Below are 144,179 nucleotides of genomic sequence, written 5' to 3'. Positions count from 1 at the left end.
ACCAAGTTACGGTAGGTAACTGACTCTTCGCCTTGAGAAAATGATTGACAGACAGTGAAAGTTTTTTATCCGTGCGGGAGCTCACAGGCATTCTGCGAGCGTTCTCTGCTCAATCCTCAAAACACACACAAAATGGTAGAACTTAGCTGCAAGTTGTTGTAATGTTTACAAGGTTCTTTACAGAAAACCCTTTGTTTGATTGTCAATGTAATAGTGCAGTGCCGTTATAAATAAGTTAGTCACACTAGTGTCCCGCCAAAATGCAAATCAAAGATTAATGCTGCAAAAGCGCTATATCGTTTACCTGACTCACAAGCAAAAAAATGCGTCGCAAAACTTCTAAAGGGATTCATGAAAAAATAACCTGGCGCTTTTTAATGAAATTAACATTCTCAAAAACTATGAGAAATTGCCTAAAATTTGAGCCATAGATGAAACAATTTGAGCCAAGCCAACCTTGAGAACTAATTTGAAGATCAATTTCCCAAGAAAAAGATCTCAGGGGAGGCGAAACCCACCTAAAGTCTGTCCAGATATAATTGGCAGTGGAAACAAGAATGCCTGTAACTTTTGATAGTCAAATATAATTATGGAATTTTTTTTTGCTTGTTTTAGAGAATCAAAAGCGCTATATTTGAATGTATTTTTGGTTGAAAAATTCGCGATTTTTAGTGGTTAAATTTGGGATTGCAAAAATTGAGCTTTTTTTCTACTTATGCTATAACGTTCATTTTTACATCAGTGGTAGTTCAACCTTAGGTTAAGAAGTTTCTTAAATTTCAAGGCAAACAGAAAAGTTCTTCGGAAGATATGGGACCCGAAATACCCCTTGGTAGCACTTTTCTGTGAAATATCAAATCTCCAACTTATTACTAAAAACGGGGGTTATATATTATCATGTTTTTTGAACAGTGCAATTAAAAGTTGGAAAATGTTAAGTGTTGGTTCATTGGTATTATTGGTATCATTGATTAATTCGGAACGAAGTGAAATCACAGTATAATTGCTTTTATTGAAAAGATAAGCATGAACGTATATTGCCTTTGTTATTTTTAAGTCATCAAAGAACTTTGCTAATTCCCAAAACACTAAACACAGTTTGGCTATGAGCTCATTAAAAAGATCGTAAAATGTGTTATGATCGAAAAACTGTTTTATCAATCATATCACTACCCCCGTTTTAAGTAATAAGTTGGAGATTTGATATTTCACAGAAAAGTGCTACCAAGGGGTATTTCGGGTCCCATATCTTCCGAAGGACTTTTCTGTTTGCCTTGAAATTTAAGAAACTTCTTAACCTAAGGTTGAACTACCACTGATGTAAAAATGAACGTTATAGCATAAGTAGGAAAAAAGCTCAATTTTTGCAATCGCAAATTTAACCACTAAAAATTGCGAATTTTTCAACCAAAAATACATTCAAATATAGAGCTTTTGATTCTCTAAAACAAGAAAAAAAAATTTTCATAATTAAATTTGACTATCAAAAGTTACAGGCATTCTTGTTTCCACTGCCAATTATATCTGGACAGACTTTAGATCCGCACACTGCCGGATAGGCTATTTCCCGGAAATTTTGCCGGACCTCAAACACTGACCCATTTACATGTGCGGAATTGTTTTTACTTAAGCGTATAAACAAAGCCTTAAAAGTCGAAGCGCTGTCTCAGGAATTGAATGACAAACTTTGGTTGTTTGATTTTGGCTGCTGCACGTTTTATTTTGTTTCAAACTTTCAAGTTTTGATTAATTGTCTTGCAAACTTGATTCAGATAACTCTCATCCTTGTTGCAAATACATCCTGTAGATGACTGATGTTGTTTTTTCTGAAAACTTTATTTCCTAGTGTGACTAACTGTTAATGTTGTTAAATCTGACAAATTGATGTGTGTGAGTGCACTTTAATGTTTTGATTCCCATTGAAGAATCACACTCTGGTTTTCATGTTACTAGATGCTGTTTAGAGCTTTAGAGCTAGGCTACGTCATATCTTCCTTCGTTTCGAGCGTAAAACTCCTACTCTTCAGGATATGCACTTGTTTTGAATATTGAATTTTTCTGGATAAATCGCATGCACACTAGGGTTTTAGTGAAACAATAGAGACAATAGCTGTGTTTTTACATTCTTTTATTTGAAATCTCTATTGATAAACTTCATTTGTTAAAAACTTCTATTAAACACTATTATGTTTAATCCGATTAAAAAGCAAATTCATGGTGGGGGCCACTAGTGGGTGCATATAGTAGTGCCTATAGACCAAGAGTAAGGCCTAAAAGCCTGGAGCTATATATTATGTAGACTATTTAGAGCTAGCCTGTTTATAAATATGAATGGCGGCTTTCACTAGCTAAATTTTGGTACCATTTTCAACTTTCCCCCAACTTACCTTCCTCAAAAATGAAGAAGAAGAAATTTGCAGCGTCATGATGGAGCATATGACGTCACCTGCATGGCAAATTACATCCTTGTTATTGTTCATTATATTGGGGCGGTGGGCGCATTGGCGACAGACGCACTGTAATTCTCCAATCGGTGTCATTTTGAAGAACAAAAAATTAAACAGTGCCCACTAGCAGTGAAAATTCATTTGTCATGGTCTCTGTTGCAGAAATGTTGGCTCATTTGTGGTATTAAAAAAATGTTGAGTTTATGGACACAAAAATACGACAAAAATACTGTTCCCTACTGCCAGCACAAATAGGATAAATTGAATCTTGTCCCTAGGTCGCGCTCTTCTTTGGAAACACCCAAAAGTGGTCGTTTTTATAGAAGGTGGAATACTTCCAGACAATGTCAATCAAACAAATCAATTGAACACAATCAAACGCAATTGAATAATTGCAATTCAATTGTCAAATGCAAAGACATATTAGCGGCCGCTAAAGGAGTGTGGACCATATTAATTGCAATCAAACTTATCAAATATATAATTGACTAGCAACTGAAGTCTATCAAATGTTATTTGAATGCAATCAAACACAATCAAATATTACCCAGGAATTGCAGTTCGATTGTCAAACGCAATACATATTATTTATTATTATTTATTGTTCTTTATTTTACGTTGGTAATGAAAAATAGTTACACTTACAGTACTAATTAAATCCAACATGACACTCAAATATCTAGTATAAGGTAAATAATTTTAAAATTTAAAAAATATTAAAATATAGTATGGAACATAGTTTGCATGAACAATAAAATTTTTGCCTTGACGATTTTAAAACTCTTTTAAAGAGTCAATAGTTTTGTATTCCAAAGATAGTCTATTCCAAGCTTGACCAGCTCGGAAATTAAAAGAATTCAGGCAAACTGTGTTCTTGGGGAGTGGAAGTTTAATTTCAGCGCCTCTCCTAAGTCAAGGAGGTTTGTTGGAATTGTCATCCTCATTTTCATTTTCAGCTTCATCCGTGGCACTTTGTATAACATACATAAGTTGGCAGAAAAGGCACAAAATCATGAAAATATTTACCAACTATAGTGCTGTCGGCAAAATTAACAGAAAAAGGCACAAAATCATGAAAATATTTACCAACTATAGTGCCGTCGGCAAAATTAACAGATGGAGCTCAACTGCGAAATTTAATCCCCGCAAAATTTTTGCCTCAAAAAAGTACTTTACATTGAGTTATTACCTTATATCTCAAAGGTGTATTTTGTCTTTAAAAATACACACCCTTTCGGATGTTCCAAAATACATTGTCTTGAGTATTTACCTTAAGACAGTACTTTGCCTTCTTTAGAAACATCCAAAAATGTGTGTTGTTAAAGAAGGGGAAATACACAGAGTTATTACCCTAACACAGTATTTCAACTTCTTTAAAAATATCCAGAAGAGTGTGCACTTTCTTTAGAAACATTTTGAAAATTGCTTTATATACTTCAACCTTTTCATAAGCTAAATTGGGACTGTCCCAAAAGCAACCTTTTCAAAGGCCGATACGGGACTCAAGTAAAAGTATAGATAGAACAAACATTGTTGAAGACTTATGGGTTTTTTGTTAATTAGTTATTTGTAAAGTAGTCAGTTTCTATGAATATTTTGGCCAACTGGCCTTTTTCAACATAAAAATAGTTATTTGTAATGAATTGATAAAGTGAATGTCGCTCTTATGTTGTCTTTTGACCAGCCACCAGAATCTTTGGAAAATCAACAGATTTGGAGAGACTCAAACTCACAACCATGCCATATGCAGGCATTTGCTCTTATCATTGAGCTACAGGTCCATGTGGAACAACCCAAGGACTCAATTGCCACTCGGTAGAGCTGGAAGTGAATTCTTGTCTATATACTGACTGGACAGAGAGAGTGAATTGGGAGAAATTCATCTCCACATTGCTAACGTGTGTTGGAACCCACCAACCACAATACCATAGTGTGCACCCCCCCCAGAATAGTGGGGGGGTTTTGCTGATTTGGGTCGAAAATTTTCAGGTGGGATTTGGGGTTTTCCAGGTTTTAGGTGGGAGAAACAAGTTAAGGTGGGAGTTAATTTCTTTAGGTGGGACTTTATGACTTTATGATATATTTTTTTTATATATTTCATAAATGTATATAATTTAACACAGGTTAAATTGCGGTTTAACTTTTGTTTGAAAAGCGCTATATGCAGTATTCGAATGGCTGGGTGGCCGCCCTCCGCCAACTGAGTCTACTTTGCTAATAGCCATGTGACGTCATGTTCAAAATGGCCATCACATCTCCCTGTTCAAGTCGACACTCTAACTGAAAGCTGACAGGATGAGATATTTTACCTCCCTCCCTCCCTGCAGTTATGGTTGTAGGCGAATCCTCACTTATTTATACTAATATTGTAGTTATTGGGACAAATTTTCCCCAAAACTTCTTATTCGAGGATTAGCCATAATTTCATGCCAAACTTATATCTAACGACTCACACTTACTTCTAAGTCGTCTGACTACTTGATTGGTTTCTACCCAGGGGAGGGTCCATGTACAAAAAAGCGGCATGCATGGGTGGGTGTTTTCAAAAAAATTTTGCTGTTTAGTACTTGTGCACTATACATGGGGCAGGGGCAAATTTCTGATTTGCTGTTTAGTATACATGTACTATACAGGGGTGTCAGGGTCAAATTTCGGATTTTCTGCTTAGTATTTGTGTACTAAAAAGCCAAAATCAAATCAAATTGTAATTTATTTTAGATTTTCGCCGGAAATCTTTCAAAATTCTCAATTGTTTTTGTCAATTTTTTTTTATGGGAAGAATAAAAATCTTGCCCCAAAGTTTCAATTTTTTTGGCTTAAAATTTTTATTTTATGAAGAGGTGTAAGGGTATATTTGTTAGTTTTCTGGATAGTATATTGTACTATGTAAGGGTGTGTTGTGGTATATTTGGCAGTTTGCTTGATAGTATATTGTATTATACAGGGGGTGTCAGGGTGTATTTGTGATTTTGCTGGATAGTATATTGTAAAATATAGGGGGTGTTGGGGTGTTTTTGGGAGTTTGCTGGCTAGTATTTTGTACATTTTGTACTATAGGGGTGGGGGGTGTTTAAAATCGAAATTTGCTACAAAGTACTGATACATGCCGCTGTATTGTACATGGACCCCCCCTGTTCTACCCCTAATGTAGGTCATAGGCAAATGGAAAGTTAAACATATGTAATATATTGCATCTTCATATTATGGTAAAGAAGTTTTGTTTTGTTCCTCGAATTAGTATATTTTTTTTGTTTTTAGCTGGGATCTGGGAGTCTGGGCTGAAGGTGGGAATTTTAGGATAAGGTGGGACCTGAATTTTCAGGTGGGACCTGGAACCCCCTTGCACACTATGAATACTAACGGAGTATTGGGTAAAAGTGTTAAATTAGAAAAAATTGTTTCCAACAGGGTCGACTCTTGGTCAGAATAGGGCTTTTGGAAAAATACCATATTTGGGATCTGATTAAAGGGTCCACAATTTGTCTGTAAGCGTCCAATTCAAACAATAGTGAGATTTCATGTTATCATATTAAAGTTTATCCAGCCATCAAAACTCTAATGAATGTAGAATCTAGTCCTGATTAACTATAGTAATTTCTAATTATTGAAACGTTTTATCATTCTAGTGGTTATGAAATAAGAGAATTACAAAGAAAAAGAACCATTCTTGGCCAGGAATGTATGGAGGCCACCAATCAATCTACATTACCTGCTGCTGCCGTTATTGCTGTAAAGAGAAACCTCTTCACCGAAGAAAGCAACACAGTTGAGGTATAATTTTATTTTATTTGTCTCTCTTGTTATTCAATTCGAACACTTCAAGTTGATTGGTTCCACTTTTTTGCGAGGAATGATGATAGCCTGTGGTCTGTACAGTCTATGCACCCGTGAAAACCCATTTCTCTCAAAGTTGAAAAAAAGGATTGAAGGGGGTAAATCACTTGCTAAAAGTATAAAGGATTGATAGACTTTTGGTATTTTGGAATTTTTGGCACTTGTAATCCTAATTCTTATTTGAGTTTTTTTGGATTTTTAGGATTTTTCAGGGTTTTAGGAATTTTAGGACTTAAGGACATTTCGGGAATTTCTTTGGGACGTTTTGGATTTTTTTGGGATTTTTAGAAGAAGTGTTCAAGATTTTTGGAGTAATTTACCCCTTGCTTTAGAAAATTAACCAACTATATAATGAAGCTAAAATAATGGATTAAGAGTAAAATTCAGGGTTATCTTGTCTTTTGCCATTTTGACGTAGAAGTCAATGTCCCGAGATACTCTTTCGACCATCTATCCCAAAATTGATTTTTTTTGGATTGTACCTGCTTTCACTTCTTTCGAGGAGCTGATCGAATTTCGTAATCCACGCTTGTAATGGGCTTTGAAGAAGGTCTTCCCAAAAGGACGTAATTAGGAGTTAATGGTTCAAGATCGTTCGGATCGTTGCTAACATAAGTTAGTGGTCGACTGTTAAGTACAGCTTCAACTTCTGTCATTACAGTTTGAAAAGTGAAATCGTTTAATGGCGCTGAATCGTTTAGCATGACACTCAGCGTTATCTTGACACTTCGAATCAGACTTTCATAAACACTTCCCATATGGCATGGGTGCTTCTGGTGGATTGAATTGACACTTGATCTCCTCTCTCTGCAACAATGGCCGCTTCCTTTCTCTTTGCGGCTCATCTTGGGTGACAGAAGAACAATCACCCAAGCAACTGCTCGGACCATTCTTTTTCAATTTGAAAATCTGTCGAAAAGCATAATCGCTGTGACGCATGTTAGTTTACAGACTAGTTTTTTATTTCTTCATCGTCAGTAGACAGGGGTGTCACAGATGCTGTTGGCCAGTCTGCCTTGTCTTTGAACAGGAAATTTGGTCCGTCGAACCAGTATCTGATAGCTTCATTGTCATCAATATCTCCTCTTGTACGAAGTTCCATTGATCGACTTCAGAATGGTTTCGTATCTCAGTAACTCGGTTTGCAACGAAAACCTTGAAACGTTTACTCCCGTTGTTGATGTACTAGAAGATTAAATGAAGAGTCTCATCTACGATGGTTTCTTTCATTCTCACTGCAATGGCAGCTCCTTGTAATTCTAGGCTTGGCAACGTCAAGCTTTTCAGTGGAACAACTCTTGACTTCGACATTAAGATAAGGCACGATACATTTCCTTCGCTCTCGATCCTGACATAAGCTAGCACAGCAAATGCTTTCTTGGAAGCGTCACCAAAGATATGTAGTTGCACGTCTTGGTCACCAGTAAAGTTGAGACTTCGTGGGACAGCAACAGTGGATGCAATGTCAGACATTCGACAAAGCCAATCTTCATAACGATTTTTGAGAGATTTGGTAACTTCCTCGCCCAATTCAAATTTGTCTCTCCATAGTTCTTGCATGCAAAGTTTGATTGGTGTCTGATGATTGGTGTCAATAGGCTAAATAGATCGTAGTTGCAGTCTTCTTGAAGACAGATCTCTTGGTATATGGCTTTCATCGATCAACTCCAACATTGACCTTGTAAACAAAACAGTCTGTTTTAAGGTCTCAGTGAACACCTAGCGCTCTAGACGTGACCTTGTCGTCCAGTTTTATCCTAATAGATTGAATAGTTTTTTTTGGTAAGTCACTCACTCAAGTCATCGTTACTTTGAAACTTTTTATCGGGAGTTTCTAAACGTCGACCAGAAATGACGACCAGCGACCAGATAAATTTGGGTTATCGAGTTTTTTCTCTTTCTCCAACGTAGAGAATATATTTAATATTGAAGAGTAAGCTCACCCCTGTCTCATCTAAAACCACGTGCCAAATACGTAAAACAACCATTTCGACGCTCTTGGAGCTAGACAGTGATCAAAGTTCTTCCGTCTCAGACGGATTTCCGTCTCACAGAAATTTTTTTCAAAGTTTTCCGTCTCAGTTAGAAATGGTTATTTAGCAAGAAATATAGATTCATAGATATTTTCACTGTATGATCGGCATTTAAGAACATTTTGAGTTGTTTTAATTAACAAAGTTTAGTGCCTTTCTAGCCAATCTAGGGGGTAAAAAATCTGAAAATTTTCTGGCCCTCGGCCCTAACCATGATGGGCCCTGCGGGTGTCACTGTGTACCAAAATATCTCTATTAAAAAGTTTTTCCATCTCACAGAAAAAAACTGCTTTGACCACTGGCTAGATTATGGTGTCAATTTCTATCGTTTTGTATTATCAGCATCACAACAATTAGTGGCACAAAGTTTTTTGAAAATGGCTTGAGAAGCTTTGTATTTCATCATCAGATTGTTATTTCTGTCGAAATTAGTCATTTTGTCAGCATAAAGACAATAGAATAATTGATTAGAATCATATCTCTAAAACTGGCCTGCCCGATTTTTTCCTACTGACAAGTTCTATCTATTCATATTAAAAAAATCTCATTCAGCATAATTAAAATATTTGGTGTAACAAAGCTTACAGACATCATACTTAATGACCCTGTCAATATTTTTGTCAAATAGAGTCACTTTATCAAGAAAATGACGGGTTACTTCAAAGGTCACTTTTTAGTATTCTGAGGACTTGATTTAAACTTCTCTACGGTGGAGAGAGCAGATAAACTCGATAATCCAAATTTATCTGGTCGCCGGTCGTGGTCGCTGGTCGTGGTCGTGGTCGCCATTTCTGGTCGATGTTTAGAAACAAGCTCCAAGCTCCAAGAGCTTCGAAATGGTTGTTTTACGTATTTGGCATGTGGCTTTAAATTGATGAGACAGGGGCGAGCTTACTCTTTAATATGATATAATATTCAAATGATTAGTAGAGACACTCTACGTTGGAGAAAGGGAAAAACTTGATAACCCAGATTTATCTGGTCGCTGGTCGTGGTTGCCGGTCGTGGTCATCATTTCTGGTCGACGTTTAGAAACTCCCAAAAATGTGTACAAGTAATTTATAGTGATCAGCAGGGGGGGTCTTGCAGTTACTCCTTGACACTATGTGGAGTAACTGCAATTTTGGACATTTTCTACAGACACCACCACCCTTGCAGTTATTCCATAGTGTACTAACTGATTTTACCCTCAAAATTGGTGTATACCACCCCCAAAAGTGCCAAATTTGGCAATTTTTTCACTGAATTCCTCATTTTTGATACCATTTTACTGGGTACGTCTTATTAATGACCGTTCAAGAGTTAAATATCTCAATCATTTTCCAAGTTTTCTAAAATATCTTTCATGCCTTGATTGAAGAAAATATTTTGTGATTTTTTTTTGACTTTTGAAAAAATGTTTTGAATTTTTTTGCTTCCGGAATTTTTAAAAACCTAAAATTTTAAGTGAAAAGTTGAAAAGTGTGCTCACTTAGTACACCATATCCTACCAAAATCGACAATTTTGGGCTTAGGCACCACCCATGTTGCAGTTAGTCCACTGGTGGAGTAACTGTTTTCCCAAATTTTGGTTTATATACCACCACGGTAGTAATTGTCATAGTGTTTATATAATAACTGCATGACCCCCCCCCTGTGATCAGGTGTTTTGAGAGACTTTAGATCGTCTTTCTACAGGAATTTGCTTGCATCTGTGTCAGCCTCTTTCAATCTCACTTGACAAAACATTGCTTTGATGTCAGCAACCACAGCAACTCTATGGCGTCAAAACAAAACACCAAGAAGGCTGTTCAGTAGACCACTGTACAGGTTGGAATTCAAGCTTTCTTCATGTGACTGAGCTGCGGCGTCGAGCACCATACGTACTTTGCCTGGCACTGGTGACTCCATGATGAGGGATGTACCAAGTGGCTGTGCGACATAATGCTTCTTTGTCTGAGAGTTCTCTGATGTATCCTTTTTCGAGGTAGGATGATAATGTTCTTAGCATACATTTCAAAGAAGTCAGGATTAGATTGGAACTTCCTGCATATTTGGTTGAGACGTCTCTCAGGCAAGATTTTGCTTTCAGGAAGGTTGACATCCTTCTTCAAAGCATTGGTACGATGTAGTGACCATCTTTGAATTCGGTTTCTTTGTCAAGAATTTTTTGGTTACGTTGATAGTCGATTGAGCGTGTTTTGCTTTCTTTAACTTCAGTATGATTCACTCTCCCAAAAACTGCTGTATTCAGCCTCAGAGAATTCACTTCTGATCCCCAAATTTCTGGTCAGTGCAACTATTCGATTTTCAATCAGAACTGAAGTACCATCGTATACTCCACGCAGAGTCCAACAGAGTCGAGTCTTTAAAGCATATGGGTAGCCTTTTCTGACTTTCTCAAATCATAGCTGATGAGAACGTCTGGAACATCAGCACCGATCAGTAGTTGTACTTTTCTGCTGTTAATGTCTTGAAGACCGAGATCTCTGATGTAATCCCAGCTAGAATCAGTTGTTACTGGAACTTCTTGTCCTGGTACATTGTAATCTGAATCATTGAGGGAGAACACAATTTTCACTTTCGTTTGGTAACGTAAGATCAACCAGCTTTGTCGGTAAAATGGTACATCTCTGATTGTACCGAAGTTGATTTTGGTCTTTCTTCCTTGAAGATTTAGCTCATTGCAAAGGGATTTGGTAATAAAGGTACATTGGCTGCCAGTATCCAGCATGGCGTATGTATCAACCCACATAATCCGAGCATTCTTTACACGAATAGGGACAACCTGTGATAGACATGACTCCTTCCTTTGACATGTCCATTTACGGTGGTTTCGATCTTCTCTTTCCAAGTTGACCGATTGGATTCATTAAAGAGTCTTCAGACTTAGCCTCGCCGACCTTTGAATAGTTCTGCTGCTTTGGTGTGGAAGATTGAAGCTTGTCTGAGTGAGGAGACTTTAGCTTATCTGATATCTAGTTTTAAAAACTGAAAGGTGCTGTATGATCCAGTATTTAACCAATACTTTAGATAATCCTTTACTATTTGAATCAATGTCAGTGTAGACTAAAGCTAACGATAGCTGTTGTTGAGATTCTTTTTGCTTGTCTTCTTGGGCAAATGTAGAGAGGGAAAGTTCCAAGTTCAGAATTCACATGGCCTCTCACTTCTGTAATCTAAATTCTTCAATTGATGTATGTAGTGGTTTGAAAATATCTATGCAAAAGTGGCCCTAAGTCAGTAAAAATAAGAATTTACTTCTGGTAAAAAAAACTGAAGTCCAATGATGTCACTTAAAATTGCCATTTCAGAGCCTCGTGAGCAAGCCATGAAAATATCCTTTAAACCACAAAAGGATACCTATAATGGTTCTATAATATCAAAAGTATGGACTTAGGGCATTATTTGTTCCAAAGTTTATAAAGCAAATGAAACCTTTAAAGTCGATTATCTCAAAATGGAAAAAATGGACTTAAATCTGTCTTGAATTAACACGGCGAAGTATCCTTTTTCAATATTCATAGAATTATATTTCACAGGTCTATCGACCTCTACGAAATAATTTTAGATTTATAAATTGTCTAATTCTTCATCTGTCGTCCAGTCGTCAGAAGATATGGACAGAAGAGAAGACGTTGTTTTGGTCTTCGTCCTAGGTTTTCGAACTAGGCGAAGGTTTGTTCTAGGGCTTCCTCTTACATGCCAAACGAAATCGTCATTTTTTGAATTCATTTTTTTCGCCTTTTGGCACATATCTTTAATAATTTTTCTTTCGTTGATGGTGAAGTCGTCTGTGATATAAAGCCACCAATTTCATTGAATCGTTTCAGCTTATGCAGATTTTGCATTATCCGTTCTTTTTCCTCTATACTTTTTAAGATCAACTTGCTTGGACGCCAATGTAGCCCTTTTCGGTTTTGTCCAATGCGATGATGGTGGGACGGTTTGATATCTTGAACGCCAATGTTACCTAGTATACCTTGAATATCTATTTTGTCTTGTTCCTGTTGTTCCTCTTTGTTGTCTACCTCTAATTCCACCATTCCATGTATAATAATATTTCGTTTTCTTGATTCGATGTCTCTTTCTTCATTCTTGTTTCTTTTTTTGTTTTTTCTTGTTGTTCTCTCACTGCTGATTTGAAATTATCCTTGTGTTTCTTAGTTATTTCAGCGTATGTTTTTTCTGATGTTTTCTCTATGTAATTCGTAGTTTGCTTTATTTCTTCTTTTATAATCTGCTTGGTTTTTATTTCAAAGTCAGCCATCTTATTTGTTAAGATGTTTTCGATATCGTTCTTAAGGCTGCGGTTCTTGGCTAGCTGGTTTTTGAGCTTTTTAATGACGTCGTCCTTCTTCTCAATCTCCCTCTGCATCATATGATACGAGTTCTCACCTATTTTACTCATTAGAGATCGTGTTATCCGCACGCAATTCTGACATAGATATTGTTCGTTATAAGTGTTGGCAAAAATTTGCAGCTGATAAAGCGGTAATTGTGTGCACTCGTAGTGTACCATGCGGTGGCATTTTCGGCATTTTAGACGGTTTTGGTCATCATCATCTGAGCAGGAGGTGGGAGTGCATGTTTGGTTTTGTTTAGCTTCTTCAAATGGTTGTTTTTCTTGCTTTTTGTCGGTTTTTTCGTTCATGTTTTTGATTTTGCTAAATTTCAACCATTTTTGAAGAACTACACAAAATGCGTGTTGACTAACTGACGTCAAATAAAAACTAATTCAAAAAAAAAAAAAAATGAATAGCTAGGAATTTTTTTTAACTTTGGGGAGATTTCCTGAGAAATTCAAATCTCAATTTTTTTTCCTTTTTACCAACCCTAAAACTCCATTTGAGCCAGTCTGAGCAGGCTCCATTTATGGCACTAGGTCGAGTAAATTACCATTTCGGAACTAACACCAGCAGCACTTACTCACCATGGAATACGATGTTTCAGTGTTTGGAAAGCAGTTACTGACCCATAAATGGCTGTGGCAGCCTTTCTTTTTTTTTCTGATTTTGAAATTAATTACAATTTTATCCTGTTCACATGACTTTATGTCCAGTCCTCAAAGAGTGTCTATACATACAAACTTCATTTTGTACTCTGTAATTCGATTTTTAATTTAAACCTAAAAATTTCATCAGAAATCAAGATTTCTATACAGACCTTTTTAGCCAATATCAGGTGAAATTGAAAATCTTTTCCGCTCATTTTGTGTAAACCCTTCGAGCATCTTCCTATTTTTTGCTAGGGAAAGCATCTTGGGGAGGGGGGTTTGTTCCTGAAGGCTGATTTGACAAATAAAAGAGACAAGTAACAGAAAAAGTTTGTCAGCATAAGTTTGTCAGCATAAGTGATTGGTATTTTGCAGAGAGGTCCGTCTGTAAAATATACGTTGACCCGCTGCCGGAACTCAGGAACTACTTGAGCTTTTGACCTGAAATTTTTACCAGTGATAGACATTGACCATCTAAGACAGTGCAAAATTTCAATTTAGTGACGTGAGTGGTTGGTATTTTACAGACTAGTCTTTTTTTTACCTAAAATGTTCACTTTCAGCATGAAAATTCGTCCAATTTTGAAATTTTGGCCGCAAGCTTGTATCATCAAAACAAAACACTTGCCGAATTTTTAGTTAATAGTATTTTCTAATCACTAGATACAGTATCCTAGGGCTGTTTAGGCAAAATGGGCAATTTTTGGCATAAGATGCAAAATGACAATGCCCAATTTTGGCGAAAATTCTTTTTAGGCTAAAAATGCCGGAAATCGCCGTCGTTAAATTTCTTTATTTTTCACTCAAAAACATTATTGATCACAATGCCCAAGATCAAGCAAGATTCAATTGTCAGTAAAGCTGATTTTTTCACCCGAAACTTTTTATTAATCGCCGAAACAGCCAATTGCCGGAAAACGGTTTTTATTGAATCTCTCGAGCTTTATCACAAAGCGAGTTTCGTGACCTATCTACAATTATGGTCGTAATATTTGAGAAAAAAGGGAAATTCACTGGGAAGTTTTGAAACCACAATCGATTTGTAAGTGCTCTAAAGTAGGTTGGAAGGGTAGAGTTTTAACTCTGAGTTTTAACATGAGACTTAAAACTTAAGATCTGAGGATCCAAAAGTTCAAAAATGGTCCAATAAGGCTCATAATATAGCCTATAAATCCGAGCTAAATTGAAATATCCGATTGAATTTAAGAGATGGCCCAAAATCGACTTTCTCACCCGAACTCCAAATTTCGAAAAACGAGGAAATAATCTTAATTCTCAATAGATTTCGACCATAATGGCGATTATGGAAAGTGCGATAAAGGTCATACGGCATGGGTTGACACTTTACCGTGAGTAATTTCAGAAAATCAAAAGAAACACATGGGACCTTTAGTTGCAGCTTGAACCATTTACACTTGGCAAAAAAGCTGTAATGATCGATTCAGACATTCAACCGGCCCGCAAGCCACCACTGTGGATTTTTGGGACCTAAAATTTTGGGATTCTGAGTTTTCAAAAATGAAGTGAAATGACTTGCTAATGTTGTGTTTTCTGTGTTTTGTGCCCGTTTTGTGTGTCTTGTTAATTTCGCCTAGCGAAAGTATAATGAGCACATTTATTTTTCTCATAAGCATATAATTTATAAGAATCAAATCAATAACTCTTAATAGACGGTGATATACACTCCGGTAATTACTTACAAAGTATAATAAAGTTTTGCAGCTATTGGATCGAACACACAAAACACAGAAAACACAACATTTGCAAGTCCTATCATAAAAAATGAATTTTTTGCAGCTATTGGATCGAACACACAAAACACAGAAAACACAACATTTGCAAGTCCTATCATAAAAAATGAATTTTTTGCAGCTATTGGATCGAACACAGAAAACACAACTTTTACAAGTCCTATCTAGTCCTTTGGTGTTCGGGCTCATACTTTATTGGAATAAATTGAACTAGCCTGGATGATCCTTTAGACTGAAGGACATATTCCATTGACCAATCAGATTCATTCTTTACTTTGTTCACCACTACTGCCAAAACTGCCTGGTTCTTAGAGAAAATGGCTCCTAACAAGGCGAGGCCCTGAAAACCGAGTTACGACAAATGTGACGTCGTAAGTCTCAAATTATTAAAATGATCAAATTATTAAAATGATCAGGAGAGAGACTTTACGCTGGAGAAAGAGAAACAACTCGATAACCCAAATTTGTCAGGTCAGCGGTTGTGGTCACCATTTCGGCACTTGCCTAATCTCATAACCGATCACCATTGCTAAGGCATATGATGATCTGAAAAGTTTCTCCAGCGAAATTTTACAAAACCGCGTTCGGCGGGGTCTGGGAAAAACTATGACACGTGACCAGGATACCGGTATCCGATTGGCACGCAGTTTTCAAGATTCATTTATCATTTTATAGGAAACAATTTTTTGTAAGAACTAAGTAGCAAAAACCTCTGTATCTTTTGAAATATTGAATATTTTCCAAGAATTTTTTCAAACGATAACAGGCAATTGTACATTGAACAATCTGAATCTTCACCTGTCAAAAATACTAACTTTTTTGCTGCTGGAATGCCTTTTGACCACCTGAACATATCATGGCTACAAAATCATAAACAGTATCATTTAATTTGGAGTTTTAAAACCTTTTCAAGCCAGAAAATACTGTCCAGAACTTAGAGTTGGTATTTGTTTATCCTGCAAATCTATTAAACAGTTCTCATGAAAGGTTTTTGAAGTCTGATTGCATTGCAAAAAGTATGCAACCCAAAAAACTGATCATCGAAACCGCTTAAAAAAGCTCAACAAACATAAAATTCCCATAAAATTTCACCAATACTCTATCCAAATAGAGTATCCAAATATCCAACAATACATATAGAGCCTAAACTAGTCAACCTCTTGGTGTTTGAATCAATTTTTTGTCGGTTGAATGCCCGACAGACATTTCGCACACGTTAAGTTATAATTATTCTGATAAAATGCTTCATTCCTCCTAATAATCAAGCAGATAGCAAGAGAAAAGTAATCATTACATAAGACAACATACCTGTAATAATTTGGTTGATGTTTGAGCCTTCATCTTGAACAAAAATGAGAAAACATCCAAGCAAAATCAGTGTACAATCAATACACCTTTCAAAACAGTCTTTCAAAGCTTTTAGGTCAATAAGTATGAGCAGCCACTTCTGTGGGTGTATGTCAGAGCTACACTAAAATGAATAAACAACATTTGAAACATTGAATTTCCCTTCATAAGTCTCAAAAGCAATAAAAAAATCAAAACATTGACCAAGAGCCAAAACGTGAATTTCAGGCGCCATCTTGGATTTGGTTCGGAGCAAGAAAGCCACGGTCGCAGTAGAATCGGTTTTGTTTAGCCCACGCATCCAAAGACGGCCCGAGCAAATCGACAAATTTTATGCGAATGCTGCGATTGAATCAGATTGAATCGTGAAAAGTACTCTGAAATTTCAGAGTGTCGGCCATCAAAGAAAACCCGAGAACCTTCGCAGGTCTTCTTGCAGAACCATTCCCTTTAGAGCGCATGCGTGGAATGCGTGGAGCACGAAGAGCTGCTTGGAGGTTAGCACTTGCCGCTTCTAAAAATAAATTTCTTTGGTAGCACTCTTTCACGTAATAAAAGCTGGCTCCACTTCTTGTTTGAAATATTTTTCGAACTATAGAAATTCATACAAAATTTCAATACATGTATGAAGTCTTTTCTTTTCGATGATTGGCAGGCCTTTATTTTTCAATAACAGCTTTTTATAAGAACATCCAAAAGCCTATGGATTTTCTTAATTTTTAGAGTTTTAAGCCTAAAACATGTTCTTACTTTTCGCCATTTTTTGATTATTTTTGTCCATTTTCCTAAGAAATCGGTTCTCGAACTGCTCAAAGTCTTGAAAAGTTCTAAGCTTGATTTTAATATTTCGGTCCACGAAGCTTCGTGATCTTAAATAGTTTCTCCTTATAAAAAAAGGTATAGGTGCTTTTTGATTGGCTGGCTTTGCCTTTCGTAGACATAAAGTCAGTTCAATTTGCAAGTGAAGTGGGATTTCAGATTACAAGTTTCTGTCGTAGTGTTTAGTCGTAAAGAATCGATGAAAAAGGTATTTTTCTATTATATTTTTGATCAAATTTTGAAATTCTATTTTTTATTTTTGTTCATATTGAACCACAAAGTACACACAAGTGAACTTAAAACGAAAATGAAGATTTTTAATCAGAATTGGGTTACTGGCCCTATGTATGTCGAATGTTTCCATATTTAAACTTTGAAACGTTTATAACAATGGTTCATGGTTCCCCAAAAAAATCTGATTGTTTTACTGTATTCTCATTGACTTTAATCATTTTGATTTTGATATTCGAGCTTTTTGTTAGTGTAAAAAAGTTTTGGGCTATTCCAGGAGATTATTCAACCCCGATTGAACCGTCTCTATGGGTGCTAAAAAGTGGTTCATTGGTCGCGGCGCTCCTAGGTCCCTACTGACGGTATCCAGTCAAAAATGAGCGTGACGTAATGTACCCCTTCCTCTGGAATGGCCACTTTTCTGTAGCACTAAATCAAAATTCAAGTGAAGATTAGTCTATCTTTGGACAACATCCTCGGACAATATTTTTATGTTTACTCATCTTAGTTTACTAATCGAGGAAGGAATCTCATATACTTTGAGTCTGAGTTTCACATCTGTTATTTTACGTTATAATTGAAACATGACCAGATGTGAGCCACTCTAATTCTAGCCTTTATATCCACTGTGACTATAGTACGAATGAGAAGTTAGATATGAAAAAGCTTATGAAGACCAACAAGAAGAAAACGGTGATATGTAGGTCGAGATATGTTTTTATTTGTGTATGTGTGCCCTTATTTTATGGATACCCTAATTTTTACACCCTTGCTTGGGAGTTTCAAAAAATTTTAAGACTGAAATTCCTTATAATGGGGAAATTGTTCATAACGTTTCGATCAGTTTTTCGTATTTTTCTCAAATTTTCCTTAACGGACATAATATGAGTATGAGAATTACTTAACTTAAAATTTCGATCCTTTGAAATCAGGTTGATTTTAAATTATAGCAATATTTTATTAGACCTCGAACCACTACCCATTTCCCTTTCGACTTTATCTTCTTTGATCTCTCAAACTCATTTTTGGACCTACCTAAGGTAGTCCTTTAAATTAACCCTTGTCCGTTCGTTCGTCCGTTCGTTCGTCCGTTCGTCTGTTGCCAGCTTTTCTCGGGATCGGCTCATTAGTTTTTTCTAATTTTTTGCACAATGATGCAAAATGGCAATGCCCAAAATGTGACGGAGCCCGATTTTCGAAAAAAAAAATTTCCGGCCGAAAATGGCGGAAATATGCCGGAAAAACTGGTTTTTCGGCATTTTCTCGAGATTTCATCATTAGTTTTTTCTGATTTTTTTTGCTCAAACATGCGTATTAACAATGCCCAAAACATGGCCTAGTTCGATTTTTGAGAAAATTTTTTTTCCGGCCGAAAATGCCGTTTTTCTGGATTTTCATTGGACTTTTCCATATAATTGGTTGTTTTTTCATTCAAAAAGATTATTAATAGCAATGCCCACCATCAAGCATGTTTCAATTTTCAATAAAATTGATTTTTGAAGCCGGAACTTTCTAAAAATCGCCGGAACAGCCGATTTCCGCCGGAAAAACGGTATTTCTTGAATTTCTTGAGCTGTACTTCATATTTTTTCATGAAATTTTGCACACTGATGCAAAATGTCAATACCTAAATTGTGACGGAGCCCGATTTTCGAAAAAATTCATTTTAGGCCGAAAATGCCGGAAATATGCCGGAAAAACTGGTTTTTTGGCATTTTCTCGAGATTTTATCATTAGTTTTTTCTGATTATTTGCTCAAAGATGCGTATTAACAATGCTCAAAACATGGCCGAGACCGATTTTTAAGAAAAAATTTTTTCCGGCGGAAAATGCCTGAAATATGCCGGAAATCGCCGTTTTTCTAGATTTTCATTGAACTTTTCCATATAATTGGTTGTTTTTTCATTCAAAAACATTATCAATAGCAATGCCCACCATCAAGCATGTTTCAATTTTCAATAAAATTGAATTTTGAAGCCGGAACTATTTTAAAAGTCGCCGGAACAACCTATTTTCGCCGGAAAGACAGTATTTCTTGAATTTCTCGAGCTGTACTTTATATATATTTTATGAAATTTTGCACACTGATGCAATAGGACAATACCTAAAATGTGACGGAGCCCGATTTTCGAAAAACATTTTTTTCCGGCCGAAAATGCCGGAAATATGGCGGAAAACCCGTTTTTTTGACTTTTTCTCGAATTTTCATTTTCAGTTTTTTCTGATTTTTTGCAGAAAGATGCGTATTCGCAATGCTCAAAAAATGGCCGAGTTCGATTTTTGGGAAAAAAATTTTTCCGGTTGCCGGAAATCGCCGTTTTTGCAGATTTTCATTGGATTTTTTCCTTGTATTTCTATGTTTTTCACACAAAAACATTATTGATAACAATGCTCACCATCAAGCATGATTCAATTGTCAATAAAACTGATTTTTGCGACCAGAACTTCCTATTTATTTTTTCCCTACAACCCTTCTCTCTCCCCCCATCAACAATCAATGATGAATTTATTGTGTTGTGTATTTTGCTAAATGCTATATTTTCTGACTGATTTTCATTTTTCTTTTCGCATTGCTAACTAACTTTCATCATCAGGTAGGTCCATTCAGCATGTTGCTTGTTCATTTTGGAGACATAAAATCAAATTGGTTCAATTACATTGATCAGGCCACGATGATCCAGGGGTGTTTGACTATATTTGAACGTTCTTTCGTCACAGCTAATTTCAATAGTAACAACGTAAAAAGAGTGTTGTCGATAGGCTAAGTTATTCATTACTTTAGGTGTACAAACTTTCGCGAGCAGCGATTTTCGCGAACTTCAGCTCTTTTCGCGATACACGTTTTTTTTTTATAAGGAACCTTAACTTTGCTCTGAGCCTGGAGTTCCTTATTTTTACAGAGAATTTCAGCCTCAAAGTTCCTTATCGAGTTCCTTATTTACATAGCTGCTAAGTTTGGATAACCATCTCTTACTGTTCCTTATAAAACTTGTTTTTTTATTCTCAGCCTGAGCAGTTCCTAAACAATTCCTTATTTTTTGGACCATTTTCAGCCTCGAGTTCCTTATAAACGTGTTCCTTATATAAAAAAAAACATGTAGTTGATGTATACTGGCGTGTGTTAAAGATGCATCGTGTTTCTATGTAGCTCGGTCCCCGTACGGAAATTGGTGCCTTCCTTTTCTGGTGCCATACTTGCGGCTATCTGTCTAAAAGTTTGCTCAAAATCCAAATCGATCTGACTGGTCGAATCTCGAAATTATTACTTTTGGCCATTTTCCTGAAAAATCGGGTGTTTTAGGGTCAGCAATGTTCTTAACTTGTTCTTAATATTATGGCCATCGAAGCCTTATGTTCTTATGTAGTTTGTTTTTATTAAAAAAACGTGTATAAAATGCTGGATTTTCTTCCATACAGTACACGTTTTTTTATAAGAACATCCAAAATTTTTGAATCCTTCAGATGCTCTTAACTTTTTGGCCATCGAAGCCTTATGTTTTTACGTAGTTTGTTCTTATAAAAAAAACGTGTACCAGATCTTTCAATTATGACTTTACCTTGAAACCGACTAACTTTTGAAAAATGGATGGGTGACAGCACGCAAGGTTTGGAAATGTATGTATAAGAATTTGTCTTCTTCGACTGTGGACCTAGTTTTTTGGAATTTCGTTCGAAATTTTGACGAACTTCGCATCTTCTTTCGAAAAAATGGCCGACTAAGCCTTCCCTGAACTTTCAGCAAAACCCATAAAAAGAAACCCTATTGTGCAAAATTGACGTCAGAGTCCATTTTCGACCCAAACAACGGACGACACCTTTCCACGAGGTTTCGAAATCTCTGGCTATTTTTGAAGGATTATGGTGAAACAATACATAATTTAAAAGTAATTTGCAAGTAATTTTGTCGTTTATTACACTCTTTTGTGTTTGTTTATTGTTATGTACACGTGCCAAATGAGTAAAAGAGAATAGGTCTTTTTGCGATAAATTGTTTAAAAACAATTTTTTTGTAAGAAAACGTTATGGTAATTTGTAACAGTTTTACTGCGCAAAGTCGCTGCATTGGTCTTGTGAAAACTCCTTTTTCGCTTCCTTTTTGGATACATAATATGTTAAACTTTAGGGTTCACAATAGAAAGCTCCAGGTATTTAGCCACTTTTAAGCCTTACTTAATTCAATATTCAAATCAAGAGCAGTGCGCAAATCCCGAAAAGTAGGAGTTTTACTTATCTGATATTCCGATGGCGGATTGGCGGCCGCCCACGCTAAAGCTCTAAAGGGAGCGGGCCAATTTCCCATCGGAGAGGAATGATAGTCGGCCTTTGATGTGCCGCACCCTCAGTCGGGTTCAAGAGCCCTTGTCCGTAAACCTATAAATATTTCGGTTGGGTCTGAAAACGAGGGCTGGGTTACCAGACCTCCCGCTGCAAAATTCTTGACGCGGTCTCGCAAAATTCCGTAATGTAAACCTTCCAGATGTTGAAAATTTTCCCGACCTTCAGAGCTTTAGCGTGTCGGATGAAAATTTCACCATCTGGGTGCCAGATAAGAGTTTTACGCTCGAAATGAAGGAAGATATGACGTAGCCTATAGGAAAACTAAAGCGGGAAGAATATGCATGGAGTGTCCTTATGTTTGCAGTTTTACAGCTGCAAAATGTTATTCCTGTTTGAAGTTCAATTCAACTTTCATCTTTATTCGTCGTAAAAAGTTTTTAAAAATCTAATCAGTTATGTTGAAAAAATAGCAAAAAAAAATCTGATATAAATCATACAAGGCAAACAGGTGAACTCAGTTCGAAATAATTTTTTTTCTTATATATATATCTCTCTCCTTTGCTCTCTCTTTTTTTTTAAACCGGCAGGTGTTTTTTTTCTGAGAATTCACCTCCGATGTGATTTTTTGATTCATCTTGATTATCAAGCATCTTTAAAGCCGCTAGAAAAACACTGCGGTGGAGTTGAGAGGGTTACATTTAAACTATTGTATTATCTTTTTTTTTCTCGTACACTCTCATTTTCTTGTTGAAAACAGTTTTTTTGCATGTCTCTTTAAGTTTTTCTCGTTCCATTCTTTATCTCTCTCTTCTATTCTTCTATTTTATTTCGCGTTTTCCTTTTTGTATGTTATTTGCTCTCTCCAACTACCATATTTACTGATGATGAATCCGTAGCTGATAGATAATAAGAGAAAGAAAAAAAATTTAAAATCCCCAAGAAAAAAAGGTGTGCTTGCTTTTATATCGATGAAAGTTTTTTTTCTCGAAAGGGTACATAGAGAGAACGACGAGAAAATTTTTAATGGTTGATTTGACGAAATTGGCTTGCTGGTAGATTTGTTATGTTTATTCTTCTCTAGCTATGTTTTTTACAATACTGTACGTTGTTTTTGTTTCATTCGTATTCGAGTTTTTTCATTTTTTTTGTGGTTACGGTTGATCTTTTTTTAATACGGAGCTTTTCCACATCAGTTTCTAAACACGACAGGCTGCTAATACCAACCATTTTCTTGTATTTTCGAAAGGGAAAACATAAATATTCAAAATAAACACTGAACTGTATTGGTTTGTTGTCATTTTGCGCACCATCGCCAATTATTACCATACTAAAGTGTGTAGCATAAGGCTTCCACTCACATTTGAATAAGATTTTTCGGGGGAGTGGCTACAACATCAGAAAATATTATTGTACAATCGTCAATGAAAACAATCGCTTATCTATCTGGTTTGGAATCACAACACTGGCAACAGATTATTTGGTGATTGATTGAGTGTTTCTTCTCAAATGAGAATGCAGCTTAAACCAGCCATTGAAACCCAACAACAAACAAAATCGTGTGAAATATGGGAACAGCAAAATAATAAGGTATTACCTTCTTAGTTTTGGTCTGTTCCTCTAAAGAATACTGCATTATAACACGCATGCGTAATTTGTCGCTCTTTTAACCATATGTAGTTAATTCCCGTGATAACCAAAAAGGAATGAATACGTAGGAGTGGTACAGTCACTTTCGGTCGAAATTTGTCGTTCTTTATGAATTTGTCGTTCTTTTTGTCTATTTTTAGTAAGATTCTTTGATAAACCCCCTTAGGAAGGTTTGGTCTAAAATAGTACTCCATGTTTCTTTTGCAATTTGCTGGAAGATTGCAAATAATCATCGATTTTTTCCAGTTTAACTTTGCCTCTTTCGATTGTGACTAATAGTTTTTATTTCGGAATGAAATCAAACATGTTTTTCTTTTTTCAACTGTTTTGTTCTCGCAGAATATTTAAAATGTGTATATAAGATAGTGATAGACAAAAGGAAGTACTGTATTGAATGCTCTGTAGCAAGCTCTTATCGGCTGAGTCCTTCCTCTAACCTCCTTCTCTGTTCGTGGAAATATTCGTAGTTGAATACACTTTGTTTTTAAAGGTTTTATTTTTACATAAGTGTTCCCGTTTCATACCAGACACATATTTCATATCAGGACGGTGTCTTGCTATTGTTATGTTATGCTGATATAAGCAAAAAATGTTTTTCTGTTCCTCTTTCTGACCAATCTTGCTCCACATCCGTGTCAATCCAATGTGAAAAAGCTCGTGAATTAAAATTATGAGTAAGCAAACGACATCACTCTTATTCAAAAACAAAACCTTTAAAAGTCAATGGTCGCTTATCTTGCGTGATTGCGTGTTCGCGTGTTCGCGTGTTCGCGTGCTCAACGCGAACGTCGTGTGATTGAGCAGATTTGACAATGTAAAGGAAAACTTGATAATATAGTCGTATAGGATCAACCTAGCTTTGATTTGAACGCATCCTTTAGAATATTCGCTTAGATCTCTCTTGGTTATCAGACTTATCGAATGTGAGTCCATAACCTGAAACAAAGTCTTATTTAGTATATATTGAGTAAGATGAAATTATAGTTTATCAACTAACTATAATAATATGATTTCACGATGTGATATTATTCATATTGGATCAGATTTTGGTGCCACTTATATTTTTTAAAGTCTTGACTTTTCTCTTGCAATTTTTTGTAACTCGACTCTTTGCTTGCTTTAGAGTTTCTAGGAAAAAAGGTCGAAAGTTGCTTGATACCAAACAACGAACTTGATCGTTGTGGTCTCATACGATACTTCATAGTAACCCTTTCATCCTTCGCAATAAGAAGTTTTCTTACAGCCGACCAATTTATACCATTTTGATAATTGATCTCGTTTTTTAAAGTGTGAAAGATGTTTAATGAAATTTATTTTGTAACATACCTTTTTCACTCTCTCTCTTTAATAAGTTATAATACAGTAATGACATGTAAAACTTTATAGTTGTTCTAATCGGGTTAAAGGATTTACTTAGTTGGTCATAAGCAATGTTAAACCATTCAATGTATCTTTTGGTCAGATTCTAATTATTTTGCATGTACATGATAGGAAATAGTTTACAAAATTTGGTCCGTTCCCTCCGACTCATTTCAATACTTAATTCATTGCCATAAAACATCAATGTTCTTCTACCTTGCTCAAAGTTTTTGTTGTTGAATATTATGGATATTTTGTACTTTTGATTTTACACGCTTTTTATAAGAAAACTCAAAATTTTTGAAGCCTTAGGATAATCATAACTTTTTGAGTTTTAAGCCTAAAAATGTTCTTATCATGTTCTTATGTTCACCATTTTTTGCGTACTTTCATACATTTCCCTTAGAAATTGGATGTTTTTGAGTCAATGAAGCTTTAATATGTTCTTAACTTCTTCTTAAAATTTTGGCCATCGAAGCTTTATGTTTTTATATAGTTTGTTCTTATAAAAATCGTGTATATGATAAAGTTTTCCACTATTATAGAGGGGCCTTTCTTATAATCGTTTGATTTGCTAATAAAAAACATACCAGTCTATAACACTGAAAGGTTTACGCTCTCTTTGAGAGGATAATGTTTTTGTTAGCAACTGATTAGCATAAACTCTTTGATAATATGATACATTAAAAATTTCTTGAAGACTTCTTTTCTCTATACTTCCAGAGAGATGTCATTTTGGAAAAATCTCAAATTTCACCTTTCACTCACTCTTGAAAAACAAAAAAAATTCAGTTGGTTTAGACGAAGATAATTAGCTTTGGAACAAACTTCTTTTTTTGTTGTTGTTCTTGTGTCTGCTCCTCAATAGTAACTGTTACAATATAGAGTTTCCCTCCATGTTATAGCAAATATTAAGTTTTACTGTACATGATATGTCAGGAAATTAAGAACATGGAAGTTGTTCTCTCTTCGTTCGTTTGTTTTGCTTACGTTTTTATTTTAAAGACTTTCGTTTGCGAGTGATATATAGTTCAGTTACTCTGGATAACATAAATTTTATTCTTTTTGGTCTTATACCAAATATTTAGAAAATGTTAAACTTTAACCTTGTACCAATACTTTTTAGAATACTCTGTCTAGGAATGGAAAGCCATCAAGCATCATGAAAGTCTTAATTGTCACTACTACCATTACTTATAATAATATGGAAGTTAATATCTTTTGAAATTAGTTTGTCTGGATGAAGCTTCCATATTTCTGATAGCACATACAGTACTAGCACAATAAGTTCTACACGTTTTTTTATTATTATAAGGAACCTTAACTTTCCTCCAAGGCTGGAGTTCGTTATTTTTCCAGAGAATTTCCATTCCAGCCTCAAAGTTCCTTATCGAGTTCCTTATTTACTTAGCTGCCAAGATTGGATTTGCTAAGTATGTAACTTATGTATAAGTATAACAATGGACTACAATAAGGAAAAAGATGTTTATTGAATGTTGCTCTGTCCACGTTTTGTCATATTTTTGTTTAGGGTTTTGTAAATGCGTGCAAGTTCAAGTTTAACTCTCTGTTCCTTAACTTGTTTTCTTATTCTCAGCCTGACCAGTTCGTTATAACAATACTATAATTTTGGAACCATTTTCAGCCTCAAGTTCCTTATAAACGTGTTTCTGAAAATAAAAAAAAACGTGTATGTATTACTGTAACTGTATTTTGAGGGGTATTGCTACTACTACTTAAAAATAAATCATTTTTACAGAGTGTTAAACTTGTCTGATTACTCATTTATGGTCTTGGGTCTTATGGTAGGAAATTAAATAATCTTTTCCATTCTATAAAAGAAAACCCAACATGTAACATGCTGCATCACGTTGATAGTCTTTGATTGAAAAGTCGAATCAAGTTTCCATTGTTCTTAATTAGTTAATTTAATAATAGACAAGTAAATTAATTTTCACTCATCTTGATACTAATAATGGTTTCTATAATACTATGCCAAGCGTCAGCATTTTGTCACTTAATTTATTTTTTGATAGTTACAAATCAAACAACTTTTTTTTTCTAATTTGATGACTTGTTTCTTGGAAAGATTTTTATTAATGTGTGTAGAAATGAGTTGATGTTCTTTCGGTAAGTAATTGAACATTTTTAAAGTTCTCCTTTTTGGAAAATTTTCAAATTTCGATTTCGTAAGTAAAGGACAGTAGTTGCTGTTAACTAATTTGATTCCCCTGAGAGTAAGCTTTGACTGATCTAGAAATAAAAAGCAGTTGTTTTTGGAAAAACTTTCAATGTTTAAAGGTTATTTTTATAGATTTGTACAAATTTGAAGGTGTACAACTGGTTATATCTTTCACATGTTTGTTAATAATTGTTATGTTAATTAATTGTGTGTATATTTAACACATGTTGGTATAATTTTCTATTGACTTTTTTTCTTCTTGAGTTGTTTATTTGCCCTTGCTTTCTTAATGTATGAATGCGGTTTTATTTGATTGTAAAATCCATGGCATTTTTCGTCTGGACTTCTCTTCAATGTGGGAGCTGTTTACATTATGAGTAGTTTTGTTTGTTTGGTCCCTTTCGCTTTTTTTTCTTTTAATTTTCTTCTCCCGTTATTATTATATGTTAGTTTGTTGTTCTGTGAACACAAGCTTTCTCAGAATTTTATATTTTTATGATTTGAAAATCCTGTTTGTGATGATGTTTTTGGAAAAGTTATGAGCTATGAGAAAGTCTGAATTACACTCTTAAACTTTTGAAATTATATTGATACTGCAACTATATCAAGTTTTCTTGAAAGATAAAATAAAGTTATTCTTTCTTCATATCATCATATTATTGACACTAATTACTTTTAATAAGAGCTTCAGATTTGAACTTGATTTAACAGTAAAAAAAAATTCAATTTTATGCTTTTTAATTGGACATACTTATTTCTTTCGTTAAGCTTTTGATAATTTTTTTCATTAAAACTTTAGCTCAGGAGTAAATTTCATCCTAATCAGATATTAAACACACAGTAGAAGACTTTAGGTTTTGGTCAGATATGGGTGCCCATGAATATTGGCAGATATTTGGACACAAACAATCCTTAGCAAAATCTTTGAAATAATAATCCTAAACCAAGACACTTTTTGTCTTTCTAGGATTTGGTTTAGCTATACTTGGCTCACTCTGTATGTTTCAATTTCTTTTTGTCCTTCCTTCATCTTAAGGTGAATCAACAAAACAACATGGCAACTTTGACACAACCGGTATTATCTAATACATCATTTTCACCTATCAAAACAACAATGGGAGATACCGATATCATAAATCAATGTGTCACAATGGCAAAAATTTCTAAACCACCAAGCTCACCGACCAGTGCAAAACCTACCGAAACATCTACGAATGAGTCACCAAAAATGAATGGCACATTGTCACCTAAGCCATACACAACATCACAGGTATTAATAAAGGTTTTCCAATGAATCGTCCAGATTTGAACTGAGATTCAGAATCCATCTTCACTCCAAAAGAAAGTAGAATACTTTGTAAATTCAATGATCGGGCACAGCTTAGAATTTCAAACCTTCAGTCGAAAACAGTGGGAGCATCAAAGTTAAATAAAAAAGTCTACAGCTTAGATACCAAGGCTAATCTTACCCTCTCCCTTCCTTTCCGGATTTGGAATTTTTTAGTTTTTATAGTTCATTAATTACTGAGTAACAATGGTAATTTTGCAGCTTTTCCTGTTCTGTTACTTACCCTTTTTACTTTACAGAATAAGCCACCAAAGATAAAATTATTGAATAGAAGTGCAAATGTAGCTAGTCCAGTTGCAGACCTCAATGGGGTGAGTTGTACTTTTTTTAAAGACCAAACATAATCTTTTTGACTTCATTTGCTACATTCAATCTTTGAATCAATCAATCAATCCATCATTTGACCCTTGCCATCATGTCATGTTTTGAAAATGTTTTGTTTTTCTTTAGATTGAGGATAATAATACTCAAGATATTCAAGAGGGTGAAACTCAAAAAGAAAAAGAAGAAGCTGTAGCGGTAATGGAACCTAGTCTAGAAACCCCTGAAGATATTGTTAAAGTCCAACAGATAAAGATACAACCAGATGTGACGTCACAAACACTTCACCGCCCGCCACAACAACAAACGCAGACACAACAACAAGCATATAATGTGGAATACAGTTCATCTCCCTCGTCAACAACCTCTTCATTGAACAGAGGTAAGTACAGTCTGTATTGTTTGAGATGTTTTGAGATGTAATAACTCACCTCCATGCACAACCAAAATCTATGAAGAGGGTGAGGCACAAATTATAGATTTAAGTATGCAGACAGTATAAGCAGAGTAAATCTGCTTGACATTTTTGTCAATATTTTTATTAACATTTTCAGCCCTGAAGTTTTCACGGCTACTTTCTCGGAACTAAAAATTGCATTTAGAGACTTCCTCAGTCAAGTCTAGATTAAATTTAAACCACAACTGTTATGTTTCTAAAATTTTTGCTCCTTTTTTCTGAACGATAGAGGAGCATGTGAAAAATCACATTTTTTACAGCCTACAGCTTTTGCCTGTAGAAATTTCCGATAATCTTTATGTGAACTAAACTTAGTATTCGATCATACTTTTTGCATGCGGTTTTCTGCACAGAACATGCTATATTATTTGATTTTAAAGATATATAGAAAATTCTCTATATTTTGCTTCAAAAAATTAGAGATCATAAAGAAATTAAAGAACCGTGTGGTTCTCTGGAAAATAACAAAGGGTCCAAAGGAACCGCTGTGCGGTACCGCAGGACTGAAAGAATTAATAGAATGACAATGAAATCAAAAGCTAGAAGAATTGTCATGTTGTGCAAGGAGATCTACCTATGTATTCAAATTTATTGGTCCATGTATTAGTTGATTTGTTTGGTTACAGTCCAACCCAACCCTGATCTATCTAAATTTAGTTCTTCAGTGTTATTTTCAATCAAAGATTTTAAGAAGTTGAAATCCCTTGTGATGAAATTGCATTCAAGTCTCCTATTCTCATTGTCGTTGAAGTGTGAAGTTGCTATTAAATATTTCGCAACGCTTCATCCCCAGATCTTAAGAAGATCTTAATTTTGTTTAATTTTAAATTTTAGAAAACTCACTGGACTATAAAGATTCAACTGGTGTAGATTTACACGACTTCATGGTAAAGACACTAAAGGAAAACCCAAGGTAAAAAATGATTTCTTATTCTAAAAATCTTTATGCCAATCCAGAAGGGAATCTAGTTGTTTGTATTTCTTAATTTCACTGAATCTCTCAAACCTGTAAGTCATGAATTCCATGAGAAAATTAACATCTAGGTCATAATTTCAAATTCAAAAATAACTTAAGTTTTCATTTTCTCTTGAATATACATATGTTGAAGTGTGAGAATCCAGAAAATCTTTCTTTAAAGTCCATTTTTCACGCTTCTGTGCTGGGGTGAAGCCTTTAATACAAAAAAATACAAAATTGCTTGAAAAAACCAAGAACTTTGCCAGAAACTTTTTTCATCCAAATATGATTGTATCAGTACACAAATCTGTGATAGAGTACTGACAACCACTATAGAAAACATATCAATAATCAAAATCTGCTTTGCTTAACTCCTATTTGTTTTTTTTCTGACTGTTATGCATGCCTACCCGACTGTCCGTTAGTCACACTGATAAGAAGAAAAGTTCCAATGAATGCCAAGGGAAGCTGCATGTTTCTTTTATTTTAGTCTTAAAAACAGAAGTACTATGACCATAAAATATGTGCAAAATTTTAGCCCTAAAGGTTGAGTGGGTAACTCACAAGAGGCTCATCAAGAAGTGTCCGTTAGTCACGAAAATCATCCTACCTGAGATGAAATTTTCATAAGATCACTTTTTCAAAATGGTTGGTTTCTAACACCTTATTGCAAACAAATTGAGGCTAAACTTACCAAAAATGAAGTATTTTTCCACTAAAAGTTGTTTTCTGTTAGTAAACATGGCAATTGTCCGTTAGTCACGAAATAGATTTAAAATTCAGAGTTCGGAGAATATAATGACGACACTCGCTTAAAAAACCATGTATTTTGTTCTTATTAAAGCTATTTTGACTATATTTACCCATTTTACACATAGATATATGTAAAATAGTCTATCCTTTCTTTGTGTGTGCATTTTACAATTTCGTGACTAACGGACTAGTTGTCATAATAGGGAGAATAATCCTTTTCCGAAGTAAATAAATAAAATACCCTTACCCAAGTTGTCTGTCTTTGTCCTGATTCAACAAAGAAACAATGCAGTGCAAAAAACACCCATAAAAACTCAACAGATCTTTATATTTCAAAATTTTCAAATTTTCGGGATCTATGCACTTGACAGGAATGGTACCACACAGAGAAAAATGAGAATTCTTCTATTCTTTTAGGCTTTTGTCATTCTATTGATATAACATTTCACCCCTAAAGCACCAAATATAGGAATGGTTGGATTGCCTCGTCAGAATCATTAAAAAACAGTTTTGTCCGTTAGTCACGTTTTTAAATGTCCGTTAGTCACAGCATTTTTTGCCCAATTTTTGTCATATTTTCTTACTTTGACAATTTTTTTTCAAAATTAATTTTGAAACATAAAATTCAACCTTTCCTCTAGTGAATTTAAGCAAAAAAACCAACCTGTAGCTTTAGGAACAGCACTTTACAGCTGTTTGTAAAAGTGTCCCATTTTAGATGTTAATTTTTGTGTCCGTTAGTCACGGGCCTATTAATTGCAATTTCTGACCAAGTGAAAGTCAAGAGAAAAAGTTTTATATGGTTCTTGAAACTTTGACCCCCACTGATAGTTACCACACCAAAAGAAGTTTTATTCCTATTTTCAAGCTTGACTTCTAGCCTGCTAAACAGTGGAAATGTCCGTTAGTCACATATGGAATTCATGAAGTATAAAAAGTTTATTTGAAGGACACTTTTCACTAGACTTTTGGTATTCCATTTAAATCTATGTCTTGAAATGATGAAGATTTTATTTTATTCTTTAGAGTTAACCTTTACTTGACATGTATTAGCTTCCCTTTATCTGCCCCTCCTCCCCTTAAAGTTATTATCTTGGTAAATGTATGATTTCTACCTTTCCTTTCTTATACAGGGACAGGCTAATGCTCTTAAAATTAGAACGAGATTTCACAGAGTTCATTGAAGATAAAAACAAGACAGGATACAAGTACAACCAGATGACATCCTACCACAGGATGCTTGTACACAGAGTTGCCGCATATTTTGGACTGGACCATAATATCGATAACACAGGAAAAGCTGTTGTCATTAGCAAAACTCCCTCTTCAAGAGTGTAAGAAAATATTGAAAATTTAGACATTCAACTACAAACATTAAGTTGCAAATAACAATATATCTTCAATCTTTACTGAGTTGTTTTGAGATATGCCAAACATAAGATACAGCTAAATTTCACCAAATTATGATCAAATGGCTTTCATAAATAGACTCTTTTCCAATTTCAGGTATAAGATTTATTGAGAGAGAGTTTGCTTTATAGGTTTTGAGCAAACTTTAATTTTTCTCATAGTCCTGAGACCAAGTTCCAAGCTTACTGCAGTCGAGAGTATACTGATGAAGAAATTTCATCACCAAAAGTGATTCTTCCACGGTCAGCGTCAACAGATGAACCAGGAGCTGGCACTCCAACCAATGTAAGATTTGTTTAGTAAAATTGTTAAAGTAAAATTCAAGAAATAGTTGAAATCCTCTAAAGGACAGCTTTTGAGCTGAGAAACTTTAGGCTCTTGAAAAGTATTGCATCAGACCCACCTTTTAGGTTTTCAAAATATAGAGCAGCAGTGTTTTTTCCAAGCACCCAAATGCCCCCGTTAGACGGTGGCATTAAACTCAATCAAATTGAGTTCATTGATAAATTCTATAAATTCATTCAATTTTAACCGTTTTGAAGTGCTAGTTAAGACAAAAATATGCTCAGCTTTCTGAACCCCCCACCAGGGCTAGCCCTGGACCCACAGGAGGGCTCAAGGCGCCCCCAGCCTCTGATATCGCGGCTTTCGCCTTTGTTAAAAACTCAATTTGAAAATACAAACGGAGGCATTGCTTGGTGCTTGGAAAAATCCCTGAGCAGAGGCAACTCAATTCTGTCTTATCAGGTTTTCCACACATGTTTTAAAAATTCAAATTTTTAATCTTAATTTTTTTATAGCATGAGTCCTTCTTAACCCAAACCAAGTCATACTTTAAATATCATCAAAAATATTAACTAAAGATTGAAAATAAGGGAAGAAAGAGAAGCATTAGTAATTATCTATTAACTGCAAGAAGGGGAAGCTGAAATTTTGCATGAAATGATTAAAATTTAACGAGTCCTGTTTAAAAAAGTAACCTTTTTTTGATGATGAAGTAATCATTGATAGTTTTTTTAGTGCTACTCACTTCGGTATTAAAAATAGATGACTGAATCTAGAAAGGGTTACTTGTTTCTTACTTCCTTTGAAACACTAGTCTATTTTTAGTCATATTGTTCTTAAATGGAGCAAGATTTGTGTTTCAGTACGTCCACAAGGGATAAGGTCCACTCTGAGACAGATGTTTTCTTCTTTTTCTCCCATCCTTCTCTTTTGGTTTATTTTCTTTCTCTCTGCTGCTGATAACCTTAAAAACCTTATTTATGTTTTTTATTTTTGCAAAGAAAAGAGATATAATAAAAGAAGAATAGCTTTAAGGAAGATCAGATTTGAAAATTTTATTTTGGCAATGTAAGTGGGAATATATTTTCCATTTTTATTTATTTCCTTCTTTATCATTGTTTTCTTTTTAGTCTTTTGATTCTGAAGTAGTCGCTTATTCTCCAAAACATACTGCAAGGTAAGTCTTCTGCTCTTTATATGGTTGTTTTTTCAGAACTTGATTCCTCTCTCTATTATAAGATTGTAATCAAGACTTTTGTGCTCTTGTCAATCATTTCATTTCATCATTTCTGTAATAACTATATTTACTCTTAAGTTCAATACAAGAGGAGAAAACTGATTTAAAAAATGGTCATATTTTTTCAGACAAAGCTTCCTGATCAGTCTGGAACTAAATAATCACAACTTTAAAATAATATTCAAGTTTCATATATTAAATGAGCAACAATAAAGAAATTTTATAATCTTATAATCTCAATAAAAGAGGAAATCTAGTCTCGACCCCACTTGTTCTGGAGACAATGAAATATATATCATACACAATAAATTATTGAAGTATCATTTTATGTTGATCACACCGTGTTCCGTAAAAAAAGATGAAAAAACGTAAATGTCAAGCTATTGCGATTTTTAAGGTTTTGTCCGAAAAGTCATCTAATGTAACATTTACAATGAGAAATTTGAAAATAGTCTGCGCTATCTTTATAAGTTTTAATCATAAAAATATTCTCTCCTTTTTTAGGTCGACTGATTCATCAGTGTTGTCTGAAAAAGAAGCTGCTATTGCTGTTGTTGCAGCCAGGACAGGTATTAGTGATAAACATTTTCAAAATGTCAACAATTTTATACTTATAGCTAAAGCTTTGACCTGTTGGCGTTTGTGATTTTGAACTGAAGGTTGAATTACTGTATTACTTTGAATAAATGCCCCTCCCTTATAATAAACGCGTCCTCTAATAAACACCCCTTCCTTTGAGGAAAAGTCATTAAAGAACATCCCTCAAATAAACGCACCCCTCCCCCCTAGGAGGGGCATTTATTTGAAACAGGTAGATGTAAGGCAGTATAATATGAAGGAAAACTGAGACATATGATAATAATTGTATCCTTTTAGTATTCAAATTGATGTTGACCCGTTTCTACAGCCGAAATTGATATATTTGTACTTGATAATTATGAGAAGACAAAATAAGGTTTCAATTCAAACTATTAAAGTGGCCTCAGTTATGAATTGTTTAATAAGCGCCCCCTTCTTTTAAACGCCTCCCTCAGATACCCAGGGTATTTATATGAAGTAAATACGGTTTATTTATGTACTAGTACACTTTACTCTTACATTTTAAATTCAATGTTAATAGTAATTTAAACCTTTCTTAATTTATTCAGGAGGTAAACCTGGCTCAACTCCCAGTGTCACAACAAAACGAGTGAAACCATTTGAATTACAGCTTCAAGGCCATCAAGGACAAGGTATATACATCTGAAAAAGATAAAATATTTGCTATATTTGTATTGTGTTTGTGTTGACAAAATGTCTTGATCCCAAATGTTTTATTGCATTTGATTCTTTATTCTCAGTATTTTTGTTCTGTCCCCATACTTTTAGGGATAAAATGGCTGATATCTTTTTTAAACAAACGCTAAAAAGACTTTCTCTCTGTGAACACATTTGCCAGATTAAGCAAGAATATGAAAAATATAGGCTAGCAAAGTCATGCTATATTCCTCCAAAATACCATTTTTAGATTTTCTGACGTCACTTCCTTGTCTCCTCCAGGAAATTAAAGTTGCATGCGGCCTTGAGATGTGTAATCATTTGAATTGTGGGCTATATAATTATATATCTGTTGTTTTTGTTTTCAGTTCATCAGTGGGATAATAACGTATCAACACCAAGTGAAGCTTATGCATACCCAACTGAAGGGAGTAGTGGTGGTAGCACGAATCCTTACATAGCCAATCAAGCAATTCTCAGAGGTTTGCTAGCACATTCATCCTTTTCTATATCGTTTTATCGACCGGTATATTATCTATTGAGGCAGTTAACAAAAACAGCCATTGCTAAGAAATTTGCTAAAGCAAGCCATTTGAAATGAGGGGGCCAAGATCTCTAGGGAAATGTTTTCCGTGACTTTTTGCACCTTCAAAACGCCATATTGAATATAGAACACATAGTATTTTTAAAGATTTTTAACTTAGTCTTAGTTGTCTTAGTTTAAAGATTAGTCTGCAGAAGGGTGAGGAGTGGGGGTCCATGTAAAATGATGGGAAAATATTGGTCGGGAAGCACTATTTATTTTCGTTTCAATGCCAGTATAATATTACTCTCGGGTACCTAATAGCCAGGGGGTTGGAATAAGCGGGGGGGAGGTTGGAATAAAAATGTCCTGGGTGGAAAATTTTGGAAAAGGAGGCTAATACAGCAAGGTTAGGGCAAAAGAGGGGAACTTTCAAAAGCATTTTCCCAAAAATTAATAAGCGGGGGGGGGTTGAATGAGAATGTCCTGGGTCGAAAAATTAATTAGCGGGGGGGTGGCTATTAGGTACCCGAGAGTATTTGATTAAACAAAATGATGATCAACTGCTTGATTTTAGATTATTATTTCTTTTCATTAACTGAAGGTCCAAATCAACCAGATGGTTCTGGCCATGTGTATTTCAACCCAAACTATTCTGCGCAAGTTGCCTACGTTCCTGGTGCTGCAGGATACGTGGCACCACAGCCCTCACCTCAACAAGGAAATCCCTATGTTGCTGTTTATGCCGCCTATGTACCTGGTAGTACTGGTACCCAAGCTAGTCCAATTGTGGCCTCACCAGGTCAAGTCCCTAATGCACAGTATTATATGCATCCATCTGGTAGTATTGTTTGCGTCCCAAGACAGGTAATATTATTTTTCTTTTGGACTTCGTCAGATTTATTAGTTTGACAGGAAGTGTTTGAAAAGCTTTGTTATTTGTACGATTCCAATGAGTTGTTTTAAATTATATAAATTTTCCTAAATAGTGAAGCTATATAAACTGTAGTAGATGATTCATTCCATCAAAGAGTGCTCGATGATTAGGACCAGTGCTTCATAATGTGTGTAAGAAAAAACATTTGAATATTATTTTACTTTTATTGATATTCATGGTCTTTTTATTTATTGTTTTTGCCCCAGGCTGGTAATGTTAGTGACGGGAACGTACAATTTATGACTCAACAACAGCATCAACAGCAACAAGTACAACAACATTACCAAGATGTTGCTAACCAAATGAACGCTATGAATATTGATAATCAAAATAGTAATACACGCACAGATAATGCAAGCCAACAACAAACTCAGCAACAAATTATTTCACCGACAAGCCCCTCTACACCGACCGAACATCCAACACCCGCTCAACAACAAAGAAAAATAGTTTATGTTCCTAGTCCCAGTGATCAAATTCAACAAAGCGCCACTGCTGCTGCCGCTCAATACACTAATTATCCTGCTGGATACCCAGTTCAATATTATCAAAACGTTGTACCAAATTATCCGGGTTATCAAGACACAACCCAAGTTGCAGCAGCTACTGCAGCGGTACCCAGCAACATGGCACAACATGTTACCACGCCCCAACATGGAGCTTTGATGTACCAACGGGGTGGTAATTCCTTCTATGTACCGGTCACCGCAGCCGGTGGTGCTCAAGCCCAACAACAAATGATGTTAGTTTCTGGAGGTGCAGGGCAAATTATTAATGGACAGAAATGGACTGATTTTTATACGAGAAATAATAAATTTAGTAATATGGACAATAGTACTACTAACGAATATAGAAAAGTTGACGCCTCATACCAACAAGGCTATGCAATACAACAGCCTGCACATCAACAGAATATTTCGATGGCTCAAAGACCATTAATGCAAATACCAGCAAACTATCAACAGTATGCTTACATGCAAGGGCCCCCCAAAAGGTAATCTAATATTAATTGCATAGCTGACAACTCTTTTGCATTTCAGCACATATCCCGCATCAGGTATTTGTTCCAAAATCTCCCGCATATGTCCATCCATTCATTCATTCATTTATCAAAAGAAAATATAGTTCATTTAACCAAGAATCTTGCCCTAAAAATAACTTATTCTCTCTTTATGAATCTCTTTCTCGATATATTTCTCCACAGGTTTATGCACAATCAGGTGCTTGGTCAGCACTTTGTTCGTCCAAACATTCCAACTCAAAAGAAATATCGTCCACACCATCGAGTTTCGGCAGGAAATGAACAAATACGTATCAGTCGTCCCAACTCACAACCTTCAGACTCCTCTGAACAGAATAGTAAGTTGTTTTCCAATTATTTCTTTTTGACATAATTTTAATGAAAGAGTTATTATTTTTCTTTATTAACTGGTAAAAGCCGGTCAATACAAGAAAATGCGCTATTTTGATTGGTTCTCTAGCGGTCAATATAATACGGTAAAAACTACTTCAGTGCTTTGGTCAAACTGACGATGATTTTGAAAAAGGAAATTTGTTTCATAAAAAAGTTTCGTCAGTTTGAACATGATTTAAAAAACTGACGTTGCAATGAATTCTCATAAGAAAGTGGCATCAGAATGAATCAAAGAAAATATTGGGTAAAAAAGAAACGAAAAAATCATGGAAAATGAGTGGAAAATGCATTTTTTTGGCCAGAAACACACAAAGAATGTTCACCAGTTAATAAACACAATAATATAACTGTTTTCTCGGTCAATACGTCAAATATTGGCTTTATCATGCGCACAGACCTCGCAAGCTCGATCTGTACTTCGGCTGCGGTCAATATTTTACCGTATTGACCTCCAAACCAGTTATTATTGTATCATTAAAGATTGAACAGAGTTACCGTAATTTGTTTTTTCCTCTTTTTAGCGGTTGGACATATTTTAGAAATATACGATTTCCCTGACGCTACTGTCTCTGACCAAGACACTATCTTCGATGCCGTTCGCAACTACTCGAGTGGTGCACGCATCTTAAAGATCAACAGCTCGAGTTCACAAACATCACACAACTCTAATCAAGTCAAACCAACCATCTTGGCTATATTTAAGTCGGCAAGCGAAGCTCAGAAAGCATTAGAGTCTGTGAAAAGCCCTTATTACAAGTTACGTGTTTCGAAAAAGTCGCCAACCCATCTGTCTACAAGCGATTACTCAGGTCACTCATCCAAGACCAAACCAACATAAACACCGTTCTTGGATATTCTAGTTTGGTTAGTACAAAATGCACGTTAGACCATGCCATGGTGATGCTTTTATGAAAAGTGTAACTCTAAAACATTCCTCTTCCTGCCTTTGGTTCTTTCGAATCCAAAGAAAAACAAACAAACAGTTCGATCGAAAAGATTTTTCCAGTAATCTACTGCTAACTTTTTCAACGAATGCTTGCAACGAAAAACCTTTTGACTCACATGAGATCTGATGAGGTAAGCGTGAAAAGGCTTTGTTCGCTTTTAGTTGATTTTCTCGAAAGTTTGAAATCTTTTCTAGCCCTCGTAGCTTCTCGAAACTTCAATCAGGATAATTACAGTCAGCCTATAAAACCTGTTGTTTTTTTTATTTATTAAACTATTTAAAAGAAGAAAAAAGTATGCAAAATGGGTGCAGAATTTTATGGAATAGCAAAACATTCAATACTCTTAAATTATGTTTATAATACAAAAAAGTGAAAAGGATGGAATATTTATTTGAATATGTATAGCCCAGATGTTTATCAACTTGCATTTTAGCATATTTTCAAAATTTTCTATACCCGATCCCGTTTTAGCGCTTTGCATCACTTTCATACAGTAACCCCTCGAGTCCTCTACCCTCCCTATTCATTGATTCTATCTTACCGGCCTTAATACGGTATATTGACGCTCACAGAACCTTCCCTTCCCCAAACTCTCCCCTCTCACTCTTTTCCATTTTTACATAAGTATAAAGGGGACATTTTTACAGCCAAACCATACAAAAATAGTTGTCCAAATTCCATTTTGTATGGTTTGGCGCTGTAACAGTACTTTTTTACATCCAAAAGTTTTTTTTAACGAAATCTTGATTCCGGTGTACTTACCTTGTACCTTTGGAGATTTTATTATTAATTTTTCTAGAGCATTGATATAGTAGGAATATCAGAAATTTCTTGTTATACTAGTAGTATTTATAAAGAAAGAGATCATTTTTCTCACTTTACTTAAAAATATTGTGTACGTTTTTTACTGGACCACCTAATGTCCCTCTTGCGTTAATAGCGAATTTCAGCACGGGTTTATTTTGGCCGTAAAGTGCGATACCGTAGACCTGTACATAAGATTTCACTTGCATGGTTTGCTTTGGCAAGTTATGTTCAGGCCTACGGTATCGCACTTTACGGTCAAAATAAACCCGTGTCTAATCTCGCTAATAACGTCCACCATCAGACCATATTTAGTCGCTTTTGTTCATAAGTCTGTGTAGGTTTGCTTTTCGGGCACGTCAATTCTACTTCACACATTGACTATGGTTTGCCTTTCTTTAGAACTCGTTGAGAAAAAAATTATATACCGGGTGACCCACGAAAAAGTTCAGACGTTTCTCGACGTCTCGAGGCCGAACAAATGTTCCAAAGTGCTTGGGAGTTTAAATATTTAGAAAGTAGATATCCTAACTTAAAATTTGAGCTATCACTTTTTAAATTTGACCATTTTGTTCTCTACTTATGAGCTTTTAAAGTCGAAATTCACTTTTCGGAAAGTGTAAAAAACACGTAAAAAAGGGGTATCAAATTTGGTATTTTTAGACGTTTTTGATATACAGTTTTTGAAAAAAAATCTGAAAAATCTACAAAAGCGCAAATTTTTATAAAAACTAGTCTTGGTTTAAACAAAAACTACTTTAAAAGGTGTTTTTAATAATTATTAATGTCATAAAACTCGTTAAATAAGTCAATTTATAAGAGATTTTCTAATTGATTGCATTAATTTAATACCTCTTTTTTACGTGTTTTTTACACTTTCCGAAAAGTGAATTTTGAGTTTAAAAGGTCAAAAGTAGAGAACTAGTTGGTCAAATTTAAAAAGTGATAGCTCAAATTTTAAGTTAGGATATCTACTTTTTAAATACCAAAATTTCGAGCACTTTGGGACATTTGTTCGGCCTCAAGACGCCGAGAAAGGTCCGAACTTTTTCGTGGGTCACCCGGTATTTTTTATTCCGATGGATAAAAGAGTCATGCTCCCAGCCAGACGTACATAAATTTAGGAGGTCGGTGAGAGTGGCTTCGAAACCCTGATCAAATGAGAGAATTACCCAAAGTTAAATAAATAAAACTGACGATCGAACGATTTGAGTTACTTTAATAGGATTAATTTTCGCATGAGATGAATATCGTCGTGTCGCGAAATTACCATTAACATACATTTAGGTGCTATACGATTCTTCTGAGACTTATGGTACCAGTGAAATTAGTTTCCCTCACAAGAAATCAAATCCAACTACCAAGTGTGTAACAGTAATCAAATTTCCAAATATCTAACAATTCTTTAATCGATTCCTAGAAATAGATCTATCCCCAATCCCCAATGAACCAAGTTTGACAGGGGTAGTTAAAAGTTCGAAAATTATCAGGGGGGATAAGGGTCAGAATTCGCCGGAAATTTTGCCGTCGAAATAGTTCCTCGGTCGGCGGAATAGTCGTCCGGCCGTCGGAATAGTCATCCGGCCGTCGCAACAGTTATTTGGCCGCCGAAAAAGTCATCCGGCCCGCGGAAAATTGGCTGTCGGAAAAGTTATTCGGTCCGCAGAAATTGAGGTCGAGTTATTTTTTTTTTGAGTTATGGAAAACCGAGTTGTTGGATACTTTTTCGTAATTTTTGGCATGATTACAATACAATAACCTTATCAACAATCTGGTATTCGGGAACCGAGTTATAGAATAGTTTAAAACTAGTACATAGCTTACACTAACATGCCACCGCAGCAATATAATATTTAAAGAATTCTATAATAAATTGTATAATCATAACAATGTCAATTGCAAGATTATAAGAAATGCATGGGGACAAAAAAATAGTAAGTAACTACACGTTTGGTTAAACGAAGAAATAAAAGATTTTCTTTTTTCCTGAAAATAATAACAATAACACTCCATCTAAATAAATAAAAACGATGGCCTAGTTATAATTAAGGTTTCGACGAAGACATGAAAAAATCTAATTAAAAAGAAATGACTCTATGTTTTGCAAGCTAAAGTTTATTCCACTTAAATTGGCGTTCATTTTTGCTATCATGTGGAAACCATATCAGAGTAATTAGACTACTCGAGTACCTAATAAACGTACAGTAGCGAATAAACGTGTACAGGGTCGAAAATGGAGGCATGCAAACCTAATTGAAGGATCTTTTTAATGAGGTTAGGGGGTAAATATTGGGTAATTTGCTTTCTTTTGACGAGTAGAACAAACCTCAAAAGTCAAAGATGGATATTTATCATTAGAAACAAAAGTAGGCACTTGAAATTGAGGAAAATTTTCGTTAAAATTAATAAACGTACATGTACGTTTATTAGATACCCGAGAGTATCTTCCTTGAGAGTGGTTTGTACATGGTAGCAAAACAAACTTCCAATTTACATGGAATAGATTTTAAATGTAAGACGGGTTCAAGAAACGAGCTTGTCGGAACAGGTTGACGAGATAAAGCTTTTAATGCTTTAAAGATTGAAACATAAAAAATAATCAGGAATAATTAATTGATTTGATTATTGATTGATTTAAATACTGAGTGATTGATTGATTGATTCTCTATTGCTACTTTGCCTAATAAACAATAGTCAAGAGGATACTGCGGATAAAATTTATCAAAAAGTTCTGCGCCATCTTGAATAGGGCGAAATAGAAACCAATCCTAGCTAAGGCCCGGACTCCACTCGCCTACGCTTTGATTGTACTTCTCAAGCAAAATCTTTTATGTTGTTGGTCAAAAGAAAAATAAAGATATGCCATTGTGGTCCATTCAGACGTACAGTCGAGAAAAGTTGAAATGCGCCTAATTTCTTTTAAAGTGCATAGTACTTTTACATGATGCAATCTTTTCTCCAAACTAAAAGCTGATTGAATCCATTAAGATGATCGCAGCGCAGACAATGAAGAGACGTGCCTTCAGGAAGCTAGACTTTTTGAGTTTATAGCTATATACTTTCACTTTATGGTGTTTCTGTATGACTGTCTGTGTGCCTAGTCTAACCACCGTTAAATGCCTTCGGGAAGGTCCCTCCTAACTTGGAAAGCCAGAATTGGAGCTATTTCACCAAACTACTGGAGCGCAAGTTATTACGTAGGCTATCACAACTGAAAAAGTTGAATGTATGCGCCTATACAAACTTTTTTCAGGTTTTCCAAATTGATTTACCACACTGAACAAACAGTGAAAACACTCTAAGTGAGGTAAATCTATTTTGAAGACCAAAAAAAAAGTTTGTTTACATCGATTCACATTCAATTTTGGATTCATATGCTACATTCTACTTTTTTGTACTTTGTCGGTATCTTGTTTTACTGTTTCTGTATGACTGTCTGTGTGCCTAGTCTAACCACCGTTAAATGCCTTCGGGAAGGTCCCTCCTAACTTGGAAAGCCAGAATTGGAGCTATTTCACCAAACTACTGGAGCGCAAGTTATTACGTAGGCTATCACAACTGAAAAAGTTGAATGTATGCGCCTATACAAACTTTTTTCAGGTTTTCCAAATACATTTACCACACTGAACAAACAGTGAAACACTCTAAGTGAGGTAAATCTATTTTGAAGACCAAAAAAAAAGTTTGTTTACATCGATTCACATTCAATTTTGGATTCATATGCTACATTCTACTTTTTTGTACTTTGCCGGTATCTTGTTTTACCGAGTTAAGAAAGATATTCCCGAGTTACGACCATATAATGGTCTTTAAAGCTTAAGAAGCTCTATAAACAATAAAGGTAGTTATTAATAAAATAACAGACAATATAAATTACAGTTGATAAGTTTGAACAAAAATATCAACAAAATGTACATTTGAAAACTTGAGCAAATTTCTTTAAAGATTCCCGAAAAAGAATTGAAATCATTGCTGAAATGAACTTCTGACTAAATTACAGTATTTATTCAGTTTTAAAGACAAGAAACAAAATTAGACATACAAAACACGTTTTCCATTCAATGAATCGAATCAGCTCATCATCATCATAACCAGTCTGCCATTTTGTTTGTTTTGATTTGCAAAAGTAATATTGTAATCCTTGTTATGGTGTAATTATATTCTTTTTCTATAATTTGCATTTATAACACTCGCTTCAGCTTTTCAATCCTAAATCAAAACTAATGAAATGCAATATATAATAATGGTAATAGCATATAACGTAATATGAAAATGTGTATAACATTTACCGCTGTATAATTTACCGCCATATTTCTGCGGAACACTTAATTGGCCGGAACATACAATACGAACAAACGCGCGCGCAAAGATTCGAGATTCCTGTCCAATATCCTTGCGTAAAGCTATGAAGGCCTCCTCACTCGCTACGCTCGTTGCGGGGGCAATAAGGGAATTTTAAACAGCTAATCTAAAAGTTATTCAATTTAAAATAACCGAGTAATTAACAACAGGAAGAAGCAACTCGAACAATTAAAATAAGCAAAAAAAAAACGAAAACGACGATATTGATGATGACAATGACATCATAGTTAAACCAAAATTTACTGAAAATGTTATCATAACTCGTTTTTTCATAGCTCAACATAATAACTTGAAAAAAATAACTCGACCTCACTTTCTGCGGACCGGATAACTTTTCCGACGGCCAATTTTCCGCGGACCGGATAACTATTTTGGCGGCCGGATGACTATTCCGACGGCCAATTTTCCGCCGGCCGGACGACTATTCCGCCGACCGAGGAACTATTTCGACGGCCGAATTTCCGGCGAATTCTGACCCGGATCCCCCCCCCTGATAGGTGGGTGTGGTTTTTAGACGCCCTACCTGTCGCCCGTCTTTATGGTCTTCCCCTAATAAAAGGCGATTCCCCTGATTATTATAGGAAAACCCTGATACATTTGGGATTTCCCTTGTTAGATAAATGGGTTTCCTTTTATGCATCCCTCATGCATAAATTAAAGAAATATGCGAAAAGCACATGGAAATGTTCAATGGATGCATATTTTCGCAAAACAACAAAAAAGATATCCATGAACAAAACAGAAGAAACATGGACGCTTTTCGCTCGGAAAGCGTAAGATACAAACCTCCGAGATGTGATCCTCATCTCTGATCCCGTCTTTCTCTTTTCTGACTGTCTGAGTTACTGAGTTTCTGAGACTTAGTTTCTCATTTCTGACTGAGTTTTCATACCTGTCAATCATTTGTCCATCAATTTCGACCAGTCTAATTTTCGCACCGAGTGGGATTCGAACCACCACCAAAGAAAGACCTTCAGTTTCGGAAGCCAGCGCTCTATCCATCGAGCCATTGCCGCACAGCAAAACCACGCAATTCATAACTTTATATACCAAACTGGCAAAATACGGGGGTAATGTTATTATAACCTACCTTTGATTACCTTTGATGTGTTTCAGCAAATTCTCTGCTCACTCAACCCGTGGGGTCCGGTGTTTGACCATTTCAACAATTGAATTCGAGTCAGCCATCCTGTAAGGGAGATAGGCAGGGAGCAGTGGCTGGTCGGGAACATCTTGCAGAAATTGATCAAGTTGTTTTTTGAAGGAATTTTTGGAACATTTGGTCATGTCACGTATTTTTCTTGGTAACACATTGAATAGTCTTGGACCGGTGTCTGAAAGGCAGCTCTTCCAAATGTTCTTGTTCGTTGTATTCACTGGTTTGAGGTGGCATTTTCTTCCCAGGCGTTGGTTTGTATATGAATAAATACCGCCTTCCCCTTCACCATAGTTAAAATTTGGCACCAGTTGTTCGATTATACACCATGTATATATAATTTGGTATCTTTCGCGTCTTCTCTCGAGACTGTACATGTTGAGGTGTTTGAGCTTCTCCCAATAATTCAAATTGGGTGGAAGTTGGATCCCTTTTATAAAGGATTTTTGCAGATACTCCAGTTCTTGCATCAGGGATCGCTTTGTAGGAGACCATAGCTGGGAGCAGTATTCCAGATGTTGAAGTACCAATGTCTTCCAAAGAGTGTGATCATTACTGATTTATCTCTGGACTTGAAGGTTCTGTATATCCAGGCACTTATACCCTTGACTCTGTCAGTGATCGTTTGAATGTGCATTTCATATGACAGGTTGTTTGATAGCAGGATACCCAGGTCTTTCACTGCACTTTTTATTTCGATTGGCTGCTGTACATCTGATTTGTAGACTGAGTGTACTTTCAGTTGTTCATTTTTTCCGTATGCAATGTGTTCAAACTTTTTTCCATTGAGCTCCATATTGTTGATGGATGTCCAGTCATAGACAACGTCTAGATCATCTTGAAGGAGACTCACATCTGCAGCGCAAGATATTGCCTTCATAAGTCTTGTGTCGTCAGCAAAAGATGAGAGGATGGAATGTTTAATCTTTTCGTTTATGTCACTAATCATTACCAGAAACAAGAGGGGGCCCAGAACTGAGCCTTGTGGAACTCCGCTTGTAACTTTCGCTTCATCTGATAGGAACGTGTTTATGGAAACTTTTTGGTATCTCTCAGTAAGGAAGGATTGTATCCAGTTCAATAGTTGTCCTTTGATTCCATTGATTTTTAGCTTGTGTAGCAAGATGTGATGGTCCACCTTGTCAAAGGCCTTGCTGAAGTCAAGGTAGATTACATCAACATTTTCATTGTTTTGTAGGTGAGATATCAGTCTTTCTACATGAGCCAATAGTTGACTCAAGCAAGATCGCCCTGGTCTGAAACCATGTTGTGTTGGATTGTATAGGTTGTTTTCTTCAAGGTGGATTTGCAATTTCTCTCTGACTATTTTCTCAAATATTTTAGTGGTAATTGATGTCAGCGCAACAGGTCGATAATTCTCTGGTAAACCTTGATCTCCTTTCTTGAATATTGGTGTAATGTGGCTTGTTTTGAGAATTTCAGGTGTGATTCCTTTGTCAAAGTTGTTTTGCCATATCATCTTAAGTGGCTTAGAAAGTGATTTCTTGCACATTTTGAAAAACTTTGCTGGCAAGCCATCTGGTCCGGCTGACGAGTTGGCTGGAATAGTGTCAATTTGTTGGATGAAATCATCTTCTGTGAAAGTAATGTGCTCAAGGGTTGAGGAGTCTTTTGTCTCATTTGAATTCAGAAAACTGTAGTCTGTTTTGGGAGTGGTAAATACTGAACAGTATTGCTTTTGTAAGATGTTTGCCATCTCTTGTGAGTCAGTTGTTAATTTGTTGGTGGTTGGATTTTTCAGTGGGCCAACTTTAGGTTTAGTTTTTGTGAATCTTTTTGCATAGGAGTAGAAGTATTTAGGATTGCTTTTGATTTTGAGTGAGGCATCCAGCTCTGCTTTATCGCGTTCATTTTTGTGGGATTGCTGTAGCATCAGTTCAATGTCAATTAGTTTCTGATTTGTTTTATTGGTTTTGAAATTCTTTTTGGAGAGTCTTTTACGTTTTCTCATAAGAATACGACGATCTCTTGGAATCTTTGAAAATTTTTTTGGAGGTTTCTCTTTGGCAAATGCTTTTTCACAATCAGAAGACATTTTTCAAGGAAGTTGGCATATTGACGATTTGGGTCATATAGATTTGTGTCCAGTTCTTGAGACCAATTAATCTCTGTTAATTCTTTGTTAATAATTTCCCAGTCAATTTTATCACTTTGGAAGTTGTAGAGGTCAAATTTGCTTATTAAGTTACGTTCTTCAGTTTCTCCGAATTGATTATCAAAATTCAGATGTGTTGTAACATCTACAACAAGATGATCTGAATAAATAGTAGGTGAGCATGTGTAATTAAATACAGTGTCTGTGTTGTTTGTGAATAGAAAGTCTAAAATATTACCATCACGGTGTGTTGATTTGTGTATCAGTTGATTAATGTGCAAGTCTGCTTTAAAAACATTTAAAACGTCCAGAAGCTGTTTATTGCAATTTCGTGTTGGGGTTGAAGTCTCATCATTAAGAGGTGTGTGTGGTATGTTAAAATCCCCAAGGATGTATGTGTCAGGTGTACAATCAGTAATACTATCAATTTTTGCTATCATTGCAGAAAGGAGTTCTTGTAATTCAGGTGCTTCAGATTTGTGGTCTGGATTGTTGGGTTGTCTGTAGATAACACAGAGAAGAATATTAAATTTTTTTGATAAAAGCATCAATGCTTCATTTACTCCGTTCGAGAATTCGAAAATGGGCTCGAAGAATGGTGCAATGTCATTACGCACATAAAATGCAACGCCTCCGCTTGCTCTGCCATATTTCGATTTTACTCTGTCTCTGTTTTTCTTAAAAAAAGTGTAATTTTCAATCTCAAGTTCTCCTTTTTTGTGATTGTCCGTTAACCAGGTTTCGGTTAAGCCTAAAAACAGTTGTTTTGAGCTGTTTGTAAGATCTTTGAGGTAGGGTACAGATGAAGGTTTTGTTTGTGGGCAAAGTCCTTGTATATTGACAAACGAAAACATATTCAGTGTAGGTTTAGAAGTAGTTTTGGTAGTCGGGTCAGCATCAGTAAGGGCAGTCACTGTCCCAGTAGATTCCTTGGAAATGTTGGTTCCATTGTGGGGTGTTGGGGTGGTAGATGATGTAGGGGATGTTGACGATTGAATGTTTGTTGAGGTTGATGTGACAAATCGTGGTTCCTGAATTGTATTTGTTGGTTTTGGTTGCTGAAACAATTGTTCACAAGAGAGATTATCTCTGTGCGAAAGTTGTCCAGGATTGCGAGAAAATCCTGAGGTTCATCATTACGATTGTTTTGCTTTTTCTGATATCGTTTGGTTCCCTTAACATGCGTGAATTTGCAGTCAAGATTAAAGCATTCCCCTCTTGTAATAGATGATGAGCACATCCTCGGGTGGAAGCTTTGGCACTTGGTACCTAGGTTGCAGCCTCTTGGTTGTTTGTTGCCATATTTGAGCAATTTTGTACAGGCTCTAGGATGGATAAATTGACAGTCTCGGCCTTTCAGTCCATATTTACATTTTCCTTTTATGTAGAAGCGACATATTTGATCATTTGTCTTGGATTTGGTCTGAGATCTTGATCCAGGATATTGGGCGTTATCGTTGTTGCTGTTGTTCAAGTTGATTTCATTTGGTGGTCCGCCAGCTGTTTGGTTTATTATGTTGGAAGTATCGTCTTCTGTCATTGGTGCATTGATCTCATCGTCCTCATCTACTACACTCCAAGTAGATTTGTCCTGGGATTCAGTTGATCTTGGTGTTTTGTTTGGTGGATTCGGTGTGTTACTATCATGGGTGAAAGACACAGTGTTATCTTGGCAGGATAATATGGGTAAAAGTACCCCTTTTTTAAACCTGACTGAAATTCGAGCCGTTACTAGCAACCCTGCGGGGCCCAAGGCGCCGAGTATGCACCCGGCACAGTGACAAGCCGTTACTAGCAACCCTGACCTAAACAATCCCAAACAGCAAAACCCCCGGAAAATTTGAAATGTCGGAATGAGCAATAGCCGATCACATTTTGGAGGTTTGTCTCTTATGTTTTCCTTTTCGCTCGAATCGCAGATTTTGGTGTGATTTATATTGATTTGTTTCTTGCTGCAGCAGATATAACCTCAGAACTAAAGTAAGGTAGATGATAGGTAGAACGTCTGGTTGACATAGCCTTCCTGGAAAATTTGATATGTTGGCCGAATATTTCAAAAATCTTATTCCTAGAAATGAAGATCTGTTTCTCCGCAAAACCTAAATTTTTAATCTCAAAGTATCTTTCCTAGAAAATTTGATCTGTTTTCACAGTTTTCAGAATTAAAATTTTGATCTGTTTTCCCAAATAGGATATCTGTTCCCCTCTCCTGGAAATTTTTATCTGTTTCCCTTGCTTTTTGTGATTGATATCCTGTTTCCCCCCAGAAAGTTCAATCTGTTTCCGATGCAATATCATCTTTTTGGAAACAGATATCTGTTTCCCAATTTATTATGTCATCTCCTAGAAATATTGATCTGTTTCTCTCTGATGACGTCATCAGATGGAGCGGGGAAACAGATAGTTTTAAGGAAAAGGTCTCTCCTAGAAAATTGGATCTGTTTCCCCATTTTTCAAAAAAAGCTCTCTCCTGGAAAAGGGAAACAGATATTTCGGGGAAATGGGCTCGTTGGCTGCTTCTGCAGTCAGTCTAATGTTTGAAACAGTCTTATGTGAACCTTTGTTAAGGCAATCTTATCTATAACAATCCAAGAGTTCCCTTAATAGGCCAGAAGCAGCCACCGACCTAAAATTTGCAACTATCTGTTCTGATTTGCCAGCTGGAAGGATATTTTTCCAGCTTACCAGCTAGGATAGGGTGGACAGGTCAAAATTTTCCCCTCAAATTTTGAAAACCAAACTAATTTTATTTGAAAGTCCTTACCTTTGTGAGAAAAATGAGGGGTCATTTGTTAAAATTGGTTAAGTAGTTCCAAAGTTATTCCATTTTCAAACCACAAAAAAACCACCTTTTCAAGGAATCGTCTCCCTACCACGCGCAACCAAGAAATGACCTTTGGACAGCACCGAAAAACATTAAAGATGGCGGGTGAATTCTAGCTTTCCGCGTGGCGGGGCGTGAGGAGTTTTGCTGGCGCAGTCTGAAAATCGGCCCGACGACTGTTAAACTTTAGCTTATCGCTAATGAGCTGGAAATGATAGCTAAAAACAAATTTCACCACTAGAAAGCTAAAATCCTCAGCTTTCAGATGGTGCATGCTGCTTAAATGAAAAAATCCGCAATCTTGTTAAAAAATCGCAATTTCTTCTTGTTTTTCAAAATTCCAGACGGCCTGTAGATTTTCAAATAAAGCAGGTTGTGATAGATTGTAGCCTAATCTTACCCTGGGTTTACTAAAAAAGCCGCGATTGAAAAGATGAACCAGCTCAATAGCGACAGCCATTTGTTTCAATGTGGGTCGAGAATTTTCCAGTGCCGTGGTCAGCGCTAAATCGCGTTTTCACCTTGACGTGGAAAAAGACGAATATCTTTGGAAAGAAAAAAGATACCTGGATGCAGTTTTTTTTACTTGTTTCCCTGATAATTCCTGATTGATTTAAAAAAAGAATGAACAGATTTGGATGATTTAAAGGTAAGTACTAATGCATTGAAGTTCATTTTTGTAAACTCTTCCTCGTTCCGCGCAAAAAATCCCGACGAGTGCGCACCCTAGCTAGGATGTAAAAATCCAGACCCGATCAATCGAACTTGTCGAATCAATCGAACAATCGAACTAATCGAACTCTATCGAACGATTAAAGTTCGATTAAAAAAATTAATCGAACCTAATCTAACACTCACAATTTTTGAAGCAACAGCAGTTCGATTAGTTTGGTCAGTAAAAAGTTCGATTAGTTCGATGATATTAAAAATACTCATATCTTCTCTCGCTTGCAAAAACTTTTTTCTGGCACGCGATTGCCAATTTCGACAGTTCCTGGACAGCTTGACGTTTACTGTACTCGGATATTTGTACTATCCGGAAAAAAGTCCGTAGCCCCTCTGTTGCGATTTCGCACGCGGCCGAGTGGCGGAATACTGCGCCCGCCCCAATAAACCACCTCTTCTGGCGCTAAAAAGGATACAGGAAAAGTGTGTAATCAGCTATCGGAAGTAATTTTCCGATTAACATTCCGAATTTGGCTTTGTAAAGAAGCTAATATACGGTGGCGGAGCGGCACAAACTTGTCAAACAAAATTGGTTTATCGAACTGATCGAACCGAAACCCATTGATCGAACTTAATCGAACACTCACAATCTTTTAAAAAATCTTAGAGTTCGATTAATTTTTTTAATCGAACTTTAATCGTTCGATGGAGTTCGATTAGTTCGATTGTTCGATTGGTTCGACAAGTTCGATTGATTGGGTCTGGAAAAATACTTTCGTAACAGGTAAAAAATTACTACTGTAAGTTGGTCTAATGTCGACATCAGTCTTCTAATTTCGACATCCTTCTTTATAGATAGGAATAATAAGAAGGTCGAAATAACTGATAGACTAAAGATTTTTCCTCTCATCGGCATCGCACTAATCAAAGTCAATCAGCGATTTTTTTTTCGTACATGGCACAGGTGTTTGTCACAACAAGCAAAAGTTGGTAATGCAAAGTCTCACAAAATCGCATTTAGCAGACGCAAAAAAACAAACTCCATAATGGCGGCATCATGCGAGGGAGAGAGCAATCAGAATACAAAATAAACAAATTTCAAAGGCTCATTGTAAGTGATTGAGTGAAGCTATCATCAAAAAATAAAAAGAGAACAAACCTTTGACCTTTCAATAATCCAAAATAAACAAAATATTTCAAATGAATTGATGTTTAAGTTTGAAAACAAGCACCATTTCCCCCATACACTTTTAGAGCAAAAAGCAGCATTTCGCTGAAATCTGCTGCTCTTCTCGGGCAAATAATTTCTTAGAATGTCAAAGAGTCTGGTGCTGAATATATAGTTTAGTGGGTCAAGCTTGTTTTAGTTCTCTATCTTAAGATAAAGCCTGGAAACCTCATCTGAGACGGGGGTCATAAACAATCTTTGTCTTTTTTGAAGTCGTACAATTTTTTACTTCTTAAAACCATTTAGATTCAGGTTTTGTATATAATAACAAAGATATTTAACCAAAATTGGTTTCATTAAAGCTCTTTTCTTTCAGCGAAATAAGCCTTTAGTAAATATTTCAACCCCTGGTTTTATTTCGATATTTACAATGTGATTTTATAGCGGGAGTTGGGAACCGGCTAGATTGTGTGATCTGATTGGCTGAATGAGCAATACGCGGGACTCGTCCCAGGACTTTTTACCCGCGTTTTAAACGCGTTTACGGCAATGTTTATTCTTTACACTTTCGTTTTCAAAATCTGTTGAACATGGATTTTGGCTTGTGACGATTTGTGATGACGCCGCAAATTTTTTTCCGTACATGGACTGCAGTATCATCGACGGTCGGGAGTATCTCATCTTTATTGTTTGGTTTCGTTGTTTGGAATTGCTTAGGTCAGGGTTGCTAGTAACGGCTTGTCACTGTGCCGGGTGCATACTCGGCGCTTTGGGCCCCGCAGGGTTGCTGGTAACGAATGTGACGATTACCTCGCGCAACATCTGTGATGGACGGGGGTAATGTTATTATAATATGGGTAAAATTGCCCCTTTTTTAACCTGACTGAAATTCGAGCCGTTACCAGCAACCCTGCGGGGCCCAAAGCGCAGAGTATGCACCCGGCACAGTGACAAGCCGTTACTAGCAACCCTGACCTAAGCAATTCGCGATCAAACGCATCGAACATGATCGTAATCAAACCAATGGAACATCATAGTCAACTATTAATCGAACCAATCTAATCTTACTCGAACGCAATCGAACACAATCGAATATTACCCAGGAATCGGCCGTTCGATTGAGATTCAATTACATTCGACAATCGAATCGCAATTATTCGATCGCGTTCGATTACGTTCGATTGGTTCGATTGCAATTTTTTTTTGCAGTTGTTCGATTGACACCGTCTGGGATTAAGCATTTTATTGTTAAAAAATCACCAATAATATTTGCTAAAAAGGACATTTTGTAATTTTGGATTTGTAAAAGTCAATTTTTCCAAAAACAGTTTTAGGCTAAAACCAAAAAATGTGTGTGGAGCCAATTTTTGAGCAATTTATTAGCATTTTAATTTTTGCGTGTTTAACAAAAAATTCAAAAAGAGACTCAACCTTTTAATGGATGCCTACTGAAGCTCCAGTTTGTTAAAGTATCAAATTTAAATGTTGTACGGTCTAATTAATCAAGCAACAAAAATAGGTAAACAAGGTAAATATTTGTAAATAAGTTGCCCTAAAACAGCTAAATGAGTGCAAAAGCCTATAAACCTTTTTTATATGATGCAAGCATGGCTTGGCAGCAGGTTTTAGGTGCCCCCTAAGAATTCAGGTGACCCTTAAGATTTAGGTAACCCCTGGTTGCCAAATATTTAAGGTGACCCCTAAGCCAATGACACGTCAAATCTTTTCGAAAATCCTTTTCAAACAATCAAACAAATACAGCAGTAAGTTTAGCTTATTGCTAAATAGAATAAATGCCCTAAGAAATAAGAGATAAGCTAAGTACTGAAGGTTCATGCCAGATTATCAAGGTTTTGTAAGTCAGGGTGCAAATCCCTTGCCAGACAGATTTTTTATCTTTAAAGTAAAGGCAACAGGATTAAAGAATTTTTACAGATCAGTGCCGTAGGAAGCATTTTTATATTAGGGGGGCTGAAGTTTAGTGACACCGCAAGGGCCAACGGGTTTGGCCCGAAGGGGGAAATTTTGAAAATTTCAGCTCTAGATTGCTTGAAAATGCACTCAAAACATGCACTTATATGACAATTATGACAAATTAAAAAAGAAAAACTTTGCATTTTGCAAAATAACCATTTTTTAAAAAATTATTGGGGCATAGCCCCCCCCCCTTGCCCCCCCCAGTTGCTACGGCACTGCAGATGATATATATTAGATACCAAATTGTCAGTTTTTGAGCATTGCTTAGATTAAAATATAAGATGAGAAAGCGCCAAACTATTGTCTGGTAGACTGCTTATAATTCAATCACCAAACATAGAATCTAGCCCCCAGGTCCATCTGAAAAAGTTCAGGTGACCCCTAACATAGTTAGTCCCCCTTAGCCACAGGCTAAAATCAGGTACCAATTGCTGCTCGACCTTTTAGCCCCCCCCCTCAGGCCAGGGGGGGGGGTTCCAGCCATGGCAAGTATGTAAAATGAAAAAAAGATATCCTTACTTATTCTGACACAGTAAAATGAGCAAACTTCTGCTTTAGACCTTGTTTTTTGTTAGGCTGATTTGATATACCCTGGAATAGTTATTTTTACTAAAAATCAAATTAAAAATGATAGGGGTAGACCCTGTTGTGCTATTCAAACCAATAGTTTGATTAAAAAGTCATGTTTTCTATCAAGGACAGTACAGGGACAGGGAAAAATCAAAATATAATAGGCGCATTCTTTTTCACCGTTCAACGTATCAAGGACAGTACTGTTATGATTCTTTCCATTTGTTCTCATTCTGTGACATTTTTCATGTTTTATATTTCTACAACACCCAACTGTGGTCCAGATTTGAGCATTGATGTTTCTTTTCTTGCATATACTTAGTTTATGTTCATTTTTCAACCTAATAACCTTAACTAACCAACCTAACTAACGATTTTGCTTGAATTTTGATATGATTTTTCTGTTTGCTATACTTTAATTACGTTATTTACCAAATTCTATTTCACTAGAACTAAAACATTAATGTCATTTTGCGGCCCCACTAACAAATTTAAGTCAGCCTCTTGAAAGGTTCATCAACCACTGTGCAAATTTCTAAGACTCAAACTTTAGTAGAAGTAGACATATGACCTTTTTAAGTTGAATGCTAATATTGTGCTCATCAAAAAATACTAATTTTTTCTCATATCTTGACCCCCCCCCCTTACAGTTTGGATCATTTGGCAAGTTCCTGTATGCGACCATAATAATAAAAATCATAACAGAACTCATTAAAAATTATGCATGCGTCTTTCTTTACGGTTTTTGCTTGGACCCATATAGCAAACATAGTAAGTATAAACAGACTGACAGACCTAACATGTAAAAACAGCTTCAAGATTGGAAAATCCCTTTTGTTTTTCAGGGCAAAATTACTTGAAAATGTTACCACTTTTTCAAAAACAAAAACCTCAAGGATGCCTTTAGTGGCTGAGTTATGGATAGAAACTATGAGGAGCTTGCAATCATAGGGAGAGGTGCTTATGGTACAGTCTTCAAAGCTCGAGATGTTGAAAATGACAGAACGGTTGCACTTAAACGAGTGCGAATTGTCAATAACACAGACGAGAAAGGTGTGCCTGTATCAACACTTCGTGAAATAACTTTGCTCAAGCAACTGGATAATTATTCACATCCTAATATTGTAAGGTATGCACATTTTGTTTTTTCCCATTTACGATGATGATTCTTTCACTTCATTAAAAAAGCGATATACCTTAAGTGGATCAAATTTTGCACATATTGATTTTCTCAAATTTTGGCGCAAATTTTGGCCCAAAATTTAGTTCTCTTGAAAGATCTAAAACTGAAATTTGGCTAGAACCCCTTGGAGAATGAAAAAATAGATGTAAAAGAGGCTGATTTGTGAACTTTGATCCACGTAAAAAAATTAGATTCTCAATTTGCAAAAAAGTCTACACAAAAATTAATTCGCTTTTTAAGGTACAACCTAGGCTTATAATTTCGTTTGTATACTTTTTGAATCTGATAATCAAGTATAAATTTGATGCTTTACTTATTTAAATATCTTCAATCTCTCATTCTCGGTTTAGAATGTTTGATGCATTCCAAACATATTCTGAAAATCATGGTAGTGATGGTTGTGAATCTGTTCTAACAATTGTTTTCGAGCATGTTGATCAGGATTTGTCGATGTTCCTTCAAAAATATCCAGCACCAGCTCTCCCAGAACAACTCATCAAGGTTTGTTGATACTTTCCTTGTTTACAGGAACCAATCAAGATGGATTGTTCACCAGAGTTTTACATTATTTCCTTTCCTTATACTTACGCTCTTCGGTCTTTAAAGCAGAGACAGGTGCAATGCAGATTTGTTCTTTCAATTGCATCAGTAACAGTAATTCACCTTTTTTTATAAAAACGCAAGTCCAAAAATTGGCTAAAACCTAAGAACAGATTAAGAACAATCCGAGCCTCAGAAACTGCTACGGAAGTATCAGCTGGAAAGTACTGAGTTTAAACATTTTAAGAGATTTTAAAAACCCATTCTAAGTTTCAAAGCCTAAACTCATACTCTTAGGTGCCAAATAAACGGGGGGGTTCGAATAAATGGGGGGGGGGGGGAAAAGTTTTTCAAATTAAATAAACGGGGGGACCTAATTACCGGGGGGGGGGTTGGAAAATGGACCTTTAAAAACCCTAAAAAGGGTCAAAATAGACTAAATTTGGGCTTTGTAGAGTAAAACAAGGAATTTTCCTCAATGTAGCAAGGAATTTTTTCAAAAATTATTAACGGGGGGGTCTTAATAAGATCCGGGGGGGGGGTTGAAAAAAAATCGAAAAATTAACAAGCGGGGGGGGGCCGTTTATTTGGCACCTAAGAGTAATGGAGAGACATACTGGGAGAAGAAAAAAAAATTTAAAAAAGTGGGAGAAAAGGAAATTGAAATACTGTAAGCTCTTGTACGAAATAGAAATAAAAACCGTGTGATAACTATATTTTGATGTTTGCAGGACTTAATGTACCAAATGTTGTCTGGCCTCGATTACCTACACATCAACAGATTGATTCACAGAGATATCAAGCCTCAAAATATCCTTATCACTAAAAATAAGCAAGTCAAAATAGCAGATTTTGGGCTTGCTAGGGTTTACGGGTTCTGTAAACTAATCACATCTGTGGTGAGTTCATATTTACTTTATTTATTTTTCCAATCAGTTATTCTTTTTTGGGAAACTAATTTTGTCAAATGGATTAGATGCGTGTTTTTTGCCTAAAATGAACGTTTGAACAATTGCCCTTGCAAATCTAAAAGCAAATTTCAGGCTGGAGCTAAAGAAAAAATGTGTATTAAAAGAAATGTTTTTTAAGAACCTTCTAACCATTATATTTTTTCTCCAAACTGGACATCGTTACGACCAAACGACCAAATTATGATGACGTGACAACTTATGATAAAATTTTGCTATTTACTGATGACGTTATTGCCATATGATTACTCCAAGATAGGACTCTCTCTCTCATCCTTGTTTTCATGATTATAGGTTGTGACATTATGGTACAGATCTCCCGAGCTTCTCTTGCAATGTCCTTATGCTACATTAGTCGACCTGTGGAGTGTGGGTGCTATCATGGCAGAAATGTACAATCGAAGGTATGTTAGACTAACTAATTTGTTACATCTAAAACTGTTGGAAATTTAATGGTATTTTTTGTTTCGATTGGACGGAGAATACATTATTATACTGTATAGGCGTACAAATGCCAATGGCCCTTGATAAAAATTTTAAAGACATTTTGCGACATTTCGCGAAAATCGCGTGACACCAGACAACGTTATAAGCACTAGCTTGGCATCTTCGCTAGTAACCCTGTTCTAAAAACTCCAATAAAACATATTAGGTGAGCTGGATCATTGAGAAACCAAGGTCTCCAGGAGGGTTCTTTATTACTCTTTATTAAGACTAAACTCAGTGATTTATAAATGACAATTATAAATGGCTCTTTACCATTATGTGGTTCCTTGTAAATGATTCAGTTAGGAATGCTGAATCATACTACAAAGCTGTTTTCATCGACTTTTAACGTTTTAATGATTCCTTGCCCTACCCATATTCTGGTGAAAGTATTTTCATGTCGAACCCAATTGAAGATTAGCCTGAGGAAATGTTGATCTTAACTTGAGATGAACTTAAAAAGTGAAAGTTACAGAAGTCCGTCTGTTTTTGTACATAATTTATTCGTCGGTAACAAAATGATCACAAGACTTACACGGATCTTCATGTCGCATTGTTTTTGTTATAGATTTCTAACACTCCGGCAATAAATGAAACCCGGTTTCAGTATTTTCAGACCTAAGACGATGAAAGTCCTATCGTTTTTTCTTCAGGCCTCTTTTTCCTGGCAAGAGTGACGTTGATCAACTGCAAAAAGTTATAAAGTAAGAAACAATTCTATATAACGATTCACGAAGGATAGTCTGATGGAGTTAGCCTGACAAAATGGTATGGAGATGGAATTTAAAACAAGTTTTAGTGTATTAATTTTCTGACCCTTCTCTGATAAAACTCTTACAAATTGCCCTAACCCAATCATCAATTTCAATACAGTTTTGAAACTACTTTTTTCTGTCCAATGACTGTCTGTATCTCTCTTGATCATGTTGTCAACCTTACTTCTTTCCAGTATAATCGGTGCACCTGAGCAAAAAGAATGGCCAGAAAAATCTTCCTTACCATGGAAAAACTTCATGAATTGCAAAGGGATCAATCTGCGTCACCTTGTCCCTGATATTAGCCCCGAAGGATTGGGTCTTTTAAAGGTATTGGTTGTTGATCATGTTTGAAGATCATGTTCTTCACCCGTTTCGCTCCGAAACGAAATGAACCATTCTATTGGTTAGAAGTGACGTAAGTCATGAATTTAACCAATAGATTGGCTTTATTTCTTTTCGGAGCGAAACGGAACCATAGCCTGCGAACATTGTTCATATCTAACCTAGCTAAGGTCAAGTTCAAAATACAAGAGTCGGAAGTACACGGTTCCAATATAACACCTTAATTACTCGGGCCCTCGTTTTATGTTTTTATGTTAGACTGAACGAATTTTCAAAAGCAGTCGAAATGTATTTAAATTGCTTTCTTAAAACAATTTATTGCATTTTCCAGGGTCTTTTGGTGTTTGATCCAAGCAAACGTTTTAATGCACAACAAAGTTTAGCGCATCCCTATTTTGACGATATCGATAGAGGAGATAGTCAAGACTCTGGGATCTCTTCACAAATCTTAAGCGAAGCAGAACAAATCGAAGAAGCCAAGAAGTCTATACTATCTTTATCGAGTAGTGAGACTGTGGATTCTGGAGTGAGTAGCATCCACGACTCGTCAGCACATGGTGACTATAGATCTCTCTCAAGAACAGACTCGGGTATTTGTGTATCACCTACACTTTCGAATGGAAACGTTTCGAATGCTGATCTTCACGATTGTTGCTCCACCTCTTCCTTAAACGATTGTATCAATAATCACACGTCGTATGAAGAAGCTAGAGAGTCACCAAAACGCGTTTTTCCCGCAGATAATGACGATGATAGTATTCTAAAACCCGTTCCTAATAACAATGACAATTTTGCGAAACAAGGTTCTCCCGCGGGTAAGAAACATGATAGTTTAACGAAAAATGAGAAACGCGTTTTAAACGAGGATGATGACAATGTATCCAAATCCCCTCCACGTAAATTACAGCGAAGAAATGAAAATGATTAGATAGAATTGGGTTACTCATCATTTGTGTGTATAACGTCCATTTTATCGTTTTTAGAATTTAGAAAGTATTTAAATTACCCTAGATAATGATATCTATTTATCCGCAAATTAAAAGGACCTGCCATTTTGCTCCATAGAAGTGAATGATAAACAATTTTGATTCAAAACCAAATTTATAATGCCCTTTTATAAACATTATATCTTGAATACAGTAGAAAATGGTGTCTCAATTTCTAATTTTCGGATAATAGTTATGATACGATAGATTTAAAACCACATTTACTTTAGGAATTTAATTAACACATTCGCATGGAGAGAGATTTTTGTATTTATCTATCGCTTATTTTAACATTTTTAAACTGTGTAAACATTATATTTTCCGAGCGAGGGGTAAAAGAAATCATAAACCATACATCCACTTTTGAACTTCTTTTGAGCCTTTTATTGATTGTCGCCCATTGCATAGTATGAACCGTCTCTTTGTGAGAAGGGGTGGGTAAAAGCCTCCCAAATAAACAATTAAAGGGAGGGGTACGCCTTGTTCTTTTTCAAGTTTTGTTATTTCTTTCAAATACTGGGTTCGAACTCGGGGGGGGGGGGATCCTTGGGAAAAAAGGAGTGCAGGGATGAGCCGCTGTTCAGGGTACCTTTTTTCACTTCAATGGTCCCAAAAACACCAAAGTAGGAAAATCACCCCCTCGTAGGGTACCTTTTTGGGGGAATTCGGAAAAATATGAAATTGCTCAGAGAAAATTGGAGATTTTAGTCCCATCCAGGGTTTAAAAAAAAAAGCGGAGTCCCGCGCATGATCCATCTTTCGAACGTCACACCCCCGTCGGCCGGCAAAGGTAGTACCCCTCCCCCCGGGTTCGGATTTGTAGTCATAAAGGAGGGGTAAAGACAGTTTTGTTCATTATGTTAGTTCTTCCTCAGAACTGCCTTAATTCTCGTTTTCCTGAAGCAAAAGTTATAAAGAATTATTTGAAATATTCATGTAAAAATAAAAGTCGCAAGAAAAACTCGTTAATGTGTTCTCTAAATATTTAAAGTTATCTCAAGACAGATCATCCATTTTGGCAGTTGCCAGCTCTTTAAGCGATGTGGCGAATTTGATGATTTGAGTTGACAGCCGTTGAGCCAAACCATACCAAGAGAAAATACGAAATACATTCTTCATTGGGTCGATGTCGGGAGAAATCAGGATTTTGTCTGTTACAAAGGCGGTATTGAAAATCCCTAACTCATTCGGAGCTTTAAAAACTCTTTGACATTTCCCCACCGCCCACAGGGGCGTTTAGTTTTTGCAAAAGAAAGACCCGAATACAAATAAGATTTTCGAGTTCATTTATGGGAGGTTTTATTGATTCGGGGGTCTGCAATTTGTTTTTGAGTACAATACGTAATGTTTCACCACCACAGAATCGCAGAAAAAAATCGATTTCATCAAGCAAAACTCGTGGACCTTTTACAGAAGAAAACAGAACGGTTTTGTAGAAATTCGTTTTAAACTATGGTAAATTTTACTTGCATTACTTGTCATGTTTTATTTCAAAATGCTGACTTTCAACGTGACCATTACAAGACAGACTGGCATCGTTACAACTTGAAGAGAAAGATTGTAGAACTTCAGCCAGTAACGGAAGATGATTTCGATAAGAAAGTTGCATTTCAAACAAAGAAGAAAGATGAGAAACTCTCAGGGGGAAGAACAGCAACAGAATGCCAAGCTTGTAATAAAAAATTTTCATCAGAAAAAGCATATGATAACCATGTGAAGTCAAAGAAACATAGAGAGCAAGAAGCCAAACAGGCTAAAAATGGTAGTCAAGAAATAAAAGGTATAAGTCATAAGTTTTTTTTTCATTTGGTTGGCAACAATGTCATCCCTCAGGAAGCAAGTCAAATTTTTCAACCTGCAGACCTAGACGGGATAGGTTATTTCAGCTAGGGTTATAGGGTTCACATTGCGTCAATCCATTCAGCTGACGCACGTTTATGTGTCCAACTAACGCCAAAGATCTTCTGCGTACAACTGAAATGTTTTTGGCGCATTGGCGTAAGGGTACTTACAAAAATTGTTTGATTTTCAGTTGGCGTAAAGTAATAATTCCAGCTCGACGTGAATGACTCCACAATTCATCGATCTTTAGCTTTCATTTGGCTAAATTAGCTTTTGCTCGCTTACACTTGCATCAATTTATTAATCATGTAGGCGCATGCGCCTCTTTTCCCATCTTGCACCCTTATTAAAAAATTGAATGTTGGTTCAAAAGAAATTTTGCTTGGCTTGAGGCTTGCTGTACGGAAAAATATCATTGGCTCGAGATTTCGTGGAATCCATATTGGGTCTTGATTTGGAAAAACCCAGACCCGATCAATCGAACTTGTTGAACCAATCGAACAGTCGAACTAATCGAACTCCATCGAACGATTAAAGTTCGATTAAAAAAATTAATCGAACCTAATCGAACACTCACAATTTTTGAAGCAATACCGTGAGAGGTCCTAAAGCCGACAGCCCAGCCTAAAACCGATGGGGTCTTTCAAAGATACAAACTGAAATAAAAACAAACCTTTCGCTGTGACGCAACGAAGATACCAAAGTGTCAACTAAACTGAGAGATTTGATACACTGAACCAATTGAACCAAATAACAATAATTGCTTCTTATAACAAAACATATTTTTTATTGCAATATGCACAACGTCATAAATGACAACAGTAGTAACAGCATCATAAAAAGTAATGAGATGTTTTGATTTTCCAAAGCACACGAAAATATAAAAGAGGTCTGTGTACGAGCGTGCTCATTTTGAAACGTTACGTAATCAAGCCTGGTTTCTATTACTTTACACTGGCACTTGGCTCGATTGCGGGGCCGCGACTTTGTGTAAGGATACATATAGACGACGTATATTACATTATATTATATATTACATGATAAGAATACAAATAGACAACGTATATTACAATTATTATGTATTACATAACACCTTGCTCCTATTCTAGTAAGATAATATATGTCGTCAAACAGTACACTTAAATGAGGAGCTATCCGATTGCGGGCCTTCCGTAAATAAACATCCGGACTTATAGGTGGTAAAGAGGGCGTTGATAGTTGCCGCCTCATTGATTCAATGTTTGTTATTCAAATTAGTGCTACCACATCCGCCCTTTTTTCAACTTCGTTCCATTTTTACAATTTAGTCTGTTTGTTTCTTGATGGAAACCAGTCCAAGTTGTTTCGTATTTTTCCCGCACAAGTCACTTTTATTACAAAACTGTTATCGTTTTAAACATGAGCAACTGATCCAGAATAAAAGGTAATTATTTTTACAACTCGCACTTTTTAATTACATTAATTGACATCTTGACATTACAGCTATCTTGTTAGATGTTTTGTTTCGAGAGTTCTAGCAATAGTTTATTGTTCAACTTGGAGAGGGAATGTTTGTAAACATAGAATTTTTTTTCATAACAGTTATTTGGGGGGTCGGAATTAGGCTGGGCTGTCGGCTTTAGGACCTCACGGTAGCAGTTCGATTAGTTCGGTCAGTAAAAAGTTCAATTAGTTCGATGATATTAAATCCTCATATCTTCCCTCGTTTGCAAAAACTTTGTCCTGGCACGCGATTGCCATTTCGACAGTTCCCGGACTTAACAGCTTGACGTTTATTGTACCCGGATATTTGTCTATCCGGAATAAAGTCCGTAGCCCCTCTGTTGCGATTTTGTGCGCGGCAGAAGTGGCGGAATACTACGCCCCAACAAACCGCCTCTGGCGCTAATAGGATACATAAAAAGTGTGTAACCCATTATCGGAAGTAAATTTCCCGACTTATATTCCGAATTTGGCTTTGAAAAGAAGCTAATATACGGTGGCGGAGCAGCACAAACTTGTCGAACAAAATTGGTTTATCGAACTGATCGAACCAAAACCCATTGATCGAACTTAATCGAACACTCACAATCTTTTAAAAAATCTTAGAGTTCGATTAATTTTTTTAATCGAACTTTAATCGTTCGATGGAGTTCGATTAGTTCGATTGTTCGATTAGTTCAACAAGTTCGATTGATCGGGTCTGGAAAAACATATGTGTCAATGTTCAATCGAAGAAATAAGTTCTCACCAATGTCTAAACTTTTGACTATATCTAAAGAATTAGGAAACCTTTTTAAGATCCGTAAAAAGCTCGCTACTTCCAAATAGTTGTAGAATAAACCCTGAGAAAACCAACACAATTGATAAGATAATTAATCTTTAAATAAAGATTGAAGATGAAAATTCACAAAGAGAAAGCAAACCTTAAGTAAAGAAATTGCCTTTTCGACACATTTTTACATGAAAAATAGAAAAACTTTTGGATATTTGAGTACCCCAAACTTTTTAGAATCTTTTAGTACACATAGCAAAAGAAAAAGAAACAATTAAAATCTTTAAATCAGCTGAATTTTATCCATAATCCATATACATTGAAAAAACGTCCTTCCGCCATTTTATTTTTCAACAATGTGACAAATAAATTTCCAACATCCAATTAAATGCCTGTTTTGTATCACGTTGTAGAAAAAAAGTCATGTGACATCAATTTCCGTAGAATGGCTGTTCCGTTATATTTATAAGGATAAGAATACAAAGATTCAACCAGGGGGTTATAATCTTGGGCTTGGCGAGGCTCAGCTTTTAGGGCAATGTTTTTGTTTTTTTCTGAAGCACATAAGATAGAGGAAGACCTATTTAAGGGGGAAGTTAGGGGAACAATTCTATCAAAAGTTATTGGCAAAGAAAGTCATTTTTGAGGTGGAAATTTTATTGTAGTACCCCCGTCTTATCCAGGTTTGACAACCAGTAGTCAAGTACATCAGAAACATACTGGAATGTTTCCAGATGGACAGGATAATTATCCACAAAGCACCAGCAAGAACAAAAGTTGAATTTGGCTGAAAATGGCTGAAATTTGACTTGACTACGGGTTTTAGGGAAATTAGGTCATTTAAATACTGCTAAAAAAATTTGAAAATGGAAACTCAATGGCCACCAAATTAAAAGACAGTCTATTTTGGAGTGATAAAAGCGATAACAGAGTGTCTACAGGGTATATTGAAACCTTAAATCTGGAGCAACCAACTTTGAAATGTAATAGGGCTGGATTAGAATTTTCGCAATTTCTTGCTCCCTTCACTCGCAATTATGATTTTACTATAATCCTTTAAGTCCTTCGAAAACCTCATTTTAACACTTTATATGTTGAATAGAATACTCAAAAACAACCCCAAACTGTTGAAAACTAAAAAAATTTCGCAGAAAATTTGCGAAACCTTTGGAATAGTACAAAAAATTTCAGTTCAACATCTTAGAATATTATAGCCTTTATTTAATAAGTGCAGTGAATGAAGGGAACACCCTAAAAACATGCAAACTAAAGGGCGCCAAATTTACTTTTTAGTTAATAAAAATTGACAAGAATAAGATGGAAACAAATAAAGTAAGAAATATGAAAAAGCACTTCCGGTTCTGAGTTATTTTGATTTGAAATTTTTATATAAACAATAGAATTACATGGAAACAAGGCCGGGCCAGTCATAAAAATTGATAGAAAAAAGCTTTTGAGCTCACATTTTCAGCATGCACTGGAATACAAATATATAGTTTTCAATATGGTTTGAAGACCTTCAAAAAATACCAAACAATTCGGGAAAGTTGTATAGGGATAGACTTGGGAGGCAACTGTGGAAAGTTGGGGTTGTAGTGCCCCCTATTACAAGTAAAATAATTTTGTAAAAACAGCTTTTTGGTATTTTTTTCTCTTTTAGCCGGAAAACTGCGAATTCTAAGGTGTAAAAAAGCAAAATGGCACCAAAATTAGTAACCAGCGGCGCTATGTGTTTTGGTGCCCTCATCAAAAATCAACTGCGGCTGGGGGAAGAGGGGCGGGTAGTTTCCATCTCCTTGTCCCTCCTGTCACTTTGCTACTCTAATGCTTAATTTATCTTTTGCGTCAACAAAGAAGATTTCTTACTTATTTCCCAAACACATTTTTGCCATTTGGTTAACTTAAAACGCCTTAATGCACCTACAAACATTATAAAAGTTAAGCTATTAGAGAACTTCTTAAAAAAAGTCCTTTGAATAAAGAAACCCATTCTTTGATTCAAACAAGCTTCTGTTTTACCATTAGATTTCCATGCAAATCCTGAAATATTGTTCAAAAAAGAGCCTAATCCCGCGATCCCGTTACTTTAGATGCCCCCCTACTCTTCTACGAAAAATGAATTTCTTTTTCTTGTTTTGATCTTACATTGGTTTTTATTTTGAAAAGATTTTTTTTTGTGATTCATCAAGTTTAAACGATTCCCAAGCATCTTTTATATGTAGATCATAGATTTTATCCTCTATTAGCCCTGCTATGGAACATCTGTATGAGAGAACAGTAATTGAAGTGGCATTTACAATGGGAGCATTCATTAGCGTTTCAAAAGTGTTTCTTTTTTTCTAAACTGAGATGTATGCCCATTCTGGCTAAGGCGGTTATTTTCAAACTAAAGTCTGTCCAGAATTGGCAGTGGAAACAAGAATGCCTGTTACTTTTGATAGTCAAATATAATTATGAAAATTTTTTTTGCTTCTTTTAGAGAATCAAAAGCGCTATATTTGAATGTATTTTTGGTTGAAAAATTCGCGATTTTTAGCGGTTTAATTTGCGATTGTAAAAATTGAGCTTTTTTTCTACTTATGCTATAACGTTCATTTTTACACCAGTGGTAGTTCAACCTTAGGTCAAGAAGTTTGATAAATTTCAAGGTAAACAAAAGAGTCCTTCGGAAGATATGGGACCCGAAATACCCCTTGGTAGCACTTTTCTGTGAAATATCAAATCTCCAACTTATTACTAAAAGCGGGGGTTATGTTATCTTTTTTGAACAGTGCAATTAAAAGTTGGAAAGTGTTAAGTGTTGGTGCGTTGGTATTATTGGTATCATTGATTATTTCGAAACGAAGTGAAATCATATGCAGTATAATTATATGGTTGATTACATTTAGCTTAGATTTGTAAAGGACGAGCGGGGCGATAAATCCGTAATAGCCCCGCTTTTTTGTAATCGCCCTGATGTAAACCAAAATTTCTATTGGTTGAAAGAAAAGTATCGTACGATATTTTGATTGGTTAACAAAATATCGTACGAAATTTTTAAGCCAATCAAAATAAGAGTGTCAGTCGGATGTTTTTTTATAGTCTCGAATGTTTTTATAAGTTTCGAAAAGAATACCGAGTGTTGAGTGTTCTTTAATTCTTTTTTTGACCATATAATTAACGAGGAATAACATGGTATTCTCGGGTGATTTCGGATTAATAATCCCTCGTTTCATTGAAAACACTTCAAAATAGCCCTCACTACGTTCTGGCTATTTTGAAATGTTTTCAATGAACCTCGGGGTTATTAATCCCAAATCACCCTCTAAACCATGTTATTACTAGTACTAATTGTTTTTATTGAAAGGATAAGCATAAACTTATATTGCCTTTGTTATTTTTAAGTCATTAAAGAACTTTGCTAATTCCCAAAACACTAAACACAGTTTGGCTATGAGGTCATTAAAGAGATTGTAAAATGTGTTATGATCGAAAAACTGTTTCATCAATCATATCACTACCCCCGTTTTGAGTAATAAGTTGGAGATTTGATATTTCACAGAAAAGTGCTACCAAGGGGTGTTTCGGGTCCCATATCTTCTGAAGGACTTTTCTGTTCGCCTTGAAATTTAACAAACTTCTTGACCTAAGGTTGAACTACCACTGGTGTAAAAATGAACGTTATAGCATAAGTAGAAAAAAAGCTCAATTTTTACAATCGCAAATTAAACCGCTAAAAATCGCGAATTTTTCAACCAAAAATACATTCAAATATAGCGCTTTTGATTCTCTAAAACAAGAAAAAAAAATTTTCATAATTATATTTGACTATCAAAAGTTACAGGCATTCTTGTCTCCACTGCCAATTATATCTGGACAGACTTTAGATTTTCAAGCGTCAAGAGATTATCGAAGGTTTCTCCAAGAATCTTTGACGTTTTGGTATTGAAAACAGTTTCTTCTCAGAATCGTCAATGACTATTAATTAACTATTAACTGATATTTGTCAGCATTGCCAACTATTTGATCTTTAAAAGCCATGTATAGATTTTTTCTGCTACAAAGCTTAGTTTAGAGAGACTCTGTTAATGGTTTTGTTTTCAAATACGAGTGATATCGTTTGCTTACTCATCAGTTTTAATTTACAAGCTTTCTGATATTGAATAGACCTTTTCATAAGTTACGTCACGAACATCACTTGCCTCGTATTCAAACAATTACCATGGTGGATTATATCCCTCTAGACTTTAAATGATTTTTTTTATGAATAGAAAGTAGTTTTAATAAAATCCGCTGGGAGTTAATCACCTTGGCAATAATTTCAAAACGAGGCAAGTGATGTTCGTGACGTAATTTTTGAAAAGGCCTATTGAAACGGATGTGGAGCAAGATTGGTCAGAAAGATGAAAAGAAAAACATTTTTTTGCTAATATCAACACAATATAAAAATAGGCAGACACTTTCCTGATATGAAACATATGAAACGGGAACACTCGTGTAAAAATAAAACCTTTAAGCAAACTTCGAGTCTATGGTATCTTTAAGTCGATTTTTCGAAGATTTTGGAGCAACTGGCTCTGCAATGAAATTCATTTTTCAACAACATATATAATTTATCGTTCGTATGGTAACAACTTGTTTATTCACTTTTCTAGATGACAAAAAGAGCAAGAAAGACGAACGAAAACCATGCGTCAAACCTAAACGTGGATATATGCCGCCCATGGAAGATACCGATGACGTTATAGATGATGATTCTGACGAATGGGAAGATGTTGAAGATGACGTCATTAGCGGTGGTGACGTGGAAACGGATGACGAAGAATCGGAAGCTATCCCACAATCCAACTGTCTGTTTTGTCCACACGAGAGCATTTCCGTAGAAGATAATATGCGACACATGTCCAAATCGCATAGTTTCTTTATGCCCGATTTAAACTTTATTACGGATCTGGAAGGCTTTTTAATCTACCTTGGTGCTAAAGTCGGTGATGGGAAAATCTGTTTGCTTTGTAATAACCGAAGCAGACAATTCCGTACTATTCAAGCATGTCAAGAGCATATGGTTGATAAGGGTCACTGCATGCTTGACTATCAAGGAGATTCTATGTTGGAGTACGCCGATTTTTATGATTTCTCGAGCAGTTATCCTGATCATAACGAAAACATGGATGTGGATAGTGAGTTATCCACCAATGATGGCTCAATGACTGTCGATCCACACACTCTGGAGTTAGTACTACCAAATGGTGTAAGAGTCGGCCATCGTGCATTGAGAAGATACTACAATCAAAATACGGTGGCAGAGATGTTCCAAACAAAGAATCGTGCTATGATTACTGGTGTTAATACGCAATATAAAGCTCTGGGACTTTCTGGTGCTACGCTAACCGTAGCTATCAGAAAGAAGATTGTAGCCAGGAAGTTTGAGATTCGTCATCGAGCAGATCAACGTATGAGAATAGGGATGAAGGGAAATAGTGTTCTTCAAACACATTTCAGGAAGCAAGTGATGAACTGTGGTTAATTTTTATGCTTGATCATCGTTGGTGTTGGCTAAGATTAATTTTGTTAACATCCAATTTTCATAACTACACTCCTTTTGATTTACTATTTTTTTTTTAAATCATTTATTATACTTAATTTTGTTTGGTAATAATCGGCAGGGTGTCTCTTAAATATGTGATATTTTCACTTTGGGGTTTTTGGTTGATTTAAGTCAGCTATAGCATTAAGTTTATATGCTTTTATTCATGCACTTTCAGAGATTGCCCTTCTTTAATAAAATAAGTAGATATATCTAGACCGTGCCTGCCCCTTTTTTCAATAGTCGGAGGCTATTTTCCATGCGAAATCTTCTACTTATTCTTGTCTTTCACCGGTATCGGGATGTTTAAAGCAATTAGAGAGATTGATGGGACGAAGGGGGGGGGTTGTATCTTTTCAACTTCTATCTACCATCTAATAATTCTATTTAAGGCTTTTCATGAATTATTTTGAAAGCAACGCCTGTCTCGTTTTGAAACCATTACCAAGTAAATTAACTTGAATCAAGTGTTACTTTTAATAACAGAGCAAAAACCATAGTAATATTTTGAGAACGAGGTAATTTTCGCTCGTGACGTAATTTATAGACAGATCTATTAAGAATACCTTACCTTCATTGACTTGGATTGGAAATGAAGCCACTTATTTCCCATCCAAAACTACCGTGGCTGATATGGGCAACCCTACCCTTATCTTAGATGGGCGGACAATGTTAGGCGGCCGCCTATCATCTCGGGCGGCCGCCTGACTAGGGTGGGCGGCCGCCTGTTTCTAGAGGTTGGTCATGAAATTAACATTCTGGTCTGTATTTTATTTGATGTTACTTAGGCGGCCGCCTATCTTTGATTTTAACTTAGGCGGCCGCCCAAGTTAAGATAGAGTTAGGCGGCCGCCTAAGAAGTTGGGCGGCCGCCATATTAACTCAGGCGGCCGCCTATCTTGACTTGGGCGGCCGCCTATCTAAGATAAGGGTAGGGTTGCCCATATCAGCCACGGTACAAAACCCATGACCCGCCAGGTTTTCACACAAACGCCAGATTGATAGTAAAATTTATCGTCAGATTTCGGAACACAAACTGCTTAAAAACAAAGAAAGGACTAGATTCAATCTGTCATTCCATATGCGGCGCAAATCATAAGGCTCGACTTTTTCTTGCTTGAGAAAGGGTAAAGGTTCCTCTCTAGCCCCTTCGGAGCTTTAAACTCATTGTTTACCTCAAGTATCAGAAGAAAGTCTGTCATTTTTCCAAATAGTGGCGTACACCTTTGAATATTTAAAGGGTTGAAAGTACTAATCGGCATATCGTCCATGAGGATTGGTTAGCCCCTTTGAGATTTTGAATAAAAGCTTTGTTGCCTTCATTCCCTTTCCTTAGGTTAGGAAAAAATGTCTTCAAAGTCTCCGAAATTTCGAAATTTCGAAATATTATAACCGAAAATTCAAATAATCCGTTAAAGAATTGGGCTTGAGAGTGAACAAATTCTTTTGAAGACATTACAATTTGAAGCTTCAGAAAGTAAGATAGGATTTTGAGAAATTTTGAGGGACTGCGAATTAGAGCTGATTATGGCCAATCTGACGTTATAGAAAAAACTACTCATCCCCAAAGTGATTTGTTAAAAATTGACGGTTTTTCTTCAAAGAATACATGAATTTGTAAAATCTAAAATTATTTCAGGTAAAGTCAATTTTCTCTAAAGCATAACAGGTTTTACAGGATTTCAAATGGCCTTATATTTTTCTTTGACCGAGTTAAAGACTTGTTGTGGTATACTTTTTTTGCTCGGAATTACGATGATAACAAAATTCGTAAATTTTTATCATCGAATTTCAAGCTGAAGGCTAGAAGCGAATGTTCAACCTTTCCAAGGCAAGCAAAAGTGGCGTCTTTAAGGTTTTAGCCATTTTTTTTGGGTCAAATTTCGGATTTAAAGTTACTTTATTAGATTGATCTTTAAAGAGACAGTTATCTTTACGGGAAAGAAAGGACTGTATTTGATTATTCCGAAAACTTAGCATGTTTTGATTTTCAAAAAATAATTTTATATGGGGCCCCTTACCTCTAAAACATCGGAAAACCAGCGTGAAACAATCATGTTTTCAAGCTTATGCATCTCTGTGCTATGCTGTTATCTTTCCTTTTTCGTCCGAAAATTTTCATTTTCATTCAGCATGTTTCCGACTACCTTTTAGTTGGCAGTTTAGTAGTTTCTATTTTTTTGAGGTCTATACTTGCAATATATATCTAATCTTAATTTTTGAGAGCTTTTCAAAATTATGCAACAGGTTTCCGTTTTCTTAAGCTAAAATTTTCATTAATTTTTTCACTCTATGATTTTTGCCTGAGACCGTCATATTTGTCCGGAAATCACACCAAAGTGTCCGAAAAAAATGGGCACCCAAGTTATTTTGATTCCCCTACCTCTTAGATTTCCAAAAATGTATAACAAGTGCTTTGACTAAAAAAATCGAGCGATTTTACAAATTTCATTCAGCATGTTGCTTGTTTTCCCTGTACTCATCGCTTATTTACCAAAAATTATTAAAAAACAAAGTTTAGCTAGGATTAACCTTCAGCCTAAAAGCCAACCCGTCATTTCCTTTGTTTTTGGATAAGTGTAAAAAGGTGGCATCGAGCGTAGTGTCAATGAAAACCACAGAAACCCCGACTACCATCGCACACACCCAAAGTTGTTTTTGCCGGGGGCCCTTTCCCCCAAGCATTTTGGATGATTTTTTAAAAATCGAATTCAAATCTTTTCTAGAATGTACCGTACAACAGGCTTATAAAAAATATTTACAAATTTTTGAAATTTTATACAAGATAAAAAACGTAACTGAAAAATAAATGAACTTTAGTGCAACAAAATAGACCAAAATGATTAAGTGAAGGCTTTTACAAATCCTTTTGAGGTGTATGTACACGACAGGTAGTCGAAAGGTTAAGTACAGAATTCTTACATCTTGAACCAGACTTCGTTTTAGCGCAACACTTCAATCCTAGACTAGTATTTAGTCGAGGAGAAGAGTTATTGAGAAGACTGTCTATATGACGTCGGCTTGCTCTCGGTGATTCGTCGTAGGATGGAAAATTGAGGTTTCTAATAGGCGAAGAGCTGTGAATGACATCATTTTTAGCCAATGAAATTGTAGGATTTTGTTCGTAGCATTTCTTTTCCTCTGCGATTGGAGTGTAAGAACATTCTACCATTGATTGAAATTCTGTTAATTAATGATAAGAAGCGAGGAATTTGCATTAATTTGAGATGCGTTAATTTTTATTTCGGGATGAAGTAAAACAGAAAATCCACTATTGTTCATTCAATTCATGATATGCATGGACAGTCCTCCATGAATTTTCTATTTTTTATTTTTTAAGTGACGTATTGGGTGGAAATTTTCATTGGGTGGGCATTCCAGTGATGTATATCATGAATAGTTGGACAATCCTAGTTTCATGAAAAACGCTCTTGAAATAGAAACCAAGCAATTAGAATTAGGTCATGAAAATAACTGAGAGTTCTTACTTATATAAATTTATCTTCCCAATTCTTTCCGGACATACTGTATTGATCAGTAGGTTTTCGCCGACACTTCATAAGCAGGCACGACGCAACCGGTACGGCAGGTACGGCGGCCGCCGTACCAGATTTTCACAAAAATACCCGAAGTTTTTCTCTTCGTCGGTAAAATCGCTTAAATTTCCTCATTCGCCGTACCAGATATAAAGAGCTTCCGTCGTGCCTGATAAGTGATAGGAAGAAGTTGTAAAAATACACCTTTTCGACCGTAGTCGCGCGGTCAGGCGCGTGCCACTTAATTATTTAATTATCCCCCTAAACTCGATCCAATCCTTTTTCGACACGTTTTTCTATTGTTTACAGGTGCAAAAAAGGACTTGGACGGGTTCTAGTGGGATAAAGCGGACAAAAAAATCTACGGTTGAAAAGGCGTATTTCGAGGAAGAAACAATAAGCATACCAGCAGTTGCTTTGACTTTCTCTGGTGTATCGAATGTGAATCTTGCTTCTTTTTCATCAGCTATCACAATTTGTTTTCCTTTACGAATTGACTGTACCCAATCCCAAAGTGTTTTTATTGTGTAAAATCCTAGAAAAAGGAATTGAAATTTGTGATATCTATGCTAATTTCATATCATAAATCGCTGATTCGGGGGTTAGGTTTTGAGGTGTGCAAGATGACAGCTGACTGAACCAAAAATCGATCTTTAGAGAGAAAATTCTGAATTAGATTTTCGAAAATACAAGGTATAATAGAATTTGATTTGATATAAAGCAAAACTCAAAATTTATTTTACCTTTTTACCTACAAAAAATAATTTACATGTATGCAGTGAATAACGAAACTTCAAACGATTCTGATGTTAGGTCTAATGTTCTATATTAAATTTTGCTTCCTTTTTTCGAACACCTTGTAGTCTCTCATTTAATTTTACATTTACGTTTTATATTTTTAGTCATTACAAAATTAAAAAAATGTGACAACACATACCTGGCATTGAACCAGCAAGAATCCATGCCATTTGTAGAAAAGTCAATTGATATTGAACTTCATGGAGAACTAAGAAACAATTGACTGGTACCATCAAAAGAAGCAAGCCTCTGGTCACACTTGGTGCATTGATGAAGATAGCTGAGAAGAAACTTGCCATGAAGAAGGAAGTGTGACCAAGGAGAACTGAAATCATGGTCAATTTGTCCACGGTTCCACCGAACATATTTTGAAGCCATGGGATTTGATTGTTGAAAGTAACATGTAATTTCTCGATCAGCTGGAAAAGAACACATTACCAGTAGGTAGTGTACTGGTTATTTTACAAAGGTGTCCGACTTGCATAAAATATTTTAATCAGATGAAATAATATTTAGTAATCTATCTAATCGAAGCCTACTAATTAACCCGACATCGGGCTTTTCATTAGTAAGTCGCTGTCCGTATGTCTGTTTTGAGTAGTGCTTTGTCAATATAGTTTTTGATTTTTGTCGATGCATTGTGGTATTGTTTCGGGGGTATTAAAATAGAATTCCCTCGAGGAATTCCTAAGAGATTTCTATTGTAGATTTCTGGTGCGAAGTGTACGCAATGCGAACAAACATTCGACTATATTGCAATCGAAACCCAACTTCTGCATTGAACACAACTGTTCAATAGGAGGTTCAATATTTCTTACGTTGCTCATGAACTCAATAGTTTGTTGTATTTCTTCCAAACTTTTCAGCGTTTTGTTTTGTTTCTCTTCTAGATTGTCATGGTAATTATCCATGTCCACAAATGCTGTGCCTGGTGGAAAAGAAAGTGATCAAGCAATTGAATATCAAGCAATCACACTATTGAAGATAATGCTGGTAAGTTTTAAACTTTGTAACTTGTTACGGTAAGCTGTTGTTTGTAATTTTCAATAGATTGAAAGAGATCAATGACCATAGATAGAGTTACTCCTGTATTTCCCAAGCAGCGGTAGGTGAAGCAAAACAATGCGCCATCTTTGCTGAAAGTAGGCAATTTTTTCAACCAATCAAAAAAAACTGAGTGACGCGAAGCGACGAGTTGAAAGATAGATCGATTTGTTCGATCAAATTGCCGGCACCGAACTATGGTCTACTTATCAAAGATGGCGGATTATTTTGGTTCAAATAGGGACGGAGTAGTGCGGTGACGACCCAACAACTGTCCAGATACTTTTCTTTTAATTAAATTCAGAGCGCTCGTATTCATACCTAGGTCAATTTCCAATTTGGTACTCGTGAATTCATAAATGCGGGCTGATCTGACCGATAGTGCGGTCTCCATAAGACGTGTACGAAATAAATATTTCTTTACCTAGCTTTTGAAGCACTTCGTCTGCTTTGGACTTGACTGAATCGAGATCTTTGAGGATCTCTTGCTCGCTTTCTTTCTTGGCCTGGTCTTGTGCTTTTATTTCAGTCGATAGGGAAACTATAAATAAAAGAGTTGGGATTTTTGTTTCGAAGAAACTAAGGTGAAGAGTAGAGGCATAAAACATATTTCTCTTATAAACCGAATTCAATTCACATATATGAATAACACTTTGGGTGATAAAGTCATTTCAAAAGCTCATTTAGATAAAGTAAATGGTTGTCCCTAATCCTACAGTAGACTCTCGGTTATTCAAAGCTCCAAAGGGGATAAGAATTTAATTCGAATAACCGGGAGTTCGAATAACTGAAATATCCGTTTTCCCACCAGATTCTCAACTTAACCTTAACCGGAGGGATTTTTCTGAAGTAATGAGGCATTGCAGTTCAGTTGAGGGTAATAAGCACAAAGAAATCGCTTGAATAGCGATATATAGCCCTGAATATTGAAACCTAATTTTTAAAGGAAAAACAATTATTTCAATCGTAGAAAGTTTTTAATGTTCTAACTCGACGATCTCCCAATAAGAAAAATTCGAAATAGAGCGCCTATTCAGGCCTTAGCACACTTCTTAAACGTTGATTTTAGCTATTTGATCACCGCGTTTTCCATGACAAGCCAACACAATGACTCAAACTCGAATAACTGAGGGTGATTTAGCCTATATTGTACCCCAAGGGAAATAGAAATCGCTTCAAATAACTGAAGTTCGAATAACTGAGAGTGTTTTTGTCTGAGTTGGGTAAGCAGATCCAAGGGGAACGCCATCTCACTTCGAATAACCGAATTATTCGAATAAGTAAGGTTCGAATAACCGGGAGTGTTTTTGCCTGGGTTGAGTAAGCAGATCCAAGGGGAACGCCATCTCACTTCGAATAACCGAATTATTCAAATAAGTGCAGGTTCGAATAACCGGTAGTATACTGTAGTTCGTTGAAATTAAAGTTCAGGGTGTTCCGAAAGACTTTGTGCAACTGACGAAGTTTTTTTTTAAACACAATGATAATTAAACCCTAATTATTTACAAATTAAATTAATACTAATCAGAGTACTTTTTAAACAACCAACATATGAAAGGTTGTCCCGGATAAAGTAATTAAAAAGAATATTATCTTGATTTTTTTGAAATTTCTAGTATCTAATGGTATTTTTGTCTCGATCCTCCGTCCAATTATAGATTTTTTGATACATGCACAAATTCTTTCTACGTATATAAGTGGTACTGACACAGTACTTTTTTCTGAACACCCTGTATAGTCGAGTAACAAGTTCATGATTAGACTAGAGTCTACTTCTGGCCGAACTTTGCTTTTTGATAATTTTTTATGACGCTGAGTCCAGTGAAGTAGACTAGGAGCGTTTCGCGAGGTCACGATTTTGAGAGACAATGTTAAAAATCCAAATAACAATAAAACTACTTGGAGTTGAAAGATATAATCGAAAATGAGAAACAAGCATCATAACAGATTTGCAATCCCTTGTTCTCATCTAAAAACATTTTTCATACTGTCTTTACCTTCCAAAAACAACTAAAATCTAGCGGATTGTTTTACAGTCCACCTAAGCTAAACCATATTACCATATACTACCGGGCCACTTAATTTTCTAAAAAAAGGTTTAAGTGGACCCGGGCTAGTTCATGATTTACTATCTTTTCGGTCAGCGAAGAAGAGTTTGGTACAGGCTATCACGTAAGTGCAAAAGCCCATTTACGCTCTCTCGCATTTACGCAAACCGCTAGGAGGGCCCAATTAAAAATTCGTCGGCAGAAAATGACTAAAAAATCATTTTCTGACGAAATACACCTTTTTTTTATAAGAACCAAGTTTATAAGAACATTGAGGCTGAAATTCGTCGAAAAATTAAGAACATCTTAAGAACATGCCCAGCCTCAGTTTGGAAAAAAATGACAAGAAACTACAATTGTTTCCTCTTTTCAAGCAGTTTTAACTGAACTTAGTGATGAATTTTCTAAAATCGAGAGTCAAATATTGTCGAAATTTTACCAATTTTAAGTTCTCTTTATTTTGCATGATATTGTCGATTTAGAGTAGTCTGAAAAATTAAGAACGCATTTAAGAACATTTTAGGCTGAAAATTGCTAAAAAAAATAAGCACATCCAGGCTCAGCCAAATTTTAGGTGTTCTAATAAAAAAAACGTGTATTTTATCGGATACATACCAAGTTGTTCATTGATCATTTTGGTATACTGCTCAACTTGGTGATGTTTCTCAGCAATCAATCGTTTCTCAGCTATCAAATCTTCCATATTGTTTTGAAGTAACCCACCAATCTGCGATTGTTTTTCGTTTAGTGATTCTTGATTGGCTAATAATTTGTTTTGACTTTGAGCGATGTTCGAAACAGCTTCTTCAGTAACTTCTTGCATGTGTTCTTGACCAGCCTATTATAGGTAATATAGTGTTTGTTTATTTATGATAGTGTTAAAAAAATTTAAAGCTTTTGCATGCTCTTAACTTTTTTAGTTTGGAGCTTTAAGCTGTTCTCAAAATGTTCTTATTTTTAGGATTTTGAGTATTTTTACTGTACTGTATTGTCTTTGGGAAATGCATTTTTTCGAGCCTTTAAAGCCTTAAAGTTAAACCCCAGTTAAACTTAAATTTTAAATTTTTAAATTCATGCTCTCGAAGTCTGATGTTGTTCTAAGATCTATTTGACACAAAAAAGACAACAGAATGTAAAAATGTACCTCTGCGCTGAAAATATATATATATTTTTTTTATTTAATCATGGGAGCCGTCTAAGTTGCAGATGTTCTTATCTCAATGTTTACTCCTACTTAAGTTTTCTTCTTTGCCAAACTTTTATAAGAACCAACAAACATTAGGCGAGACAAAGTTGTTTTTTTATACTTTTTTACTCTTAGATGAGGAATATATATTTAAGACGTTCTCAATATGCTTGCGTACATTCTTAATTTTTCAAAATGTTCATAAGAATGTTTTTCCTCATATTTGAGGCTCATGTTATTTTCTATCACATGTTTTTATAAAAAGATGCACGCTCCTGAATTAGATACTCTATTCTTCTTCTCCTACGCCTGTTTTTTTTTGGAGAAATTAGTTTAAGATGTCGCAAAAACAAAAACATAATCAGATTGCAAATTTTGAGAGAAATTAGCTTTCTTCCTAGAAAAAACAATCACTTTGCTCATCTTGACACATCTGGTTGACAAAACCTGATGCAAAATCTTGTATTTACTAAGGTAAAAAATCAATTAAAAAATTTCGTAAATCATCTGACTCGAATGAAGTAAACCCCGAAAATTTAGGTCTCTCATTTTTTAGCATTACAGCCCTAACGATAGTTCAACTTCATAAAAAGTTGTTTTTATAGACATTAAATTTTAACTTGAATTAATTTTTTCCAACGAAAATCTGAATCGAAGTTGATTGGATACTACCCGGATTGAGACATTTTCTAAATAAATCCTCTAAATCTATTGGAATTAAGTTATGATGATATGTTATTTTCTTACTCCTATAATGAACAAAGAAAATGGGAAAAATAGTCCATTTAAATATTTATTGTTCTATGCTAGATATTTTGACGAAAATGTTTGACCTACAATTTTGGGGTTCGTTAATCTACAATTTGGGGGCCTTTATAACCCGACATAAAAAGTCTGTCAAATTATAGAATACTTGTTTGTTGTACTTTCATTACATGTACTGTGTAGACTATGCCTGAGAGAGATGATTAGTGTTGACATTTTGAGCTTTTACGACGTGTCCCAGACCCGCTGAGACCCCAGCCCAAATCAGAAAATTTGCCTAAGTTTAGAACAATAGAATTTCTATCCCCATTAGACTTTATAGTAGAAATCTTTGTCCCCGCTGTGGGAAAAAGTTCCACCGGGGCTGTGAGGCTCACATCACATTTTAAGACAACATTTTCAGCCTAAAAAATAAAAACAACTGTCTTGTTTCTTCTTTTCGTCCTTTCTTTTACTTTTCCTCATTTGTAGCACGATAAAATTAATATCTTTGTTAATTTTTTGTCAGAGTATATTTCTAAAGTATGAATTTCACTTTAGAGAACAATAATTTCCGATGAATACTGAAATTCCGCTCTCAACGACCGAATCTTTTCACCTACATTCCGGGGGTTGAAAAGCGAAAAAATCCAATTTTCAAAAATGTTCTTTAGAATATTGTTTTGGCACAAAACTTTCTAAAATTTGCTGTTATAATTAATCCAATTGAAAAAAAATATTAATATTTTACTATTACTAGATTTAAAGCCATAAAACCAAACCTATATTCTGGGAGTCATAACGAAAATGGGATCAACTTCAAGGACCAAAACAATTAGCAAATTGACCAAATCTCTCAAAAGTAATGAAACTAACCCCTGGGAAAGGATTTTGGGAGTTGAAAACATTCAATGTTTTTTAAAATGCAAATCTACATCTTTCAGGTCTGATTCAAATTTCACCTACATTCTACTTTCCAACATAAAACTTTTTCCTAAAGTCTGTCCAAATATAATTGGCAGTGGAAACAAGAATGACTGTAACTTTTGATAGTCAAATATAATTATGGAAATTCTTTTTGCTTGTTTTAGAGAATCAAAAGCGCTATATTTGAATATATTTTTGGCTGAAAAATTCGCGATTTTTAGCGGTTAAATTTCCGATTGTAAAAATTGAGATTTTTTTCTACTTATGCTATAACGTTCATTTTTACACCAGTGGTAGTTCAACCTTAGGTTAAGAAGTTTGTTAAATTTCAAGGCAAACAGAAAAGTCCTTCGGAAGATATGGGACCCGAAATACCCCTTGGTAGCACTTTTCTGTGAAATATCAAATCTCCAACTTATTACTAAAAACGGGGGTTACGTTATATTTTTTGAACAGTGCAATTAAAAGTTGGAAAATGTTAAGTTTTGGTGCATTGGTATTATTGGTATCATTGATTATTTCGAAACGAAGTGAAATCACAGTACAGGGTGTCCCTAATTAAAAGTATCGAGTCGAAACACAACTATGAGTAGAAAGTTTTATGTATGTGTTCACAAAATTGTATTTTAAGCTCTCCCTCTTTTTTCTTTGTCATTACGATTAATTTATACGTTGTAACTACCTTTTGTAATAAGCCTGTGTGATGGAGAACGTTCTTATATTTTAGCGATAACACACACAAACTTTTCTACTCAATCGCATGTTCAAACCACAGATATCTGTAAAGCCCGAAGGGCTAGATTTGCGGCTTTTATCAAAAAGTGAAGCTCATCTTTGGAAGGATTTCCTACCAGAGTCACGTGACTAAAATATGCAATTTCACCGGTTTGAGAGATGTGAAATAGCGTTTGCCGCCTACGTTTTTTGATCTCGTGCTCCGAAAACAATTAAAATGCTAGATCCTATCCATCGGCACGAAATTTCAAAAATGCAAATTTTTGCTTCACTTTTTTTTGCTGGAGAAAGCTTAAAGTTGCAAATCTAGCCCTTCGGGCTTAGATATCTGTGGTTCAAACTCGATACTTTAATTAGGGACACCCTGTATAATTGTTTTTATTGAAGAGATAAGCATGAACTTATATTGCCTTTGTTATTTTTAAGTCATTAAAGAACTTTGCTAACTCCCAAAACACTAAACACAGTTTGGCTATGAGGTCATTAAAGAGATAGTAAAATGTGTTATGATCGAAAAACTGTTTTATCAATCATATCACTATCCCCCGTTTTTAGTAATAAGTTGGAGATTTGATATTTCAAAGAAAAGTGCTACCAAGGGGTATTTCGGGTTCAATATAGCGCTTTTGATTCTCTAAAACAAGCAAAAAACTTTTCCATAATTATATTTGACTATCAAAAGTTACAGGCATTCTTGTTTCCACTGCCAATTATATCTGGACAGACTTTAAAATTATTCATTAACGTGTCAATTCGAAAAGCTAGCCACAAGATTTTTTTATACATTATTTAGAAATAACGACTCTTAAAAATAACCAAAATCAAATTCAGTCTCGGGAAAGGTGGCAATATTCTTAACACCCGACCCCCAGCCCCTCTGATAATTTCATCCTGGACATAAGAAGACATTCCCAAATAAATAATATCCCCTAACTTGAGTCTTTTGGCCATAAAAAAATTTGCTGGACCTTATTTGATTACCCCCTCTCAAAATGTTTTTAAATACATTCTTCTCTCGAATGAGCCAAAAAAAATTCCACTCCTAAAGAGTGGTCTTCCTACTACACTGAATCAATTTAAGGTTAAAAATCTCACCGCTAGCTGTTTGAGTAAGTTTATATTGTTCAATGTAGATGAAGCCAGTTGGTTGACGGTCTGTTCAGTTTTCATACGAAACTGTGTTTGACGCATGTTATAACAAATAGCGCGTGCCCGGTTACTTATGATGTGGTACGAGTTCCATGTATCTGGATCCATCGGACCGGTGCACTCAGAAAGAGCCTTAAAAATTGAAAAAATAGGTGATTTGATTGAATTTGCCGCTTAGGTTCTCAAATGGAAACGTGAACTCATATGGGACTTTCATTTTCACGAAGGGATACCTGAGTATATCTGTGAGATAAAACTTTTAGATTTTATAGATTCAATGCTGTTCAAAAAGATCTAATAAAGATTATCTGAAGAATTTGTTTTCCTTAATCTTCCAGTGTTTAACACAAAAGTCAATTATACATAACTCACCATTTCCTCGGTACATTTATAAACCTTCCTTCCCTCAACTGCACTTTGACAATTCAATAAATTGACGCTTAATTTAGAAAGTTGTTCATCACTCAGTTGATGACACGATGTCTTCAAGCGATTGATAATCTGAATTGCAAAAATACAGTGTGCTTCCGAATAAAAACGAAACATGATTAATTTACATGAATTAAAGTCCTCATAATTTACACAATTTTTACAAAAATTATTTTTAATGACCTCAGTATATTCATGATATTCATGATGTAATCTTTGCGCCTAAACAATAGATGTGACGTAACAACTTTGCCGCCATTATTGGTGGCAAAAAAATTGTCCCGCTAACCTATTTTGTATTGAAACCGGGGGTTTACGAAAAAAAATGCTTAATATCTTGTGACGTAATATAATAGAATTAAATATCTTTTGGAAATTATATTGCAGATAATTAAAGAATTTCAATGAAAGAGTTTTTTCTTTGATTTGGAGTATTTGGACTTCTGTATTAATCTTTTCTTATTTTTTCCGGGGGTCCTTGCTTGGAAAACATTGGGGAACGCATTTGTTTTGCCACCAATAATGGCGGCCAAATGTTTTGATTCGGAGTGTCACAATCAACGAAAAGATTACATAAGATTACATCATGAATATCATGAATTATACATCTCTATTGATTTAAAAAATGAGTTTTGGGTATCTAACTTTATATAAAAAGTGGTTCGCTTTTCGCCGAACACACTGTATAAAGACTATAACTATGACAAAAAGTTTTTCAAAACCACAAAAATTGAAGGTTTTTTATAGAGACTCTTATCCGTCTTCATCCCGTCCTCTCTTTAGTCTGATCTTTGTTCCGTGGGATTGATTGCAAACAAGCAAAGTATTGTTCAAAAAGCTAAAAATTCTATCGTAAATTGTCGAAAAAAGACCTTTGGGGAACTAGGAGTACTTTAGTGTCAGAAATTTTTACGATTTTCGCGAATTCGCTCAAATTTGCGAAATTAAATTACTTCTCGCGAAATTTTTTATTTTTTAAGCTCACTTATCAAAAATGTTCAAATACTCTCTTTTTCTAAAGTTTTAATAGCAAGGGACTTTAAAAACCACAAAAACAGATGCTTTCACTTCTAACAAAAGCCAGGAAATTTCCATCATGATTCGCGAAATTAAAGTCCTGTGAAATATTTCTGACATTTAAAAGTAGATTAAACCTCAGGAGAAAAAAATGGCAACACAACTGCTTAAAAATGCTGAAAGAAGATTTCAAATTGCAGAATTACCAGCATATTACATTGATCAAGCATAGGTAAGTTTTGAAGATAATTTTTGGCTTCTCTCAGAAATTTTTCTTCTCCAGTAGACATTTCAAATGGAGCAAATACTTGTGTCATCTCTGTGTTTGAGGAAGTTTGTGTTGAATCTCCATCGTTTGGTTGATTGTTTGAGTTGCCAGTGAACCACCACCAAAAACAATGAGTGTTTGAAAAAGTCACAATTAGGAGGGGTATGGTGTTTATTAGTCGCATCTTCTTTAATTGTTTAGTTTGAAATTTCTTTTCTAAAAAGAATTTAGAAATTAAAAAAAGAAATTTCTCCAATTTCTTAGAAGAATTTCAAAAAACAAATTAGTGGAAAATATAAGCACATTTGAATATCTTTCCAACGATACCAAAAAATTTTTATACGACGTAAAGTACGACACTGTATGCTTTTTTGACTTTTGACTTTGACCCCCTTTATAAAACTAGTTGCAAACGCGTATGGGCTATTTTGTGGATGCTTCCATATAAAACATTACGTCATGAATTTTATGAATAGGACAATACAATTTTTAATGCAGAAGGTTTGCATTTCCTTTCTTCGCCTATGCATTGTTACAGCCCGCCTGGTAGAATTCTTTCTACATTGGGGTTAAAAATTTATATTAAAATCCCATTGGGATAAAAATTCTTTTATTCCAAGCTCAAAAATACATTCTTACACCCCTGTCTCACTGCCAACGAGAATGAATTTTGACCAAATTTTCAGTGGGATAGGAGTCCCAACGGGGGTGCATTGTTCTTCTATTGGGTTTAAGTTTTTTAGACTTATCCCGATTTTTTGCAGAAAGATGCGGGGAATTTTTTTTCCTGCCGGAAATATGCCAGAAATCGCCGTTTTTGCAGATTTTCATTGGACTTGTTCCTAATATTTCTACAGGGTGTCCCTAATTAAAGTATCGAGTCGAAACACAACTATGAGTAGAAAGTTTTATGTGCGTGTTCACAAAATTGTATTTTAAGCTCTCCCTCTTTTTTCTTTGTCATTACAATTAATTTATACGTTGTAACTACCTGTTGTAATAAGTCTGTGTGATGGAGAACGTTCTTATATTTTACTGATAACACACACAAACTTTTCTACTCAATCGCATGTTCAAACTCGATACTTTAATTAGGGACACCCTGTATGTTTTAACAAAAACATTATTGATAACAATGCCCACCATCGAGCATGATTCAATTGTCAATAAAAGTGATTTTTGCAATCGGAATTTTCTATTTATTTTTTCCCTACTTCCAATCAATGATGAAATTTTAGGCGTTATGTATTTTCGGTGAACGCTATATTTTCTGACTGATTGTTTTCATTTTTCTTCTTATTGCTATCTAACTTTCATCATTAGGTAGGTCCATTCAGCATCTAGATTGTTCTTTATAGTTTAACCCTTTAAGTGCTAATGTCGTATATATAAGACATGGGCTATGTAGGAGGGCGAAGCCCTGCTGTAATGCCTAGTTTGAGTTAGAAATCGTCGTTTTTGGTAAAACTCGTAGGAATCGGATTAGGCTTCATGGCCAAGCAAAAAAAATCAAAAGTGAGTCTTTTTTAGATTTTAAGTTAAAAAGTCAAAAAAATGCAAAAATTTGACAAAAATCCACTTTTTTAAGATTTTGACCGTTTTTTGACCATTTTGGTCAACGAGTGATCCAAGAACCTCCAAATTTGGTCCTGATTAACTTGATTCTGTCCTCCAGCGAATTAGCTTGAAGTTTAACCACTCGGCATCTTTCTATCATTCAGTCAGGTCCGCGCAAACGAAAGAGGAGACATTAAGCTATTCAACGGGCTATAAACAAGCTTCTAACTCCTTCTAGTTCCGGAGATATAAGCCTTTAAAGTTTAAGTAGCGATTTTCTTTAAAAAATGACCGTGGCACTTAAAGGGTTAATAAAAAATTTAAGAACATGTACTAACTACTAACTACAAACGAGGCGAACGCACAGAATGAAAGATAAAGTTCCTTCGCCCGCAAGGTACTAAGTGATATCGTCTGAGTCTAGACTATGATAAGATTAATAGAAAACTAAATGGAAAACCATCACTAAAAGGAAAAAAATAGCTAGGTTGAAGAGCTCAGGGGGGGGGCTTAACCCTTTAAGTGCCAATGTCGAGTATATCGAACATTGGGCTATATAGGAAGGCAAGGCCCCCTGAACTTATTTGAGTTAGAAACTGTGATTTTTGGTCCAACTCGTAGGAATTGGAGATTTCCAGCAAGATTTTAAGCCAAATAGTCAAAAATTTGACAAAAATCCACTTTTTTGAGATTCTGACCGTTTTTTGACCATTTTTGAGTAATCCAAGAACCTTCAGATTTGGCCCTGCTTCACTTTATTCTGTCCTCTATCAAATTGATTTGAAGTTTCTTCACTGGGCACCTTTCCGCCATCCGGACTGCTTTAATTCCCCTAACCTACCCCCCCCCCCTTAGCCGTCGCGCCCCGCCCTTCCTAAATCGGGCAACGCCGAAGACCCCCGAAAGAAAGAAGAGATATACCGGGTGCGCCAGAAAAAAGTATACAAGTTTGTCGAGATATTGTAGGCTTTAGGATGAGAATTTTTATTTGATTCTTTTTCCATTGTATAGGGGAAAATCTAACTTAAATTTTGGTATATAAAACTTCAAAATCGGTTCAGTCAATCAAAAGTTATGATAAAAAAACTGAAAATTTCGACTTACCCAAAAATTCAAAATTCATTAGAAACAAGGAACAAAATGTTCTCTCTATTTATTATCACTTAAACAGTTAAATAGCCATAAATGAATAAAATTGTCAATTGGTAACTGTAAAATGGTTGATTTAAGGTCGCTTAAGCTCAAACTTTGCTAAGAAAGTAAAAATTCCCATAAAAATTCGAAAATTCTTGCTAAATAGCTAAAAACTAAAAAAAACATGCAATCTTCAATTGAAACTTTCAAAATGCCAACATATCGATACTTCGACGCCCTGATTTTAGTTTTGAGGCTTAATTTGAATTATTTTAATATCCAATGAGTCGAGGAAAGCTTTAAAGACCAACATTTTACCAAAAAAATGCTTAGAAAATGCCATTTTATCGAAATACCCCGGGGGGGGGGGGTACTAGGATTGACGGGTGTCGGGTATGTGCGTGCCAGACCTCTGGACCCTTACCCTTAGAGAGACTGAATTTTGGTGAAAAGGTGACCCTTAGAGAGACTCAGTGTAGAAAAACCCAACCCTTAGAGAGACTTTTTCACAAAAAAATTCTATAATGAGTCAAAGAAATTCGATTTTTAAAAGAATTTCTCCAATTTTCGAAAAATTTCTCTAATTTTTGAAAAATGTTCTCACTTTTTTGAAAAATTTTCTCACTTTTTTGACTTTTGACTTTTCTTTGACCCGAGTTTGTGAAAAAACCGACCCTTAGAGAGACTGATTTTGACTTTTGTTGTTTTGGTAACCCTTAGAGAGACTTTGGGAGGGTGAAAAACCCTACCCTTAAGGCACGCACATACCCAGCACCCATTTTTGCCTAAGTACCCCCCCCCCCCGGGCGAAATACCTTTCATAATAGTGGTTATTGTACATTCAAATTTTGTTCACTGTTTCTAATGAATTTTGAATTTTTGGGTAAGTTAAGATTTTCAGTTTTTTTATCATAACTTTTGATTGACTGAACCGATTTTGAAGTTTTATATACCAAAATTTAAGTTAGATTTTCCCCTATACAATGAAAAAAGAATCAAATAAAAATTCTCATCCTAAAGCCTACAATATCTCGACAAACTTGTATACTTTTTTCTGGCGCACCCGGTAAGCCTTTAAAGTTTGAACTAGCGATTTTCTTAAAAAAAATGAAAAAAAGGACCGTGGCACTTAAAGGGTTAATAGATATAGATTTATGTCTAGGATCTGATGTTTGTTGAACAAAAGATGTCTAGCTTGGGATTTGAAATAGAAATTGGAAGTAAGGAACTGTTTAACTAACTTTTCCAGACCATCTTAAAAAAACAACGAATATCTATTAAAAAATACAAAGAACCGACGTATTTTGCCATCCCAACCCCCAACTATAGTAGTGACACCACCCAATATGTTACTTTTGTACTTACGTAAAGTTTAACGACTAGCGTTCCGAAAAACGATAAATCACGGATGTGTATATGTCTTTTTTTGGGTTGGGCTGGAAACATTGGTGATGAAATGTCGTAAATAGAGCATTTCACCAATCTTTTGGCTGCACTGTAAAGGTGCAATTCTAAAAGCCATTTTTTTCGCCGCATATACCGCCAGATGGTAAACCCACTGACCGCCCCCCCCCAAGACAAGACAAGAAAGTCTACTTAGTTGAACCTAAAGTTACAGTACAGTACACGCTTTTTTTTTTATAAGAATGGTGTAAATCCATTTCATCATGGATATTCTTAACTTTTTTGGGAAAATCATCCTGAAATATTCTTACAGCATTCTTATTACTTGGGGGTAAATGGCAATTTGTAATTTAAAATGCTCTAAAAATGACATTCTTAGCTTGAATAGCAAAATTCCATGATGGTGATATTCTTAGCATATTCTTAATTTTTCGGCCATTTTCATCATGGACATTCTTATAAAGTGTATTCTTATAAAAAAAAAGCGTGTACTTTGCAAATCTACAATTTCTCAAAAATACACACTTTTCTATTCACAATGCAGTAAAAATGTCAAGCTAAAATGTGAAAATGAGAAAAATGCAATTATAACAAGCCTCTGCACTCCTCGTCTACCAACCACATACACGTTTTTTTATAAGAGCAAACTATATAAGAACATAAGGCTTCGATGGCCAAAATGTTAAGAACATGCTAAGAACATGTTAAGAACATTTTTAGGCTTAAAACTCAAAAAGTTACGAACATCCGAAGGCTTCTAAAATTTTGGATGTTCTTATAAAAAAACGTGCAGTTTCATTCCACAAAAATGCCAATCTCATAAACTGAGTAAAAGTGCAAAATTTTAAATTTACCATGACACTACTTATACTGAGATTAAACCTTTTCCTATGGGAACCTTTTTTATATGAATGACGACGATATATAAACCAAAGGTTAGAGAAAAGGCCAAGGGAAGGAGTGATGACCTTCCCTACCCTTATCTGTATCTCTACAAACCTTTCCAGATTCCTCTGTTATGTTCTTTTTGTCAGATATCAAACACCTTCATCCGAAAAACCAAGCATAAAACCTTCGCTTCTCCTGCGTGAAATCACACTACTTTACCATGTCAACTGTCAACTGTATATGTTTCATAAAAATACTCTATGACTTTTCTTTGAGGCTGTTTTTTTGAATTTTCTGATTAAGGTCGTTAGAATGCTCTCTTGGGATTTGAGTGATAACAATGCTCAAACAAAAAATTCTTATGAGAACAAACAATCTTTGTCTAATGCTCGGTTGTTATTTTTCTTGATTGGGCGCGTTTACACATACTGGCTGCGCTTAGACCAGCCTGGCATTTGTAATTGCTTGCATTATTCTTTTGAATCAATTCTATTGTTCGGTTTGTCAAAGGCTTATGATGCCAGCGTGTTGGCATTTCGTTGGCATTTGAAATGCCATTTTGAGCAAAGGAATCCCCTTTTCTGGCATTTCAAATTAAACAAAGGAACCAAAACAAAGAAAAAAAATGACATTTTTGATTTTTTAAAGTATTTGCACCTTTTTTATTCAGTTCTTTCTATAGATTGTAAAATTTGCAAGATTTGCCATAGCCTAGCCCTACGGCAAAAAGTTTCAGTCTTAATGACTGCAGTTTTTGAGAACTTCCATATGCTTTTCATTGTTTGATCTGTCAAAGTTGAACTTGAGGGGATCACCTTTTCAGTAATGACTCTAAAAAGACGATTCCTTAGGGTGCTTTTTCACTGAGACTTTCTGGCGAAAATCGATTAGCTGAAGCAAAGAAAATTGGTAGGAAAACATTACTGACTCCCAAAACAGTTGTTACAGCGTTTACAACCCTTTGAATTTGAAGAAATTTTTATTAAAAATCATCAACTCGCATATCAAGGGATTTAGAATTACAGCCTTCTAATGAACATTTTCTGTGACAAGATTCCTCGTCTTTTGTATCAAATCAATGCAGATGAAAGTTTGCTCTTCAACTCTATCGGGAAAGAAAACACTTTTCCCAAACGACCAATTTTTTACAAAAGAATCCCTCTGCACATTCTGCTACTTTTATGGCAACCAATTTAATTATACTGCTTTTTTCGCTTAATTGGTCATTAAGCCAAGAGAGGTCTACCCCTCTCTTGGAGGACAAAAGGTTTGATGACCAATTTTCGACGAAATTTTCGTTAAATCTGGAATGCTGATATGAAGCGATCAAAATCTGACGTTAAGCACGAATCTTCATTTTATATTTTTTATAACCCTTAGAAATTTATGAAAAGGACCGTTGATGAGAACCACTTATCTATCTAGCGTAGTGAAAAAGCACCCTTAAATGCCATGACAGAAAATACAATGGAAAAGCTATTAAAATCGAATCCCTCATGAGCAAATGCCAAATTACAAATGCCAGTTGGTCTAAACGCAGCCATTCATGACGACAAATACAATAGAAAAGCTATTAAAATTGAGTCCTTCTTGGCGCCCATGTGTGGATGGATGTATTCACACTGTTGCTTGAAGGTTGCTTGAAAATATGGGAGCAAAGAATTGCACGATCTTCATTTTTTTTATAAGAACAAACTATATATGAACATAAGGCTTCGATGGCCAAAATGTTAAGAACATGCTAAGAACATTTTAAGGCTTCGCAGACTCTAAAACACTTGATTTCTTAGGAAAATACTTTAATGGGATAAACTTTCGCGGGGATTAAAATTCGCAGATTTCGCGGATTTGGGTGTCATCCGCGAATTTCCGCGAAATTAAATCCCAATGGAAATTTGGAAGGGCCTCATCCGCAAAATATTTCTAATCAAAACTCAAAATATGTCAAATAAATACTTTTTGAATGGTTACTTGCATCGAAAAATCGCACAAATAATGTGTATTTCAACAACCAATATGCATGATTTGACAGTATAAAGATACAAAATCGGAATCAAAAATCAAAAATATTGCCACCCAATAGTGCCACCCAAAGTGAAAAATGTCGAAAATATAAAAAAAATTTATCCCGTTAAAGTCAAAAATGACGAAAATAAGCACATGTTAAGAATCCGCAGGCTTCAAAAATTTTGGATGTTCTTATAAAAAAAACAACGTGTACTTTTATCAGTGAGAAGGCAATCCTTAAAATGTGTATATCGACGTAAATTCGTTCTATTTCGAAAAGTTAGGTAATTTAGATTCATTGTTTCAACATCTCAAGCTGATTCAAACCTCCGCCAAAGAAACATAAGGCAATTATTACTTTCGCTTGAACGTTTCACGTACATCAGCAAGAAATAGTAAAAATTATTTTCTTGTCTCCACTTTCGTCACTCTATCTATCAACATATGGTTTAGACACGTTAAGGCTATTAGCTTGAAACTTTCAGTGTAAATACACCCTGTAACTTCTTCAATCAGCAGAGCTGGAAATTTCTATTGAAATCTCAATGGGAATCAGAAAATCTATTGTCCCAAGGTTAAAAGATCCAGTGGGGACAATTTCTAAACACTGAATTTCGAACGGGATAAAACCAAAAAGTCAATTTTTCAGTGGGGCTGACATTGCAGGGTATTTTTTCCACCGGGAACGAAATTTTTCCCAAATTTTCCAGTGGAGCTGGGGTCCTAGCGGGTCTGTAACACTGGTGTTCTCATGAGCAAATGCCAAATGCCGGTATGTAAACACGTCCATTCTCGGGATGAATCGTTTTGAACTGCTCGCTCACATATGGTTGGTAGTTGTTGTATTAAAAGGGCCTCAAAAGCATTTTTTCTGAAATTCAAGAGGATAATCCTTAATTTGTTCTTAGTTTTTTTGCCGAAAGTGGGATTCGTGCTTTATAAATTTGTTTTGTACAAATTCTAAGGCAATGTCTTGTTTCCAGGAATCGGCCGGGTGAACTTTTTTGAGAGAGTCACCCGACCGCAAAGGAAATTTTTTTTTGCTGTCGAAGAAAAAAAATATTTTAGACTGAAGTAAGCTCAAAGAAAACAATGTTTTCTCAAGAAAACACAAAAGATTATAATAACAGTGTATATACTACTAGCTGTCCCAGCGTCGTCCGAGACAACTCTTTACCATAATAATGAAGATCGCTTCGCTCACTGACGGTTTCTTGTATTTTCTAAGGAAAACGAACAAAAATTTTTTCTTTTATATTAATTAAAACATTTTCCTGCATTTTCCAAGGAAAATAATGTATAATGTACATATTTGAGGAAAATTAACTTAAAACAAATTTGTTATATTTACCTAAAATAATTTCTTGTATTTTCCAAGAAAAATTACATTAGACAATTTTTAAGAAAATAAAGTAAAGTAATTTTTTGCTACTTTCACCAAGTTGATTTTTCAAGAAAAATCTCAAAAAGATGAAGAATAGTTATTTTGAAAGCAAATCGAATCGAAACTGCCATTTTTAATCTAATTGCAAGGAAAGAAGATCTTGCTTTGCTAAAATCTACCAAAATCATGAGTATCGTGTAAAACTATTCTCATGCTTGGAGTACATTAGCCATCGGGCGTAGACATTCGAGGGTGACTTTGAAAATTTGAAAATTAGATATTTCAAAATGAAAAAGAAACAGATAATGATGAATCAATTTCAAAATGTTCTTAAGAATGTTCAAAAAATAATATTTAGCTATTTGTCTTTTTTAGACAAAAATATTTGCCAGCAGTGCCAAGATTACAGAGAAAACCTTCTGGTTACTTTTTAGCTCTCTTTAATCATTACAAACCATATGTTAGCCTACCTTATTACACAAATAGTCTGGCAGAAATTAAAGTTGACCTTGAAAAAAATTCCGCGCAAACTTTCTTGGTACCGTTGAAAGCGGAATTTTATGAGGTTTAACATACTCAGAGCCTCACGTTGAGGCCTTTGGGGGAAAATATTTGTGAAATAAAACATTAAGAACCCATCTTCGCTATAAAATGCCTTGAAAACTGCTATCCTTGTAATGGTAGGTGCCTTCTAAAACTCTCAATGTATACCCCTGTCTCAAAAACCTGGGGGTGGGGGGGGGTTTCCCAACAAACATTTCTGGAAACCACAATCAATTAAACAGTGTCATCCATCATATGCAATGGGTCAAATGCAACGCGAATGCCCTTGTGCGAGAGCACATGGTGATAGCGCTGACTTTCAAATACTTTGAATAGCTTTGATAGGTTTTTAGTGTAGCTGATGACCAGCACAATGCTCAAAAACGTATCTATCTTAGGGCAAAGAAGTACACTTCAGGCTTGATCTTACCAAAAGTTTTCCCCAAGCCCCTCATCACGAGGCTCTGAGTATGATAATCTACATAAGATTCCGCTTCCAACGGTACCAAGAAAGTTTACGCGGAATTTTTTTCACCCCTGTTTTATTGTTTTGCTTTTTCAAGGAAACAGCGGTTGGTTTTAATTAAGAGGGTTTTTATTAACACAAAATTTTTCAATTCGTGTTAATAAAATTACTAGTAATATTTGTGTAATAAGGTATTTGAATATCTTTGTAGAAGAAAAATTTGAGACCTGCTGCGCTAATGTTACAAGAAAAATTCTCTTCATATATGTCAGGTCAACATTTTCAAAACCCCCTATAAACACAAAATTCTTGCACGTTTTTTTTATAAGAACATCCTAGATTTTTTTAAGCCTTCGGATGTTCTTAACTTTTTGACTTTTAAACCTAGAAATGTTCTTAACATGTTCTTATTTTCCGCATTTTTTATGTGTTTGTGTCCATTTTCTTAGAAATTTTATTTCTATATAATATTTCATAATTAAATTATATATGAATTCATATTTTTGCATAAAAATCTTTCCTGTTTAGTTCCCTGAAAAGAATAATTATTTGACGGGCTAAATAACCGATTATTATTATTTTTCGATTACCGTTATTTTTTCTGAATCGGGATATTATTGGTCAAGCGCTGAAAATACTTCTCCGTATTCGAGAACTAACCAAGGGATAAGATTTGTAATATGGATTGATCGATGATCATTAAAAATCAATCTGAGTAGTAATAGATAGCGACTATCAATATTTTACTCTTCTTATATGCCTATATAATCTTTGCTAATTTGATTTTCTGAAACTTCGTCGGAACTTCAAATTGAAGTTATTTTTGACTCTTTAACAGTCGTCAGATCTTAATTTTTTCCTTTGCGTGATCTAGAAACCTGAACATTTTGAAATCTTATTAGTAGCTGAAAATAGGTGGGAGGGAAGTGGTTAAAATTATTTCATAATTCTCGTGCCAAACGTACCACAAAATAGTTTCTCTCTCAAAGTAAGTCTTTTTCCACTTAAAGAAAATTAAACTTTCCCAATTAAAATAAGGAAGATTAATTTAAATTTGGTCGAATAAAAAAGAAATTTCCTAGCACGTTCGTTGTATTTTAATCATGCTAAAAATTACGGTAAGTAATATAATCTGTGACGACAAACAGCATTTCTATTCAGCGCGCATGCGTATATACAAAGTAACCATGGCAATCATACATGATCTTAATGAAGGCCGAGCTAATCAAATCACAACTAACAAGACGGCACGAAGGCAAGCAACATAGTTATCTGATATTCCGATTAGGGATCGGCGACCGCCCTTGCCTAAGCTCTAACTAAAGGAGCGGGGCGATTTCCCATCGGAGATGATTGATATTCGGCCTTTGATGTGCCGCATCCTCAGTCGGGTTCAACTACCCTTGCGCGTAATCCTAAGAATATTTCGGATGGACCCTCCGATCCGCGAAAACGAGGGCTTTGACGCGGTCTTGCAAAATTCCATAATCTCATTTGGGAGTCAGGGAAAGGATTTTCTTTTGAAGGAAACTTATTTCACGGATATTCATAAGTTTTTGAAGTATTATAAAAAACTAGATATATGTAAATGATCTGTAATCGGCTTAAGCTCAATTTGAGGATACATGCTCTCCATCTTTGATTCTTTTAATAGTGATGTGATTGAGAAATACACGAAAAAATTCTCTTAGTCCATCCTCACAGGCTAAATTTCAGAGAAAGCTTAAGTGTGATGCTAAAAAAAATCAGGGTCCATCATAGACTGGAGTCGTTTACAATGCATGTAATACTAATAGTAAACACAAATAATGATACAGGATTTAGTTTGCATAAACGACTGGAAGAATCCGGTGTTCCAGCCTTATAGATACCGGGCCTAGCTACGCAGAAACTTGCATAGCGAAAAAACAATTTATCAAGCAACAACAAACTCTCAAAATAAAATCAACTCAAATGAAACATTTTTAACACACAAATCCACACACATTTTATTTTCAAGAACTTTTTTTGAGCGGGAAAAAATTTTAATTGCGATATTGACACTTTTTTTTGTTTGGAGTTTCAAACAAAGGTTTCTAGACGACTAAAATTTACTTTTTTGCTTTATTTCTAATATGTCTGAATTAGTCGTCTAGCTTGCTAGACTAGGTCCATCATAGACTCTGACATCCACTAACGGATACGTGCTTCTATTGCGGTTTTTTTTGTAGAGGCCTTCAATTCAGACTATAGCTCACATAGGTTATCCAAAAGAACAATATTTTAAAGGGTGTTCCCTAAAATGATGAAAGTAAAAAAAAAACTGAATTTTATGGTAAATATTGATTTTTGAATTAGTACCTTATTGATATTTACATTTACAAGTCTAGATCCTTCCCAGCCTCTAGCTCTAGTCTCAAAAAAAAAATTAATCATTTATTCAAATAGATTGAAATAACTAGAGAAATCTCTGTCCCCAAAAAATTGTAACAAAATTAAAATCAAGAACACATTCCCTTCTCATAGACCCACTAGAACCTTTTCCCACTGGTAAAATTGGCCAAAATATCGTCCCCAGTGAAAAATTCAACTCAAATCTTTTTCCTCACTGAAAATAATCAAATAAGCAAATTCTTAAGGAAAAATTAGCAAAATTTTGGGTTATTTTTTCACCCCCACTGAATTTTCTGCTGGCAATTGATGAGCTCCAAATCAAAGTTTAATTAAATGAAACTATATAACATCTCTCTTTCACTTCATTAGACCTAGACATAGACTAAGCAACAAAATTGTTTTTGATATCCACTTTTTTTGCTTAGAAAAGCTTAAAGCACTTCATCTAGCCCTTCGGGCTTTACATAAATCTGTGGTTCATTCAGCTTAAGTCTGACATTTTATTTTACTCATACTTCAGTTTCGTTGGAGGAACCATCAGAGTCTTTTATTCGAACCAAAATACCATCTTTTTTGTAGATCAAACTTTCTCGTGTCATGAAACCCATTGATGATGACGATTGGGGTGAAAGAAATTTCCGGTTGAAACTTTTCTTCTTTTCCCGTATCCAAACCTGAATGACAGAGCGGAACTCTCGATTCAATACGGTATACATGACCGGGTTGCACAATGACGTAAGCGTCTTCATGATGTAGAAAAGATTAAGTATGGTTAAGTTTATAGTAATTTGGTCTTGTGAAATATGAGATTGAATGTCTAAATAGATACGGAATGTGAAATGAGGTAACGTCAGTGTCGCGAAACAGAAATACATGACGGCAAAAATGTAAACGGCACGTCGCTGTTGTCGTGTGACGTTTAAAGAGAACTGTCCGGTATATGAGGGTGTCCGTAAAATAATTTTCCGTACTTCACGGAACATCATGAAAAAGAGGATTCCCATTACAATAAAAGGAATCATCAAATAAGCAACAAAACAAATGATAGAATACCACATCTCGATTGTTCGTATCTTCTCAACCTCATCCAATGAAATGTTGTCACTACCTCCAACATAAGGATGTAAATATGTAATTTGTAGACTAGAAGTTAATCCAGGGATAACCCATATCCCGATCACCACGCGTTTAATGGATTTTAGAGTCACAATATCTTTGTATCGCAGCGCGTAGAAAAGGGATAACGCGCGATCGATTGTGATGCAGAGTAGATGTAATACACTCGCCCCAACTATGAAAGTTGTATAAATCTCAGCGCCGATTCGTATTGCGAACGATTGGTGCGGAAATATTGACCGCTCGATCATGACGTGAATTATGACGGTGGTACCGGACATCCAATCACATACGGAAAGGCTGTGTAGTAAGCGGTTGGATGGTTTTTTGGTTAGTTGAGGTCTCATCAGAAATAAAATGAAAACAAAAGTGTTGATGATTATGATGGATATACTGAGGACCAGATTGATGATATTGTTGATATTCATTCTGTTGGTCTGTAAAGTTGTTCTCGCTGCTTTATTTCTTCTTTACTGAAATAAATTAAAATTTCTAGAGATTAAATAAGCATTCAGTATAAGTATTACCCATGCCCAAAAAAGGGCACGATAATTACTCAAGAATAAGAACAAAGGCCATCGGAAACACTCTGATGGTAGGAAGTTAGAACGAGAGTTTGGATTCTTGACTCTTTATATTTTTTTACTCTCGCATCCTTATGGATTACTCCGAATAAAGGAGGAGGGATAATACACAAAGGGAATGTGGATGCGAAAAAGGATTTTATTGAGCAATAGAAAGTTTCATATCTACAATCAAGGTCGTATTATTTGAGAAAGAAGGGAAATCGCAAGGAAATTTCAAAACCACAAATTTGCAATGATTACATTTAACAGATAATCCGAAATCGACTTTCACACCCGAACTTCATATTTTGAAAAATTCCCAATATATTTCGACCCAGATTGCAGGCTTATTTTACAGGTTTACATATCATGTACAAAAATCCCTTCAAAATAAGGTTGATTATTTTAGGATTCAATAGAAAACAACGAGTCAATACAACTTAAAAGTATGATAATAATATTACCATATGTAAAGGCAGACGATCCTCCGTTATAGAGATAGTAAACACAGGAAAATATACATGTACAGAGTTTACAGTCATCACGGCGGTTTACGGAAAAAAATATTGGCGGTAAAGTTTGGAGCACTTTTATACTGTAAACACCGCCACCTGTTTACTCCACCCCGAACCTTGTGTAGACAATATAATCGTCTACCTTAAAGGTAACCTTTTTTATCTATATTCAGGTGACAAACTAACAAACGCTAAAACACTAAAGACTCCGACCCTCCCGCAAAAGACCACTGGATCACACCAACAACAGGAGGAAGGAACCAAAGGTAATCTCCGAAAATCCCATAAAAAACGAAATATCCTAAACATTTATAACAACGTAACAAGGGTCCTTATAATATTCCCATTCCATTATTTAGTCCCCTCCTCGTTTTTAGTAACTCACTGATTTTTAAATCAATATTTTATCAAGAATAAACTGTCTCTGGTCTTTCAAACATTATATTATCTACCCATCTTTGAAGGATACTATTTCGTATTGGGATAGTCGAAACCCTGCCATACTAGATTTCTAGACCCAGGGAAATGCTAGACCCAATAGTTGCCCCACGGGCCAAAATTACTTTTAAATGTCATCACTATTAGCTCGGGGGGGGGGGGCTTATAACTTTACCCGTAGGAAGTCTCTTGAGGATAAACTGTGAAACGGGGGTCAACCGTGGTCTGGCCCAAGAGAAAATTTTCGAAATTTAGAATGCCTAGATTGCTTGAAAAAGCATATTATGTGCACCATTACATTGATACCGAACTCCAAAGAAAGGGTACTGGGGTGATTTGACCGGGAGACGCAAAATTCAGTTTGAGTCCCTTCCTCAGTAGAGAAAATCGGTGAAAAAGTAATGCAAGTGAAGCGATCGCGAAAGTTTTTTGACTATTTTTGCTCTTTTACTGCTGAAAAAAGACCTTAAAACGCGACTGCAAGCCAATTGTGTCTTGTTAACCAACAGTTATTTTTGAAAATCTTTGACTTCATTTAACACTGACTATTCACTGGCAAAGATCTGGTACGACGAGCCGTACCCATTGCGGCGTCCCTACTGCATTATTTTTTTACATGTTATTAAGATTCAATTTCGAAACTTACCCTATTTTTGCAGTACCGTTTCTCTGTGGTTTTCACCGAAATACCGTACATATTTTAAACAAAAATACCGTATCCCGAGATAAAAATCTGACTTTTACCGTCACCGTCATCTGAAATCCTGTCATCCCGTGTCTTTCCCACGAATACCGATATCCCGTGTTTAAAAAAGCCTTATCCCCGATACTGTCAAACCGTACGCTCCCCTCAAATAGTAAGTTTACTATAAGAAAATTTTAAGAACATTGATCACGCATATTGCCGAGCCTTAGTCCAAATCTACTAGTTCTTATAAAATAACGTTTAGTTTAATAATTTACTATGTATGTAGTGGGTGCATTTAAAGAGGAGACTTAAAGTATTTTGATGAAAGGCAAATATTTTGATAACCCTGTTTGCAAACAGGTGAGAAAAATACTCCGGCTCAGTCTTCTTAAAGCTCCACTTTTAGCAAAAGATAAACGTTGAAATAACGTTGTGTGTCAGCTGGGAAAGCTCCACTTTTAGCAAATCGATAGCGCCCGCGATCTCATCAAGTCCATCTTCAGTAAAACTGAACTATGGTGGAAATCACTTTGATTATTGTACTTTTGAAAGATATAGATCTTAACCTTGAGCAACCTTACCACGACTAAAGAATGAAGAAGCGAAGAAGGGAAAGGGGTGAAAAAAAAGAAAATAATAAGAAAATTCCATCTGTTTATACCACAAAGGAAACAAAAAGTGAAACAAAAGATACATTGATTTCTTTTGTTTTCAACAATTAAGGCATAAAATTTTATCACCAATCTTTACCTTTGGAAGAACATATGCCGTGACCGAAGTATTTTTAGTAAAAACAATAAAACTTAATCCGAAAATTGATTTTGCCATGGATCAATGTGGAGTCAGATCACAAACAACAAAATTTTCATTTTCTGAAAAACTAATATTTCGCTTCACAACAAAAGCATCGTCATAGTGATAGTAATACTGAAAATGTTGAACAAATTTCTAGAACAATCAAAAATCAACTAGCGGAACAAATTCAAGTCTGTAGAGGCTTTCAAACCCGAGTTCATTTCTGGATTTTTATCTTTAATTGCCAATGCCTCTTTAAACAAAAGAACAGACCAATTATCGCTTTTGTCAACAACTCGAATGTTATTGCGAACAAATTCTTTGTTATAATATAGACAGGTTATGGTCATTGAGTTTCAAGCCCGAAGGGCTAGAGGTCAATCTCTTTGGTAGGATTTGAAGCCAACAAATCCTACCAAAGTTGCGCGGCCTTGAGCGACCCGCCTGGTTTTTACACAAATGACAGATTGAAACTAAAATTTACCGCTTAATTTTGAAAAATATATCACTCGAAAACAAAGGAATTGCTAGATTCAATCCGTCATCAAAAATACGGCGCATATTTTAAGGCTTCAATTTTTCTTGCCTTAGAAAGGTTAGAGATTGACCTCTAGCCCTTCGGGCTTGAAACTCAATGGTTATGGTATAGTATAGACAGGAGGCGCCTCCTATGCTGACAAAGCAGAATAAAAAAAAGAATTTCTCAAACTTTAAAGTTTAAAATTTTGCTTGCGCCGTGTAGAAGAGAGAAAAAGTTGTTCCTTTCTTTAGTTTAAAAAATGATGTGTAAGCAAATGATAGGAGATGCAGGGAAAATACCTTAAATGATTCCCTTTAAACGATCAAAAGTGACAGAGGAAGTGCAACCATGGTTTGCGTCGGCCTTTCCAAAAAAGCTGTTGTTTTTATGGACGGGGGACGATTTACAACATTCTAATTCTCGCTTGTTTGCGATTCGTTTTTGACAAAATTTGCGCTTGCTTGCCTTGCCTGCTCTTATATTTCAAGATTCGTAGGCTTCGGAGCTCTAAAGATTTTAAGTATTTGCTTGAAAACACCCCTGTGTCCCAGACCCGGTGGGATTCCCAACCCACTGTAAAATGTGACTAAAATTTTGTCCCGGTAGAAACAATACCCTACTATTTCAGTCCTACTACAAAAATGTTTTCATCCCATTTAAAATTCGGGAGTTTCTAAACAGCGACCAGAAATGGCGACCACGACCAGCGACCACGACCGGCGACCAGATAAATTTGGGTTATCGAGTTTTTCCTTTTCTCCACCGTAGAGTCTTTCCCTTATGATTATTTATTTATCGAATTGAAGAGTAAAGCTCACCCCTGTCTCACCTACAGTGATTATAAAGCCACGTGCAAAACGTGTAGAGCCCGGGGGGTACCCCCGTACTTAGGCAAATGGAGGGTACGGTATGTGCCGCCCTTAAGGGTACCTTTTTTGGACTTCCAAAGTCCCGCTAAGGGTCGGAAAAATCAGAAAATCAAATTTCAGTCCCACTAAGGGTCGGTAAATTGGAAAATTTCAACTTTTTACCCCCTGAAAGATCGAAATTTGGTCAAATTTGTCCCGCTAAGGGTCGTAAAATTCACAAACTTTTCCTTTGTTTTCTCCTTTTTAGTCCCGGCAAGGGTCCAAAGTTCGAAAGTCGGGCGGCCACCCCCCCCCCGTCAGCTCGCAACCCTAGTACCCCCCCCCCCGGATGTAGAGCAGCCATTTCAACGCTCTTGGAGCTTGAATAGAGTGTCAACTTCTATCCTTTTGTATTTTTGGCATCAAATTAATTAGTGGCAAAATTTGTGCTGGAATTTATTTAGGAAGCTTTATATTTGATCATCAGATCATTATTTTGTCAAAATAAGTCATTTTGACAATGTAAGGAGAATAGAATAATTGATGAGACTGATATCTCTAAAACTAGCCTTCCCTGCTTTTTCCTACTGACAATTTCTATCTATTCATACTAAAGGCATCTCATTCGGTACAATTAAAATATTTGGTGTAATAAAGTTTACAGGCATCACACTTAATTGCCCTGTCAATATTTTTGTCAAAAAGTGTCACTTTGTCTAGAAAATGACTGGTCACGTCAAAAGTCACTTTTAGTATTCTCTAGCTAGAGTAATTTTCAGCCACGTGTTCAATGGTTCAATGAAAGCCACATCAGGACTCGATTTGGATGTTCTCTACGGTGGAGAGAGCAGGTAAACTCGATAACCCAAATTTATCTGGTCGCCGGTCGTGGTCACTGGTCGTGGTCACCATTTCTGGTCGATGTTTAGAAACTCCCTTAAAATTCAGTGTAAAAAATTGCACTCCAAAATCATCCCCACTGGATTTTTTGACCTGAGAAGAATTAGAATTTTTATCCCCCTTGGGATTTCGATGGAAATTTGTGTGTGAAGAAGTTTCAACGGGGCTTTGACTGAGACAGGGGTGTCTCGAACGCAGAATTACAGGGAAAGACTCAGCACTTTCTTTTGTCTCTGCACATCGTTTTGAATTTGTTCTCTTTTTTTTTCGGAAGATATTTTTGATTATCATACTCAACTTGAGTATTTTATTATACAACTTTATAGCAGAATGTTTTTGATTTATATTGTAATTTAAAATTCTTCTTTGATTCTCTTGCATAAAGTATCAGTTAAAATTAGACACAAACAACTCTCTTTTAGGACGAGATCGAAAAAGTTTTTGACAATAATTTTGACTGTCACTCAGCTCAGTTTTTTTTGCCTGCTTAATTTTTAAAAACCCACACACAGAAATAGATTTTAAGTAATAGTTCACAGTTTTTACATAAATGAACGCGCATTTATAAATTAAAGCCCTCCAATTCATACTGAAAGGAACTGATATAAAGTTTTTATATAAAAAATAGCGACATCTGCAGGGGTTTACTATCATTAATTATGCGCATAGCAAGATCTATTTATATCCGCTGTATATATTCAAAATACAAGAGAAAGAAAGTATCAGTCAGTCACACAGTATATATTGTTATTAAAGCAAAGAAGAGATTTTTTTGCTGGTCGAGGGTGCAAATTACTGAGAGAAAAAGTTTTGCTAGAGGAAACAATTTTTAAAGAGTTTGGATATTTCAAGGCGCGGATCACTATTTCTACGATCGGCTGATGTAAAGTTTTCCTCGATTAATTTTTTTCTGGAAAAATATGACGTCAAATATTTTATTTAACGTCAATTCGTCAATTGTTAACAGTCAATAATAGATTTCATACAAACAAGCTTTCTTTCCAATCTCACCTTCGCTCAATCAACAACACTCAACAACACCACAACCAACCAAGTTCTCTCTCACTCAACCTTCAACGCAAACAAGCAGCAACAAGAATAACTTACAACAGAACTTTAGCTAAAGATTAACACTGATCTAGCTTGTGTACAACCATAAGGAAAAAGTTAAAAACATTCTTATTTCATCTTTTTCGCATACTTCAACAACAACAATGTATTCCTGGGTCGCCTCATTTTTCAACGAAGATTCTACCAGCAACACTACCTTGTACGCTGATCAACTGATCGCACAACAAACAGGTCAACAACCAAAGGAAGAATGGACCTGGATCGAGCTCATTGATGATAAAGAAGAAAACGGTCTCATCATTGTACAGACGGACGAAAGTGTCCGCGCGCACAACCTTGAAACAGAAGATCCCACGCCTTCCAAACGTAAGCGGCCGATCACAAAACGCGATGTTCTCGCGCGTAAAACTTTCAGGCGATCTTTACATACTGACCGCCCTCTGATGAGTAAACCACGTCCATCTACCCTCCGAAAGCTCGCCAAAGCTGGACCATTAGATGTTCAACTACGTAAATTCTGTAAAGTTCAACAGACCACTTCTGAAGTGCTGTCTGCAACCTTTCCAACATGTAATTTATTCAATATTGGTACCAATACACAATTTGATTGCGATATCTCATACCTGCTGAATAACACAACGTTCTTAAAGTGCGTCCTGGAAGGAATTCTCAAAGAAGAAGTCATCCTAGACCGTAAGTAACTTTTTACTATCGTAGTTGCTTATCGAAGCAAGTACTTTCGATGATTCATCCTTTTTCCTCTTTCTATTTCATCAAGTTTGGCTCATTTTTAGGGAAACTGGGTAGGAGTGAAAGGTGTTTCTTATTTTGATAACAATTGTGGTTAGAAATGAGGTATTATCAATAGGATACAATGGTTGATGAAAACACCCCTGTGTCACAGACCAACTGGGACCCCAAATTTCTCCCCTAATGGGAAAATACCCTGGGAAATTGACTTTGATTTCATCCCCATTCGTAACTTAATGTTTAAAAATTTCACTCCAAAACCATCCGCACTGGATTTTTTAACCTTGGAACAATAGAATTTCTATCCCCACTGAGAATAAAATCTTCATTGGGGCTGTGAGACAAGGGTGTATGAAGGTGTATGAGGAGATAGAAGTAGAAAGTAGCGTGCTCAATCTTTTAGTTATTTTTTTGAGATGTCAACTTGTTCACATAGTCGAACCTCCAATCGATGGACACTTTAAGAGTCGGGAAACCTCCGTTTCCCCGATGTTATAGTTAGGGGGTGATTCCTGATTTTCGCAACTTTCATACTGGAAATAGGAGCTCAGGGAGTTTTGCATTTGGATAATGATTTTTCGGCTGACTTTTCTGATAGGGATGATATCTTACCCAGTCTGTCTAAGACTCTACAAACTTCCGAAACTATAAACTTGAAAGCTGCTTGCAATAACTTTAAAAATACGCGTAGACATCCCTTTAAAAACCGAAAAACAAAGTATCTCTTGCTTCGGTGGCCTGCTGCAAGATTGATAACAAAATATTTTGAACTCACGTTCTATCAGTTTCATTTTCTGTAAATTTTAGATAAGGCTGATAACATAAACACTCATCAAATTGTTGCATTATTTTATCCGTATTGCTTCGATTAAACGCCGGCCCGGGTGTTCATTAAATTTGTCGGATTTTAGGAGGGGGCGTTTATTGAAAGTTTTACTTTTAGGGAGGGGCGTTTATTTTCGAAGTAATACGGCATATGTTTTAGTTGTTAATAGTCGAGCCGTAAAGCTAGTCTTCAAAACTTCCCCAATCGGCAATAAGTATTACCGTTTTCATCTGAAATTTTAAAGTTAAATTTAGTAACGTTTATTAAATTTGTTAGTGTGTTTCTGAAGCCTTAAGAAAGTTTACTCGATGTCTGAGAGTATTTATCTGATAGAGAGGGGGGATATTCCAAAAAAGACGTTTATTGATAAATTGATAACGGGAGAACCTTCAAGAAGGAATATCTGTGTTTTTAATCAAAGCTGATCTAAATATTTCCTGTAGTGAGGGCAAAAGCTAAACCTCAAACAGGACCGTCTGGTCTGATTCAATTCCTTCTTAAATAAATTTAGAATCACTATACTACAATATAAAAGGAAGTAATTTTAGCGAATTTACCAAAAATCTGCTATACAGTCTCTTTAACACGAACCTCTATAACTCGAAAAAGCTTTCTCGTCCCTTTCAGTTAAGGTCGGTGTCCACTTTCGCGCGAAGCGCGCGAAACTTTTCACGTTATTTGTAACGTCATTGGCTGATTGAAAAAAGAAGCAATTCCATTGGTCAAAAATTGACGTAACGGTTGAAAAAAGTTAAACTTCCTTCAACTTTTTTTTTGTTCGCGCGAAACTTTTTTATGACGTAATCTTTTCTTCAGGCAAAAACGGTTAAGAAAAAATCTTTCGCGCGCTTCGCACGAAAGTGGACACCGGCCTTTAACAATGCTTTATAATACTCCATAACTCGAAATTTCCAAACTCTCAAACAAATTTGTGTTCTCCGTGCGTGTTAGAATTATAGAGATTCCACTGTATTAAGTTCCCGCCAAAAACTATTTTTTCCGCTCTTTTATTTTCCAAATTCTTGCTATTTAAGAGAACAAAACGACTTTTTTGCTCATTTAAAAACGACTTTCGCAAAAAATATCGCTAAGCTGCTGAATTAAATCCGCCGCCATCCGCCCAATTGAATTTCCTCTGATAAAACTTTTTCGGTCATATCCGCCAAACTTCTTCCATTAGGTTATGTAGTCCAAAAGACTTCAACACCTTCATACAATTCATACTGTAGTCACCCCAAGTCGAAAGTTTATTGATAAGAATGCATCGCCCTTAACGTTCAATAGTTTGCTTAATAATAGAAACCAACCAATATTTAAATTTTCTACGAAGCTTCCAAAACAGCATGAGTTTAAAACCCCTTCTCCTTTTTATCACAAATAAAAGATTGATGGACAAACAAGAAGTGATACAAGACTTAAATTGAAGACGATGAACTTTTGACCTTATCTTGTTGAAAGAAATCACCCCGAAAACTCCACCTAAATAAACATTATACCGATATGTTCAGGTTTTTTTATGCCTGTCCTTTGCATAAATATAAAAGTTTGAAGTGAAAAGTATGCTCGGTTTGAGGGTTATTTTGAATGTACAGGGGATCAACTGATGCTTGTCCGGGGGTCAAAATTCACAATATCCGGGGGTAAATTTCTAAAAAATGTTATGTCCTCCACCCCCGATATTAAATTTTGTTCTGGAAAAACCCAATATCTTTTTAATAAAGAAAAAAAAATTTGAACCAGAAGAATTCATTTCCAGAAACCTCAAATTTTCAGAGTTTTAATTGGGTTTTACTTTATCCTCAATTTTTCAAAAAAGAAGAAAAAGATTTAGACAGTGCAAGTAGACAGCTCATTCAGTATTTTTAAGACCTACAGGGGAACAAACCGTTTCGGCAATATATTGGGTTTTCCTAGACATACTCAATTATTTTGGATGTAAAATACCCGGGGCCCCCCTAGGGCAAAATGGGTTACGGTGATGCGCCGCTGGTCAGGGTACCTTTTTAATCTCTACGAGTCCCAGGTAGGGTCACAAAAACACCAAAATAGAAAAATCAGTCCCTCGTAGGGTGCCTTTTTTGGGGGTAAAATAACAGGTTTGGGATCAGTGGTCTCCGTGGTATTAGGTAGCGCCGGATTAAAACATTGCCCGACTAAATCTCAATTTTGGCTAGTATGAGTTGCGATAGGATTGAAATTCTCCCCAGCGCTCTTATTTAGGAATGGAAACGAATTTCACCGGTCCAAGGTACGAAAAGAATTTACAATTCGCCGGTCTAAAAATTCGGTTCACCGCCTCAAGTACATATTCTAATTCACGCTAATCAACCGTAATCAACACACTGGGCTGCTAATAATTCGCGGGCCTTGGATCTAGAATTCCCAATCCCAATCACACTGGAAAGATTTGCCAAAATATCGTCCCCGGTGGGAAATTATATACTCCAATTTCTGTCCCCACTGTAAAAAAATCAAATAAACCAATCCTCACTGCAAAATATTATGCTATTTTCCCTATCCCTACTTAATCTTCTGACTTGAGATTTAAATCCCCAGCCAAAAAGATATGGGAATATCAATCGCAATGGAGTTTCAGTCCACTATTATTATCCCCATTGACTGAAAAAATCCTACCGGGTTCTTTGAGAAGGGGGTATTTGTTGACTTGGTTTTCTTTTAGCTCTTCCTAATTTCTCTTCCATGCTCTGTTCATCGTATGATTGCATAACGTTGAACCACTATGACGTCAACTTTCTTTTCTAAACCTCTAAACTTTGAGAGATTATTAAGGTTAATCTTCAGTCTCAGAACTCTCTGACTTTAGAAAATAAGACATATTGAAAATCAAATTGACATTGTTGTGAGTCAAACCTGTTTTATATTAACTGCACTATGAAAAAGTTTTCAAAATCTTTCAATAACTTTCCAAAAAAGAGTTGAACGTTTATTTTTCAAACTCATTTCAACAACACCACCCCGTTGATTCCAAAGGTTGATATCTGACAAACCAAATTACTTTTTGAGTCTAAAATTAGCTTAATATAAGAACTCATGGACAAAATGTGACGCAAAAATCGCTTGCTTGTTGATGAAACTTTCTACCGATGAATCTATTACCAATAGGGTATGCTTAAAGGTTTCATTATTACATTAGTATCCTCGTTTTATATCAGACACATATTTCATATCAGGACTGACAGTGTCTGCCTATTGTTATATTGTGCTGATATATACAAAAAAAGTGGTTTTCTTTTCCTTTTTCTGGCCAATCTTGCTCCGCATCTGCGTCGATCCAATGTGAAAAAGCTTGTGAATTAAAATTGATGAGTAAGCAAACGATATCACTCTTATTTAAAAATAAAACTTTTAAATTTTCTAATACCGTAATTTTTCTGCTTCAACGCATGGAAATAGAAATGATTATAACTTTTTGACGCTATGCTTGAAATCTTAGAGAAAGATTTATTACAATATTTTAGCGTTGAAAATACGCGTTGATAATTAGCACGGAATTCCGTGTAATTAGAGAAGAATAGATTGACTGTGCTAGATAAGAGATCTTTATTGGCTCATCATTGGCTGAAACTAATTAACCAATAAACAACGATTTACACGCTTTTTCTTTTATAAGAATACACTTTATAAGAATGCGTCCATGATGAAAATGGCCTAAAAATTAAGAATATGCTTAGAATATCACCATCATGTAATTTGGCTACTCAAGCTAAGAATGTCATTTTATGTTTGAGACGTGTGTACTAAATGTTAAATCTAGTCTGAATTAGTATCCTAACCTAAGAATTCTGTAAGAATATTTTAGGATGATTTTCCCAAAAAAGTTAAGAATAGATGAAATGGATTTACACCATTCTTATAAAAAAGCAAAAAAAAAATTGACCCACACAAAAACAGTTTTTCTACTCATGCATCTTCGCTAGAGACTTGAAGAGTGGGATTAAAAAGAATTGCAAAAAATCTGTGAAACAGTGAATTCTTCAAAAGTCTACCCTTACAGTACATTTCTAATATCTCGAAAAACGTACCCTTAACCGCCTCACATACCCCTCGGTAAATTTGCCCGGCTGTCCCCCGAGCCTATGATAATAAATAAACTTATATTTTTTGTTCTTCTCGCTGCATTGAGAAAAGTCAACAATCTTTTTATAATTCTTCTTCACTTTCAACGACTGTAATCAACCGATAATTGATCTTCTTACGCGTGCCGTTTTTCTTTACTGAATGTTAGACGATGATATTAAAGCCTTTTCTACGGGAAGAAGTACAGCCGGTTGTGGACAAAAAGAACTAATAGAAAAAAACGATAATGTAAAATAAAAAGTATTTCGTTCTGGAAAAAGAGAAAATTAAAAAATTATTTTCCGCACACTCCCCAAATATCAGTGAAATGTAAACATCTTTTACATTCTTGCTCCTTTTTTCTACATTGCCATTTCTTATTTGTAACCTTTTGCAAAGTGTGGGAAGCTTATTTTTAAAACTTTAAAAACTATTTCGAAGATTTGGAAGGATTCACAATTTGTAAATAAGGAGACGAGTCCAGGAAACGGATTTTTATTTTCGACTCTCGGTCAAATTTTCAAACGAAAATTAGACACAGATTGACAAACGATCCAAAAAGTTCTACGCCCTCGTTATTTCAATTTTTTTCTCAACCAGTTCGTAATAGACTTGATTGTAATCGGGGGCGTGTATATGTTTGTTCGCTGAAAAATACTTTTTTGCAATGTCTTCAATAGATTATGTTCGGATTTGCCCAGGTTAAACCGAACTCGAAAACAAAGACTACACGTTTTTTTTTAATAAGAACGTCAAAAAATTTCGAAGCCTTCGGATGTTCTTAGTTCTTTGGATTTGAAGCCTAAAAATGTTCTTAAAATGTTCTTATTTTCAGCATTTTTTGAGCATTTTGATGTAATTTCTTAAGAAAATGCATGGTTTTAAGTCTCCAAAGCCTCAGAATATTCTTAGAATGTTCTTAAATTTTTGGGCCTCGAAGCCTTATGTTCTTATATAGTTTGTTCTTATAAAAAAAACGTGTATAGTGGATATCTTCATATCAAACACGTGCCTCAAAAGGGTAGTTTGAGCTGAGTGGAAAATTGTCAATATTGTATACGATATGATATACATTCCAGCCCTTTATTTCGGAGTTCAGTGATAGTGACAGTGATAGGGGAAAAATCAGGATTTTTTTAAAGCCCATTTGTCAAAAGATGACATTGGGCAAAAAAAGGCGCTGTGGTATAGTGGTCATTGACCTTGGTTGCTGCACAGGTGACTGAGGTTCGATTCCCACTCGCAGTAGTTCACTTGGCAAGTGAATGAATCTTCGCCCGGGTCAACCCATGACATGTGAGGGGAATTGGGTAGTCGGGTTCAAGGTGCTGACGGAGCGCTAATTGAAAGCGTCTATAGTTGCGAAAATGGGCCTCAAAGCCTCCTGCGTCTCAACCAAATAGAAATAGAAATAAAAAGAAGAAAACTCATATAAAAAATACATGGCAACTTTCATGGGGGGGGAGGTGCAGAGTGCAGGAAAAATTTAAAATTTTTAAAAGGTAGAGAAGTGACACCTCCTCCCATATATGGAAAGTATTTACATGCTGCCTAAGCATGTAGGCAAAATAGGATAGAAAACACTTAAATGAAAAGTAACTTAAGGGAAACATTTTGCTCTATCAGAGAAACCCTTCACTATGGTTTGAAAATGGCTCTCTTTTTTCACAATACTGAATCTTTTTTCTAATTTAGGTTCTTTACAACAATGGCTCGAACTTCTTATGAATGTTGGACGAAAGAAGCAAATCAAAGCAAATCAACAACCGCTCGCTATCGAATGGAGAAAGAAAGAGGAGGAACAGTTATTCATTGAATGGCGTTCAACTGAAGACACCGCCCTCCCCGCCAAAGAAGGCGTTTTGATTGAAGAAATTGATGATATAGAATTCGAACCTCATGTTAACGATGATGACGTCATTATAACCATGGTTCGATATCCATTACCAAGTTGGTTACGACGTATCAATACTTTTGATAACCGTCACGAGTTACCGTGTCATTTGAAACACCTCAGAGCCGAAGATTTTCATCAAGCTTGCGGAGAGAGTAACGTGTTGCCTATTCATACTTGTGATCCCTTGACTCGAGTACCTGATCATTTGAAACAGCTAAGACCAGAAGATTTTCATCAAGCATGTGGTGAAGCCAATGTGATGCCAGTTCAGACCTGTGATACACTGACTCGAGTCCCATTATGGATGCAACGTCTTGATGTGGTAGAATTACGTCACGATAAAGAACACGCATCAACGGTACGCATCCCTACCTGGATGAGGCAGTTGTGTGTCAATAATGAGGAGATGGGAGGCTGCTATCGGTTACCTTCATGGATGAACCGTATCAATGTTGATATTCCGGACCCAAAACCAGCCAATTGTGACTTGATTCAAACAGTAAGAGGGTCCAATTCTTGGTTCTCTACCACCGCCACCACAAGGTGGGTCTCCAACACTCGCCCCAGGAAATGGATTCGGGCTTCATCAGAAACTACCATCCTTCTGAATAATGCTCAAACCATTTGTAACAGTATGATCAATTTCGCTATGGTACTGGCTACTGCTACTTGTAAAGCGGCTGAGAAGACAGCTACTGATCTTTCTCTCTCCAGTCCTGTACCCAACACCATTCAAACCAGCGCATGTGCTCAGAAAAAGAAACGTGTTTTATCACAAAGTTCATTATTAGCTAAACACCTTGCTACGAAGAGTGCTAAGAAAAATAAGAAATGGTTAAGTAAAGTTAACAATGTGAAGAAGATTCAAAACAAACGCAACCAACGCTACAACGCGAAATCTTTCAGTGGAAGCAAATGCGTACGAGCTTGTTAAATCCACCAATAAAACTTTTTTTTGTAACATCTTGATGAACATTATGTTAAATATAATTATTTTGTGAAAATATCCCAAAAAATATGCACTTTTATTAGTCAATCTATCCCAAGTCGTTGACTTCAATCGAGCTAACCATGGATGTGTGTATATTGTTTCTTTAATTAGCCAAAACATTTGATTCCATTTGATTCCATTTTTTCAATATGCCCGACGCATCCAGGGTTGCTCATAAGAATTATCACTTACGAAAAACGTGATTTCACCACATATCGCACTAATTAAAGTCATTTGTTTAAATTTATCCTAGAATTTATTTTTTGTTAGTTAGTTCTTTAGCGTTTCTTCATATATTTATAGCTAGTACACTTATCTATTTATTTTATGTGAATTTTTGATGAATAGAAATTTTTTGAAATTCTTTAATAAAGTTATCAAATTTCTTGGTTCTTAGAACGAATTTTCATAGGGGGGGGTTTTCAGGGGTCTTAAATACCGTCATACCGACAAAATTTTGGGTCAAATACCGTAATACCGTCGGTGAAGGAAGCCTAATACCGATACCGATATTATATTAATGTTTTTTTTCGAAAATAATGAATTTTCAGTTATCAAATCTATTGTGCAATACACGTTTTTTTTTATAAGAACATCAAAAATTTTCGAAGCCTTCGGATGTTCTTAGTTTTTTGGATTTGAAGCCTATAAATGTTCTTAAAATGTTCTTATTTTCAGCATTTTTTGAGCATTTTGATGTAATTTCTTAAGAAATTGCATGTTTTTAAGTCTCCAAAGCCTTAGTATGTTCTTAGAATGTTCTTAAATTTTTGGGCTCGAAGCCTTATGTTCTTATATAGTTTGTTCTTATAAAAAAAAAAACGTGTATAACAAATTAGAAACTGTACAAACAAGTCTTGTACTTTATGAGGCCCCCAGTCAACCCTCAATTCAGGTATTCACGCACAAATGTTTGCCAATTCACGTATTCACGCGCGAAAAAAAACATTTTCACATTCACGCACCAATTTTGCTTTTACATCTTTGGTTAAAAAATTGTGACCTTATTGGGTTAAATTTAACCTTTTTATGGTCTCTTTTAAACAGATTGACCTATTCTTATACCCAACATTTTTGCCAATATATAAAGTTTTTTGCTAGTTTTGTGACCTTACTCTCGATATCGTCGACTTTTTAAGGCCTCTTTTACAGCTATTTGAGCTTTCATAAAGCAATATCTTATGTCTGCCGCGCCAAAGTTACTTGCTTGTTACAGGAGGCAAATGCAAAATTAAGCCTTTCCCCCAATAATTTCTTCCTCGCAGACCCGTAAGATGTCTTTTATATTGAGAATTAATTCAAAATTGAGGTTTGGGGCAATCATGGTCTGAGAAGCCGTAGACTTCAAGACAGGCATAGAGGTGGTGCTGTGGTGCAACTAGAGGACACGGATTCTAAAGTTGAACCCCCCCTCCTATCGGAGGAAAGAAAATAAATGGAAAATAAGAACGTGAGCGAAGCGAGCGCGAAAATTTTTCGACAATTTTCGCTCTCCTTTGCAGTGCCGTAGGAAGCATCTTCATATAGGTGGGGGCTGAAGTTCAGTGACACCGCGAGGGCCAACCATGGTTTGGCCCGAGGGGGAAAATTTTGAAAATTTGAGCTCTAGATTGCTTGAAAATGCACTCAATAGTGACAATTATGACAAATTAAAAAAGAAAAACTTTGCATTTTTCAAAATAACCATTTTTGAAAAAATTATTGGGGGGGGCATAGCCTCCCCTTGCCCCCCCCCAGTTGGTACGGCACTGCTTTGTTATTGAAAAACGGCCTTAATACACTATTGTTAGCCAAGTATGCCTTGTTTGGGAACAATTTTTGATTTTATTTAACACTGACCATTTGTTGGCAAAAATATGGTACGGCGAGCGACGTACCTGCCGTACCCGGTGCGGCGTTCCAAGAGTTTTGTCCAAGAAAACATTTTAAAATTTAAAATGCCTAGATTGCCTGAAAACGCATCATGTGCATCATGATGTGAATTATTTTCTAATCGTTCGATGCTGCACAAGATGTTTTTAGAACTACCTACTTTTACTAATTATTGAAGGAGTAAATACCGCCTTTACTGTCTATAAGTTACTGCAGTATCAGTGTATTGTATTGTAGTAGCAATATAAGTGAATACGGAGAGACGAGACCATATCATTTAGTGCTGACGGAGAAAATTTTATCTAGACTCATTAGTTGGATGCAGTATTTGCATCACAAAAAGTGCGCCCGCAGAAAAATAACGAAAATATTTGTTTAGATATCGTAAAGTTTTGCTTATTTTGAATAACCTCACCATGACAATAAGTCAATAGGAAATCCAAGATTGTGCGAGCGAAGCGATCAAGAAAATTTTACTGGTTAAAATAGCGGAATAGACTTATCTTTTTTGAAAATTTTTCTGCATGAAACTCATGAAGAAACTAAAAGGTGAATAGTTTTATACCGAAATACCGTTTTTTATTGATAAAAGTATCGAAATACCGACAAAAAAACAGGCAATTTACCGATACCGGTAGAAAATAAAATACCGTAATCCCGTCGTTTTTTTCTCGTAATACCGATATACCGGGGGTAAAAAGGCCCAATACCGTCATACCGTAAAAGTGAAAACCCCCCCTTCATACTGTTGATAATCCGGGGGGGGGGGGTGCAATCGATGGAAAAAGACCGCACGTGTGGTCCAAAGGCCTTTGAAACCGGACCGGTAAATTTGGTCGACAAATCATTTTCTTGACCATTTTAAGGCAAAATATGGTCAGAGTTTTCAAATTTTACACCCTTAGAGTGCGCAATTTTTCTCATCTTTGCTTACACTTTTTGGGAAGCTTGGAAAAAAGATACATAAGGGCCGCACGTACGGTCGCGTCGTTTACCTTGAGTACCCCCGGCTGATAATCGTTTGTTTCAGTGTCCGGATAAACAGATAAAATAAAAATCAACCTAAATAGCCATTCTCTATCTTAAATCTCTCAGAAGCTCCGATTTTAACAAAAAGAAAAGTAGTAGACTCCGGGTCACTAGGACTAGAACCCCTATACATTACAAATTTTGAAGCCTTCGGAATATTATGTGTTTTAAGACTAAAAATTTTCCTATTTTCACCATTTTGTGAGTATTTTTCGTCGATTTTCCTAAGAAAACAGACGTTTTAAGGTCTGCAAGGCAAAGCCTTAAAACGTTCTTAACTTGTTCTTATCATTTTAGCCATCGAAGCCTTGTTTTCTTACATAGTTTGTTCTTATGGGGGAACATATGTTAAAACGCCAGCAAATAAACAACCGCTCCGCCGCCAATCCGCCAGGGCCCTAGGGCGGTTCGGTTCAAATGGAAGCACGTGACGTAACCTATCTTGGTACATCGAGGTCCGAAACAACAATCATGAGTTGAAATTTTTAGAAATTATGCAAAATCGCCATAAAAAATGTGCTGGGTTTTGCTCTTGCAACTTGCTGCACTTTAAGATTATTGTCAAAGGACATACACCTCGACCAATTTCAAGCTACTTTGCCAGATAGAAAGTTGCTATGACGAAGTTAGAAGAGGGTTGTCGACATTTAGACCAACTATCAACTATGGTGTGGATAAAAGCTTGGTGGTCTACGTCTACGTCTGTGCGTGTCGTTATTATTAAAAAGAAAACTGTTAAAAAGATATGATTAATCACTTACAAAAATTGCCTATTTTCAGTTTGAATCTTGATGCTTGAATTATGTTTCTTGTCAGGCTAGCTCTAAAGCTCTAAAACAGCATTTAATAACATGAAAACCAGAATATGATTCTTCAGGGATGAGGGAATCAAGGGGCCGTCGACATTCGAATTTCAAATTTTTTAACGGCATTTGGCCGTTATGGTTCTGACCCCCTCCCCCCTCTACGTTAACAGCCATCAAATTCTCTAAAGTTAAAGAATTGTCAAAAATCGATGAAACTCTAAATTTTTCAAATACACTTTCATCGTTGTTTCGTCAGCCATCTTTAATTTCGCTACGGCTTCGCTCAGTTTACATTTTAAAAATAACAGAGATAATTTCTAAACTTTTTTCCGAAAGTTGCACGAATTAATTATCTCCGTAATGATAATCAAAAGAATAGCGGCATTTCAAAGAAAAAGACCAACCGTCTGCGAAATTCAAGGGCCGCGCTGACCGTCTAAACAAAAGGAACACGAGACATAAACAGTGTAGCTGGAACCTCGATATTCCAGGATTAGAAAAAGCTATACCTGTTATCTTTTTTCTTTAAAGAATCAACAAGCCATCAACATTGATAAATTACACACATTCCCTCAGAAACTTTTAAAATTATCTGCCATTATGACTTTCTTGAAGCCGTTCCTAAATTAACCAATCGGGTTAGGTATCAGAATTCCTATGGGAGTTCTTTTCCGAGATTTGTAAAATAGTTAAGTCAGCAAAAAACTTTTCCCGGGGGTTTGAGGAATAAACAGAACTGTTATCATTCATTTTTTATTTAACCGTATATTTAAATTTGCGCTCAAAAATACTTTAATAAATAAGTTAATAATATTCAAATATACTATTTGTATCTCTCAGAAAATAAAAACTTACAGAACGACATAGTTTATCATTTAGACTACCCCGTGTTTGAACCATTCTATCGTGGGCGCAAAATAGGGCGGAAACTAAGTAGCACCCTCAGTGCAAGATTGCCGCCTCATCTTTATTCGCCCGCACGAAAACGAGCTAGTCATTTTTTTCTCGTGCGCTCAAGGGGAAAAGGAAAGTGATCGATATTCTTTGAATAAAAAACGTCAGAAACAAACCCAAAGACCAAAAGATGTATTTTGTTGTTGAGAATCAATCCTGTGAAGATGAAAAAATTTCTGCTATGGGTTTTTTTCGGAACGCTGAAAAACTCTAATTTCGATCTTCCTTAAGGTAAAGAGGTTGCAAGATTTGGTCTAGCGAGGCAAAAATCGCTAAAAAATTGGTAAAATCGTAATCCTCAAAAATTGAAGTTCCAGCCTCACTGATAAATATTGGGTCGTTTGTTTTGGTTAAAATTATTCTAAAAAATAGCGAAGTGAATACTTTAGGTATGTGACTTTAGCAGATCTTAGTTGATAAAAGGAGGAAAAGAAATATGGAAAGTAACATTTGTATGGAATAAACGTCTCAAAAATCTATATTTTCTGGGGAAAAGAATTGATATGTGGTGAGTTGACCCCTAAAGAGATTTTCGACCTTCCCTTAACGGCACATGGTCGACCCCCTCCCCCCCTTAACGGCCAAAATGCCGTTAAAAAATTCGAAAGTCGAATGTCGACGGCCCCCAAAAGTATAAAGTGCACTTACAAACATCAATAGCATCAAATAGCAAAATTAATTACGACACTGTCATCATTGACAATAAAACAAACGATTTTCTGTCAAGAGCCTTGTAAACATTCCAACAACATTCATTGATACAGCTACCGTAAGATTGGGTAACTTGCATCAGTGGAGGCTAACATGCATAGCCCTCAAATAAAAGACCTGGCTGGTCAATAAAATACAACTATGCAGCTCCGCTCGCAGCTCTACTCTACCATTTTTGTTTTGATTTAACTGTATTTTAATGACCAGCCAGGTCTTTCATTTGAGGGCTGCTATGCATGTTAGCCTCCACTGATGCAAGTTACCCAATCTCACAGTACATCTACCATTTTAGCGCGGTCTGAGGATTGAACCAAGAACGCTCGCAGAAGGTGGGTGAAAAACTTCAATCTGTCAATCATTTTCTCCAGCAAAGAGTACGCAAAGCGATTCTATTTCTATATATTTATTTGCATAAATTCATTAGAATTACTTTCGCAAATATAGCTTTACAATAGTGCAATTACTTTTTTATTTTCTGGTTTACAGACATTACGAGGAAAAGTTTTGGACAGGAGGATGGAAAAAAAATAAAAATAAAATTGATGTTTTAAATTTTTTTAATTTTGAAAGATATCTTTTTTAATTTTCTTTTTAAAAATCTGAAATCGGAGGAAATAATAAAATAAAATTTTATGAAATTTCCTAAAGTAACGATTTTTTTAGATTTAAAGACAATAAGAATAAAGTGCAAGATGTTGTTATAGATAGGGTCTATGGATAAAAAACACTAAAAATAAAATGAAACATAGAAATGTACACATAAAGACTGATATGTGTATATGTAAGGCTGACATAGCCTCCCATTTAGGGTTCGCCCTTAAGGTTCCCACTTAGGTTCCCCCATCCCACTTTTCTGGTATGCCTATTTTTATATCTACTCTTGAATTTTAACAATCACATAAAGGACTTTAAATAAAAGCGATTACAAAAAAAAGAAAAAAAATGAAGAAAATCAACTGTTTGTTTTTTATGGATAGGGAAATTCCATGGGGAAGTTCCCTGACATTAAGGGAAGGATCAAAGTATCTTTACATTGGCAGAATAGGGCACAGCTGTGTTAGATCATTTAACCCCCTCTCTCTTTCTCTTCTTTTCTTTTGTTTTCCTGTTTAAGTAAAGGTTTTTTATTTATTTCTTCTTTTTTGAAGGTCGGAGGAGAAAAAGTAAATAAATTTTTTTTAAATCTCTATTTTATTTTTATTTTATTTTGGCAAAAATAACGGCAGCGGATCCGTAAACCAATAGATAAAAAAGTACTTGCCTAAAGTAGATAAAAATAATTCTGCACATGTAAATAAATGGGCCATTGTTTGAGGTCAGGTAAAATTCCCAGGAAATAGACTATCCGGCAGTGCGCGGATCTAGGTGGGTGTCTTCTCCCTCGTAGATCTTTTTCTTGGGAAGTTATTCTTCAAATTAGTTTTCAACAAGGTCAGCTCTTTTCAAATTTTTTATGTATAGCTCAAAATTTAAGAGCAATTGCACCTAAGAAAATCTGTAAGTGGGATCATTGATGTCTTGGATTTTTTTCTTTTTTAGATATGTGGGGGTTCATGGGTGGAACAAAATTCCAAAATTTGAGCCTCAGAGCTCAAGCCGTTCCCGAGATATCGCATTTTGAAGTTTCAAAATTTTTGTCTAAAATACAGACCGGTAATTTACAGACCAGAATTCCAAATTGCTATAAATCCTTATTGGTAAGTCCAAATGACTTGAAATTTTGCACAGATACACAAGACCATAAACATTTTCTAAAAACAAAAACAAAAATTAAAACTTTTTTCCAAAATGGCAGATATTTGAAGCCAAAGTTTTGAGCTGCTTGAAAATACCGGTTGTATTTGATTCTCAGTTATTCCCGGCCCGAGATTCCAAATTGAATTTTTTTTTCAGATCCTGAAAGATCAATCTCTTAACTACCAAATATCAAAAATCTGTCGTGGAGAATTCATTTTTGGCTCAATAAATCAATTTTAAAGATAACCTATATTTTCCGAAAATTCCCTTGCAACGCCCTAGCAACAAGGCTTTAACAGGCTCAAAAATTGGTTTTAATGATTGACAGTCCATTTCTGGACAGTTGTGATCCAAGACTGATCAAATCATTAGAGGATATTCCTCTATATGCAAAAGAAATTCATAATTTTCACTGCCTGCGATGATATTAAGAGCCATTTTTTTAAGAGTCTTCAGCGTGTTATACCTCATCCTCTTGGATTTTGATGAAATTTTGACCAAATGATCTATCACACAAGAAAAAAAGACCCGAAAATTTCACCTTGATATCTCATGTAGATTTGAAGATACAGCGTCTCAAAGATAGGCTAATACTATACTATAAGCGAAAATTGACCCCTAAATTTCATGAACTCTGGTGAGGAGTACTTTCTCAAGGTTTTTGAAAATGTTGATTTCATTAAAAAGCGGCGGTTTAATTTTTCATAATTTCCTTTAGAAGTTTTGTGGGGCATTCTTTTGCTTGTGAGTGAAGTAAACGATAAAGCACTCTTGCAGCATTAATCTTTGATACAAATTTTGGCGGGCGACAGTGTGACTAACTGCCATTAGAAGGTATTTTTACATTCTAGTTTGAAAAGGATTTGGTTTGTGCCCTTTTAAATCAAGTGATCAAGAGTTATATTAGCAATTTTAGAACATTTATACAATTTCTAATAGCATTCAAACATAATTTTCAGTCATTTTGGGGCGGTTTTTGTAGGTGTTTGTAGTAATTCTGAAGAAAAAAAATTATTTAAGAGTCTTTGATCTTGATCTTGAATGATATATCATGATTGGGAAGTGCTATGAACTTGTCTTACTTTTTTTAGGTCTCATTTCTTACTATTGTTGTTATTTTTTACATCAGTCTTCAGCATGTAACTTGTTAGAATATTACTTTGTATAAAAATAGCTGAATGGCTGAAAGTATAATGTTCTGTCTATTGTGCAAAATGTGCAGTAATTTCTTTAATCTCATTTTTTTAATTTTTAGACTGAGTTTCTATCATTTTCAAAGATACTGTAAAGCAGGGGAGGGGGTCGTTACTAAAATTTCAGACATCATGACTTTTAGTGACGTGGTGGTATTACAAAAAAGTTCCTAAAGCATTTTAGTACCATGTGTACTGAAATCTCAAATTAGGTGGGGTCTTCAAGAATTTTAAGAAAAATTTTAGTACATGAGTACTAAAAATAACCAAATTTTAGTAAATTTAACTATTGACCAAACATTTTGGGCAAAATGAAAAAAATAAAAAATTTCTATATAAGATTTAAACACCCCTGTGTCACTAATCAAGCAAAAATTTCGTCCCGGTGGGAAAATACCCTTGAATTTCAGCCCCACTGGGAAATTGACTTTGATTTCATCCCCACTCTAAATTCCATGTTAAAAAATTGCACTCCAAAACCACCCCCGCTGGGTTTTTTAACCTTGGAACAATAGAATTTCTATCATTGGCATTTCAATAGGAATTTTTATCCCCACTGAGGAAAAAGGTTCCACCGGGGCTGTGAAACAGGGGTGTATTTTATGTTCTGCTTTTATATACTATGGAATAAGAAATATTTTCGAAGTTGAATGCTTTGTTTTTGTAAAGAACAATGGATAACTGGATAGAAAAGAAATAGCAAGCTGTAAATTAGAGGTGAAAAATAACCAATCAATCTTTGCAATAACTAAAAAATTAGAGCAGAGCAAAAGTGTCTTGACTGTTTCTGAGTCTTTATTTAGAATAGAGAGAGAGATAGATCAGGCTCATTGACAGCTTAAATAACCAGAGTTGGCATTTTGCTGAAAATCCAAAGACCACCATTCTCTGAACCAAATTCCAAAATAAGCCTTAGGTGGTCACTATGTCCAAAAAAAACTTAGTACATGTGTACTAAAATTTCTTTTTCAAAAATTAGGTTGGGGTATGTCAAAAATCGTCAAAAAACCTTTTAGTACTCATATGTGTCTTGGATTTTAGTACCGAACCCCCCCCCCCCCATGTGTAAATTAAAAATTTTTAAATAATACTTCACAGTATATTTGAAAATGATATTATTACACTATTTAATGTTTAGTTTATCTGTAAAAAATTATTGGATATTAGATTTGACTGAACTTTACAAAATATCATTATAGAATATGAATTAAAAAAGGCTAACAAAAAAACAACAAAATTTCATGAGTGTTTTTCGAAGACTATCTTTTGTAACTTGGCTGGTGGAGCGAAATTCATGTAAGCAAAGAAACATGAGTGGTCTGTCCAATCTCAAATTTGACAATGCTGTCCTTCGAGAGCTACCCATTGATAAAGAACATGGTAATAGACAAAGACAAGTTTCAGGTGCTTGTTTTTCATTGGTTGATCAAACACAAGTTGAAAACCCAAGGCTTGTTTCAGCATCACAAAGTGCATTAAAGCTACTTGGAATCAAGGAGAATGAAGTTACAACAGATGATTTTGTACAACATTTTGGTGGAAACAAATTACTAGAAGGCTCACAACCAGCGGCTCATTGTTATTGTGGCCACCAGTTTGGATATTTCTCTGGACAGCTGGGTGATGGAGCAGCAATGTAAGAATATGGTTCATAGACTCTTTCATAAAAAGTTTTAGTAGGTTTCCAGATGTCTTTTGTTTTATCTTTTACGTGAGATCTGCTGAGATGTCTAATTTTACTTTCACTGCAATTGTCATGCTTTCGCCAAAATTGAGTATCACTATAATATTGAATATAAATTTAGTCAAATTCTATAATATTTGCATACAAGAAACTGTTGATATTCCTTTATTCTTATTTGGGCATCTTAGAATAGAAGTCTGAAATGAGTTTCTGGAAGTTTTCTGGCTATTTTGTTGCAATATTTCCTTTTTTTCAATTAGACATTACACCCTTTTGTATTTTCAAAGGTATTTGGGTGAAATCATCAATGAAAAAGACGAACGCTGGGAACTTCAGTTAAAAGGTGCAGGGCTGACACCTTTCTCGAGACAGGCAGATGGAAGGAAAGTCCTTCGATCAAGTATTAGAGAATATCTTTGTAGTGAGGTTTGTTCATAATTGACATATACTTTTATCTCCTATTACTAATTTGATAATGCTGGAAAACGAGATTTTTAAACAACTGAATTTTGTTACCTGTAGGTCCCCAGCGGTTTGCGTAGCGTGAATGCATGAATGGGCTTTTTGACTTGCGTGAATGCGTGAATTGGAAAGCTTTGCGTGAACAAAAATTGAGTGAATTGCGAAAAAACATTGACGTGAATGCTTGAATTTGGAAAAATGATTTGCGTGATTGCGTGAATTGAAGGTCCCCTGAGGGGGGGGGCGTCCTGTAGGTATTTTGGGAAATAGCTAGTCAGTTTTTCACATTTTTTAGTTAGCACTAAAAAAGGAACTAACGTCATTTCGCGCTCCCTTCTGAAAAAAAATCTCAAATTCTATCTTACCACCTTCGGTTGCAACTCACAAAAGAACAGTTGGGACTCTTTTGTTTAACAATCATGCCTAAGGTTGTATTGCCGTTACAAAAATTATATTAAGTTCCATTATATGATGTGATTTTCTTTTTTTAGGCAATGTTCCACCTTGGCATACCGACAACAAGAGGTAAGAAATCTCATTTTATAAGGGTTTTACACCAGTTGGTTTCAGTCTTCTCGAAATTCTTCTTTATATTCATGTTTCAAAGATGATTAATTGACTGATTTTTTCTGCAAAAATCTCCTCTATATTATTTCAGATGCTAGCAGCAAAAAGTTCCACTTCTAAAACCTCCTCATAACCGCTTTAAATTTCGTCCAATAAAGCTCCTTTAGAATTTGAATGTTTCAACAGGTTAGAACACTTGAGGATAAATCTAACAAACCGTCGGCATCAAAATTTCCAAAATATCACTTTTGGCTATAATACTTCATAGATTAATGTAGATTAATAAATTCAATTTTTTTTAGCTGGATCTTGCATAACATCAGATAGTCGCGTGGTTCGTGATATACATTATGACGGTCATCCAAAGATGGAAAGATGTACCATCGTTTCGCGTATTGCACCTACTTTCTTAAGGTGTGTAGAGTCTATACATTAGGCTGCACGCGTCCCCTTTGAAATGTTTTGATATAGGGGATGTGTGTTGTGTAACTCTCGGACAGGAATTTTAAAATAAATCAAAATATATAAAATATAACTATATCAAAACATATAAAAGGGGATGCGTGCAGCTTACCTATTATATTTGAATTTTGAGAGTATGTCTCTGGGTCAAAATCGCATTTCGACACCGAAGAGAAATGGGCAGAAAATAAAAACGTCTGCTAGCAAAAGTACATTCTGAAATACTAATTAGGCAGTTTCTTTTTAGCACCAGACGGTAATCAAAAATTAACTTTTATCGAAAATAGTTCGAAGATATGTTTCAAGGTAGGAAGATACCAAAAAAACAGACACACTCGATCACATAATATTTACATGGTCACGTTTTCTTACTGAAGACGATGAATGGTGATTTTTTGAAATTTTTAAATTAAAAAAAAGTTTAAAACATTTTCGAACCACTTTTTCAAACCTAATGTATGATAGCTTTAAATTCAAGTTAGAGCATCCTCTATACAATAAAAAAAGAATGAACAAAAAATTTAAATCCTGAAGCTCACAATATCTCGACAAACCTGTATACTTTTTTTTGGTACACCCGGTATATAATCACCGAATTGCTCGAAATCACACTTTCTTTTTCTAGGTTTGGCTCGTTTGAAATCTTTAAGACTAAAGATTCTCAAACAGGAAGAGCAGGCCCATGTATCAATCATAAAGATATCTTACCCATCATGCTTGATTACGTCATCAAATATTTCTACCCAGAGGTAGTTATAATACATCCTTAATCTTTAGTTTCAGTAGAGGGAATAGTGAAATCGCCAAAATAAATTTAGTTTAAAGACTTGCTATGCATTTTGGGAAAGTAACATTAATAGATCGGTGAATTTTTAATGGCTGCCTTAATGAAAAATGTTGAAGCTACTTTGTTGAAAATATTTCATCAATTTGGTAGCAGCGAAACTGGCCCTATTTTTCGAGGGATCAAAGTTATATTTTACTGCCCGAATGTAACTCTTGTTCTAGTTAAGCAAATAACATCAAGTTTTCTCAACAGTTATATCTTAATGGGGAATATTTGCTATTTTACAGACCAAAACTTGTAATCACCCATACAAGTTATACATCTGAAAATTTGCACACAACTGTGTTTTGTCATGTTTGTGCAAATTTTTGCAAATGATAAGTTATTAAGATTAATTGTTAATGAAATATCATTCCCTTGAGAACGGACCGAGTCCGAAACATGTCGGGAAAAATCAAAATATAATAGCCGCATTCTTTTTCACCGTTCAGCACATTAATTGTTATTGGATATTGCAATTCCGATGATTTTCGTAAATTTATTATTCTGGTCTGTAAAATACACAGCAGTGTCCGAAAAAAAAGTTGAGTCCCATAAATTTCGGATCCTTCTCTTGATGTACTTTCCAAAAATGTATGGCAATGTATAGCCTACCTATAAAAGTCTAGCGAATTCTCCAATGAATTCAATAATCACGTGATTTGAATTTAACCTTCTGTGTTCTCCAACTCGCTGAAACTTTCAGGGTGATTTGAAAATTCAGTGCCTTATTTATACTACCCCCTGCAACAATACTAATATCTGCTTGACCTAAATATTACACGTTCTTTCATATAAGAATAAACTATATAAGAACATAAGGCTTCGATTGTCAAAATATTAAGAACAAGTTTTGAACATTTTAAGGCTTTGTAGACTCTAAAAGAACCGATGTCTTAGGGAAATTGCCAAAAATGCACACAAAATGGTAAAAATGGGAAAATGCTAAGAATTTTTAAGTCTTAAAACTTGAAAAGTTAAGAACATCCGAAGGCTTTAAGAATTTTGGATGTTCTTACAAAAAAAAAGAAACCTGTATGAGAAAGAGTGAAAATTTAAGTAATCCGAACCTCAATTAACAGTTCCATTCTTCTTCATCAAATATTAATCAGACACTAACATGTCTCGTGTAGACTGTCCTAACTAAACCCAGACTTGGATGATGAAGAAAAAAAACGACTAAAATAAAGTCTTAAATTAGTCTAAATAAGAAATAAGATTTGACCTTTGAAAATAGTTAGAAATGAAAGCAAAACTTTCCAAGAAGTGAAGGATTTTTGAATTTTGAGGTAAAAAAATGATCTGTTGAGAAGATCAAATAGATTTCCCAGTAAGCAGAACATTTGCAACCTTCAATTCTTTACTTTCCATAATGATAGAAATCATTGAGAACTTTTTTTGCGAGCTTTGTCATTAGGGCATAAGTTCCTGCAAATTTTTAAGATGGGATTGACCTGAAAAACGGAAAATTTAATTTTTAATCAAATCTTAATCGAACGATAAAAGTTTGATTACGTTCGAAAATCGAACTTTAATCGATTTTCTCACAACTTTTTCGAAAAATATAAGTTTGATTTTGTTCGTCGACAAATATCAATTGAACTTAATGGAACTTTTTTGAAAGATTTGGATGCACTATACCAACTATACGAGCTAGCCCATTCAACAGAATGAAAAATCAACATCTTAAAGGTTTTGTTTTGATTGAAAGGTCTGATGATGCTGATGTAGTAAAAACAAGTGCGACAAGATTAGAAAAAGGTTTTGAAAAAATGAAAATACATTGAATAAAAAAAACATTCCTCAAACAAAGGGACTTTTACTGATACTCTTTCGAATGTTTTTAAACGTTTTCTATCTTATAATCAAAACATTCGATTGTAAATTTTCTCGAAATCAACTTTGCTATTTTTTTGTTTACAAAAGCAATAGCAGAATGTGAGGTCACATATCGAAACAACTTTCGATCTTTCACTTGTTTGCAGAATATCGTTGCGTAAAAAAGTAGCTTTAATTTATCTGACTCAGTATGAAGACACTGCCAAAAATAAGCTCCTTTTATTCCCGTAGAAAACCTTTAAAGCCATTGATTCAGCAGATTGAAATAAATAGAATCTTTTGTAATGAATAAAGAAAAATGTGGAGCAAGATTTTTTTCTTCCTTTTATTTACAAATTTGAAAGGACTCTTTTATTAAAATTTTGCTGACATCAGTTTCAGACGAGTCGGGTGTATATAACACTGTATAATCCCTTTAACATTTTGAAAATTAACAATTTAATCAAACTTTTGTCCTTCGTTAGTGTTTTCGTCGAACTTTTCAATCAATGCGGTTTGCTTCACATAGTTTCTGTAGGTATACATCTCAAAGGGCCAATGCGACACCTTCAATTTGTGATATGCACCACTGCAACGACTTCACGAAATTATGCAACTTTTCTGTCTTTGTTCCACCCAATACGTCACTTTTTCTTTTGTTTAAGTGACGTATTGGGTGGAAAATTTTTAAAAGTTCTCAGAAGACTCTCTAGTGGTGCATATCATGAATTTGTGTATTTTTCAGATTTCGAATGAGCACGAGGACAGCAAACAAGAAATGTATTTGGAATTTTACAGAGAAATTATCAGAAGAACAGCCAAGCTAGTTGCTCAATGGCAATGTGTTGGCTTTTGCCATGGGTAAGAGACCAGTAATATTGTATTGATATTTTTCTCACCCGAGTGAGATGATGATACTCGATATAAAAAAATATGATGCAATCAATCTATAAAAATTGTGCAGATTAAAATGACGTCTTAGGATTTGTATTCCACGGTATAGAAAGACCGGTTATGGTGTCAACTTTTGTGCAATGCGATGTTTGCGTCAATATTTCCAAGTAAGAACGCAGGCAGAAGAGGCATTTATCCAGTTAATTATCGTAATTATAAAAGGATTCATCTTACACAAAAAGAATAAACTCGGTTAACAACTAACTATTTGTTCGGGTAATACCGTAATATATTGACCTCTGTCAAACGTATTGCCCTATCGGTCAATATTTTCCGTATTGTCCTCATCAAACAGTTGATATAGGATCAATAATAACGATTTGATCTTTTGATCAAATTATCCTGCATAATGCTTAAGATACGAAAATATTTTCGATCGTTTTTTTCTTTTAGAGTGTTGAACACGGATAATATGAGTATAGTTGGTGTGACCATTGATTATGGACCGTTTGGTTTCATGGATTTCTTTGACGCTGATCACGTCTGCAATTCTTCAGGTGAATGTTCTTCATCTTATCAATACCGGATTATATATGGAATGAAAGCCTATAACTCAGGGACTCTCATACGCTAAAGCTCGACTTTTTCCATTTTTAGCCTGGTTTTAATTTATTTCTGATCCTTTACACCGGCCCTTATCACGCCAGCGACAAAAAAAAACGCCAATGAGAGCTTGTGTAAAATAGGCCAATAAGATGCTCTCATGCGCCGAATAAACGGAGGTTTTAATAATCCAGGGTTTTAATTACCGGGGACTTTAATTGTACTACTGAATACCCTAAAATAAGCCCAATTAACAATAAGCCCACGCAACTTTAATCCCCTCTTGTTAACTGGAACATTCCTTTTTAAACCAATACGGTGACGCCTTATCAGTCAGAGCTTGTGCAACAGTACAGTTGTTTCTCTTGAATTAAAGGTTAAATTAAAGTTGATATCGTTTGCTTACTCGTCAATTTTAAATTACAAGCTTTTTTGCACATTGGATTAACACGGATGTGGAGCAAGATTGGTCAGAAAGAGAGAAAGAAATTATCCAGCACGAAATCGAACACAATATAACAATAGGGGACACCGGCCTGATATAAAACACGTGTCTGATATGAAACGGGAACACTTATAAAAACTAAAACCTTTAAGGACATCATCTTCTTTAGATAACAACGCGCGCTACTCATACAAGAAACAACCGGAAATTTGTAAATGGAACTTATGGAAACTTGGAGAAGCTATTAAAGAGCTGTTCGCAAACCCTGATCACGCTAAAGAAGTGCTGAATGAAATGTAAGTGAATTCCAGTGGCGAGGTCTAAACTGCGCTCGTAGTGTGGTTATTTTCCGGAGTTGAACCTAAAGGCTGAAGGTTACATTCATAACACTACCCAAAAAAGATTTGGCGTACTAAAAAGACATGACAGAGTGTGAAATTTCGTGTACGAACAAACTATATGAAAACATAAGGCTTCGATGGCTAAAATTTTAAGAACCATTTTTAAAACCATTTTTAGGCTTTCTGGACTCTAAAACAACCGATTTCTTAGGAAAACGGACACAAATACTCGCAAAATTATGAAAGTAAGAACATGTTAGGAACATTTTTAGGCTTAAAACTTAAAGTTAAGAACATCTTAAGTCTTCGAAATCTGGGATGTAAAACATGTATTCGTTGAAATGGTCGCTTTATTTATTTGTTGGTTATGAATTTGGTTTCTATCTAACCTACAGGTACGATATTGAGTTTTCAAAACAATATTACGGCATAATGCGAAAGAAACTGGGTTTGTTGGACGCACAAGAAGATGATAAAGAACTGATCCAAAAACTTCTGAACGCAATGCAACAATCTGCCAGTGATTTCACAAACACTTTCAGTATATTGATGGATGCTGATTGGTCCAAAGAAAATGAGATGTAAGTTCAACAAGCACGAATTTCCATTTTGTATCCATGCTATTTCTAGTTTAGCATGCTACAGTAGACGAATATTTCAGCGACTGTAGTGCAGTGATAGAACATCCGGCTACGGTGCGCAATGTTGTGGGTTCAACCCCCGGCCGGGTCATACCAAAGATTTCCAAAATAGTACTTGATGCCTCTCTGCTTGATGCCCAGCAATTAACAGAAGGATCAAGGGTAAGTGGAGCAATCCAGGGAGAAAGAGTGGTGCCCTCCCCTACCTTCGGGTAGATAGCTATCGAAAGAGGAGTCTTCGCGTTTCCCCCGACTGCGGTCGCAGACTTACTTACTTATTTCAGCCTTTTTAGAAAATAAGCAGAAAATAAGAGAATGGAAAATTGTAGATATCAAATATCATATTAATATTACAGCACACGTATTACCGTTTAATGCACGGATTATAATCGACTCCAGTCTAGGGGACTTCTACACTTACGCAATGTGCAGGGTGCTTTTAACACCTGGGCGCATATTTGTAAAAAAAAAAAGATTTACTTTTCCTCTGCCTTGTTTAACAGCTTTGATAACAATTTCATCATTAGATTATGCTATAGTCTAAGTCGAATTCGAAAAATAAAGAATAACCTCAAACACGCAAATTAGCAGTCTGGCGGAAATGTTGTCCGCACGAGCAAAAAATAGTCGGAGGGGCTCAATGTCTTAAACACAGACTCTATTTTCCGCCGCGCAACATATTACGTTTTATAATAAACAACTATGTTATATCGTAATATTATAATAATATATTACACGGACGATAGCATCGTTTATTTCATTTTACTTCTCTCCGCCTCCATCTAGTCCTCCCCCGCCATCTTTAGAAACGCCTCGATCTATTCCCCTAGATCACCTGGTCAGATTCTTCTTAGCTTTCTCTGAACATTGTACTTGATACCGTTTGCAACACCATGAATATAACGACTGGACGTCTACCTTCTATTGTCTCTTTGAAGTGAGCTTCGTTGCCACCTATATTTCAAATTTGGTGAAAAAATCCGACAATATTTCGTCATAAAATTATTTCTTTGTTTTACTTAGCTAAAAAGATTAATGGAGCTTAAACAGTACTTGTAATTCACAAAAGAGTTATTCTCAGTTTGTTTCATAAGTTTGCAATAATATTTTATCAACATTTTACAACGTTAAGGTGCAAAATTTCAACTGTGTGTATATTTATCACTCCATATGACTTGAAATAGTATGCCCAAGTATAAAAGTTATAAAATGGGAATATCAAAGTTTGAATGTGGCAAAAAATTTATAATATTAGTCGGAATTTTGACAAGCTGACGAGGATTTTGCCTCTGCTATCTTTGTTAAAAGACTTGAGAAGAGTAGAACAACAGAGACTTTCGTCGAAGGTTTGACGTTATTTGATAGGTATTCCCAAAGTGTATATCATCAAAATTTATTGTTTCATTTTATGATTTTAACGAGGGGGCACCGAAGCTTACAGTGCTTTCTACAAAAATACAAAGGAGATGGATGTCCAGTCGTTTATATGTTCATGGCCACTCGAAGCCATAGATTTATAAAGCTCGAAGGGCTAGATGTCGTGCTTTAAGCTCTTCAAGCAAAAAAAAGAGAATATCGCAAAAAATATTGCTACTATTGTTTTCGAAAACCCGCGAAGCTTCTGATGAAATTCTATTGTAATGTTACGTGACCTATGTAGGATTTCCTACCTAACCTCGGCACACTTTCCAGCCAAAGCACGACATCTAGCCCTTCGGGCTTTACAAATCTATGCTCGAAGCGTTGCAGAAACGTTTTTCCTACATGGCACGCTGTTCGTTCGAGCAGTTCGCTGCCGCAATATTTACACCTGTCCAGGATTCCAGCATGCGTCTTTATCATCACTCACTCACCTTGTCCGTATTGCTGCTTTTGGGAAAAACAACGTTCACCATAAAAACAGAAATAGAAATTAACCATCTTTAAGGCTTGGTGGTACACGAAAAGTTTTTTTCGCTTTGGTGCAATGCAACATGATCCATCCCACCAACCTGAAACGCTTTCTCGTGTCTCCACTCCATTTTTCTTTCTACCAATAAAAGTGAAATCGCACAGCGTGTTTTTTCCCTCACTTTTTGTCTCATGAAACAAAAAAAGAAACCATGAGACACGCACTTTTTTTCTTGTGTTGGTGGGATGGAGCATGTTGCAATGTACCAACGCGAAAAAAACTTCTCGTCTCACCAAGCCTTTAGAATCATTATCTATTGACCAATAACAGTCTATAACTCGGACCTCTATATCTCGAACGTCTCTTTAATCTTTAGTCTCTTCAGTTAACAATAACTCATAACTCGAAATAATTCAAAAGTCAAACATATTTCTGTTTGCCGTGTGTGTTCGAATTATGGAGATACCACTGCAGTTATATGTGATTAAATGATCGAAACTTCTATTTTGTCTCTATTAAGGTGTCTGTGGTCTGTGAAAATACAGCTGCTTGATAAATTTTTCTCAAACGAGAAAAAGGATATTTTCTTCGTTCTGTTTAAGTTTGTCACTTTAGAAACAAGGGGTTTTCGATCACCAGAATCTTGTGGTTTTAGGTGAAAAAAAAATGTTTCTTTCAATAAATTATTCATTGTTCTTGTCTAAATTACTAATTATTTCGCGTAGGAGATGGATTTGAAAGTGAAAAAGCATAAGATAAAAAAAAGAAACATTAAAAGCTTGGGGACACGAGAAGTTTTTTTCGCGTTGGTATATTGCAACATGCTCTATCCCACTAACACAAGAAAAAAAAAGTGCGTGTCCCATGCCATAGTTTCTTTTTTTGTTTCATTGGACAAAAAGCGAGGGAAATACCCAAAAGACAGGCTGATTTTGTTCCTGGGACAATGGAGCGAAATTGATTCGAAATTTTTGCTCCATTGTCCCAGGGACAAAAGTGAGATTTCACTTTAATTGGTAGAAAGAAAAATGGGGTGGAGACACGAGAAAGCGTTTCAGGTTGGTGGGAAGAAGCGTGTTGCACTGCACCAACGCGAAGAAAAACTTCTCGTGTCCCCAATGATACACACATCCCAAATTTTTTATATCAATACTATCCAGTCTCCAGACAAACATATATTATTATATGAAAGATTAACATGTAAACAGAATACAGTAGGCCAGAGGTGAGATTGGCAGTTATAGATTAAACGCATACGATGAGTAGATTGTATTTTCAATAAGAAGCTATCGATAATGATTCAATTTGGATAATTGGAGCTGAGTGGCTAAAGAACTGAAATATATCTTGGTGTCCAGATCTTTGCCTAATTAAATTCTTTAGGCAAATGACCTTAGCGCCAGGATGTACTGTATATGTGTAAGATTTGAGGAAATTTCTTAAAGGAATAATTCTGAAATGTTTATTTAAATTTATCCGCTGTTTTCTTTTCGTTTCAGCGAAGAAGTGATTCAGAAAATACTTGCACAGTGTTTGGATGTAGAGGGTATAAAAAAACGAACCAAAAGTGATGTTAATATGAGGTATTTGACTTTGCACATTTTTTATAAGCAACCCTAAATTCTGGCTCAAGGCTGGAGTTACTAAGGATTTTCTGGATTTTAGCCAAAAAGTTGCTAATGGATTTTGAGCCATATGTATAGCAACTTCAAAGAGCTTTGGCTTTTTATCTCATTTTGTGTCCAAAATACCTCAAATTTAGTATTCAAATACCATCCGTAAACTTTTTGATTCCAAATAATGTCAAAAATGCCTCTTTTTCAGGTATTTTTGGTTGCTTTCGCGGTTAATGCTCAATTTCAGGGCCAAGTTGCTAAATTTTTTGGCAATTCTCAGGGCTGGGCCCTTAGCAACTCTAGGGCTTTAAACTCAATGCTATTGACTACTTTCGACTACTTACTAGCATGCCTTTTCTTGTTTTAACATCTTTGACAGTCGGCAGTCAGAGACAGGCTGAATACAGGGATGTCTCCCACTTCTCTTGTCGTCTCCCTTTTTTCACCCTTACTCCATCGCAGTGGTCGGTTTGAAAAAACTCAAATCAGAAAAGACAATGACAACAGACCCTCTACGGCAATAAATTTCGAAATTAGCCGTAAGTATCGGGTCTGTGTACAGACTACCACTGAGCAGACAGATATCAAGTTCTATTGAAGTTTTATGTATAACCATGCTGATGTTGAATTCTTAATCTTGTGCGACCTTTTCTCAAATAGATTTGCCAATTTGTTTATCAATCTTTATTACAGTCAAGTCCTTATGTTATTACAAATCGCTAACCAACACCCTCAAATCCTTGAACAGTTCGGAACTACTCGGGAAGAGTTAACCCGGGTGGTTGAACAAGCGGAGAAAGATAAAGAATCATCGAAGATTACACAAGAAGAAAAGACTGAACGCGATAAAAAACTTTGGAGAGAATGGCTAGACACTTACAGGTTTGAAATTTAATCTAAATCGTCGCATCAAAATAAAAAAGCTGTAAGTCCGTTTTTGTTGTTTTGAGAAAATCGACTTTAAATTATTTAAACTTAAATCCTGAAAAACCATTAACATTTGAAATAACATTTGAAATACTTTTGTGTTAAAAAACGAGTCCAAATTGTTTCCACGCTGGACTTCAGGCTTTTTTTTCCTGAAAATAATGTGTAAAGTAAAAAAAGCTTAAAATTAGACCGCCCTTTAGGTTGGTTTTTGATGGATTTAAGCCAAAAAATCGTTAAAAAATGAGGGGTAAAGTATTGGTTTGGTCATAACTCAATTTTCCGAAAAATGGACTTTAAGAGAAAAGAGTATAGTGTACATGTCTTTTTCCATAAGTATTTGGTTCATTTTAGCTGAGGCTGGGCCTTTTCAAGCCTAAATTTAAGCCTGACTATGCTTATAAATAAAAACGCTGTACCATCAGAAATTGGATTGTACTTTCATTCATACTTATTTCAAAGTTGAATATATTTTCGTTATTTTCAGGGCCAGGTTATTGTCTGAAGAGATTGCTGTTAAAGATGAAAATGAAAAATGTCGCGTAAGTCATACCTTTATACATTCACTACTTTAATCGGATTAAATTTCGCGAATCAGAGTTTTGAAAAGTTTCGCGTGGATTTAATTTCGCGAATAAGCCTGAAAACAGCTGGTAAATAGCCATTTCTTGCCACAAATGGAGACTCTGGTCTAGTTTCTCTGCCAAAAATGCGATTTTAAAAACTTTGTGGTCGGTTTAATCTCGCTAAAATGGCAAAAATTCGCGAAATGGCGAAATTTAATCTCGCAAAAGAGAATCTGATTAAAGTAATCCAAATTCATTTGTCAGTATCAGAGTTATCTCGTAACCGATCACCATTACTCAGGTATATGATTATCTGAAAAGAATTGCAAAATCCCCCAAAAAATCAAGAGATTGACCAACAGCCATAACGTGGTTTTCATTTAAAATAGGAGCGATCAAGCCACGGTCACAGTAGATTTTCTATAAACCACGCATCCTTAGTTGGCCGAGCAAATCGATTTGATTTCATGCTAAAATGTCCTCGATTTAATCGTGAAAGTACTCTGAAATTTCAGAGATTCGGCCATCAAGATAAGCGTGATAACCTTCGCAAGACTTCTCGTACTCTCCGTGACCTTTAGAGCGCATGCGTGTCACGCGTGGCAGAGGTTTTGCTTTGTTTTTTGGTAGGCTGGCGAATGAAAAATTAACTCTAGATTCTAGGCCGGCGAATTCTTAGCAAGCGCAGTGTATTGATTTGCGTAAATATGTACTTGAGGCGGCGAACCGAACTTTTCGAACGGCGAATTGTAATTTTTTTCCGTGCCTTGGACCGGTGAATTTCGCTATTCACTGGGCCTAAATACCGAGTTTATGTATGTGTGTTTTTAAGCGATGGAGATGGTAAGGTTCTAATTTGTCTACATCCTGACCAACTGAGCACGACGGTAAATCAGCACTTTTACCGTCCTCGATTTTGCGGGGCAGAACTGCGGGTTATTCCAAATCGCTTCAGTCACTATACCGTCCTCAAAAGCGCAAATACATAAACTCGCTAATAAGACCCCTGGAGTGGAGCAATGAAGACCTGCTTGGATGCTGATACAAATCCGATTCCGACACATAAGTTTCATAGGGTTGAATTGTTTTTACATCATTTATATACAAACCTACAGTCGTTGCCTTGATGGTTCTGACATTCCTTCTTTTTCAGTTTATCACCAAACGTAAAGAAACGATGCGTACTCAAAATCCAAGGTAAGATTTAAACGTTTTCTCAGAGTTTCTCAACGCCATATATTATACTACCAAGAAGTATAACAGTTTACTTAGTTGTGAATAATATCTTGTAAGCTTAAAAGTTTAGAATTATCTTTCTTTCCTTTTTCCTGACTGAGACACTAAAAATGAAATTCGTCGTGATAATTCAACATATTGACGTAGAAATTGTCTGCGTTTTTCGTTGCAAGTGGTTTAAGATGTTAAACATTGTGGCTACTAGGAAGACAATTATCTCCTTATATATCAATTTTTTTAGGGAGAATAAGCTTCGATTTATGTAGATTCACTGAGAATAATTATTCTCCATCTAGAAACAACATTAACATTTATCTGCTTTTTCTGTCTCATGTGTAATTTTGGGCTTTTCCAGAGATTTTCCGAATCCCACCTGTTGAAGATATCCATTTTTCGAGTTCCGCAGCCCCCCTGGATGTCTGGCTTAAAAATAAAGACCCCATGGATATCCGATCTGAAAGGCAATCACCCCCTGGATGACCAGATACATAGATAGAAGGGTTGAGGATATCTATGCATTTTCTCCTTTACCCCCTGGATATCCTTTCCCTCTTACTTACAAGGCCCTACCCCCGAATATTCAGATAGCATAAACCCCCTTGATGTCTGATATCCACGGACTATTACTTGAAAAGACTAATTTACCATTTGTATTTTTCAGAGTGGTTTTGAGAAATTATTTGGCACAAGAAGCGATTGAAGCGGCTGAAAATGATGACTTTTCTAAGGTGAGTCTCTTCTTGGACAGTCATTCATATGCCGTAATGAATCGTCGTTCTGAAAGAAACTACGTTATGAACTGCGACTAACATCTCTTAATTTATATGAGCAAGTCTAGATTTCAACTCCCCCGGATCACTGCTACACTTAAAAAATTTGGCAAAAAATCGTCACTTATGGGGAAAATCATCCTGAAGTTCAACCCCTTTGCGGGAAGTCCCTTATGATTTTCCCATTGAATATTGAATGGAATGAATTGCGGTGTAAAACCTCCCACAGGCGTTTTTGGACTTGAAGCAATAACACCATTGGGATTTCGATAGAAGTTTTCATTCCCCAGTGAGTGTGAATAAGATCCACCAGGCCATTGAGAAGGGATGTTTTTCATTGGTACGTTACTTTGGATAGACCCTCTCTCGCTTTGAATTCCGATTTTGAAGCTCTCTAATCATGATCTGAGGTCAAATTATTAGACATTGGCAGTAATTGTTAAATTTGCTGCATATCAACATGACTTATTTTCTTTTTTTTCTAGGTCAACGACCTGTTAAAAATTCTTGAAAATCCTTTCGAGCAACCGTCAACCATCGACTGTCAATCAGATATCAAGACGTCATCATCCCAGGCGGGAAATAGCCAATCAAATTGTAAAACAGATTTTTCAAAATATACTTCAAGTTCACCTGCGTGGGGCACTGAGCTCAAGGTCAGCTGATCTTCATAAATCAAAACAAAGGAAAAGGGTATTAGTTTAATCCTTAAGCTTTGTTTTGATGTATCTCATTAGTCGTGGCCTTCTTTGCAAGTACGATATCGTAGAGATATCCTCGGGATAAAAAACTCGTGAATTCTTCTCGTAGGGGATATCCAATGGTCTGGAATTAGTCAATTATGATCATACTTCGAATTTCGAGAAAATGATATATGTTATATCATTACGTTATGAATGATAACGTCTCGAATAACGATTGCTGCGAATACGAGCCCCTCACCAGTAGTGTGGTGGGTCAACCAAAATTCAGGCAAACTGGGGAGACAATTTTAGAAGATTTTTATTTTTATTTTTTGGTAATATTTTTGAAAACATGACGAGCGGGCGAAAATAGCACGAAAATGTTTGTGTAATTTCTCTCTTTTTGGTCGAAAACTGCCAATTCTAAGATGTAAAAATCAAAGGGGTGCCAAAATTAGTAATCAGTGGCGTATTTTTGTGCCCTTTATATTTCGCCCCCGCCCCCTGCAAAACAATTGGCTGCTGCCACCACGCTACTGGCCCTCACACAAAACTGAAAATACTCACAGAAACAATGGAAATATACAAAATCTAACTTTATGACGAAATTTATTGTAAACAGAATTCGTATTCTGCCAATTTATTTCTGATGCAATTTAATTTGGTTAGATGGAATGCACGGACTTGTAAATAGAAATGCACATTAAACTTTCATGTTTTTAAGGAAGTGAAGATTTGCCTATAGTTTATATACTTTTTTTATAAATTATGAATTAATAAGATATAATTTTATTCGTATGGATATATGCCTTGCTGTTGATTCTTTTTGAAAACAGGTTATTTGTTGTTGATTTAGATATGGCCAAAAATATCCTTCAATTACCGAATTAAATTCCCGCAAAATTTATTTTTTCTAGACATATTGAATTCCCTCTAAAACTGAAAAACTTTTTTTTACCATCCACCAAATTAAATTTCGACCAAAAATTCTTTCTCTATGGTTGTTAACAGTTTTTCTTGGCGACTATGCTTCCTTTAATGCTACCATTCAACAATTGAGTCTTATATATTATCATTGAGGCAGTTTTAGTGGCTGACATTCGAATCAAACTTTTCGCCACGAGATGTAGTGACTTTTACTAAAACAAGCAAGATTCACTGTTATTGATATTGAAAGAAAACTAAAAGATTTTTTAAATTGCTTTTGCTTCTAACTAAAATTATCATATTAGGTGAAATGTGTACAAAATTTAGCTAAGAATGTTGAAGACTTGTGCAGGATCGAGGTCCAATAAAATACTGGGTTCGAGTTTCTTAATTCCAAAGTCCTATTATTATTCAAGTGTATATGGCGGAGTCTCTTTAACTCGAACCTCTATAACTAGAAACCTCCTTAACTCGAACTTACGGTCCTTTCAGTTAACAATGCCTTATAAGCTTTGCTCCATACTCTCGAGTACCTGATAGCCGGGGGCGCTACTTAGGACCTTACTAGGACCCCCCCCCCCGTTTATAAATTTTTGAAAAAATTCCCAGCTACCAAAAAGCCTAAATTTAGTCTATTTTAACTCTTTTAGGGTTTTTTAAGGTCCATTTTCCAACCCCCCGTTTATTTGGCACCTAAGAGTACTAGGTACCCGAGAGTAACTGCAAACTTTTTGTCCCCCTGTGTGTTCGAGTTATAGAGACTCCATTACTATATAAATACAATCACAATATACTAATGATGGTAATTTGACAAAAATCATTTAATATAGTCTGTTATGACAAATACGAAAGGACGAATATGCATTTTTTTCGTTTCCCAAATGTCTTTCACCATTGATACATCACTATCCATATCTTTCAAATAGCCTTTGATGGTTATACGACCTTTACGATTCTTTCTCAGCGAATTTGCATATTTTTCTGGAGCCTCAATCACCAACCCGATAATATGCTCTTTCCCTTTAACACGCCTTTGCGATTTGGCTATGAATAAATAAGTCGGAGTGAAAAATGCTTTGGAAAGGATGGAAGATGTCTTCGTCGTGAACATATCCTTTAAGTCAGGTTTTTTGCGGATGAAAAGAGAAAGTTTTGGCGATACAATGGGAATTGACCACCATGTAGCGATTCTCCAGGATGAAACGTAGGACTCGTCATGTGAGCAGAAATTCATGTAGTAAGCTTTATGCATCATTTCATGATGAGTAGTATCCAGTTGAAACATAATTCCCAAATTATCATTTTCTAAATAGAGAGATGAGCACCTCCACATCATTTGCGTTGAGGAGATCACCACAAACAATATAACCAATGATCCAATTAAAGGGATAAGTTTGATTATAAAACGACATAAATAAATGAATGCATAAGTTAAAGTCTTTCTTAAAAGAATTTCCTTTGAAAGATAACTTAAGATGAACCCACCGAGGATGAGAGCAAGTAAACTTTTGACCCAAACTTCATCAGAAGATGCCTCTCTTCCTTTTACACCCCAAGCTTTAAAAGAAACAGGTCGAACCAAACGCCCATAATATTTTGTAGTTTCAAAACGTCCAGTGAAGACAATTTCTGAATGTTTTTTGCTATGTAATAATCTAGAAGCTTTCCAGTCTTTCACTTCGATTAATAAATCGATATTGTCTGCATTTTTTCTTCCCATTTTTCGTTTCGAAGATGCCGCAAAATATGTTGATGAAATTTGCTTAACCGATTTAAGATCTTTAACTTTAACAACAAGTTGAATCTGTACTGGTTTTCCGGAAAGATGATATGGAACCGGATATTTATAACACGGATTCTCAACATACGCGCGTTCGTGAAAACTGTTAGGATCATCAGTTTTCAACTTGAACATTTCTCCCAAATCTTCATTCTTCAAAAGCACTGGTGAACAGTGATATGATTGATAAGTAGCCAGAAAAATGATAGCCCATACACAACCCAGTATAAAGTGGAAGATTGTCATCAGTTTCTTTTTTTTGATGCCAGCCATCAATGAATTAATCATTGTAAAACGTGATTTTGGTAACATGTTTGTCTTGTTTCAACTTGTGATATAACGGAATTGCCTTCTACTTGTTCACGCTCAAACTCATCACAAAGTCACATGAAAGAACTGACTATACTGAATGTTTAAGAAAATTCGGAGAATGTCTTTTAGGTTTCAAGATTCCAGCTGTTTTCATATTTACCTTTATTACAATGCTAGGAATATAGAAAAAGGTTTATTCAAAATAAGCCCAAAATAAGTTAACTTTAAATTTCCCACTATACACCTTTCTGATCATCAGATTCTTATGATTTAAGAAGCACTGCGTTGCTATACAATCATTGTAGTTTTTACGATCAAACAGCCTACTTTTAGAAGGAGCTTACTGGGAATTTTGATATGGAATTGTCAAAACCATTTCAGCTATATTCAAAACTTGGACTTGAATGTGACCGACGCATCAAATTTAAATAAATGCCATAATACACCCCTGTCTCGAAAACCGGTAGGACGAATTTTCTAGCCAGTGGGGATAAACTGATGAGCCAGATTTCGATAGGGGTAGAAAATATCATTATGATGAGTGGGGATTTGAATTTTTATGTTTAGACGTTAGAGCCCAAAATGTAGGGGCATTCTTTCACCTCTGAAGGTCTTTTAATATTTCGAATTTCGTGCTAGGAAGTACGGCCAAAAAAGACGGACAAGTTTGATTACTCTCGAGAGGTACCCCTAATAAGCGTACAGTATATGTCCCCCAAAACGGAGACGGCCCCCAAAACGGAGGTTTTCATTAAAATGAAGATTCTGACTTGTAGATTTATCAGAATTAAACGATTTTTGTTTATTTTGAAAGAATGATGGTTATACTTAAAAATGAGCATGTTTTTGCTGGTTTGAGACGGATTCAAAATAACATATTTGCGTCTAAAGGAAATATTTTAACACCAAAATTAGATAAAAATTGCATATAACTCACTCTAGCTCCTTGGAATTGAAAAAGTTATGAAAACGGGGTTATAGGAAACTTTCTCACTAATGCGTTAGAAAATGCAAATCACGTGACTTTAGAGGCTGGTAAAAGATATGCATCTTGAAGGTCAACCCGTATTGGAGCCTGAATCAGCATGACAAAACGAAAATCTAAATATGAGAGAAAGCAAAAAATCTTGGCTTTCTTCCTATCACTTAAGTTATAGTTTTATAACAAAAAATTGCCTTAATATAAAAATTTTCGCTGACTCAGAAAAGGCAAATTCTGTCATTTTTTTGCCAAAATTAGGAGAAAAATATCTTTAAAGCTTAATATTTTCGTTCGTTAAGCTTTTTTCTAAAATTTTACAGCTTATTAATATATGAATGGAACTAGTTTCAAAAGAGTTTGTTTCGAAAACTGATTAAGACGTTGCTAAATCAAAATGGTCATTTGAAAATTCGAAATTTCGGGGGCTGGAATATCGAAAATCTTGAAATATTTCAAAAAAATCATAAATTTTATCCATCGGGTCGTAATTTAAGGAAAACACAAATATTTCAAGTTTTCCCCTTTACCACAGGTTTAATAATTTGATTTTAGCTCACCCCGTTTGGGGCCCCAACCTGCATTTTGACAACCAGGGGTACTGTAAAAAAATTTTAAATAAATTTATGCCCAAAACCCTCTAAATCATATTTCAAAACTATGGTCAAAATTTTGTATTCATTATCTTAAAGATATTCGAGAAACGCTTAAAATTTCAAACCTCGTTTTGGGCCATTGCAAAAGACCTATCTTTAGCGATTGAAAAATTTTGAAATTGAAAATTTTGAAAAAGAACTTCCAGGAAATAAAGTAGAGATGTTAAAGGTTTTCATGCAGCAAAATTTTTTGTAAAATCTCTTTTCCCCTAGATTTGAGAGAAATTTCAAATTTGATCGCCGTTTTGGGGGCCACATACTGTAATAATTTTTGGGAAAATGTTTTCGAAAGTTCCTTTTTTTGCCCTAATTCTGCTGTATTAGCCTCCTTTTCAAAAGTTTTCCACGCAGGACATTTTTATTCGAACCAACCCCCCCCCCTTGTTAAGTTTTGAGAATTTTTCCACCCACTTATTCCAAACCCCACGTTTATTAGGTACCCCAAGGGTAATCAAAAGTTTTCAATCCAATTTGCTTTCTATATTTCTTATCTCATTTGGTTTCCTGAAACACATTGTGTTCTATCATCCTGTCGGGCATGTCAGACATTTCGCTCGTTGTTTATTTGAGAGGAAATACTAACGACTTCCGATGCAACAAACACTTTCAATAAAAATTTAATAGCTTTGCAATAATTTTGATTTCATATCAGGAAAAAATACTCATAAATAAAATTTTGAAATTCTGCAACTAATGCGTGAAATAAAAGAAGCTTCATATTTTATTACAAATCGGTTGCGCTTTATTTTTATGTAGTGTATCATCCTTTCGCCTTTTTAGCAATTTATCCCATTTCTATAGACTAGCAAAGTAGTCTGTTTGCTAATCAACCAGGTCCTAGGGTTGCCCGGATGGGAGCACTCGATGCCGCCAAAAATAGGCTTTCAAAATCTTACCCTTACAGTGCAATTTACCGAACATTTCTGACCCTTACAACGTAGTTTGATTTTACATCTTATTTTGCTGTAGCCACCCGAAAATAAGCCTGAAATGTCGAAACAAATCAAAATGGGTACGAGTCAAAACTAAAAAGATACATCAAATTTTTAACTTGCAATTCAACAGTCCCAAGACTCACCTATACAGAGTATCCAGCTAAAAGAAGACCCTTGTAGTGCACTCTATCAAAAGTACACCCTTGCAGCGCATTTCGAAGGTCTTAAAAAACCTTCCCTTAAAGGCGGCACATGCCGTGAGATAGACCATATGAGTGAATCATAAGAGTTGCAATAAGAGAATGCTTTGTCCATAAAGTTGTATTCCCCGGGGAATACTAGGACAAAATGGGTTACGGGATGCGCTGCTGGTCAGGGTACCTTTTTCACCTCTACGAGTCCCAGGTAGGTTCGCAAAAACACCAAAATAGAAAAATCAGTCCCTTGTAAGGTGCATTTTTTGGAAAATTTGGGGGAAAAGTAGAAAATTTTAGAAAATTTTGGAATTTCAGTCGCATTCAGGGTCATTTCTTTCGCAAATTTCGGCAAAATATTTGAGAAAAACGAGTCCACGTAGGGTCCATTTGTCGAACCTCAGCGGAGAACCCCCGTTGGTCGGCAAGGGTAGTACCCCTCCCGGATGAACCTTCTCCTATGATCTGCTGTTAGATTTTACATTAGCTTTTGAATTGATTTGAGTCAAAACCCTTAAAGATAGTACTAAGTACAGGATAAGACAGCATTCAAGCAATCTTTATACTTTTATCTTTGTTAGCAATTAATGTAATTAAATATTTGTGTCTTCATTAGATGCTATCATTGGGAGATAAGATGCTTTAGTAAACAAGATTGATTTGCTCGAAAGAAATTCTTTTTTTATAGATCTTTATCAAGTTTCATATTGGGTAATACAGTGATGTCTCTTTAACTCGAACCTCTATTGACTCGAATATCTCCTTAACTCGAACAAGTTTTCTCGTCCCATCAGTTTCTTTAACTCGAACCTCTATTGACTCGAATATCTCCTTAACTCGAACAAGTTTTTCTCGTCCCATCAGTTTCTTTAACTCGAACCTCTATTGACTCGAATATCTCCTTAACTCGAACAAGTTTTCTCGTCCCATCAGTTTCTTTAACTCGAACCTCTATTGACTCGAATATCTCCTTAACTCGAACAAGTTTTCTCGTCCCATCAGTTTCTTTAATTCGAACCTCTATAACTCGAATATCTCCTTAACTCGAACAACTTTTCTCATCCCTGAAGTTAACAATGCTTTATAAACCTTCGTGCTCAAGATATGGAGACTCCACTGAAACTCAAGCAAAATTAGGCTGGTACCCTGTAAAAAATTCGCACGATTACTATATAAACTAAACTAAAATATGCTTGACTACTAGTAGTCAAATTTCACCAGTGTCCTCCTCAGGGATTCAAATCTAATTTTTGCACTTGACAAGGGTTGCACTAATTTCCTATCTTTGGAAATGGACGACTTCATTTTAAAATGTAGAACTTCTCCGCCTACAACGACCGACCCTCTCTGTGTTCCAATTGTACAGTGTTTTCCCTGGGCAATTATACCTTGATCCGAAAATTACACTTAATCGCACTGTCCCTTTAAACTTGTTTTTTATAAACTGTTAAATACGTTCATTAACAACATAGTCAGTAATAGCTGAAAATGATGAATGAATCGTAATTATATACCCATATTTACTTACAAGTTCCTACTATGAACTTAATTTCACGCTGAGCATAATTAGTGTGATAGATAATTGCATTTAATTACCACCATGATTCCATCCAATGTAATTAACCTCTGATACCTGGCTGCTGAAACTATGGAGTATTTTAAATTAGTACCGTTATATTAATTGTAGTATTATAGCAAATAGTTGTATTGAAATTGACATTTAATTGTTGTTGGATATCAAGTTAGGTGGTGCCAAAGCGGAATCAACTTCTTGGTAACTGGTTGATTGCACTTGAGAGACAAGAATTTTTCTAGTAAACTCAAGGGTTCGAGCAGTAGTAGATCACTTAACTTTTATTGATGAATGGAATTTAGATTTTAAAGCTTTTTGAATAAGGAAAAGTATTTTCATTTTCTAAGATGTTTTCTTTAATGGCAATATCCAAGAAAATTGACACATAATGAAATGAGATATACAGACGTGCCGCTTGAGAGGGTATATTTTCGGACCTTCTAAAACTTAGTTACCGAAATACCCGACGTGAAAGCGTCAAGGTATGAAAAACCCTATTCTGGAAGCTTATTGTTTTAACTTTTTGATAGCGTTTTCCTTTTTGTTGATATTAAAAGATGAAAATCGATTTGCTCAGTTTTTTATCACATAGGTAAGTATTACTTTTGGGATCGGTTTAAGATCAAGTAAGATTTAATCACATAATCAAAAGTAAGCAAACCAAACTAATTTCTCAACGCAAGTTCAAGTTAGAAACAATAGAAAGAAACAAAAGGCTTCCAGACCGGTGTTTTTTATACGGACTATGGAGCTAAAGGTGATTGGAAATTTTTATCAGGGCTGCACAGGCGATATTTTACAAAAATTGTAAATTTTGAAAGAATTTTTTTTTTCTAAATGCGGCCTACATAATTTTAAAAGCATTTGTTTGACTTTATTTGGGATATTGACCTTTAAAAAAGTGGGACGTCGAAATCAAATTTTCTGGGTGGGCATAACAAAAACATTTTGGAATGAGTAGAATTTTGTTTTTTTAGTTTCGTGCTCGCCCTCTCTCTCATCATCACAACAAACGCAGCTTTGAAACTAATTATATACTCATCGATTAAATGACTTTACAATTAAACATAACGAGGTTGGTCGACCGAACTTTTCGATCAAATATCGCACAATATATCATCATACTCATCAATAGA

General features: G+C 35.5%; 7 protein-coding genes across 9 annotated transcripts; 5 read left to right on the top strand and 2 right to left on the bottom strand.

Annotated features, from left to right (window-relative positions):
• Nucleotides 1-6,077: 6,077 nt before the first annotated feature.
• Nucleotides 6,078-38,785, top strand: LOC136798953 (cAMP-regulated phosphoprotein 21-like). Of its 3 annotated transcripts, none has more exons than XM_067055630.1 (15): nt 6,078-6,218; nt 27,940-28,173; nt 28,491-28,562; nt 28,702-28,954; nt 29,864-29,942; nt 31,874-32,074; nt 32,312-32,435; nt 33,566-33,612; nt 34,177-34,241; nt 34,821-34,904; nt 35,298-35,411; nt 36,057-36,319; nt 36,596-37,383; nt 37,594-37,748; nt 38,325-38,785. In XM_067055630.1, exons 1-15 carry the CDS (start codon nt 6,129-6,131, stop codon nt 38,639-38,641), a joined length of 2,886 nt encoding a protein of 961 aa, XP_066911731.1. In that variant the 5' UTR covers nt 6,078-6,128; the 3' UTR covers nt 38,642-38,785. The 3 variants fall into 3 exon arrangements, with proteins under 3 accessions (XP_066911731.1, XP_066911732.1, XP_066911733.1); XM_067055631.1 differs by lacking the exon at nt 6,078-6,218 and adding an exon at nt 22,959-23,302; XM_067055632.1 differs by lacking the exon at nt 6,078-6,218 and adding an exon at nt 26,829-26,851.
• Nucleotides 38,786-55,232: 16,447 nt separating this feature from the next.
• LOC136798952 (cyclin-dependent kinase 6-like) lies at nt 55,233-60,010 on the top strand. Its single transcript, XM_067055628.1, has 7 exons — nt 55,233-55,522; nt 55,927-56,077; nt 56,848-57,015; nt 57,379-57,488; nt 58,224-58,274; nt 58,520-58,655; nt 59,002-60,010. Exons 1-7 carry the CDS (start codon nt 55,311-55,313, stop codon nt 59,596-59,598), a joined length of 1,425 nt encoding a protein of 474 aa, XP_066911729.1. The 5' UTR covers nt 55,233-55,310; the 3' UTR covers nt 59,599-60,010.
• A 1,011-nt stretch (nt 60,011-61,021) lies between these two features.
• LOC136798951 (cytoplasmic 60S subunit biogenesis factor ZNF622-like) lies at nt 61,022-69,410 on the top strand. The gene is made up of 2 exons (XM_067055627.1): nt 61,022-61,436; nt 68,387-69,410. Exons 1-2 carry the CDS (start codon nt 61,109-61,111, stop codon nt 69,256-69,258), a joined length of 1,200 nt encoding a protein of 399 aa, XP_066911728.1. The 5' UTR covers nt 61,022-61,108; the 3' UTR covers nt 69,259-69,410.
• A 2,199-nt stretch (nt 69,411-71,609) lies between these two features.
• On the bottom strand, nt 71,610-83,429 carry LOC136798948 (protein brambleberry-like). The gene is made up of 9 exons (XM_067055625.1): nt 83,138-83,429; nt 81,858-81,986; nt 81,432-81,617; nt 77,360-77,582; nt 75,121-75,237; nt 74,471-74,580; nt 73,792-74,071; nt 73,261-73,389; nt 71,610-72,501 (listed from the first exon to the last, which is right to left on the bottom strand). The coding sequence occupies exons 1-9, from the start codon at nt 83,381-83,383 to the stop codon at nt 72,176-72,178; spliced, it is 1,746 nt and encodes a 581-aa protein (XP_066911726.1). The 5' UTR covers nt 83,384-83,429; the 3' UTR covers nt 71,610-72,175.
• An 11,620-nt stretch (nt 83,430-95,049) lies between these two features.
• LOC136798874 (melanocyte-stimulating hormone receptor-like) lies at nt 95,050-96,540 on the bottom strand. Its single transcript, XM_067055538.1, has one exon. The coding sequence runs from the start codon at nt 96,497-96,499 to the stop codon at nt 95,465-95,467; it is 1,035 nt and encodes a 344-aa protein (XP_066911639.1). The 5' UTR covers nt 96,500-96,540; the 3' UTR covers nt 95,050-95,464.
• A 5,510-nt stretch (nt 96,541-102,050) lies between these two features.
• On the top strand, nt 102,051-111,326 carry LOC136798950 (uncharacterized). The gene is made up of 2 exons (XM_067055626.1): nt 102,051-103,105; nt 109,761-111,326. The coding sequence occupies exons 1-2, from the start codon at nt 102,556-102,558 to the stop codon at nt 110,894-110,896; spliced, it is 1,686 nt and encodes a 561-aa protein (XP_066911727.1). The 5' UTR covers nt 102,051-102,555; the 3' UTR covers nt 110,897-111,326.
• A 9,114-nt stretch (nt 111,327-120,440) lies between these two features.
• LOC136798946 (protein adenylyltransferase SelO, mitochondrial-like) lies at nt 120,441-134,227 on the top strand. Its single transcript, XM_067055623.1, has 13 exons — nt 120,441-120,891; nt 121,227-121,365; nt 121,893-121,926; nt 122,271-122,382; nt 123,056-123,179; nt 125,820-125,935; nt 126,422-126,525; nt 127,186-127,312; nt 127,753-127,938; nt 131,389-131,472; nt 132,199-132,387; nt 132,920-132,974; nt 134,152-134,227. Exons 1-13 carry the CDS (start codon nt 120,497-120,499, stop codon nt 134,197-134,199), a joined length of 1,713 nt encoding a protein of 570 aa, XP_066911724.1. The 5' UTR covers nt 120,441-120,496; the 3' UTR covers nt 134,200-134,227.
• Nucleotides 134,228-144,179: the final 9,952 nt, after the last annotated feature.

The sequence above is a fragment of the Clytia hemisphaerica genome, unplaced genomic scaffold (genome assembly GCF_902728285.1).
Source record: "Clytia hemisphaerica strain Z4C2 unplaced genomic scaffold, Clytia hemisphaerica genome assembly, whole genome shotgun sequence".
Lineage (NCBI taxonomy): Eukaryota > Metazoa > Cnidaria > Hydrozoa > Leptothecata > Clytiidae > Clytia > Clytia hemisphaerica.
Note: the sequence above shows the minus strand (reverse complement) of the source record. Positions and strands in the feature narration are given on the sequence as shown.

Coding starts and splice junctions, on each gene's coding strand:
- LOC136798951 (XM_067055627.1), top strand. CDS start 61,109: ATGGTAAATTTTACTTGCATTACTTGTCATGTTTTATTTCAAAATGCT. Junction 61,437..68,386: donor TGGTAGTCAAGAAATAAAAG/GTATAAGTCATA, acceptor TCACTTTTCTAG/ATGACAAAAAGAGCAAGAAA.
- LOC136798946 (XM_067055623.1), top strand. CDS start 120,497: ATGAGTGTTTTTCGAAGACTATCTTTTGTAACTTGGCTGGTGGAGCGA. Junction 122,383..123,055: donor ATTGCACCTACTTTCTTAAG/GTGTGTAGAGTC, acceptor TTCTTTTTCTAG/GTTTGGCTCGTTTGAAATCT. Junction 127,313..127,752: donor AAAGAAGTGCTGAATGAAAT/GTAAGTGAATTC, acceptor TCTAACCTACAG/GTACGATATTGAGTTTTCAA.
- LOC136798950 (XM_067055626.1), top strand. CDS start 102,556: ATGTATTCCTGGGTCGCCTCATTTTTCAACGAAGATTCTACCAGCAAC. Junction 103,106..109,760: donor AGAAGAAGTCATCCTAGACC/GTAAGTAACTTT, acceptor TTTCTAATTTAG/GTTCTTTACAACAATGGCTC.
- LOC136798952 (XM_067055628.1), top strand. CDS start 55,311: ATGGATAGAAACTATGAGGAGCTTGCAATCATAGGGAGAGGTGCTTAT. Junction 57,489..58,223: donor GCAGAAATGTACAATCGAAG/GTATGTTAGACT, acceptor TTTTTTCTTCAG/GCCTCTTTTTCCTGGCAAGA. Junction 58,275..58,519: donor CAACTGCAAAAAGTTATAAA/GTAAGAAACAAT, acceptor ACTTCTTTCCAG/TATAATCGGTGCACCTGAGC.
- LOC136798874 (XM_067055538.1), bottom strand. CDS start 96,499: ATGAATATCAACAATATCATCAATCTGGTCCTCAGTATATCCATCATA.
- LOC136798948 (XM_067055625.1), bottom strand. CDS start 83,383: ATGCGACTAATAAACACCATACCCCTCCTAATTGTGACTTTTTCAAAC. Junction 81,618..81,857: donor ATAAATGTACCGAGGAAATG/GTGAGTTATGTA, acceptor TCAATTTTTAAG/GCTCTTTCTGAGTGCACCGG. Junction 73,390..73,791: donor TCTTGCTGGTTCAATGCCAG/GTATGTGTTGTC, acceptor TCCTTTTTCTAG/GATTTTACACAATAAAAACA.
- LOC136798953 (XM_067055630.1), top strand. CDS start 6,129: ATGGAGGCCACCAATCAATCTACATTACCTGCTGCTGCCGTTATTGCT. Junction 29,943..31,873: donor ACACTAAAGGAAAACCCAAG/GTAAAAAATGAT, acceptor TTTCTTATACAG/GGACAGGCTAATGCTCTTAA. Junction 37,749..38,324: donor AGACTCCTCTGAACAGAATA/GTAAGTTGTTTT, acceptor TCCTCTTTTTAG/CGGTTGGACATATTTTAGAA.